The sequence below is a fragment of the Sesamum indicum genome, linkage group LG6 (genome assembly GCF_026168435.1).
Source record: "Sesamum indicum cultivar Baizhima isolate 11 linkage group LG6, ASM2616843v1, whole genome shotgun sequence".
Lineage (NCBI taxonomy): Eukaryota > Viridiplantae > Streptophyta > Magnoliopsida > Lamiales > Pedaliaceae > Sesamum > Sesamum indicum.
Genome location: NC_142662.1, coordinates 25,488,558 through 25,622,691, shown reverse-complemented (window position 1 = coordinate 25,622,691; position 134,134 = coordinate 25,488,558). Strand labels below are relative to the sequence as shown.

The 134,134-nt window shown below is 34.4% G+C and overlaps 16 protein-coding genes and 5 pseudogenes across 29 annotated transcripts; 12 read left to right on the top strand and 9 right to left on the bottom strand.

Annotated features, from left to right (window-relative positions):
* Nucleotides 1-4,039: 4,039 nt before the first annotated feature.
* On the bottom strand, nt 4,040-5,478 carry LOC105163583 (LOB domain-containing protein 29). Its single transcript, XM_011081994.3, has 2 exons — nt 5,101-5,478; nt 4,040-4,955 (listed from the first exon to the last, which is right to left on the bottom strand). The coding sequence occupies exons 1-2, from the start codon at nt 5,377-5,379 to the stop codon at nt 4,536-4,538; spliced, it is 699 nt and encodes a 232-aa protein (XP_011080296.1). The 5' UTR covers nt 5,380-5,478; the 3' UTR covers nt 4,040-4,535.
* Nucleotides 5,479-17,009: 11,531 nt separating this feature from the next.
* LOC105163398 (uncharacterized) lies at nt 17,010-20,174 on the bottom strand (annotated as a pseudogene). Its single transcript, XR_002287250.2, has 4 exons — nt 20,042-20,174; nt 19,634-19,946; nt 18,440-19,361; nt 17,010-17,859 (listed from the first exon to the last, which is right to left on the bottom strand). The product of XR_002287250.2 is annotated as an uncharacterized LOC105163398 (transcript).
* On the bottom strand, nt 17,292-18,888 carry LOC148787956 (uncharacterized). The gene is made up of 4 exons (XM_088881447.1): nt 18,716-18,888; nt 18,440-18,563; nt 17,975-18,027; nt 17,292-17,859 (listed from the first exon to the last, which is right to left on the bottom strand). The coding sequence occupies exons 1-4, from the start codon at nt 18,886-18,888 to the stop codon at nt 17,292-17,294; spliced, it is 918 nt and encodes a 305-aa protein (XP_088737573.1).
* Nucleotides 20,175-21,069: 895 nt separating the features above from the next.
* Nucleotides 21,070-22,789, top strand: LOC105163584 (1-aminocyclopropane-1-carboxylate oxidase homolog 11). The gene is given in 4 exon segments (XM_020695020.2): nt 21,070-21,784; nt 21,920-22,209; nt 22,212-22,240; nt 22,345-22,789. Coding segments are annotated over 4 exon segments (1,185 nt in total). The 5' UTR covers nt 21,070-21,179; the 3' UTR covers nt 22,606-22,789.
* Nucleotides 22,790-27,440: 4,651 nt separating this feature from the next.
* LOC105163399 (1-aminocyclopropane-1-carboxylate oxidase homolog 1) lies at nt 27,441-29,030 on the top strand. Its single transcript, XM_011081722.3, has 3 exons — nt 27,441-28,156; nt 28,252-28,573; nt 28,673-29,030. The coding sequence occupies exons 1-3, from the start codon at nt 27,645-27,647 to the stop codon at nt 28,928-28,930; spliced, it is 1,092 nt and encodes a 363-aa protein (XP_011080024.1). The 5' UTR covers nt 27,441-27,644; the 3' UTR covers nt 28,931-29,030.
* Nucleotides 29,031-33,979: 4,949 nt separating this feature from the next.
* LOC105163401 (1-aminocyclopropane-1-carboxylate oxidase homolog 1) lies at nt 33,980-35,592 on the top strand. Its single transcript, XM_011081723.3, has 3 exons — nt 33,980-34,558; nt 34,662-34,983; nt 35,096-35,592. Exons 1-3 carry the CDS (start codon nt 34,050-34,052, stop codon nt 35,348-35,350), a joined length of 1,086 nt encoding a protein of 361 aa, XP_011080025.1. The 5' UTR covers nt 33,980-34,049; the 3' UTR covers nt 35,351-35,592.
* A 5,580-nt stretch (nt 35,593-41,172) lies between these two features.
* LOC110012121 (1-aminocyclopropane-1-carboxylate oxidase homolog 1-like) lies at nt 41,173-42,846 on the top strand. Its single transcript, XM_088881994.1, has 3 exons — nt 41,173-41,805; nt 41,902-42,223; nt 42,336-42,846. Exons 1-3 carry the CDS (start codon nt 41,297-41,299, stop codon nt 42,588-42,590), a joined length of 1,086 nt encoding a protein of 361 aa, XP_088738120.1. The 5' UTR covers nt 41,173-41,296; the 3' UTR covers nt 42,591-42,846.
* A 2,479-nt stretch (nt 42,847-45,325) lies between these two features.
* Nucleotides 45,326-53,007, bottom strand: CPUorf7 (transcription factor bHLH155-like protein). Of its 2 annotated transcripts, XM_088881854.1 has the most exons (11): nt 51,952-53,001; nt 50,919-51,080; nt 50,501-50,585; nt 49,995-50,036; nt 49,564-49,623; nt 48,790-48,906; nt 47,488-48,639; nt 47,287-47,388; nt 46,215-46,355; nt 45,877-46,002; nt 45,326-45,635 (listed from the first exon to the last, which is right to left on the bottom strand). In XM_088881854.1, the coding sequence occupies exons 1-11, from the start codon at nt 52,044-52,046 to the stop codon at nt 45,555-45,557; spliced, it is 2,163 nt and encodes a 720-aa protein (XP_088737980.1). In that variant the 5' UTR covers nt 52,047-53,001; the 3' UTR covers nt 45,326-45,554. The 2 variants fall into 2 exon arrangements, with proteins under 2 accessions (XP_088737980.1, XP_088737981.1); XM_088881855.1 differs by lacking the exon at nt 45,326-45,635 and having other exon boundaries at nt 46,215-46,336; nt 51,952-53,007.
* Nucleotides 53,008-59,456: 6,449 nt separating this feature from the next.
* Nucleotides 59,457-69,048, top strand: LOC105163403 (WD-40 repeat family protein / notchless protein). Its single transcript, XM_011081727.3, has 13 exons — nt 59,457-59,762; nt 60,796-60,877; nt 60,986-61,075; nt 62,050-62,175; nt 62,651-62,778; nt 63,526-63,725; nt 64,266-64,329; nt 64,865-64,975; nt 66,069-66,206; nt 67,296-67,438; nt 67,509-67,563; nt 68,248-68,304; nt 68,524-69,048. The coding sequence occupies exons 1-13, from the start codon at nt 59,586-59,588 to the stop codon at nt 68,605-68,607; spliced, it is 1,455 nt and encodes a 484-aa protein (XP_011080029.1). The 5' UTR covers nt 59,457-59,585; the 3' UTR covers nt 68,608-69,048.
* A 107-nt stretch (nt 69,049-69,155) lies between these two features.
* On the bottom strand, nt 69,156-72,166 carry LOC105163402 (protein TRIGALACTOSYLDIACYLGLYCEROL 1, chloroplastic). 2 transcript variants are annotated; one of them, XM_011081725.3, is made up of 3 exons: nt 71,974-72,166; nt 70,448-70,756; nt 69,156-70,287 (listed from the first exon to the last, which is right to left on the bottom strand). In XM_011081725.3, exons 2-3 carry the CDS (start codon nt 70,492-70,494, stop codon nt 69,270-69,272), a joined length of 1,065 nt encoding a protein of 354 aa, XP_011080027.1. In that variant the 5' UTR covers nt 70,495-70,756; nt 71,974-72,166; the 3' UTR covers nt 69,156-69,269. The 2 variants fall into 2 exon arrangements, with proteins under 2 accessions (XP_011080027.1, XP_011080026.1); XM_011081724.3 differs by lacking the exon at nt 71,974-72,166 and having other exon boundaries at nt 70,448-71,955.
* Nucleotides 72,167-72,851: 685 nt separating this feature from the next.
* On the bottom strand, nt 72,852-76,344 carry CDT1A (CDT1-like protein A). Its single transcript, XM_011081728.3, has 7 exons — nt 75,767-76,344; nt 75,214-75,333; nt 74,872-75,106; nt 73,849-74,535; nt 73,520-73,721; nt 73,343-73,433; nt 72,852-73,208 (listed from the first exon to the last, which is right to left on the bottom strand). Exons 1-7 carry the CDS (start codon nt 76,234-76,236, stop codon nt 73,151-73,153), a joined length of 1,863 nt encoding a protein of 620 aa, XP_011080030.2. The 5' UTR covers nt 76,237-76,344; the 3' UTR covers nt 72,852-73,150.
* A 1,089-nt stretch (nt 76,345-77,433) lies between these two features.
* APG9 (autophagy 9 (APG9)) lies at nt 77,434-84,538 on the top strand. 2 transcript variants are annotated; one of them, XM_011081729.3, is made up of 11 exons: nt 77,434-77,882; nt 78,936-79,020; nt 79,257-79,901; nt 80,071-80,391; nt 81,066-81,288; nt 81,557-81,736; nt 81,848-82,054; nt 82,877-82,954; nt 83,036-83,106; nt 83,230-83,340; nt 83,464-84,538. In XM_011081729.3, exons 3-11 carry the CDS (start codon nt 79,327-79,329, stop codon nt 84,290-84,292), a joined length of 2,595 nt encoding a protein of 864 aa, XP_011080031.1. In that variant the 5' UTR covers nt 77,434-77,882; nt 78,936-79,020; nt 79,257-79,326; the 3' UTR covers nt 84,293-84,538. The 2 variants fall into 2 exon arrangements, with proteins under 2 accessions (XP_011080031.1, XP_020550201.1); XM_020694542.2 differs by lacking the exon at nt 78,936-79,020.
* Nucleotides 84,539-85,336: 798 nt separating this feature from the next.
* On the top strand, nt 85,337-90,858 carry LOC105163407 (Tetratricopeptide repeat (TPR)-like superfamily protein). Of its 2 annotated transcripts, XM_011081731.3 has the most exons (3): nt 85,337-87,233; nt 88,062-88,286; nt 89,578-90,858. In XM_011081731.3, exons 1-3 carry the CDS (start codon nt 85,522-85,524, stop codon nt 89,585-89,587), a joined length of 1,947 nt encoding a protein of 648 aa, XP_011080033.1. In that variant the 5' UTR covers nt 85,337-85,521; the 3' UTR covers nt 89,588-90,858. The 2 variants fall into 2 exon arrangements, with proteins under 2 accessions (XP_011080033.1, XP_088738219.1); XM_088882093.1 differs by lacking the exon at nt 89,578-90,858 and having other exon boundaries at nt 88,062-88,583.
* Nucleotides 89,221-90,486, bottom strand: LOC105163406 (RING-H2 finger protein ATL1 pseudogene; annotated as a pseudogene).
* Nucleotides 90,859-93,668: 2,810 nt separating the features above from the next.
* LOC105163586 (ethylene-responsive transcription factor ERF096 pseudogene) lies at nt 93,669-94,480 on the top strand (annotated as a pseudogene).
* Nucleotides 94,481-99,840: 5,360 nt separating this feature from the next.
* Nucleotides 99,841-101,315, bottom strand: LOC105163587 (ethylene-responsive transcription factor ERF098 pseudogene; annotated as a pseudogene).
* Nucleotides 101,316-112,506: 11,191 nt separating this feature from the next.
* On the top strand, nt 112,507-113,595 carry LOC105163408 (ethylene-response factor C3). The gene has a single exon (XM_011081732.3). It carries the CDS (start codon nt 112,592-112,594, stop codon nt 113,357-113,359), a length of 768 nt encoding a protein of 255 aa, XP_011080034.1. The 5' UTR covers nt 112,507-112,591; the 3' UTR covers nt 113,360-113,595.
* Nucleotides 113,596-114,223: 628 nt separating this feature from the next.
* RGTA1 (RAB geranylgeranyl transferase alpha subunit 1) lies at nt 114,224-119,150 on the bottom strand. Of its 4 annotated transcripts, none has more exons than XM_088882012.1 (9): nt 118,901-119,150; nt 118,098-118,293; nt 117,838-118,009; nt 117,519-117,679; nt 117,330-117,434; nt 116,006-116,803; nt 115,724-115,913; nt 115,327-115,513; nt 114,224-114,911 (listed from the first exon to the last, which is right to left on the bottom strand). In XM_088882012.1, the coding sequence occupies exons 2-9, from the start codon at nt 118,211-118,213 to the stop codon at nt 114,523-114,525; spliced, it is 2,118 nt and encodes a 705-aa protein (XP_088738138.1). In that variant the 5' UTR covers nt 118,214-118,293; nt 118,901-119,150; the 3' UTR covers nt 114,224-114,522. The 4 variants fall into 4 exon arrangements, with proteins under 4 accessions (XP_088738138.1, XP_011080035.1, XP_020550121.1 ...); XM_011081733.3 differs by having other exon boundaries at nt 118,906-119,150; XM_020694462.2 differs by having other exon boundaries at nt 118,098-118,223; nt 118,906-119,150.
* A 3,125-nt stretch (nt 119,151-122,275) lies between these two features.
* LOC105163588 (inorganic phosphate transporter 1-4 pseudogene) lies at nt 122,276-124,500 on the top strand (annotated as a pseudogene). The gene is made up of 2 exons (XR_016066082.1): nt 122,276-122,483; nt 122,753-124,500. The product of XR_016066082.1 is annotated as an inorganic phosphate transporter 1-4 pseudogene (transcript).
* A 2,147-nt stretch (nt 124,501-126,647) lies between these two features.
* Nucleotides 126,648-129,020, top strand: LOC105163411 (uncharacterized). 2 transcript variants are annotated; one of them, XM_011081735.3, is made up of 6 exons: nt 126,651-126,854; nt 126,939-127,033; nt 127,137-127,237; nt 127,581-127,650; nt 128,374-128,417; nt 128,583-129,020. In XM_011081735.3, the coding sequence occupies exons 1-6, from the start codon at nt 126,842-126,844 to the stop codon at nt 128,677-128,679; spliced, it is 420 nt and encodes a 139-aa protein (XP_011080037.1). In that variant the 5' UTR covers nt 126,651-126,841; the 3' UTR covers nt 128,680-129,020. The 2 variants fall into 2 exon arrangements, with proteins under 2 accessions (XP_020550094.1, XP_011080037.1); XM_020694435.2 differs by having other exon boundaries at nt 126,648-127,033.
* Nucleotides 129,021-129,542: 522 nt separating this feature from the next.
* Nucleotides 129,543-133,484, top strand: RUS2 (root UVB sensitive protein (Protein of unknown function, DUF647)). 4 transcript variants are annotated; one of them, XM_011081736.3, is made up of 10 exons: nt 129,543-129,699; nt 129,823-129,960; nt 130,782-130,870; nt 130,956-131,040; nt 131,160-131,219; nt 131,309-131,402; nt 131,558-131,655; nt 131,758-131,937; nt 132,702-132,824; nt 132,907-133,484. In XM_011081736.3, exons 1-10 carry the CDS (start codon nt 129,688-129,690, stop codon nt 133,330-133,332), a joined length of 1,305 nt encoding a protein of 434 aa, XP_011080038.1. In that variant the 5' UTR covers nt 129,543-129,687; the 3' UTR covers nt 133,333-133,484. The 4 variants fall into 4 exon arrangements, with proteins under 4 accessions (XP_011080038.1, XP_011080040.1, XP_088738057.1 ...); XM_011081738.3 differs by lacking the exon at nt 129,543-129,699 and having other exon boundaries at nt 129,909-129,960; nt 131,129-131,219; XM_088881931.1 differs by lacking the exons at nt 129,543-129,699; nt 129,823-129,960 and adding an exon at nt 130,002-130,116.
* Nucleotides 133,485-134,134: the final 650 nt, after the last annotated feature.

Genomic DNA, 134,134 nt, shown 5'->3' with positions numbered 1-134,134 from the left:
GATGAAACAGATAGGCCTATCACCCTTGTGCCGTGTGGGGCAAAATGCTTTTCCAGTTCCATCAAATAAGTGCATAATTTATTTTGATACAACTATAGCAGGTGTCACTTTTTCCCATAAAACTCATAATCACGTATTTTTAGTTCTAAAAAGTCACGTGCTTATGGTTTTGGGATTAACAAGGCCCAAAATCATTTTTTTTTGGACTAAAAAGACGTGATTTTGAGTTTTATGACACTAAAAGCGTCACCTGCCATATATATATATATATATATATATATACAAAACTAAAATATTACCCTAAAAATGACGGGGGCAAAAATGCATTTAACCAAAATATTAAAAGTGAAAATGTTATTACAATAATGAAATGGATTTCTTGGTCCTTTGACTAATTGTATGACTTGGGGATTAGCAAAAAAGAAGAAAAGGGGGTGAAAGGTATGATTAGTGTTGAAGCAAACACAAAGGGTAGATAAGTATATATTAATAAGAAAGTGGGGTCGAATGTGTAGGGTTTATGGACTACTAGCTAAGTAGGTTTACCTAATATTAGTACTCTACTTATACAAATTTAATATATGATCAACACGACGACCTGTACTCAAATACATAGACCGTCTGTTCCCTGGATTGACTGCATCTGCCTCACCCATTTCGTTTGGGAAACTTAATTATCAAAAACGTTCATCTCCCTTCTTAATTTGTCCAAATCCTACAACCTTATTACACGCTATTAAACAATAAAAAGGAGATTAATTAGTTGAAGGGTCCATCGTAAATGGACAATTTGTTGTCAATTTCAGTTTCTAGAAACTTTTTTTTTTTTTTTTAGGGAATAAGAGAGCCATTTTAGTTGGTGAATGATCATTCAAATTAATTAGATAAATACTGTTCAAATAAAATAATTAGACAATTTAAATTCAGCGTTTTTGGATAAGCTCTAATTATTGTAAATGTTCATTAATTAATTTGGTCAGCTCTTGACAATAGCAACGAAACCTCCCACGAAAATTAAAGCTTATTAACTTAAAACCAATCAATTAGGCCATTTAAATGGTAGTAATTCGTTTAATTTATTTGGAAATTTATATGTTAAGTATATATCAAATTTTATTTCAAAACATAGTAAATTTCAATACGTCTTCGTTATTTGAAAAATTTATAAAGGCCTCTTCAAATGAAAATAATTATGTGGCCTAATGATGGTGATGCAGAAATTACTGCATTACTTTTGCTGATTTTTTCTAAAAAAACACATTTGAATTTTTTTTTTAAAAATAAAATTGAGGGTGGGTATCCATAAGGTATATAATTAGTCTATCAAAATATTTTTGGATGACTAAAAAACATAAAATATTATAATTCATAATTCAAAAGATCATTTTGTTCAACTCATCATAAAAATTGGATTAAAATATAATGGAGGCTAACAAAATGGGCTCATTAAGTTAAACATACGTTAAAATCAAGGGGGTGTTTGTAATTTTTGAACCAACGAGAAAATATTTATAATTATGTCAAACGTTAGACAAAATGATTGTAATTTATTCTAAAATTAATATGGTTACAATTAAAGGGAATAATTAAATTTTTAAAAATCCGTTTTTTTAAAAGAACAAGAGATTCACAAGATGATCATAATATCTTATTTTTGCATCTTACAAGTACTTTTTCTCAAGAAAAAAATGCCAACAATTAGTAAAATACTTTTGAAATATTACAAACTCAACCAAACAACACTTAATTACTCATGAAAAGAAGGAAAAACATGTACAAATTTAGACAACACTGTAAAAGGAAATTAAATAAATTAGGTCCAAAATCCTTTTTACAAGTGATAGGAAACAATTATAATGAGTTGGAGTGAAGCGGCAGCGACCAAACTTTCAAACCGCATTTCGGCGTTTTGACAAAATATATTCTGATCAGAACACATCAAAAGTCGTTTGTCCAAAAAATATTATTAGTTGATCGATGCCTTTCTGTTGTTCAAGAATCCACACGCCACTCCATTCATTCATCTACACAATAAAGTTAATTATTCCTTTGAATTATTAATTAATTATATATACATATATTTGTGTGTGTGTGTCTGTGTCTGAAACTACTAATCAAAAGTGAAAGTTTTCCAGGGAAAAAGAAAGGTGAATGAATTAGAATGATCACAAATTAAAGGAAAAGACAGAAGCTGTGTAATCTTGTAAGAAGAAACATTATTAATTAATACTAATGCAAGATTAACAAAGTCATTAGTCAGTAGAAAGTAGTACTAAGTACCAAGCTGTAATTAAGAAGAAATTAATTAATGCAATATTAAGAGACTAGTGAAAAGATAAAAATCAGCCAACAGTGGGCTTGCCACCTCTGTACTTCCTCCTTAATTTTGAACTAAATATATAATAAAGAAATATAATTAATTTCCCTGATAATTGCATGATTTTTTTTAATTTCTTTCCTGAATTTTCTTGTTATTACATTCATGAATTTCATGAACGTGGATTGCTGTTTTAAGGTTCCTTAATGACGTTAATTGAAGAAATGTAAGTGCTGATGTAATTACGTTATTTGATAAGTACAACATTAATTTCTGAAATTTTGATTAAGCATTCCTAAATTCGTTAGTATGGAACATTTAGTGACAAACTGCTTTCGTTGTTATAGTGTAATAAGAAGCCTTTATATTCTGCCCTCGTCTCAGATTTGACCTCTCTGTGCAGGAGAGGGCCGGGGACTCAGGAGGTAGCCCTTTTTTAGACTGTCGACAGTTAACTGATCCTATCCTACAAAACTACCCCTAACCTGAAAAATTCCTCTAGCACTAAATTATATATATGTCTAATAGACTGTAATGAACTCGACAAAAGAACCAGTAAAGATGCTAGCTGATCAAGGTAAGTAATTAGCGGGTAATTGTTTCTGCTCAGCATCATCGATCAATCGATCTGGTGAATATTGAACTAGGAACTAACCTTCATTAGTTCTTTCTTTCCTTTCAAGATGCAAAGATAATTGTAATGAAAATACATCGATTATGAGAATGTTGAGGTATAAAGTATGGTAGAAGTAGTCGTTTGTTTGCTTAATTAGTATTAATCAAAAATGGACAAGAATCAACATGAAACGCACAAAATATATATGTTGTAGTCAAGATTTCGAGCATTAGGACCAGGTATGCTTCCACTAATTTCATGAAATCTTATATATGTATGTATACTATCTCAATAAAGTAAATAAGAGGATAACTTAATTAAATTAAATTGGTCTGGAAAATTCCATTTTATCAAATTTAACAGACAATCAGCACTTAATTAATAGCGTCTGCACGTACGGCCGGATGGATTATATATATATATATAGCATTTATCAGTTGCAAGGCATTCGGAAAGTAGACAATGTAAGAACTGCCGACAGTCTGATAAATATCGATTGTCAGTATGAACTGCAAAGAAGAATTATAACCATATGATATAAATTGATCAATGTAAGAATCAACTCTGGTAATAATGACAATATTCTCTTACAATTAATTACCCGGATCTGTTCAAGGGTCCAGACCTCTAGGTTTTACTGCTATAGTTAATTTTTAAGTTATCACTATGAACTATATATACTGCCAAGAAACATAGGAGTCCCAATTTGGGACACTCAACATATATAATTTAACTTCTTGCAGTTGAATTTCATCAGCTGGATTTACCATCAGAAGCACTTTCTCTCTCTGGAAATCAGTGGTATGAATTAGAAATGAGATGCCAGTTCTGACAACGATGAAAAATTAATCCCAGAAGAAATGGATATCACAAGAAATTTCATTAATCTCATCATCATCAACTAGGTAAGTGTCATGATATATATATATATATATATAGAGAGAGAGAGAGAGAGAGAGTATAAAAACCTTGCAAATATATATAAATTATGAGTAGCTAAGAATATTCAGGGGTGTCGATGATGATAAGTCATTACTGATCACAAGAGTTGCAACCTATGAAAAAGTCATGTAATTATTAGACGATAAGATGTGTATTAGTACAAGAATGTCACTGAAAGAACAGCTAGCTAATTAGGTGGTTAATGAAAAGGGAAAGTGTAAGAGAAGCAATCAATCAGGTGTATATATATAGTGTCTTAATTAGGTCTAAGATTTAGGTCTTAATAATACCTAGGAAGGACCGCACTGCGAAACAACAAATTACGCAACTAGCTAGCTGAAAGAAAATCACCTGGGAGCATTATAAAACTATGCTATATTACTTATTCTACTTAAAAATATATATATCCAAGGTTACACATGGTCTAAGAAATCGAACAATCATAGGTGGAAAAACAGGGTTTTCTTTTCTGACAGCAGAACATTTCTAGGGTTTCCAGCTGAAATGCTTGTCATGAAAGTTTGCAGATAAACTAATACAAAAACTGGCAGATCATCAGTGCGTACTCTTCTTCTTGATCACTCACCCATGATTATATATATATATGTATTGGTTCTACTAAAACCCTAACTGGAATTTCCCTTGACGGAGAGGATTAAATTAATGCTGATTATTAATGTATCTGAAGGGCACTGACTGGAGGTCGTCTGCGTCGTCTTGAAATGGCCATTGCCTTTCATTAGACTGCATTTCAAGTGAATCCATGCTCCCGAACGAGGTGTTCTCTTCCGGGAAGCCTGAATTTTCGTACTTCATTGAAGGGTCACTCGGATTCATGGTTCCACTTGCGTAATAGGCCATATTCTCAAAGTTGTTGTTGTTGAAATTTGCATCAAATTGAGGCATTGTACCCTGATTCTGGAAGGAATTCCACCAGCTTTGGACATCTTGAGAGAAATTAGAATGGCTACTGCCGTAGAATTTCTGATCATTAGGGTTTGCAGTGATGTTGGAGTTGTTTATGAGGCATTGAGCTGCTTGTTCTTTGAGAGAAGCCAATTGGGCTTGTAAGTTCACAACCTGAAGATCAAGAACACAAAATCAGACACAAAAATTCTAAAAACATTAATGATTCAGACACACACATATGAAGGAAAACAATGAAAGACAAAAACAGGAGAGAGAGAGAGAGAGAGAGGGTTGAAGAGAGAGAAAACAATTAGACCTGCTGCTGGAGAGCAAAAATATGTGAAACACAACCATAGATGGGATCTTGTAGCCTAGCTTGAGCTTCGTAAGAAATCGTGACGGCCGCCTCACAACGATCACTGACCGGAAGATGAGCAAGAAGTTTGGAAACATTGCTGGCTCCAAAAACCTTGTGAATGGCTGCAAAGTGAGTAGCACCTTGTTCATGGCAGAAATAAGGGGCGAAAACGCAACCCCTCACGCATTTTCTCCTCAAGAATTTGCAGGCACCGCAAGGGGAACCAGACCCTGTCATGTTATAACAACACTTTTCTTGTAAGAATCAGACAAAATTAAGGGTATACGATTCTTGAAAACCGATGTATGAACTGAACTGAACTGAGGATATTCTTGTAAGTAGTTGTTGGCTTAGGACATTGATGATGAGTCCATGGTTTATAAGCACTTGAGGGAGAGAGAGGTGGGTAATAAATTATTGTGTAGTTTATTACATGTGGTTCCCTTATTGGGGAACATAATTCAATATTTATTCTTACAAAAATGCTATCTTTAACCCTCCGTCCTAAATTTTTATAGTCTGGTTTAAGATTCCATTCAGTGTTCTTAAAGGACAAAAGGGCTAATTTATAACATAATTAAGCCCAACCCATGATCTGTAATTAATTTGCTCCATGATTGGATATCATCATCATACCATCTCTCCATTGTCAGAAAATTTCCTGCACCTCTCTGATGACTGCCAGTAAGTTTCAAGATTTCAGTGTTTAGATCATACAGATCGTTTTGAATACGTACGAGAATACACCCCCCACCCCCACACACAGATACACACACAAACATTTTCACGTGTTATACATATGTTATGGCCTTTTTTGTTTAACAGGTCTTTTCACATCCACAAGCAAATTAAGACTCTTGTTTTGTCTTGAATTAGGCAAAGAATACAAGTCCAAGAATTAGCATTGATTGATTAATGGTGACCTGAACAAGACTTTTAGCTGGCTGTGAGTAGGCCATTAATAAAAATTTAATAATAATGAGAGTTGAGTTCATGTAATCCAAATTAATTAATCATGATCGATCACAATTTGGTCGACTATTAATGCTATATATATTGTTACTATAATATGGTCGAATAAATAATGCACAAAATATTTAACCTTCAACCGGTACTGAATTCCTTATTATAAATTACTAATCAATCATGTATGTAGTTCACGGTGTCGAGATGATCATCAAACTACTCGACTTTGACTAGCTATAACTATTTATTTTCTTGGACTCGTTTGAAATGGATTATTTTTCTCTTAACATCATTAATTAGGTTAGGTTTTATTGCACAAACACTAAATGTCATATATAAAATTACAAGGCACAGTAACCATCAAGGGGGTATCTGTACAATGTGCTTAAGGACTGTTTGTGTAAAATTTCGCCATTAACAGGCCGAAGTGTGCTTATAATTACAACTACAACATGTATTTATGTAATTAAACGGACCTAACTTGAAGGGATGTGGAGGAGTTTAATGAAGATTATCTACTTAAACAGTAGAGACAGAAGTAGTTTTATAATGAAAAAAGTTGTGTAATAACACATCAATGAGCATGCTTATATATAAATAGGGTACTGTTGTTTGTCAACTCGTTGTTTTTATGTCTTCAATTTTATTTTAATTAATTAAACACTAACACCAATGCCCTCAATTAATCAGTAACAAATAAAGCAAGCTCTTCATGTCACCCTAGCTACAATTTCGAGATTTTAACTTATGCATGCATTCCTTTTCTTCATCAGTCTCAAGAAAACAATACAATACTACAACCTTTTTATCCCCGGAAACGTGTGAAATTACCTATAAATGTACCAAAGTTTATGGGTTTAAACATATATGATCAAAGGGAAAATTAATGAATTTTTGTCTTGTAATTATGGCAGGATGTCATTTGGGATCCACACTCTTTAAAAAAGAGTAGATCATATTTTTCTATTGAAAAATGCCAATTTAATTCCGAAAAAGAAAAAAAAAAACACATACTTGGCACGTGGGATATGCAGTAAATTATTATCCTCATTTACAAAATTGAAATTGATCACTAAATTGAAATTGGAGTGATCCAAGATTCATTTTTTCCCTATGATCTCAATGCAAATGATGGGACTATTGTATTAGCATTGAATGAATTAGTCCTATAACTTGAGGGGATGATGTTCTTTATCGTGCATGAATTAACTTTTATAATTTAATCCCGTAATTCTTAAAAGTTTGTGATTTAATTGGTCAAAAAATTACATGTAACTTGCAAAAGACCCAACATATTATAAAATTGTAAAATTTACAAAATTAAATTGTAAAATTTACTTTCAACAGGATAAAAAATGTCACCTCCTATAATTACACAACTATTGTATCATTCCAAATACTTCAAAACTATGTACTAAAATCCCCCACGAATTAATTATAGCCATTGTCATTAATTAATAATAAATATATAGATATATATATGGAATTACTAATTTATAATTTGAGAAAATAATTAAAATTAGAGATAAAAGGAAAGTTATATGATTTAAAAATTTAGGGGCATCTTCCAAAACAGAATGAAACAAAAGATAGTGACACTGGAATAGAAGTACGTGACTGGTGAAAGCACATAACATGGAGATCTAAAAGTAAAGGTGTTTTTCCTTTTTTATTAATTAATTATAATTAGATTTTTTAATTTAATTTCGTCCATTAATTGTTTAAGTGTGGGAGGTCACAGCTTGTCGAGCAATAACAGTGATTCTATATATATAATTAAGTAATTAATTAGCAATAATCGCTTTCAATCACCTTCTTCTGTCACACATAGCCACCAACATGTAGACCTTGCCCAATTTTGCATTTTGGTCCCACTCACCTCTAACCCTAATTTTAATTATTTATCATGACCCTGCAATTCAATCCAGCCCCCACCCCCCTATAGAAATTAAGGGTTTTCTCAATTAATTGGAATAATTGATATATTGTTCTAGAAGTATATCTATCTATCTTTTTTTAATATTATCTATTTTTCATAATTAATCTTCATAGTGTCGTCTATATATTATTACTTTTTCATCTCAATTTAATTAGAAAAAAATGAGACCGGGTGGATTCAAATTAACGAAGTTGAATATTGAAATAAAGACGATGTCAGAGATATATGATAGCTGATGTGATGCGTAAAGTGTTAGCTTTGAAATAAAATACATAATAATTAGAGTTGACAAGATGATATATTTTTTTTAAAACGGTAAAATGTGTTTTATAATATATATATATATATATATGGTGAAATACCTTAATTGCCCCTCTCGTTTCTCTAGGTTTTGAAGCTTGATAAATGAACTTTTTACCTACCACATGTTAATTAATTACCACAGTATTAATTAAGAGTTAATTAAAATACAAACCCTATGGTAGATTAATGACAAGGCTAATCTAACATTAATGTTTAATTAAATAAATTAAAACACTAATTATAAGAAAGATTAACGTACAATTAACAGTGTTCTCTCTCTCTCTCTCTCTCTTTCTCTCACGCACACACATTCATGCATGGCAATTGGGGCATCGCCCTCCTGCTGGCAGCCATTACCTCTCTTTCTCTCTCTTGGTGTTTCTCTCTCTTTCTTTGAGTCATGTGTACTTGTTGGCCACTTAAGGCAAGAAAGAGAAAGAATGAAATGGTTGCAGACAAGAAGGCATGTTAACTAATTGGGATCCTTAAAATAATCAACGTTAAAGGCAATAATGTAGGACGTGTGTTCAAAAGCTGCACTTAACTATTTAGTCCCTGTTCAGACTTTCTAATACACCTCCTGTTTTTTTTGTTTTAGATTTATGACATTAATTAATCCCACTGTTTTTTACCCTTTTCTTTTGCCTAATTCCCCCTCTAAAGTCACTTTTCATTCAAGTTTTTGTTTCTCATTGGAGCTTGTGTCTTAGATTTATTGAACCCATGCATTGTAATACATACTCAGTGATAAGATAGCTCCTTTCTTATCAGACAAAACTATGAATGCCTAATCTCTAAAATGCCCCCACAAACATGTTGTCTCAACGACAATATTAGTCAAGAAGTAGAATAATTGTAATTATTATTACAAGTTCCCCATCCAATATCCCTTGTCATAAGACTTTTGGTAATGTTTGTAAATTGAAGTATATAGCCTCTTTAGTAATTGATTTTTTATACATGAATGTGAACCCATGATAAATGTTTTAAGAATTAAGACTATATAAGAAAAGGGGTCAAGTGTAAACAATAAATTTTTAGAGAGAGTGTAAATGTACGTTTTTTAGGAACTTATTGGAGGGAGAGGGGGAGTGTAATTTTTTTATTTTCAAAGGGGTTGAAAGTGTAATTAGTCCTAATAAAATTGATGCATTTATTTTAAATATAAATTACGTCCACCCACCTAAAATTAAATTTAATTACACACACTCATTGCTCTTTAATTTGTAAAATTACTATTTATAACTCCTGAGGCTGTCTTTGTAATTAATTATAAGTACAGTACGTTTAGATATGAAAAATTAATAAAGATGGAGTATGGATTCCAACAAAAATTAAGAATTGATCTTAGTAAAAATGGAAAAAGAAATATCCAACATACGGACATGACATTAAACATTCACAACACAGCTGAAAGAAAACGATGAAATGTGGCCAATCATTGACACTTTAATCAGAATATTCAGTTGAATTTCTAAAGCTTCAGAGGGATGAACTCCTTTTCAGTTCTTGGAAGCATCAAAATCTGACAAAGCAAATAAAAGATAGATACGCAGGAATATATTCATTAATTAGCATTAATTAATGTGGGATTAGCAAGGATTAATTTAAGGTTGTTCCAATCATGTACGTACATTAATCCAACTGATAATTAACTCAAATGGCTGTCCACTAACCCATGCTTAGACATCTTTATTAATCATTATTTATACTAATATCCATGTGAACAGTGTATATATACATATATATATATATTGATTTTACTCAAAATTCTAAATAATAAAATTTATTTTTTTAAGAAAATTAATTTGGATATTTTATTTAATTAAATTAACTTTATGGATTAATGCAACCAACCCTACCAAAACCACCTGAAGCAATTATTATCTGAGATTATAAGTGCTAGCATGTTCTAATTCCGTACACTCTCCAACTCATACAGGGGATTTTTATTATATATTTTTTTTTAATTTTTAGAATTAATAATTACACAAAAATTAATTAGTTATTTCTTTTTTATTTATTTTTTCCCCTTTTTCCAGCAAAAATCGGTTCCAGGTGAAGTCGTGTTCCCTGTTTAAACTTTTCGAGACCACATAGGAATCTGACCCACCTTTAAAATTATGCTTGACGCGTGTGTACCCTGGCGTACAACTATTTAATTTGCAACTCATCTAATGAAACACCAAATAATAATTTATTCCTCAGTTTAGATTTTTTTTTTTTTTGGTTAAGAATTTTAGTTCATGTATAAGATGCCAATAAAGATAAAATAATTGTCGCGCTTTTTTTAAGAAAATTCAAACTCACTATTTTAATTGATCTAATTAATCATATTATTATTAAATTATTTTTTTAAAATACAATAATTCAATAATATTATATGATTCGAACGCACTTTGAATAAGTTATAGAAAGTTTAAATGAATCTTCAACGGCCCCGACAAATTATAGAGAGCAAATGGAATTAAAGAAAAATGTTAAAATACTATGGTCATAACTGTCCACTAACACCACTACTCTTAAGAATAATATAATCATTATCTTACCACTAATTGCGAATGTATGTGAAGGGACATAAATTATATAATTTTAATATTAAAATATATAAACACTAGTTATTAATTATTTATATATGAATAAATTAATATTATATGGGACTCGAATTTATAATTTTTGAGTGGTGTGTTCTAAATAGTATTATTGGAGCAGGACCTTTTTAATTAATTAATATTTTATTAAATTTCGTGCAGATCAGCTACAAAAATATTAAATAAAATGTCTGTTTATGCAACATTTATACGAAATTTATCATATTATTATAAATTGAACTATCAGTTATAAAAGCATAAAATTGTTTTAATAAAAAACACTGTTAGCATATAATAATAAAAGTATTATAATAGGTTTTAGGGTCTAACAGGGCGCACGAGTGGATGCACTTGACAGGGTTCCACGTCACCACCGGCTATGCGGCCCGTTGATTAGTAACTTTCTCATAAGACGACGAAATAAGGGTCTTCTTGACCCGACCCGAGTGGCTTACAATCCGAATTGTGCTTTTCTTTCGTCTCCCTCCTTTTCCCTTTTCACATGACATAGTTGCCCTCAACAAATACAATTTTAATTTCAGTAGTTATGAAATTTTTATTTTTGGTCTCGTAATTTTTTAGGGTAGAGTTTTTTGTGTACTGTAATATATTATAGAACGAAATTGGTATTATTTAAAGACGAGAATTATAAATATAATCCAACTTATGTCAATATGAAATTGCCATACCATTTTAAATGGGCAAATTGGATTAAATGTCTCTCCTCTTGATCTCATTGCACTCATTCAAGAAGCAATTTGATTGACTTATGAAATGGTAATCCATTTATTTAATAGCTCACATAAGATATGTGTTCATATAATTAATTGTTGGAAAAATAATGAATGATAAATTACAAAATAAATTCATTTTGATCATATTAAATTGTGATCAGTTATGATGTGTGACACATAATAAGCTTGTGATACGTTTGGATGATGGTTGATGGTGCATAATCATCATCTCACTGTGTCTCATCAACCGAATATGTGTGGTTCTTTGGTTGAAATAATATGTCCACTGGGTGAAACCTTTTGAGCAAAACGATGCGTTCATTTAGGTGAAATGGTATGTCATTTGGGTGAAATAATGCGTCCATTTGGATAAAAAATTATAAACTTTAATATGCATCTTTTCTAATTGGACAAATCTATTCAATGATACAATTCCGAAAATAGGTCCTCATTTACTTCATTTTCACTCAATTTCATTCATAACATTCTTAAGTAATTAAAACATTTTGCAGCTATAATTTTAGTAAGAGAGTTCCTTAATTTTTCTTGGTTCGTCGTTTTTAAAGTTTATAGTACCGGTATTTTGAAATTATAAGTTATTGTACCTTGAGAGATAAATTGCCGTTTTTCATTAGTATCAAAACGGAATTGTATAACAATCATTATCTTAAAGATAAAGAGTCTAACTTTTATATCGACTTCACAATACACACCTCTTGCATATCCTCTCATTTTTCCTAACAATAATAGCAATTAATCATAAAAAAAAAAAAACCCTTTTTCTTTTTTCTTTTTCATAAAATATTTTGCCTATAATTTATGAGTCTCCATGAGTTTAATTAATTATTCTCATTAATAACTTTTGATCATTTCAATCATAAGTCACAAATAATGTGTGTTTGATTAACATAATTATGGAATTCCATAGTACATTATACTACCCACAATTATAAAAAAAAAAAAAAATACGGCAAATTACGGTAATACTTCTTAAAATTATATCTAATTACATAAATACTTTCTTTGTGAAAATATATAGGTATGTATCTAAAGTGTCAATTTGTGCCACTGAATATGAGATATTGTATTGTAATTACAACTACAACTTCGAGGGTATACTTGTATTTTTGCAAACAGTAAATGATATTTGTTTATTTAAATTTAACCTCAGGCTCAGGGTGGGACATCAATGTAACTTACCAAAAAATAAAATGCATTTTACTATTTTTTGCGTGTTAAAGATCATAAAGAGGCGACCAACATATCTAATTTCCTTAAATGTGACTATAAAAATTTCCAATCGCTATAAAATATTTGATTTTAATTATAACTAATGCTCGAGCAGCGATCTGTTACGACCAAAATACGGTCGGGATAAAATCATATGTATTTGTCTTTATGGAAATGTACAATACGGTATCAAAAATAAGTGGGGGGCAAAAGTAACAACCAGCTTAACTTTAAGGATACAAAAACAAATTAAAGTGGGAACAATAACTCAAATTTTAATTGTTCTTCGATTTATTTTACAAATATTAAAAAATAATTAAAAAGAAGAAGCTTCCAAATTGTACTTAAAGTATTATAATTTCATTTAAAATTTTTCCCTTAATAATACATTTGCTACACAAAGATGACTCAATAGCTATTTGATGCTAAAATCAGCATCGTGCGTTATTAATCTACATTATTTATTTTATATATATATATATATATATATTTTAAACAGTTTCAATGCAAAACCTATTTGCAAATAAATTTTCGTTGCTAAATTTGTTAGTGAATAAATTTTTGTATTAAATAATATAAATTAACAATAAAAATTTTGTTTATTAATTATCTCAACGTTAATTTTTTTTATAGCTATCGAGTCATTTTTTTTATAGTGATTGGAGATGGCCAGCTACTGCCAAATCACTAGGCATTTAGTATTGTACATAGAAATGAACAAACTTATGGAATCTTGGGCCAACTCCATTGTGATCGTGCACACAAATAATTAATTTTTGTAGTAAATAAGATTATTAATTTGTTTTGATAAAAAAATGAAATGGGGTTTTGTTTGGAAGAGGTTGAAATAAAATTGATGAGAAAGAGGTGGTGTTGGAAAATGATGCAGACATACGGCCACACAGTGACTGGTCAAGCAGACAATGAGTTTGCACGTGGGGCCGGCGCACGTGTGCGAGTGATTGTATGTGGTGCATCTAGGGTTTGGTTCCTCTTAATTATATTTATATACTAGTAATATTTTGTTCTCTCAATCTAGAAACCAACATACATACATACGTATATAAATAAATAAAAGAGAGAGGTCCTTCATCCTTGTTAGATAAATCATAATTATGTTGTCCTTATGTAAGACCCTTACATACTTTTCATGTACCATAATAAATAAAAGAGAGGTCCTTCATCCTTCTTATATGTATATATATATATGTATATAAGAAGCTTCAAATTATGTGTTTTTAATTATGTCCTAATCCTATAATGTAATCAAAATAAATCCAAATAAATTTAATTATCTCTGCTAATATAATAAAATTCTTTAAAAAAAATCTAACTTAAAAGGGTTGTTCCTGATCAAGGAGAATCCAAGATCACATGTACGTCAAATAATATATGCAGGCTCTGATACTGTCTCGACTATCTGATCTTGTAACAACTCAATTTAATTGTGGACGATATTATATATAGTCGGTTCTATATCAACATATTATATTATATATTGATTTTAAATTTAAAATTCATACCTTACAATCTAATCACGACGACATACATTAACACTTACGAAATAGAATAAAATCAAAATCCCAAGCCGATCCTAAACTTCGGGCAATTTCATCCCTTGAGGGGCAATCCAACGATTTTGGGATTACTTGAATTTTGGATTCAAATTCTGAGTGTGTAGTGAGTTGAAAAAGAAGAAATACGGACAACTTCGTGTACAAGTCACAATGTGCATATAATAGGAGGGTGAATGTTTATACAGCTCGTGAACAATGGAGACTAGACTTTGAACGGGCATGGATCGATACCGACAACAAGAATGGAGAAGAAAACGCCATTGCTTGATGATCGAGGGACAAAATTAAGGAGGTTCGTTTTCAAGGGTTAATGAGAATGAATTTACTTAATAATATTTCGGAACTCACCGATAATGTTTTAAATACTAAATAATGTAGTTTGAACGGGAGGCAAATCTTCAAAGTCCAAACCATAATATAGGGACGGATCATATAAATATATGACGAATTTTAGTATTAAATCAAAGTAGGGACGTTGAGGATGTCATTTCAAGAGATGTAATGAAGGAAGATTGAGAGGGATGTTTTTGTTTTTGTTCATATCAAGAGAGACTAGACTCCGAATAATTAAATTAATTGATAGAGCTTTGAATTTACGTAATATATGATCTAATAATAATAATAAGACAAGTATTAATTAACTCCTTGAGACTGTTCAATCACACGCTACTCTATATTTTTTATGTCATTGATATTTTAATCATAGAACATATATTTCAAAAGTGGTATTATTCATGACAAAATTAAAGTTTGAAAACTTCAATGTTATGTAAGTATCATTTATTGATCAATTTGATAGTATTGATGAGTGGGTATTGTACTATTCTTATTTTTTTTAAAAAAAATTATTAATTATTGATGTACAAAATTAGATGCATACCAAATAAATATTTGATTGGGTTCGAAATCGTGGATGATTTGCGGAGTTCTCCATTCAAGAATATGGGTATTAAAACCCTCAAATACTTAAGTTAAATGGGAGTTAGAATAAATCAGATGGAGTCGAAAAGCTAGATCTCAATATCATAAATACATACCTATAGTCTATAGATTGGGGTTTATTTGTATTTACAGGATTCATGTGTGTTGGTCTATCAGAATATGTATCAACACACGTATCCTCGTAATCAACAAATGATAAATTAGATCATGAGATCGGATTGAATCTGACGAAAACCCAAATGAATAAAAGGACTTAAATCTTCATCCCATTTAGTCATATTCATATTTTCCTAAAACTCTTATGGGGGTCATTATGTATAGTTTAATCCCCAAAGAAATATGAACTCAATTCTTTATGCATGAAGAAGAATGAAAGGCTACAAAAGTGACTTGTTCATTAATTTAATATGGTGAGGTGAATTATATATATAGTCGAATGGTTAATCAAATATTCTATATAACAATTACACCCCAAAATCTTACAAACACTGCAATCATATTCGGACAAACACACACACACACATGACAGGTTAAATTCTTTTCAAGCGTTGTTGTTTGACTAGAGAGGAAGCATGTAGCCGCATAATTGTTAGATACATTTGTCATCATCCCCATAAATTAATACATAAAACTGTAGATTCTCAGTGTAATGAACAAACTTGTCTTTTAATTCTTGCAATCAAATTAACATTAGCCAGTTTTCAAGAACTCAAGTCCCATCAACCCCAAAGGTGTCCTACTCTTAAATTTTTCCCCACGCTTTCCGCCAACATACTTCCCTTGTTTTTTGTTTTTTTTTCTTACCCCATATATATATATATATATTAGATGAAGACAACACACACTACGTGTGTGTGTGTGTGAAATTCAAGGGAACCCAAATTTGTTTTTTCTTTTTCTTTTTTCTCCGAAGGGTTCCCACATTGTGAACTACTTTAGTTGTTACACGCACAGACAGACACAGCACAGACCGCAAACATAAAGCAAAAAGGGGTTTATATATATAAACACAGAAGGCCAACAGTGTCTGAAGCTGTCCACCATTTTTGCTCTAATTTCTTGATGATAATGGGCTTCAGATATTGTCTACCCTTTATTTTCACTTTATTTCATGGCCCAACCTGTCTTTGGGAAAATTGCCCTCATCCCCTCGTGTGCCATTACATCAACATATGCTTGATTAATGTTGTCCTCCTCAACAAAGGTAATGTATCCCAATATGATCCGATAAGGAAAAAAACAACATTAATTTTTCATGCTAATCCTTCCCCATAAAGAAGCCAAAATGCCCTTGTGATCATTTTAGCTGGATAATAATGCCAGGATGATTCACTTTCAATCAGATGTTTGTGGTTTCGATTTTTTTGTGTTCAATACGAGAATTGCGTCGGTTGGTAACATGTAGACACCCCTGTAATAACATATGCAGAGAAGAGACGAATGTAAGAAATACTGCATTCTGGAAAGGACAATTTGCCAAAATGTACTTTTTCCCACTTTTTCTTGGATGCTATGAACCCATAGGGCTGGTATCACTAAATATAGCCAATAATTGCCTATTACCTATCATTAAGGGAGGCATTAGTGGATCATCCATATCATTTAATCAATAATTAGCCTCAAAAGTGAGCATTTTTTATACTGATTACAACTCCAGAGTTCACATCACAAACAGCTTCAGTTAAGCACTGTTGCTTCTCACTCATCTCCAGAATTCATGGTCACATATCTGTTCTATAGTCTCTTTGTTTTTTTCCTATGTTAATACAATTCAAATGAAGTAAGTGATCCGGTCTTCCCAATTTCACTGAAGTGGGTAGTGGGGCTCCAAGAATACACCTGCCAGCATTAACATTGTTCCGTTTATCTAAGGAACACGCAGTTTCAACACTATGACGATCATCGATTTCACTGCAAGGACAAAGAAATAGAGATGGAAAGAGCATGGGACAACGCTAGGTTTTACCTCTTTGCAGAGGACTAGCTCGTCAGCTGTTACCAGTCGCAAGAACTGGATTGCAGGGACATCCTCAAAACTGAAAATGTAGTACTTGACAAGATATTCCAACTTTGCAAAAGAAAAAGAAAAATTCAAAGATATCATCGTCCAAAGAACTAGGCAAACCTTTAAGTACATCCCTCGAGCATAATAATGGCTATCACGTTTGTGGTCTAAAATTATGTTGCTTGATATTAGTATCCTCTGAAAATGTTCGCCCTGGTGTCTCCTCAACAATGTGAAACATTCCCCTGATTTGAGACAGTTCTCTGCACCCATATTCTTCTTTATGTAATAGGGAGTGCCAGGTACAAACAAATCCTCAGCAGTTCCACAGTAAGAGTTTTCATGTTCGACATGACCAGAACTTATGCTGGAAGGGGCGGAAGTTCGACTATGACTTGGAACAACTGAAACTTCCTCTTTCATGGGCGCTCTGCACAATTTTGACAAAAAGTTCTGAGGTTAGTTATCTTACTTCACCAAGAAACAATTCACATACTACGCAACATACACCGAGTCATTTCTCCAAATCATGGAACTAACCATACCCAATCACTAATATCAAACTTCCTGCCCCTAATACTAGGGGACCTTTGTTGGGCTTATAACAAGAGAAATTTTCATGATTCAGCAAATGCTTGAGTTTTCAGTGCTAAAACTTTGCTATAGTTCGATTCTTTTATGATTCAATTAAACAAAATTTATGAAAAGGTCTAATTGAATATTCCAATCCACTAGCTAGTGCTACTTTACAAGGAAGAACTCTGAACAAGCAAAGCGAAATTCAGATAAATTAATAGAGCTGCTATAGCTAATCCCATATGAGATTAAAACGTCATGTCCTTACGAATTTTGCTTCCACTGGTTACTGTTTAAGTACTTAGTCGGATTATATCATTCTGCATCAATAAAATAAGTTAAATAATAATTAGAAAAAGAAAAGATTACGAATAAGAGGAAGAAGTTGTGGTAAACAATTGACAAACAGAGAGCCCCGGTGAAATTGAGCTTACCTGCATCACCACTGTTGTTATGAAACCATAGCAACTTTCAGGAAGTTCTTTGGAGACGCAAGGAGGGGTGGCAATTCCAACAGCTGTAATTATATCAGAGTTGAACCTAAGCTCCTTAAATGACCTTTTGCGGAGCATTTGCAAGCAAAGAAGCAGTTGGACCTCCCAGGTAGTGACCCAAAATCCTTAATCGAAAACCTTGTATCTTAACCAGTTTCATAACAGCAGCAACAAGAAAATCTTAACACAACCCCAAGCATTATATATAACAAATACCATGATACCACCTTGTGATCCTTTAGGCACCTCCTTATCGGGTCTATCTCATGAGTTAGAAACCAACGAGCAGCCTCAGCTGTTCCAAAGTGGGTTGAAGAAACAATATCAGTGATTAGGTCATAGACATTTTGAGTTCCACGAATGCCAAGAATCACAAGTTTCTTCCGCATGTCAATTCCCAAATAGTATCCAGGTCTCAATGCTGGAACTTTTTACGAACTTCACAACATTATTTTCTTGGAGCATGCTATTCCTTGCAAGACCAGTGGCATTATCTTTATAAGCCCCTTTTGCTAGTTCAGTGTAGTAGATAAGATCTTGTACCTAAATCAAAGGTCATCATTACATAAGCATTCTAGCTCATGTCACAAAGACACCAATCTTACCATCACGAGTAGAGATCATTCGTACTATATTTGACTGAGAAAGGAAAGAGTTTCAAAGAGTGACGATGGACTCCGAAGAGATAAGTTTACCCTTCACGTCCTCCACATAATTTGTGGACGCCTGCCAATGAGATACAAGTCAATAGCAAGATCGCTTAGACTCCAATCCTGAATTCCAAGTTTACTCCTTTGTATACTAGCGAAAATGTCGGTAAGAGATCTATCCGTAGGTGCTGGTTCATTTTCCATACCATTTCCTGTGGAACAAACACTTATGACCTTTGATCTTTCATTAACTTTTTTTTACTGAAATCCATTCTTTATATCTATAATCATGTTATATGCTTTATGAAAGAAGTCACAGGGAGAAAAATGAGCGTAGAATGGCAGCCACTATTCACTTCCTAATGCTGATTCCTCGTTTTACTCTAATCTGATATCGTCAAAGCTTCAATCTATACCACCACCTGCTCTACACCACCCCACCACCCCCCACAAAAAAAAAAAAACAAAGGAAAAAGTTACAAACCTGTTGGACGAGCCCACTTGTACAACTGCAAAGCGGGTTCAAGAGCTTTACCAACCCAACCAATATCTGGCTTCCGTTTACGATTATGACTGCACAAATCATCCTCCTCTGAACTGCAATTGCTTATCTCAGAATCTTTATTCGTGGAATTTTTGTCTTAACTTATAATTTGTCTAACTTATCTCAGATTCATTCTTTCCTCTGAGTTCATCATCTTTATCTGCCTTCGACCACCGGAATCGGTTCAGAACATTGTACGCGTGCTTCTTGCATGAACACTCTCGCCGTAATAATCTTATGCCCCTCCTGAAATCTGCAAGAAAAGAACTGCTCGATTACATGTTGATAATCACAGATTAATCTGATCGAGAAGAAGAAGACCGCCCCTGCGTAATGGGTGTTTTATACATTCTACAGAATTGCAGAAATGCGAGCCATGTGCATATCCTTCGTGTCTGCGGAGTGGAGTGAGGTGGAGATGATTGGGCTGGTGATGGTTAAAGGTGGCTGTTCGTGCGCAGGTTAGTTTGGTTTTGTGGACCGTTCAACAGGAGAAAAGAACCCAACGTTGAAGGGTGGGAAAAGAGAATTACGTCAAGATTTAAGGGTATTATAGTCTTTAGATCATACATCTTGGGCTTGTGGGTTCTGGGTACAAGCTTCACCTTTCCTTCTGGGCTTGGCCCAATTGAATACATGTAGAGGTTGTTGACCAAGTTTAACAAAATTTATGTTTAGGAAGTTTTAACCCAAATTGAGTATAGTCGGATTTGAATCAATTATGAGACTAATATAATACATTAAAATTCAGATAAAATGATGATCATATAGCACTTATTTTATAATTGATTTGATTTTATAGATCTTAATTTGGGTAATTTTTTCATGTCAATTGGTCCAGTTTTAATTCAAATACAATCCTATTATGTAATATAATCAGTAAAATATTAATTAGCTCTAAGTAAAAAAAAATTCCACAAAGCTACGCTAATACAAAGTTGAGTACTATGATGAATTAATATTCAGAAGGCATTTTCCATATGGGTGGAATACAAAAATATCAAATAATATAAATCATGCCATATTAGTATAATATAAATTAATTCCACCACATCCCTCGTCCATTTAATGTTTCTACACTCTGAGGTAACATCACGTATTTCAATTTAACATCATATTCGGTAATAATTTGTTGATTTTTTATGCATATTTCCCACTTGATATATTAATTCTCGTACTTTTCTAACTTGTTTCAAATTCCATTCATATTACATTCCATGAATATCAAAATAAGCCTATCTCCTGGCCATGGTCCTCTGACTTGTACCAGAAAGTGTCTCAAAATTTGTGCATATTGCATATGTTATTCCTTCCCATAATGTTCTTATTATTGAATTCCTGCAATTGTTTACTTCTCTAGGTCACATGCATGCATTAACCTACTGATCATTTATCTGGGGACAATTAATATTTCTTGGATCAAACTACGTACCTAGTCAACCAGCAGCAAGCTGTCACTGATCAAGAACAAAATCCTGTTCCCCACATGTTTGATCAAAAGTTAAAACCATTCTTCACAACTACTACTTATAACACATCCAGACAGGGAAGAAAACCATCAGGACAAGATTATAGTATGGCAACTGATGATTATGATTGGGAGAAAGAGGTCGAGGAGTTTGAGAAAACGAAAGCCGGTGTTAAAGGGCTTGTAGATTCTGGGATTACAAAGGTTCCTAGGTTCTTCATTCGTCCCCTAGAGAAGTTGCCTGGTAGAGCCAACTCTAGAGATGGACTTCATGTTCAGATCCCTGTGATAGACTTTCAGGGAGTCGAGGGAAACGGAACTCAACGAAGGCAGATCGTTGATGAGATCCGTAAAGCATCAGAAACTTGGGGATTTTTCCAAATTGTTAACCATGGAGTACCTACGAGTGTAACGGATGGTATACTAGAAAGCACGAGGAGATTCCATGAACAACCTAAGGAAGCCAAGATGGACCTCTATTCCTCCGATGGCCGGCGCAATGTCAGGTTCTATACGGTAAACGGACATCTCAAGAAACCGGAGGTTGCAGCCTGGAGGGATGCGTTTTCTTGCACGTTTATGGACGACGTTCTGGATCCTAAGCTTATCCCTCCTGTTTGCAGGTAACATTTTCCTTGGCTAATGATGATTTGTGGTGGCAGTTTCTGCTGCTTGTTATGTAAACATTCAATGTCTTAGGTTGTACCTTAACGTAAAAGCAGGGATCCTCATTTCTGCAATCTGATGAATGCCTACAGGAATGAAATCACTGAGTACATGAATCAGATGATCAATGTTAGAGACGTTTTATCTGAATTACTGTCGGAGGCTTTAGGCCTGAGCAGGGATTTCTTGGAGCGGTTACAGTGCATGAAAAGTGAATATTTGTCGTGCCTCTATTATCCACCCTGCCCTGAACCGGACAGGACGCTTGGCACGGTTAAACACTCCGATCCCACAATTCTCACCGTTTTAGTCCAGGACGACTCTGGCGGCCTCCAAATACATCATCACGATGATTGGCTCGATGTGCCTCCCGTTCAAGGAGCTTTATAATCAACATTGGAGATTTTCTGCAGGTAATGTAAATGTAATAACTTAAGACATTCTTAAACGAGCTTTTTTCAATCGATCTTTAGTGCCTTGTTGTCTTATATTCTGTTTTTTGGGACAATGTGTGTAGCTTATAACTAATGACAAGTTCAAGAGTGTGGAGCATAGAGTGTTGGCCAGGTCTAAAGGCACTCGGGTCTCGGCTGCATGCTTCTTTTATCCTAGTTCTGAACAAATTATGAAGGCATATGGACCAATACAAGAGCTTCTGTCTGAAGAGAATCCTGCTCTATACAGAGAAGTGAGTTACATAGATTTTCTCACACACTACCAGAAAAACGTACGAGGAGGTCATTCAGCTCTTTCAAATTTTAAAGTCATACACCCATGATTATAAAGCCATGAATTCAAATCCCATCAATATGTGAATAATGTTCTATTTTAATATTAGCTATCTGTCTATTTTTATGTAATTTTTTGTTAATTATCAATATTTGATATTGATTCATTATATAATTGTAATTGATTCACCACCCACAAAATAAAAAGAAAGAGCCGATGATCAAGTTTCTACTCGTTCGACTGGTCCAACAATTGTGTGAACTGATTCTTTTTTCTAGATTGAATATGATGAAAACTAGACAATTTCAATTTTACTACCAGGCACGATTTGTACAATTTTATATTTTCATTGCGCTCAATACTTATAAGATCCAAAATATCTTTTTCCAGTATGACAGAAATTCAAAAGGTTTGGTGAAGTTTTTTTTTTCTATAAATCGGTATTTTCTTTAAAAAATTTATAAATTCAAAATTTGTAAAATTTTATCATCAACATCTTATATATATAAGCTTGTAAAACATTTTATGTGATGTTTTAAAAAGTTTATTTATTAAATTTTATTAATATATATATTATATATTTATGTCACGGGCTATTTTAGTACTTTAAAGCAACAACCTAGTGTTTTTCTAATATGGCCTAAATAAGTTTTTTTATGCTTGTAACACCTCAATTAATCAATGCTTAGGTGCTAATTAAATGAAAAAAACACTGCAAGAACTAAATAAATCAATACAAGAATGCGAGGACCCAGTTTCAAATTGTTAACAAGGCCTGTTTGTTTTTGTTTTTTTAAGGTTAATTATAATTATGTCCCTCCAAAAATTCGTTATTTACAGTTGTCTCATTTCTACTAGGGTTTAGACAAAAAAAATATTTACTTTAACAAAAAAATTACATGAATTTTTAATTTGCCCTATTCAACATTCTCAAATATATTTTTGTATTTGAAAAGGGATAAGTATATACATATATATGAAGTGAGGTTAACATCATTATATTTCTTCCTGTATAAAAATAAAATTATTACATAAAAATATTAAATAAGGGTTAAAATTGAAAATTCATGTAATCTTTTTGCTAATGTCAGCATTTTTTTCGTTCAGACTCTAACGAAAGAACATGAGGTGTAAACAGTGAATTTTTAGAGGGGGTGTAAGTGTAATTTTAAAACTAATTTGAGAAGCAAAAAGTATAATCTCTCATTTTCATAGGAGGTCTAAGTGTAATTAACCCTTGTTATTATTTTCAATTGTCAATTAAAAAAATATTTGTTTTTAATTTTATACATATTTTTATATGATGTGCTTGTATCAGTTAATGAGTTTGTATTTTATATTAAATTTTAGTACTAATTCAATATATTTTTAGTGACAATACGTATAAATAAATATATTTTAATTTTTAATTATTGTTTCAAAAATAGAAAAACCAAAAATAAAAACACAAACAACCAGCCCCCCCAAGAGGGTTGGCTGCGCCGGTTTTGAAACGATTGCTAATAAGAAAAAGGTGCAAGTCAAATGGAACATAGCCTTATCTCCTCGGGACATGAACTCACAAGTTGAAAATTAAATAATTATGACATTCTAAATATAATAAAATCAGTTGGGAATTAATGTTGAATTGAGAGATACCCTCAAAATTCTATGAAAATGATGTTTTTCTTTGATCCATACGATGAAATAATACACTTTTGTTGCTTTTAATAATAATAGTGTCTTAATTTAATGATTAATATCTAAATTGATAAATAAATTTAAAATTATGCGTTGAATCGTAATAAATATGTGAGTATGCATTTGTATTATTTTACGTGGATTTATTATAATTTATTTAATTTTTTTTATTGATCAAATTAAATGCTATGTAATTTTTTAAAATATTAATTTAAGTGTTGAATTATTACTTAAAGTAAATTAATTAATAAAGGCTTTAGTAGCTTCTATTGTCATTTTCTTGCCCATGCAGCAACGTTAATGCTGGAGGAATTCGCTTGTGTCACTCTTGCAAAACTGGATGGCTACCTGAAATTGACTGGTCAAATAATACTTTTATTTTCTAGAACGAGTTATGAGACACGTGATTTCCACGACCGTATAAAAAAAATTTAATATGAAATGATAAAAAAAAAACTATAAAATAAATAAATTATAATAAATACGGAGAAGTAAGGTGAGAGAATTGTAGAGTAGTGGGTAATTAAGAGGAAAAAAATATAATTATGATATTATTATAAAATTGGGTAAATTACAACAATCTCTCTTGAGGTTTGTTGTAATCACGAATACCCCCTCGTTGTTTGAAAAATTACAAGTAACTCCCTCGTTGTTTGAAAAATTACAAGTAACCCCCTAATATTTTATAAAATTATGTAATTCTTGGATGAATGTATGAAATTATCAATTTTGCTCTTATCGAATTTTTTTAAAAAAATTTAAAAGTTATAAAAAAAATCAGAGGGGATGGATTAATTTATAAAAAAAATAAATAAAAGTATAATTTTTAATGCATAAGGGCATTTTGATCAATTCATAATAAAAACGGATGGAAATCTAACAGATTAGGCTAATTGTTAGACGACCGTTAAAATTAGAAGGGTATTGGTAATTTTTCAAACAATAAGGGGGTTCGTAATTATGCCAAATTTCAGAGGAGATCGTTGTAATTTGCCCCATATAATATTGAAATTACTAATCAAACCAAATTTATTTAAAGAAATGAAATGAAATAAAGGGTAAAGTTGTATATTCAAAAATTGGTACGACAAAAGGTTTTCTTTTATAATAGTATAGATGATTAGATAATTTCTTGTTTGAAATTTAGTGTAATTATACATAAATTCCTAGTTTGAAAAATTATATGTAGTGAAGTTTACTCTTATCTGACAAATAAATGTTTTCAATAATCAAAACTCATCAAATGTAATGATATTAACAAAAAAAAGAATAAAAATCTATATTTACTCTCAATTAATTTATTACAGGTCAAATAAATCTTTTTATGATTTAATTACCTTTATACATCTTCACATGTTAATGCATGTGATGACGTGTACCTTTATAAAGGGGTAGTTTAGTCACAAAAAAAAATATTTAACCTGCAATAAGTCAGTAATTAGTCAATCGAGGATAATATTGATTTTCATTCAATTTTTTTTTTAATATAAACTAATTCAGTGAATTTTTACTAATGGAGGAATTTATTTATTAGACGAAAACAAACATCAGTACTATTAGGTGGAATTATTCGAATTATATAGAATTTACGTATAATTACATTAAATTTTAGAAAAGGGGAATATAATTATCTTTTCTTTTATGAGGTCAAATAACACTTTTATTTGTTTAAAATTGTTTCCTTTTGTTGAAAATTCCTTGTGCTTAGGCACTATACGATATAATGAAGAATTTTTTGTATTCAAAATCAAGTCGGACTGAATGTGATAAAATCAATGACATGACAAGTGTGATATACTCATTATGTATACTTATTTTTTTTAAATCGTACATATCACACTTACAACATATGTACAATTCAGATACAACCAAACTCTATCTAAATTAAAAAAAAAAATTCTCATAAATAATTATCTTAATTTTAAGATGCCATTACAACTCATGTAAAGTCCTTAGAAAGGAATTACATGTCTTGGCAATATATAATTAAGATGCCATTACATAAACAAATTACCTTAAAAAGCAGAACTCGAAAGAGTAATTACATAATATATATTATGTTTTTGTAATTGATTTGATTTGATTCGCGAAATCTGATTTTATCTTTTAAATTATAATTCGAATTGAAAAATCAGGTGAGCAATGAAATTCAGTTATAATTTAAGACTAGTAAATTGTAATTAGGTGATGAGATTAGCCAATTAATTAGAATAGATAGAGTAGGTGGGGAGAGGGCACACCCACTACCCAACATTCAACAATGGCCAACTCCAATTAATACCTATTCCTACCCATCCCCTCACTCTCCATCAATCATAACAAATGAAATAAACAAGAAATATAAGGACAATAGAAGCGTAACTTTCCTACAAATGGAGCTGCTTCTAGATTTCATGAACGTCCACTCCTATCAAAATTTGACGCGGTTACAATAAACTAATGGTGGGGGAACGTGACCTTAATTTTTAAAAATACAGAAAATTTTACGCCTATCAAATTAACATAAGGGTTTTTAACTAAAAAAGTAAAATATAAAGGAATTTTATGTAAAATTTACGTATCCCACAATCTTATAAATTTTTTAAAAATATTTTGAAAAACTTATAACAACTCAAATTCATGGATTCACGTGATTATTAGTTTTAGAGCAAGACATGATGATGTGTATTTCCATGAACTTGCTACCTGTTGTCGTCGATAAAAAAAGTATTGCCTATTAGGAAATTTCAACTCAATTCTGCTGCCAGATTTTTAATTCCTGGAATTGCTGACGTGCTGCTTAATATTCTGCCGCCACCTCTGCTAAATTCAATTAAATATTGAAATTTTGTGTTAGATATCTATAGTCGCTCTCCTATCAAAATATACAACAAACCAAAAATTATCATAAATTGATTGAAAAATTACTGAAATTACCAAAAGTCTAAACAAAAATCAAGTCGTGCAAGATCAAAAATACCTTCAAAATTATAGGACCTAAAATTTTATTTTTCCTAAAATAAATAAATACACGTATTGAAATTAAAAGCTTATTAAATAAATAATATTAGGATATAAACCTTAGTATTAATTAAGGTAACATCTAATTGGCAAAATAAATTAATTAGTAATCTAGAAGGTGGGGAAAATTCACGAGCCCCACTCTCTCTGTCTATATAGCTTTTTTATTAACTTAGCTTCGAATTCAGAATTTGTGTTCTTTTCGTTTGGGGGGGACAGTCAAAAGAAGTCATCTGAAAGTGTTCTACAGTAGATTTGGGGGATTTTGGCCAACACCTCTTACTCTCTACTATATATATCTGCCTGATCCTACACATTCTTCTCACTAAGCTATACACAGATATACACACACACATATATATATAGAGTCTCTCCAGCTTATCAGATTTTCAGCTCTTAAAACTAAAAATGGTGGTTTCCAGCAAGGACGGGCATTACGATTGGGCTAAAGAATTGAAGGAATTTGATGAGACAAAAGCTGGTGTAAAGGGTCTGGTGGACGCCGGGGTCACTAAGCTCCCAAGACTCTTCGAGCACCCGCCGGAGACTTTGCAGAGCCGCCCAAAGCTCGACGCTGTGCACCTGGATCTGCCCACGATTGACTTACAGGGCCTGGGCCCACGGCGGAGTGAAGTGGTGGAGCAAATGCGTAAGGCTGCCCAAGAATGGGGGTTTTTCAGGATAGTGAACCATGGGGTTACGCTGGAGACAATGGACGCCATGTTGGCTGCCGTGAAGCGGTTCCACGAGCAGCCAACGGAAGAGAAGATGCCTTGGTATTCATCTGATGTCAGGAAACAAGTGAAGCTCAACAGCAACTTACCTTCACGTGAAAATGATCCGGCCAGTTGGAGGGATATCTTGAGTTGCGTTTTCAGCGATGATCAGCTTCACCCCGAAGATTTACCTTTAGCCTGCAGGTATTTTAGCTTTGGTTTTGCACAGAAACAGTACTGTTTTCCCGTTGCTGTACGATTTTTAACAGTTTGTGGGAAACATAAATGTAAATTTGCAGGAATGAGGTGTTGGAATATGTGAAATCCATGATTGAACTACGCGAAATCATGGCTGAGTTGCTATCAGAGGCTCTGGGGCTTCCCAGCGATTACCTGTCGAGCATAGAGTGCATGAAAAGTGAGGCACTTGCATGTTTGTATTATCCAAAATGCCCTGAGCCTGAGAAAACCTTAGGCACACCAAAGCATTCAGACACAACTTTCCTCACCTTACTCATGCAAGACAGCACCGGCGGTCTCCAAATCCTGCACGACGATCACTGGGTCGACGTCCCTCCAGTCCGTGGAGCTCTTATTGCCAATATTGGTGATCTTATGCAGGTAGAAACCAATTTCTGATCAAGACATATGATTTTGAGAAATTTACAGGTCCTTTATTGATTTAATTAATATTATTTTCATCTTTGTTGTCATGGTTAGATTATTAGCAATGACAAGTTCATAAGCGTGGAGCACAGAGTGGTAGCTCAGCCTGTTGGGCCAAGGATTTCAGTAGCGTGCTTCTTCACTCCAAGTGTGAGGGCTGCAGCGAAGCCATTTGCTCCCATAAAAGAGCTTCTGTCGTCTGATGAAAATCCAGTCATATACAGGGAATTCATGTTCAGGGAATACTGCCAGTATTATAAGACAAAAGGCGAGAAAGTTGAGTCGGCTCTGCTTCATTACAAGATCCGATGAACTGTTCACCAATCTTGTTAGAATTTGCTTCACATCTTTTGATATGTCCCTGCGTTAATTACGAGATGTAATAAGAATATTTTGTAGATTATTCCTGTCATTTTAGTCCCAGAAACTTTCTTTCGACGAAAAGACACAAATATTAATATCTACACACATATATAGATATAAATATAATATAAAAGAAGTACAATTTGACTAAAAGTGTACTCAATGCGGATTGGATCAATTTAGGTAATTGTTCCGCCCATTCCAACAGGGAAGGTCATAACTAAAAGTTGTGCCTAAACCGAACTGTTCCTTATTATTCATGAATGATATTAAATTTCAAATTGAATTCATTTGAAAAAAAAAAAAGAACCACTAATCTTGAGAGAGGGAGGGAGGGAAGGCGAATGGTTGGTTTTAGAGTCTGAGGTCGGCGATCGGCCACGGATAGCGGAGGGGAAGGCGAAAATGCCAAAAGATGAGGGAGAGTTGGGGGGGAGGGAGATGAGGAAGGAAAAGAAAAAATATGCTAAGTATATATTAAATTTAGAATGAGCTTTGGAACGGGCAATTTTTTGAAGATAATCTCAACTGCCTTTTCTAATAACCAAAACGACTTTGTTTCAGTTGATGTGCATTGATCAAGTATTCTTGATTTTTTTATGCACGGTTGGTCTGGTGTTCTAAACTCGTTCCGAACTACAAAGAATGATATTGTTTTATTCGAAAACGACGCCGTATTTAGAGGATATTTAGATGACCGTTCTTATTTTCAAAAAAATCGTTCCTAATATTGTGCCAAAATTATTTTGTCTTTTAAATAAAAAATAAGAAAATGAAGGAAAAATCATCATAGAAATGTTAATGATCAGAAAAAAGTAGATCATAAATTAATTAAGGTCATTAGAAACATATAATTTTTTGAATTAAATTGATACATATTAGGAAGATTAATTATATTTTTATATATAAGATTTTTAGTTTTATATAGATGTAAGTAGCATCTTATACTGTTCTATTGGATTGCCTAATCAGACCGTTAAAATTCTAACCAGACTGTTGAATATGATTAAATCAACAAAATACTACATTCGATGAAGTTATGAACATTTTTGTTATACAGATCTGATACACAATCAACGAGGTTAAAAATAACTATGTGATTTTACATCAAACCGCTAGATATGTTCAAATATATAAAGTATTGTTATGCGTTTAAGTTCAAATTGTTTACCCTCTACTTTTCATTTGGCGTGAAATTAAATTTATGCGAAATTGATTTAGGAACAGTCAATGTATTTTAACTGTTCTTATATTTCTCTCCTTTTCTTTCTGTAGGATGTTGTAATGTATTGGGTAACATTTTAATAATTTTGTTTGTTTTGCAGAAAATGCTCCAAAATTTGATGGAGGATCATCAGACTCAGCCTACGGTCAAGGACCACGATACCCAGCCGGCCGAATCGGAAGCTTCAATGCCGATAACCGAGCATCAGATGTGGTTGGCTACAGTTGTGGGCAAGAACAAGGGTTGTGTAATCGACCTTGGTTCTGATGCCCACGTATACAGCCGAACATTCACATCACCATCGTCATCCCCAGCGACACTGCCACAACCAAACCTAGCCATGGAGGACCGAATGAATAGGCTGGAGACAATGATAGTCGATATGATGGTCATTATGAAGGAAATGCATGCCAACTCCTCAACTACACTGCCGTCACAGCCAAACGTCTCCATTAGCGCCCTAGCACAGCCTCCGATAAACCCCCTGTCGCCGAACGATGACGATATGAACGAGAATAACGAGAAAGGTTTAGATATTGATTTTCAATTTTGTAATTGAATAATATTTATTATTATAATAATATTTTTCCTAATATTTTTTTATTCGACCCTTTTTCTTTCTTATTATAAATTTCTTTTTTCTCTTTATATCTCCCATTATAATTTTAAATATATGCAAGAACATCATGCAACAATAGTTAATTTTAATATATATATATATATATATATATATCAGTTACCATCCTTTTCAGTCATTGAACAAGTCCAGTATTCCTGATGATCTCATTCGTTGAACTACTTTTTCATCGTGAATATTCTTTTCCAATGACGAAGATGTCGGTAAAAATTCAAGGCGAACAAATGTAATAAGTTAACAATGTGTTTGTCTGATCCAATAAATAGTCTATCTTCATTTTCAAACCATCCCTGCATGCATCTTCCACAGAAAATGGATATGCGTTTTACTCTTGTCACTACAAGAAAACAGGATATTAAATAATTAAATCTTACCACTTAATATATATATATATATATATATGTTTGTCTATCAAATACTATTATGTGGTTTGTATTATTGTAAAATCTTTAGTTTAATATATTTATTAAATTTGATATCTTTATATATTAGTTTTATATATTTTAGGCGGTGGGAGCATTATTTATTTGTTTGTGATCCATGTCCCGATTACCAATATTCAAGAATGGCCAACTTCAAGTTCCTCATAGAGTCAAAAAGATTGAAATATAATATATATGAATTATTAATAAATATCGCTTTTGAATCTTGAAAACAATAAATATGTCTTATCGTTTGCCGATTGCCACGCTCCCCACCCTCTCTTTTGTCGATCGTCGAGAACAGCGGGGGCAGGCGTGGGGATGGGGGTAAGTAGGGGTGGGAGTAGGATTTTTTTTAAAAAAAATTATATATATATAATAATAATTTATTATTTTATAATTTTTAATTATTCATATATAATTAAAAAAATCTATATAAAGGTATAAGAGTGAGACAATGTAAAAATTTAATGCCACTACACTTCAAAATAAAAAGAGAGAGCATGTGGTAAATTAAAAAAAAATCACAAAGAGCTATTTTACCTATTTTTAAAACAGGAAGGAGTTTTTGCCGAGTGTTTAAAACATGGGTATTCTTTTGCAATTTAGCCAAAATTTTACAACCCTAGTGATTGCATTTATAGAAAATTAGAATTTTAGTCGCCTAAGTACAGTTGGTGAAAATTTGGATCTTTTGAAATTAATTTTGGTAATTTAGCTTTGCAATTAAAACTTAATAATTTGAAGACAATTTTGATTGAAAAAGTGCATGTAGAACACATGGCATGCTAATTTTGGAGATTTTCGATCAAAAGTATCCTCAAGTTGCTAAGTTTTCCAATTGCAAAACCATATTATTAACATTAATTTCAATAGGAATTGTGACTCTTTATATTTATAATATCAAAATTACAATTTTCTCTTTTATTCAACCCCCTTTTGCCCATAATCAAAATTGGGGAAATAGTATTTTTTGTCTTATAATACAGAGTCTTTTCACTTTTGGTCCATTGGTTACGAATTCTCATTTTTTGTCTTATGACACATTTTTATTAAATATTTTAACGAAAAATAGCATGTGGGTATTAGAGCCTTTACACTTTTGGCCCCATATGTTACTAAAATCTTACTTTTGGTCTCATAATTTTATAAAAGTAGCACGTCTGATCCCATGCACTTAACAACCACGTGGTTTTAAATTTTTCATTAAACATCTAACGGTGAGATGTCATGGGATCAAAAGTACTATTTTTTTTAAAGTTATAGAATTAAAAATAAAAATAACATATTTAATAGGATCAAAAATTAAAAGGCTGGAGGAAAAGTGTTATTTCCCCCATCAATTAATAATACCTCTGCAAAGCTGGCAATAAATCTAAATTAATTTGAAGGAAATTTCCACCCTCCCTCTTAAACAATAATTTTTAAGTCCAACCAAGATTCGTTGTCGTGCTGCTTTCGGAGTCCTACGTTGAAAATTATATCTTATTCCTGTGTAAAATAATATTCTTTTTTGTTAGAAATAATTGAATACGTCATCCTAATAGTAATGATTAATTAACTACAACGAATAATTTTATATCAAGATATATTAACTTAGAAATGAATATAAAAATAATAATTATTGCTCGTACTATATATATATTGTCAGATTTGAAATTCGGAATTTTTTATTAGATAAATAATTTTAAGATGTCAACATTTTTTCGACTTTAAATGAATAATGGCGTGATTGGTACGTAGGAATAGAGTGGAAATAAAATGAGTATTCTCAAATTTATTCATACGTTTTGATTGATATGCTCTAAATTTGGCAATACTTATTCCCATGTGAATTCTTAATCTTTTTTATAAGAGATCATTTCCTCGCCCAATCATGATATTAGTTATTCCCAACATCTAAAAAATAAAAGTTTTCCTTTTTTTTTTTTCTTGTATTAATGTAATATTCAGTTTTATTATCTATAGTTTGACAAGTCAATAAATTATTTATATGTGTATATATATTCAATAATATATGAGATATTTTATAAATTGCTTATAACCTTTCATAAGTAATTCTAAAAACACTATTCAATGTACTCAATAAAATATGAATAAATATTTTTTTTTAAAAAGATTACAAAAGAGCAAATTTATTTCATTCCTAAATCATATTTCGTTCACACTTAATTTCATTCCTACATACCGATCATGCTCTGTGTATTTGGTTTGATGGACTCGGACAATTTGAATAAATGATTTCAAAATGACTCTATTTGAAAAGAATTAAAATACATTCATATTTATCGAGATTTATTTTAAAATTAAAATAAAATAATTGAAATTTTTTGAATTTTAAATGATCTAAATATATTCAAAAAAAGTTATTATTAAAAATTTGAAAATTCATGATTTCAAAACATTCCATCCAAATGCAACCTAAATCTTCTCAGTCAGACTATAAATTAATTAGTAATCTAGAAGGTTCAGAAAATTAATTAAGAAAGAACGCATGTGCCCATATCGTCAGAAAATTGAGCGTTTTTCTAATTCAGCCATCCAACGCTCAAAGTAACTTTGAATTCCGAATGTGCGTTCTGACGGGCTTATGTTGACGGACATCAAATCAAAAGGATCATGTGGCAGTAACCTAGTAATACCGTCTGGTTTGTACTTCTCCAAACTTGTGTGCTGTTTGTCTAAGCCTACACTACTATATATGTAAGTATTAGCCTCATCCCTCCTACACATTCTTCTCACTAAATACAATTATAAGCTATATTCTCAGATAAAGACTTGAAAATGGTGGTTTCCAGCAATGGGCATTTTGATTGGGCTAAAGAATTGAAAGAATTTGATGAGACAAAAGCTGGTGTAAAGGGTCTGGTGGACGCCGGGGTCACGAAGCTCCCAAGACTCTTCGAGCACCCGCCGGAGACTTTGCAGAGCCGCCCAAAGCTCGACGCTGTGCACCTGGATCTGCCCACGATTGACTTACAGGACCTCGGCGCACGGCGGAGTGAAGTGGTGGAGCAAACGCGTAAGGCTGCCCAAGAATGGGGGTTTTTCAGGATAGTGAACCATGGGATTCCGCTGGAGACAATGGACGCCATGTTGGCTGCCGTGAAGCGGTTCCACGAGCAGCCAACGGAAGAGAAGATGCCTTGGTATTCATCTGATGTCAGGAAACAAGTGAAGCTCAACAGCAACTTACCTTCACGTGAAAATGATCCGGCCAGTTGGAGGGATATCTTGAGTTGCGTTTTCAACGATGATCAGCTCCACCCCGAAGATTTACCTTTAGCATGCAGGTATTTCAGATTTGATTTTGCACACAAAAAATACTGTTTTGTGTTTTCCAATTGGAGTACAATACCATAACAGTTTGTGGAAAATATAAACGCTAATTTGCAGGAAGGAGGTGCAGCAATATGTGAAATACATGATTGAACTTCGGGAAATCATGGCCGAATTGCTATCAGAGGCTCTGGGGCTTCCCAGCGATTACCTGTCGAACATAGAGTGCATGAAAAGTGAGGCACTGGCATGTTTGTATTACCCGAAATGCCCTGAGCCTGACAAAACCTTAGGCACACCAAAACATTCAGACACAACTTTTCTCACCTTACTCATGCAAGACAGCACCGGCGGCCTCCAAATTCTACACGATGATCACTGGATCGACGTCCCTCCCGTCCATGGAGCTCTTATTGCCAATATTGGTGATCTCATGCAGGTAGAAACCAATTACTGATTGAAGCATAGGATGTTGAGAAATTTATAAATCGTTTACAGAACTAATTAATTAATATCATCGTCTGCATCTGTTTTGTTGTTGTTCTTGATAGATTATTAGCAATGACAAGTTCATAAGCGTGGAGCACAGAGTGCTGGCTCAGCCTGTCGGGCCTAGGATTTCAGTTGCATGCTTCTTCACTCCAAGTATGAAGGCTGCAGCGAAGCCATTTGCTCCCATAAAAGAGCTTCTGTCTGATGAAAATCCAGCCGTATACAGGGAATTCATGTTCAGGGAATATACCCAACATTACAAGACAAGATTCGATAAGGCTGAGACGGCATTGCTTCATTACAAGATTCGATGAACTGTTCTTGAAATTCAAATACCATGAAGCACGACGATTAGCATGTTTATTTTGGTGTGATTGATGTATTTGATAAGTAACTATTAAGGACTAGTACTAGATTAAATACTACTATGGGTCGTCATTGTAATAAAACACTTGGCCGTTCTTCCAAATTACTCTCTGTACCGACTACCAACGGGGTGATGTCTTTTTGTTCCAGTTAGATGCGGGATAAATGATCAATAATTGAGTTTGTGTTATATTTTTGTGGCCCAAGTTTTTAGAGACCCACTTACCCGATTTGCTCGGACGGCCCACTATCCGATCCACGACCCGTTCGTCCCGATCCGGAGAGTCCTCATCGTTATTCTCTCTTATCTTTTCAAGTCTCCAATTTCCATGAGTCTTCTTTAGCCAACAAAGTTACTTGAGGAAGGACTCTATTGTTGTCCTTATCCAGCTAGTCTTCATCCTTATATAAAAGCCTCTTCCTCCTCCACTGAGAGACACCCAAAAACAGAGAGAAAACCTGAAGAGCCGTTTTCTATCTTTCAACCTTCTTTGTGAAATTTGTGTGATTAAGGTCTCGGTGACCAAGAAAGAAAGAGATCTGTGTGATCGAGGGACAAAACCTTTGTGGTGTTCTTCGGGTAGTAGTGCAACCGTGAATTGGGGTGTGGGTGCGGCACTCTTGTGTGTTCAAAGGATACTGGTTTGAATCTGAGCCTAATTGATACTACTGTAGTACTCCTTTCGTTTGATTTGTTCACATATTAGTATTTTGTAACCATTATAATTCGTGTAATTATTTTGGTCTATTAAAGAGTTTTGTACTCGATATTCCGCTGCAATAGTCGAATAGGTATTTCTGCTCTCCACCCAACAGTTTGAATAAAATAATACATTATTTGTTGGATAAAAAAATTTTGTGAATTAATGTATTGTTTCATTTTGTATAATTAATTTAGGAATAAAATATTAAAATTTCTTTTATGCTCGTATAAAACTTTTTGACCCTTGTTTAGGGATTCAATTACTCAATGCAGCAAAGCGGAGAGTTGGGATTTGAAATGGGGAAAAATTCAAAAGTTCCCACTACAAGAAAATAGGGTATCAGGAGACCAAAATTTAGAGACGGAATAAAATCCGTCTTTATCAGAGACGGATTTAGAGATGGAACGCTTATTTATGATAAATTATTAATAATTTTTTATTTTAGCGACGGATTTTGAGACGGATTTCTAATTTCACTAATTTCCGTCTCTATTTCCGTCTCTGATACTATTAAATGATTGCTTAAAAATCGAGATGGTTGAAATTTGGTTATTTCTGTCTCTGTTTCCGTAGCTAATTTTTTCTTTAACTTAGACGGAAATTTCCATCTCTAATGGTGTGAATAGGAATTTTTTTATTTATGAAAATATTAAAACACAAAAATAAGAATGTTTTTTATTTATGAAAATAATAATTAAGTTGTAAATATATGACATGATAATATATATATATATATTTGTAAAATTATAATGTATTATTTAATTTTAATTAATTACAATAAAACTAAAAGTAAATTTTTTATTAATTTATTTTTATTTTTATAAAAAACACGCATTCCTCTTAATGTTTTTTCTCACCAGCGAAGATTTTGAGCTCAACTCGAGCTCAATTGTGTCTGTTCATAAGCTCGCGAGTTTTTTTTATATATATTTTTATTTTTGAATTTTTTATATATTTCATTTTATATTTAATATTTGATCAATTTTATAAGCAAAATTGACCATATATTATAATTATTAATATCATAAATTTTATTTTGGATAATAATAGTGATGGTTAAATAATTTTAATTATTATTTTATTATATATATAATGAAATCAAAAAATTTAATCAATAATTACGATATCTTAAAATCTAGTTACTCGATTCACACCAAATCTAAATATATATAAGGCCGTGTCCATTAGATCATATCGGACGGTTTAATTTAAAATCACATAGCCTGATTCTATGATACACCGACTTGAATAATTATTTTTATGTTCTGAGTACGATATCTTGACATCCGTATATCCAATAAGTCTAAAATTTTACCAAGTGTATTTTTCTGTAAGTATGATTATATCTAACGGTCTAATTTGAATTTTGATGGTCCGATTAACCTATGTTGTTCAACAATATAAGATGATAGTTATATCAATGTAATACTAATATTTATAAATATATAAATTTACTACAGATTATGAACATATATTAATCTCAACTATAAAATATTTTTATATGTTATACATAATATTATATTATATTATGTATTTATATATATATTATATAAATAACTAATTTATTTAATATTTATTTAATTTATATAAAATAAATTATAACAGTAAATATATATATACATAGGATAATAGGAATGTTTAAAAAAACCCCTATGAAAATTAAAGTATTGAATAGCCTCCCTGTGATATAAAATAAAGTTAAGAAAAACCCCTTCATACAGAAATTGAGCCACACTCGCTCTCGACTGGGAATTTGCTACAAAAATATTTTTTTTGACATTTTTGCCCTTCTCCCACATCTAATATATATAATATTATATATTTATTAATAATAAAATCTTATCTTATATAATAATTATTTAATTAAATATTATATGTTTATTAATAATAAAATATTATTTTATATATTAATTATTTATATAATAAAATATAATTTTAAATAAATTAATTAAAAAGCGACGCTGCCACTACCGCTGCTGAAGAGTAACCCATGGGCGATGGCCGTCGCCCATTTCCAGAGAGGGCAACGCGGTCGCCCTCTCTTTCTTGACGATGCCAGTAGCCCAAATATGGGCGACCGACACTGCCCAGACGGGCGGGGGGCGAGGGAAGGGGAGGGAGGAGGTGGAGAAGAAGATTGGGGGGGGGGGGGGGTTGGCCGGGGAAGAAGATTAGGGGTGGGGGATGTGGGAGGCGGGGTGGGGGTGGGTGGGGTTATAATTTTTATTTTAAATTTTTTATAAATTATATACTTTATAAATCAAAAAATTATATATTAATATATTTAGTTTGACCGGTTGACTATAAAGGATATTTTAGTCATTGTATCTAAAAACAGGTTCAAATTTATTAGGGGACGTGTGATTATTTATTCATAATATAGGGATGATTTTTTATATTAAAAATTTCATAGAGAGATTTTTGATATTTTTATATATCATCAAAATGAATTTAACCCATTTGAAATGTGCTGACCGACAACTTTTGTCGTATTTTGATGACAAATTGTACATACATAGCACCTTTAATTCATATTTATATTAAATATTTGGATTATAACAAAAGTTGGTGGAATATACTTTTTAACTAAATTCTTTGTTATGGTTTCATATATATATATATATATATACATATATATAATGCATTTTAAAATATTTTCCTATAAATATGTAATTAATACAGAGTTTTGGAAAAGTAACATCTGCAAAATCATAAAAATTCCATAAAAAAATTAATTTTTGAATACAAATTCAAGTTTAGGAACATAAATCCTAATTTTACTTGAGACGTAATGAATTGAACTGACCTAAGATCGAAAAGAAACATGGATTATTGCTAAATTAAATCGACAGAGACATGGCAATTTCCTATAATATTTCGTTTAGTTCTAAAAATCTCAAATGTTTACTTTCATATGGAGAAAAAAATGAATTTAAAATTTCTAGAGTTTTCGACAACAAAACATAGTCATTTCCGTGTAGTCACGCAAATTTAGCTAAAAGATTGCACTTCTATATCTCATGAGCTTACAGAAAAATACTTTTTTCTACATAGTAAACCATATATCGATGTCTAGAAATATTTATATGTAACTTTCATGAAAAAAGAAAAAAAGACCCCGAGGGTGGGGGGGGGGGGGGTTAATTAAGAACTAATTTTATGTAATAAAATATGACTATTACGATATTTCAGATTCTATTGGGTGAGCTTACAAAAAAAATCTGTTAAATATTACAAATTTCTACATAAAAAAATCATACATCTCTAGAAACCAGCTGTCCATGTCTACTTTCAACTCCAAGTTCATCATAAATTCCAAAGCTTGAAATATAATTAATATATATTAATTAAATTACATAAAAACATTATAGTACCGATCGATCTTTATTAATTAATAAATTAAAGTGGCATATGAATCTTGAAACAATAAATATATTGTATTAGGTCTCAATTGAGCTTTTATTATTCATTTGTCCAACGCTCAAAGTAACTTTGAATTCAAACTGTGTGTTCTATTGCTTACGTAAACGGACAATCAAAGGATGTTCAGTCAGATACTAAAAGTGTGTGCTTGCTCATGTTCAGGGAATAGTGCCAATACTACAAGACAAAGGGCCAGGAGGGACGTTGAGTCGGCTTTGCTTCATTACAAGACTGTTGTTGAAATTCCAACACCATGAAGCATGACGTACGATTAGCATGTTTTTTTCATTGCATTTGGTGTGATGTATTGACTAAGTACTAAATTAAACAGCCAGTATGTGATTGATTCTAATCCACCAAATCTTATTTAAGTAAGAATTTTTCTATTAAGCAGATGCCCATCACGTACATACTAAATTCGATTATTCTGCACATGGAAAGTAATACATTAGAAATGTACCAATAACATAACTACATATAGCACTGCAACTTTAAGATAGTAAAGGACTGTACAGTGTGGCCTACTCAAATCCTCCATGCCCCTATGTACAATTTTTCTTACCTACTCTAAGATTACAACCTTTGATATTTCTCTTATATAACTTTGACATCAAAGTGCTGATGTTGCGGTTTTACAATTTTCTATGTTGTGCGGATCTGATTGAATCAAATTTAATAATTTAGAATAGACATGCATCAAATATCTTTATATTAATATAAGGTTTTTGGTTGAGAATGGAGTCAAAAATAATAGTTGAGAGTGCTCTTCACGTTGATTTTTATATGTTAAAATATTATAGGGTTGTGAGCATGTGGATTACTATATAATTCCGTTGAACCTGCCTTCGATTCCTAATAAAGATTAATGCCTCTTGGAATTAGCTGGCAACGAATCTAAAATTATTGCAAGGAAAACTGCACCCTCTTAAACAATTGCTACCCACTTTCTCAGTTTTCCGAGGATCCTGTCCGGCTTTCGGCCGCTCCTATGCTAAGGTGGGGAAAACTGCTTCGCACAAGTTAATTTTTTGATTTTATTATTTTGTAATTTGTCATATTATATTTTATTACTTTAAAAAAATTATAATTTTAATTTCATAAGTTTTTAATAGGATCAGTCTTAAATCTTCTGAAGACTTATAGAACTTATGTCATGCACATGTTATCATCATAAATACAACGGAGTTAAGACTTGGGACTAAAACACAAATATTTTGAAATTATGAGACGTGATGTGGTGAGTTCGAAAACAATGAGACTAGAATTATAAAGGGTTTAGCTTGTGGAATGTAAATTTATAATTTTTCATTAAAATTAATTGAAAATTTTATCTTATTTCTGTGTAAAATAAACTAATATTCATTTTTTTTGTTATGAATAATATTCAAATAATAATGATTAATTAAGTAGATAGATAATTTCATGCAAAATGTTTTATCAATTGAATATACTAATTAACTTAAAAATTACAATATTAGAAGTGGTAAATGTTCATACATGTACAAGTCATCAGACTTGAATTCAGACTTTCTTGTTAAATAAATAATTAGTTTTGGTTGGCCGAACTCAACTCAGTAGCTTTGGGAAGTTCTATGGGGCATGTAATATGGTTGTATCTATATATATATGGCTAATTAACCTCTCCATCCTATACTAGTATATATAGTTGCCTGATCCTACACAATTCTTCTCATTAGCACATATTAAGATATAGCCATATACTCTCTCTCTCTCTCTCTTCACCCTTATCTGATCTCAAACTTGAAAATGCCGGTTTCCAGCAATGGGCATTACGATTGGGCTAAAGAATTGAAAGAATTTGCTGAGACAAAAGCTGGTGTTAAGGGTCTGGTGGACTCCGGGGTCACTAAGCTCCCAAGACTCTTCCAGCACCCGCCGGAGACTTTGCAGAGCAGCCCAAAGCTCGATGCTGTGCACCTGGATCTGCCCACGATTGACTTACAGGGCCTGAGCGCACGCCGGAGTGAAGTGGTGGAGCAAATGAGCAAGGCTGCCCAAGAATGGGGGTTTTTCAGGATAGTGAACCATGGGATTCCGCTGGAGACAATGGACGCCATGTTGGCTGCCGTGAAGCGGTTCCACGAGCAGCCAACGGAAGAGAAGATGCCTTGGTATTCATCTGATGTCAGGAAACAAGTGAAGCTCAACAGCAACTTACCTTCACGTGAAAATGATCCGGCCAGTTGGAGGGATATCTTGAGTTGCGTTTTCAACGATGATCAGCTCCACCCCGAAGATTTACCTTTAGCCTGCAGGTATTTCAGATTTGATTTTGCGCAGAAACTGTACTGTTTTCTGTTTTCCAAATGGAGTACAATGCCATAACAGTTTGTGTAAACGCTAATTTGCAGGAAGGAGGTGCAGCAATATGTGAAATACATGATTGAACTCCGGGAAGTCATGGCCGAATTGCTATCAGAGGCTCTGGGGCTTCCCAGCGATTACCTTTCCAACATAGAGTGCATGAAAGGTGAGTCACTGGCGTGTTTGTATTACCCGAAATGTCCTGAGCCTGACAAAACCTTAGGCACACCAAAACATTCAGACACAACTTTTCTCACCTTACTCATGCAAGACAGCACCGGCGGCCTCCAAATTCTACACGATGATCACTGGATCGACATCCCTCCAGTCCATGGAGCTCTTATTGCCAATATTGGTGATCTCATGCAGGTAGAAACCAATTTCTGATTGAAGCATACGATGTTGAGAAATTTATAAATCGTTTACAGAACTAATTAATTAATATCATCGTCCGCATCTTTTTTGTTGTTGTTCTTGATAGATTATTAGCAATGACAAGTTCATAAGCGTGGAGCACAGAGTGCTGGCTCAGCCTGTCGGACCTAGGATTTCAGTTGCGTGCTTCTTCAATCCAAGTATGAAGGCTGCAGGGAAGCCATTTGCTCCCATAAAAGAGCTTCTGTCTGATGAAAATCCAGCCGTATACAGGGAATTCATGTTCTGGGATTATATCCAACACTACAAGACAAAAGGCGAGAAGGTTGAGACGGCATTGCTTCATTACAAGATTGGATGAACTCATGTTCTTGAATTTTCAATACCATGAAGCCCCGTGGCGATTAATTAGGATAGTTTATAATTTGCATTTGGTGTGGTGTGTTTGACTAATACTTGTCAAGTACTACATTAAATACTCGTGTTGGTCCCCTTGTCATAAAATATTAAGGGGTTTCTCCTTCAACATTGTATTGAACTTTGGTACTTATTGCTCCCGTTTGAGTTAATCGTTTAATTAATTACTAATAATGTATGAATGTGACAATGTTTTGCTTCTTCCTTTCGTCTCCATGTGCTCGTCTTTAATTTTATTCTGGTTATCTTTTTTTTCCTTATTACTTATATAGATAATAAATAAAGGAATAATAAATAACATGCCTGTTGATGGGCTTGGCCCAAAAAACATCTGGCCAAGAAGAGATTTAAAGCCCAATCAGGTCCACCAACCCATGACGAGGACGGTCTGCTTAAAAATCACCAGACTCAACCCAGAAGGAAGACTATTACACTAGACTCAATCCAAGAGAAAAGCCCAATATACTAGGCAAGCTCAATGTACCAAGCAAGCCTACGTTAGCCTGGTTCAAAGCCTTTTGGACCTCAAAGCGCAGTCCGGGAAAATAGAGGTACTCTCAAGAAACTGAACTACTTGACGTAGAAGGACTACTTGTGAAGCAAGTCCTCATATAGAGGGAGTACTCCTTCAATCAAAAGACATGCTGCTCAAGTAAACGAGGAGATAGGTTCGTGCCCATCCCCAGATCTTTGTCTTCTTTCTCGAACATGCAGCTCACTGTAGTGTACCTGCGAAGAGGACTCCTTTTCTATAAATACAGACAGCACCCTCAACGAAAAACCTTTCAAGAATCTGGAAATCACCTTGTTGTTTTTTTTGCAACTCTTTACTCATACTCTAGGCCATATTTTGCTTGCGATATTCTTATTTTCATCCCAATTTCTCATTACAATTTATTTCTATATTTATTTTTTCTTAAATTCAGGATTAACTTAAGTGTCGGAGTGTTAATGCTTTGTTTCGTAGGTCCTATTTCTCAAGTATAAAAAAAATTGTGTGAATTAATGTATTGTTTTATTTTGTTTAATTAATTTAGTGATAAAATATTAAAAGTTCTTTTATGCTCGTATAGTTTTTTTTTACTCTTGTTTAGGGATTCAATTACACAATGCAGCAAAGCCGAGAGTTGGGGTTTGAAATGTGCCGACAGCCAACTTTTGTCCTATGGCAAATTGTATGTAGCACCTTTAATTCATATTTATAATAAATATTTGGACTATAACAAAAGTTGGTGAAATATATTTTTTAACTAAATTTTTGTTTATGGTTTCATATATATATAATCCATTTTAAAATATTTTTCTATAAATATGTAGTTCCATTTTGTAGAAAAAGTTCAACAAAAATCTCTTAAAATGAAGTCTGTGTGCATACATATAGTTCTAGTAAAATAAAATCGATTTTTTTTTTTTTTTGCTAAAAGTTAATTCATACAGAGTTTTGGAAAAGTAACATCTGCAAAATCATAAAAATTCCATAAAAAATTTAATTTTTGAATACAAATTCAAGTTTAGGAACATAAATCCTAATTTTGCTTGAGATGTAATGAATTGAGCTGACTTAAGATCGGAAATTAAGAAACATGGATTGTCGCTAAATTAAATCGACAAAGACATTTCAATTTCCTATAATATTTGGTTTAGTTCTAAAAATCTCTAAATGTTTGCTTTCATATGGAGAAAAAAATTAATTTAAAAATTCTGGAGTTTTCTCCATTTCCGTGAAGTCGCGCAAATTTAGGTAAAAGATTGCACTTCTATATCTCATGAGCTTACAAAAAAATACTATTTTCTACATAGTAAACCATATATCGATTTCTAGAAACATTTATATGTAACTTCCATGAAAAAAGAGAAAAAAGACCCGGGGGGGGGGGGGGGGGGGGGTTGTTAATTAAGAACTAGTTTTATGTAGTAAAATATGATTATTACGAAATTTCAAATTGTATTTGATGAGGGTAATTTACTAAAGGATCAAAATGCCCCTATTTTTTTAAGCAATTTACTACTAATGGAAGGATCCGCATGTGAAGACGCGTGTTGGGCGACCCGTCTGACCTGGATCCATGGAACTTGCCCACCTTGCCAACCATTGGATCACCTAATGTCAGATCACCCAGATGATCATGACACTCAATCATGCGATATTGTACAACTATAAATACTGGCATTTATGAATATTTAGGCAAATGCATTTATTACGTTTTCTTGATTTCATTCGTTCTCTCTTGATCGCATTCGACCCACCTTTTTTTTCTAACTCAGACATTGGAGGGCCTTAGCTGGGAGTTACCCAACAAAACTAACGTTCGTTCTGTTCTCAAGATCTACTCGTAGGGAGCTCAATAAGGGATTTAGCGACCCGACCCCAAGGTACCAAGTCCAACAACCAGATCCCAAAATTGTGCGACCTGCATCAGTATTCAGTGAGCTTACAGAAAAAATCTGTTAAATATTACACGTTTCGTAAAAAGATTCAAGTAATTTAAAAGCAAAAATTGTAAAAAGAAAACAAAATATTCGTTTCAGCTTTTCCTTAACACTTATTTGGTTTGCAAACACCCCCTAATTGCATTCGCCGTGGAGAAAGAAATCAACAATACAACCAAAAAGAGTGCATAAATTACATGCGCGGAAGCAATAGCATTGCGACAAAAATAGAACTAGGAAAACCAAAGAGAAATAATCACGCTCAATCGACATTGGAGAAGATAAAGAACACATGATGTTACAAGCTATATTTGACAACACTAAGAAAAGAAAATAAAGAAAACCAGTCAAAAGTGCGTTGATTGGAAAGCCCCGACAATAGATTCAAGCAGTCACAGAGCTACAACAATCATTGCGGAGAATACATCAAGGCCCATCCGGCTCATAAGTCAGACATGAGAATCACTCATGGGAAGATCTAAGTAGAGGTTTTAGGCTGCAAAAGTTGCATTAGCGACCATAAGACATCCATCCGGTGCATACTTCGGTTGTTTTGCGCCTGGAAAGCAATATATTAGACACATAGCTACATGTATCATTAGAATTCTCCGATAGTAAAATAATGTAGCACAATCAGTCATAGATACTGAAAGTTCAGAGAGCTTATTCTACGTGTCCCTGATCAATTATCTACAAGAAACAAAGTTTCAATCCTAAAAACTTATTATTCGATCTATCTACATCTATTGAGTGTTGTGTAGATGTTCTTTTGGTCATTCTCGTTACAGTTAGATGTGTACCTCAACCACGAAGCACATCCACGTCTTATTTCCATAGGCTTCTGAAACACCTTTCAAGATGGTTAGACCCAAGCTTCGGATGGTTTCTGCTATTTCAAGAAACTGGCTGCACTCTTCACATAACATCTGCATCAAGCAAGTAGGCAATTGTGAAGATTAGAATATAAGATATATATGTTTTGTCTCGCAGACGCTCATGCTATATATGCCAACTCTCAGAAGTTGGGCCTTTTCACTTTCTTTTGTAAATGAAAATTTTCTATTTCATTCTTGTAAACAATGAAGTTCTCATTCTTGGCAAGCAGAAAACATGTGCAAGTCCTCAAAAGAGTCATTACCTCAACCAGCATATGCCCATTCATGCTTATATTCTCCACTATTATTGGGCAAACTTTTTGGTTATTTCCCACTTCCACGGCCCAGCTTGATCCCTGTTCGCAACTGGAAAACCTTCGCATACCTGTGTCCTTGTCAAGCAACTGAAAAATCACAATTTTTTTGCTAAATAAAAACGTAGCATAAACAATACTGAAAATTTGATTTTACTGAATCTGGCAAGCATTAAATTTTCTGATATTCATGTTACAATATTTTGCCAGAATTATGACTGAAGATGGGATAACAAAATTATTATTTCACTAAAGAACTTGGAATAAAAGACCTAATTTTTCTAATTTTCCGCCCAGAAAGAAAACAATTTAACTTCACAAAGATGACGTTAAGTGGTTCAGATTCAAGTTCAAAAATCATTTTCATCGCCTTGACCAAATCCAACTACTCAACATACGTGGAGTCCAGAATGAATAAAATCTGTTGTTTAAAAGCAGAAAAACAGGACATCATCATAGTTCGTGCATACACATTACGCAAACATTCTCATAGACAGCTGATCATGAAATAGGAGCGCACAGCAAGTGGAACGTAAAATGCAAGTGCAAGTGGAAGAATAAACTATCAATCGCTCAAAAACAACTACCTGTACAGCTTATCTTCACAAAAAGGTTGCACATTCATATTAAAAATTGTACATGCCATTTTCATTTATTCTCGTAAATGTTGAATGCATAGGCTATCATCAGTTGAACCACAAGATAATCTGCCAGCTTAAATTCCCAGAGAAGTTATTAAACGTAAACCCATAGAGAATATCAAGTTCAGTTCAGAAAGGCAGACAAACCAGACCGTGATTCATCCATGGACAGCTCAACAGGAAAAAAATGTTTAAAGGTAAAGCCTTTCTTGTTCATGCATATCTCCAGCTCAAACCCCCCCCCCCCCAACAGCACCACCAAACACACACACATTGCAAACTAGAAACTCTCCAGCCCAGATGGGTAAATTGCCAAAAATTGAAAGAAACAAGAGAATTTCCACACTGGAAAAAATGATCTTGGATGGAGCAATCATTACCTTTGATGCGGAGCATTTATGTAGCTTTTCTGCATGTTTGGTAACGCTTTGCAAAAAGAGCATGTGTTTAATTGTCCGTTCAAGTAGTGAATCAATACTGCACTGTGTCATTCAGAAATTTCAGCAGATAACACATCAAAAGTTACCAAAAAAAAAAGAAGAGAAGGGTCATGAGCACAAAGTATGGGTGGTGGATATCACCTTTGATCCATTGGGAACAAGCTCCCGCAATTCCTTTATTCGATCTTGGATCAACTGCCTGTCCCTTGGCCTTGGCCTACAACTTTCACCAGGCCTAGCTCTCTTTTTATTTATCTTAGCGGCTTCTCGGGGCCTCTCCAAATGTTCACTCCCTCTACTGGAACTGGTTGATGAAAAACCTTTTAAAGACTCAACACCGCGTGTCATTGAGTTCAAACTACTTGACGTGTCTCGCTCAAATGAGTATCCTGCTGAACTAATTGTACCTATACTCGTGCATGGAGTTTTTTCAGCAGTCAAGAGAGATTCCCCTGTGTCACGGCATGATTTCTCACTTTCTGTGTCACCTCCCTTATGACTAACTTTGGCCACCACGGCATCCAGAAGGTGCATATCAGAGTTCTCCATCAGCAGACTGCAACTGCCCATTCCCTCAGAAATCTCAACAGCCATATCAGAACCAGTTTTTCCTGCTTCCCAGACACAATCATTCTTCTTCTGGAAAGAAGGTCCCAAGGCTTCATACAGCTCATAGCCAGCGCAAAAACTGAAAGGCGATATCCGCATGTCAACACAATCAGATTTGGTCGGTAGTTCTAGGTTCTCAAAATCTTGATGCAACTGCAGGTTTGGAAATTCCAGATCATGAATATCACCTTTATCCTGGAAAGCTGGAGAGCCAACCATCTCTAAAGGAAGATTGGATGGGACCATTTGAGAACCATCAGCATGGAGGGTGGCATTACGTAAATCAGATTTACCAGTCCTAGCGTTCTCAGCATGAGTCGTTCTCGTGATTTCTGATCTTTTTCCTAAATCCCTGAAATCATTCATCTCTGCACCATAGTTCATACTGTCGAGAGATTCCATCTCTTCTTGCCGCGGTTGCCTTGCAAGAATAATTCCAGAACTAGAGGGAAGTGAAATTTCATTCTCGGATATTGTGCGATCAGCGCTTTCATGCATCTTCATTCTAAGAGTTCTATTTGAAAGGCTCCCCATTTTAGGGACATTATGAGAATGATTCCCAAATCCCCCAAGAGGTGGAAATAACTGAGACCACAAACTTTCCTCATCCTCATGAAAAGATCCCTTTAATCTAGCTACGCAGTCATGAACAGCTGGATCTGAAATTCTTGTGCAGGTAGCTGACTGGCAAGGAATGCAACAATATGAGAGCGCGGAGAACAAATACTTGTGCATTCAATTCATATATAGCAGAGTGGGTGTATGTGGTCTGAGAGTGAGTGAGTGAGTGAGTGAGTGAGTGAGAGAGAGAGAGAGAGAGAGAGAGAGAGTCACCAGACAAGAATTCTCTGTGTTACTTATTATTGAACTGGGAATACAACCTACTAAGGAATCTTGCAGCTCAACAAAAACATTTCTAATATGGTCGACCAGCTTCAAATCCTCAGCAATCTGATCAACTCAAAAATGAAATATGTGTAATCAGTGACTTATAGGTAAAATATTGTGTTTTCTTTCAGACAAGGCCTGGCATTTATGTCATCAATAAGGATAATATACAGTGATATTGAATAATACAGCAGAAGAAAATTAAAACTTATTTGTATATCTTTCTGTTAGCCTGGTTGAACTATCTAGAAGTTGCTGTATGCACTTGCACGACAAGATATCTTTATATTTTGAAGTAGAAGGCTGACTGTTGCTAATTTGAATGGCAGGCATATTATTATAACCAAATCAATTTTGTTATCACCAGAATAACTACATATAAAGGATACTGCAGGATGGAAAATGATTATATCCAACTTTTTCACAATCAGCAACAAGTAGAAAATTCAGATAACAGTCCACCATCATATCAAATACAAATGACCAGTTAAATATACACCTTGTTATATAGCATAAGAAAATTCCTTATTCATCAATACAATACCAATTATATGAAGCAACTGCAAGTTGCTTCTTTTGTTCTGAAATTTGCCCCTTATATAAACATGAATTGTAAGAAAAATCAGTAGATGTATCTGCAGAATTTATCCTGTACCTGGCATAACAGAAAGAATAAATGCTAAGAAATGAAAATAGAACATTGAGTAATAGGTCACATACTTTATGTAGAGAGCCTAGTTGTACAACTCCATGTGGAATGACAGCCACAACTGCAATGGTCTGCAAAATGAAAATCTCCTATTAAGCATTATCCTAGTTCAGGTTCACACAAACTACAGTGTAGATGAGAGGAAAGGAATAGGATGTACGCATTATGAGAGAAACTGATCTCTAATACATAGAGATGGGGTTTAGGTAATTACAATCAATGAACACTATGCCAAGTATAAGAATCCTAAGGCATAGGGGATATGCACAAATCCTACCAAAACTTATAATGCTCCCCCTCAAGTTGAGCATATATCAATCACGCATAGCTAATTACACAAAACCTTAAATTACTTTGCCCCTAAAGCTTCAGTGTATAGATAGAAACCATATTGAACAACAAATTAAGAGAAAATTAAAAACAAATAGGATAAGAGATCTACCTTAATGCCAGCTGAAAACTGTGTTTGCCACCCACCAAAGAGCTGGACAGCACAAATTTTTCCAATTAGAATGAAATCGAGACATATAAGAACACTGCAACAAGGATCACACCATTTATCTTAATCCGATTTTTATGCCCTACATTCCAGCTCCAGGTTGTTACATACCAGGGACAAATGTTTTAAGAAGGAAATAGGCATTCTCAATGTAACCAAACATCTTGAAACCAAATAAGCATTTCATGTATGTAAACCTTTCTTTTTCTGGTCAATACTAATTAAAACACTCACATCTAATAGAAACACCTAGACCCATATCTGTACTGAATAACTATTCATTCTTAAGCTGAAAAGATAAAGTAAGGCAAACAGTCTCTTATATAATATACTCCAAGTCAAGTCTGACCAAAACATGTCATTCTTGCACGGTAGCACCAAATAACTCTGGGCTAGAAGGGACAGAACAGAATTCATCCCTTAATTACACAAAGGTTGCATAGATCTACCTCGGATGAGGAGGAAGAATCAACAACAATCTGATCCAAAAATATCCATGAATGCTTCCCAGAAACTGCCACTTGTCCAACAACCCTATCCAGCCAAAAATGAAATGTCAAAAAAGAGAAAAAAGGAGAAAAAAGAAAAAGGAGAAGAAACTAAACATACATGTAGCATATGTATGCATATATAGACATATACATAGATGTAGAGTCATATTTTTGCAGATAAGTAGAAGAAACCCGCTACAACGCTCACTGGTAAAATCATAGTTCATAACGATATATCAATATTAATGTTGTCACAAGCAAGTATTGGCTTCACGCATTTTAAGTTAATCCTAATTTAAAATGTGGCGAAACAGAGATATGAAGCAACAAAAAGAGCATCAATGATGTTTAATTTATATGATGATAAGCGACATACCCTTCCCCCAGAGAATATACTTGATATGACATCTTTGCCACAGCTAATCCTAAAGGATCATGTGAATAAGAACCCTCATTCATGCTGCATGCTGTCGCATTGGACCACATCTTGTCGGGGTATTGGTTACTGTCATAATACGCATCCTCCCATGTAAACATCCTGCATCAAATTTGATTTCAAGAAAACAGAGTAAATCATTTTCTAATAATTAAAAATACCAATCTCCATAATATAACCACTCATGAAAATTCCTTCAGAAGAATCATACTCTACATTTTTTTTTTATCTTTTAGTCCAAAAAGCAGCTTCCATAAGGTAGCATTTGACATGAAATTCTGGGGATATAAGACTTCTCTTGAAAAGTATGTAATTCTTTTTTCATGAAAATGGAGCAACTTCATTTGAGTTATTTTTTGCCCACTGAAAGGATTACTTAAAAGCTTAAAATGTATAAACCTTTTTAACCATAAGCAATTGTGTTAGTTAAGCTTCCAGTTTAACTCTCCCATAAGTTTATCTGACAAACAGTAAGTTAATATATTTTGTGGTATCTCCATCTAACAATCGACGCCAATTTCTGTTTGCAGCTTAGTTATTGCACTTCAACCTCTTTTCACCATAGAGGCATTTGTAGAACAATTTCTTTGTTTGTTGAATTATCCTAAACCTGTAAGCTTCAAAAGAGTGATGCTGAGAAGACAGAAAGTTCATAGTTCATCAACACTGTATAACCTACAAGATAACAACGATTGTAACTTCCGAATTTTCTTACAACCTACTTTGTTCAGCAGAAGGGAACATGTAACAACACCAGATCCTCTATATCATTAAAAATACACATGTGTGATCACATGATCATACGTCGTATAGACCCACATATGTGTGCCCATAACCATGTATCCGTAGAATTTAAATGTTCAAATACTTACTGTATAATATCTAACAAAACTTTTCCTACACTTGTTTGCTTTATAAAGATTACCAGTTTTGTATAACAATTCAAGTCAGAGAGCAAAAATAAGGAACTTACATCCTTGCTCGGTGCCTTAATTTCCAGAAAACAGCATATTTCCAACCAGTGTTGAGACAAAGGCCCCTGAGCACTTGCTGCAATCGGCTTCCCATCTTTCCTTCTCCCAGTGAGCAAATTCCTAATCACAAACACCCAACCCTAATTTGGAACAAAACCCAATTAAATCCCTAGTCCACCCCCTTCTTGTTTAACAATTTCAAATCCTAGCTCCCTCTGTAAGATCCTCTTCCAGCTTGTTTCCTTCTCAACTTTCTCTTTATTGGGGGACCCACGGTTGGCAGCAACATTCTATCATCTATCCCCATCTTCTCTCCCACTTCCACAAACTACTAGAAACCAAACTACACACTACCTTAAACTAACTCACCAAGTTGCAACAAGAACCAGCACAGAAAACCTTAATCAGATAATTTTCCATGTTCACCATAGTATATCCTTCAAGTTCAAGAAATCTCACAGAAAACCTTATAACAATCTCTCCTGAAATCGCTTCCCACGAAAGTGAGAGGAAAAAAAAATCAATCACGACCCACAATCAATCTATTGTAAACAAAACACTTCAACTACGTGAAAATTTTAATGAACCCTTCTGAGATATTCAGAACATCAAAGAAACCAATAAAAGATGCCCTTGTTAACGTATATCAAACGACATTAAGCGCTCCATTTGCTTCTTTCTTCTTCTTCTTCTTATATATGTATATATAAACTGCCACTGATCCGGAACACAACTCCTTGAGAAAAAAGGAATATAAAACTAAAAAAGGGGATTGTTCTGGGGTTAATTCTAACAGTAAACTGCTTCAGAAGAGTACCTTCGGCGCTCAGTAAAGAAACTCTGGAAAACAACTGCTTTTGCTGCCATTTGCATTTCAAGAAACAAATCCTTAAAGTTAAACAATACCTCGAAATTTCAGAGAAAGAGCACCTGAAAAACTGCAGTGGTTTCTGTTTAAAGAGGAAAGATTTGGGATCAGATCAACTCAATGGTTTTCTCTCCATTTTTCCGAACTCAAAAGCCTGCCTTTTTATACAAAAAAGAACAGAGTTCAGCCTTTTGTCGAATGCACAGTGCCGTATTCTAATCTACGACTGGTGCGCATCATGCACCATCGCCTTTCGCCGCATAATCTCAAATGTCCTTTATACCCCCCCCCCCCCCCCAATGTCCCTTTGTTGCTTCTTTTCCATCTTTTCCTTCAATAATGTAATGCAATCTAGGGTTCAAAATAAATCATACTACTTGAAATTAGATTAAAATCGAACAATAATAATTCATTCAAATTCCATTTTTCTTAAGTTTAATAAATCAAATAATATTTTTTGTTCGATAAGCTTGCCAGCTCGACTCAAATTCAATTTTGAATTATACAAAAATAATAAAATACACTAAATAATATAATTATTCGAAATTGACTCGTGTCTGATACAATTAAAACTCGTTTACGTTCAATTAGTTTAATAATCAATTCAAATTCAAACATATTATTTTAATCTTGATAATAATTCAAATAAACCTGAACAATGACGTATTCTATTTGATTCAAAAGCAACCCTAATGCAATGGCCAGTGGAGTATTCATACATACATCTTTAGCGAAGTGCAAAAAAATAAATTCTATCTATGTTGGATGATTTGCATACTTTTAGATAATTTCTTGAATAATTCTATTTTTTTTTTAAAATATGAAAAAGAAATGTGATATAAGAATGTGGAGTAGTGGGTCGTGGAGAAAAAATATAATTGTGAAATTATGAAAAATATTAAAATTACTATTACAATTATTTTTTTAAAAAAAAAAGTAGAATTAAAGATAAATTTAGATATTTAAAAATTAATATGATAATGTATTTTCTTTTATAATAGTATAGATATTGCTGGTTTTATATGTTAGTAATATTTCAAAAATAGCTACATTATATATGCTTATGTGGTTCAATTTCAACATGTAAAGTCATTATAACCCATCACAATAACAAAATGGATTGACATAATTGTGGATTTTTGTGGGGGTAATGATTAGTATTGTAGGTTTTTCACACGATTCTTTTGATTAATTAATATAATTAACTAAATTATTATTTTCGCATTCGCAAATCATTAAAAACATAATAATTTTTTCTTAATATTATCGTAAAATTTTATAGATAACCAGCAAATTATTAGTCCAATGGTAAGTGAATTGAATTTTAAGATGAATTTTTGTTGATGATAAGGTTTCGTAACCTCACTTATCGATAGGGAGCACGAGTAAATTTGTCTTCTATGGATAATAAATAAATCTTGATAAAAGTCGGATAATTATATTACTGCTCAAAATATAAAAATAAATTCGCCACATTACTAAACAACAATATTCAGCTCACTTACTGAAATTATTTCACTATTAAAACCAAAATAATACTGAAGTTGAGTTGACTCATTCGGATCAAAATAAAAAAAATATTATGTTGTACGACTCACAGGGGCCATCATGATTAATATCAAAATGAATTGGAGGACAAATTAATAACATTATTGATTCACAACAAATCTAAATAAAGTTGGAAGAATCAAATTTTAATAATTAATTTAATAGCAAAGTGATAAAAGTGGAGATGAGTAAAATCACATTATATTAGTGAGTCCATGATTAAAAATGAGAAGGGGGCTTTTGAGTTATAGTCCACATATATGGCAAACAACATCATGTGTGTGGGAAGAAAATGCTTCTTATCTTCCCATCACACTCCAATCCCTCTTTTTCCCCTTACTCCATCAACTTACCCTCCAAAACCCCTTTTCAACAATCATTTTTACTGCTAAAAGTTGTGACACTCAACACCACCTCATTTGCAATTGTCTCACTCCCTCTGGTGATGCTGGATGCGGAGTCATCGATGCTCCATTGCGTAAAGTATTATCTGTTTTTACTTTTTTTATGAGTTTTATGATTTGAGTTGAAAACGTGTCTTGCTAAATGAGAAAGTTCTGAAACTTATAAACCACTCAAACTACTCATCTATTGCAAATATGAAACGTGTGTCTACATCATTTTTACAATATTATTTTATTTTATTTTTTAAATTATGAACCAGCCAACTATGTTTTTGTGGGATTTGAAAAATTGTAATGATTGGTACACCAACTCACCAGCTTTTGTGCCTTAGTCCACATTTCATCTCTATCCTCTTTTTCTCCACTGTAATTATTTTGTTTTAACATTATTGTATAAGTATTTGTGGAGATTTTTGTGTCATTTTTATGAATTTTAAACCACAATTTATATGATTTTAAATATAAATTTACGGGACGATTCTTGACATTTTCTCGCTAAATTAAGTGTAACGGATATGTTTCGTCCAATATAGATTCATATATAATAACTCCTCTATATGTTACTCTTATTTTACTCAATAGAATACTCATTGAATTTTAATCAAATTATACCCCAAAAGTTCGAATAGGATATAGTTTTACCCTTCAATTATTATATTTATTTTTGTAATATATTTAAAAAAATCAAAGTTATCAAATTATTTAAAAGAATACTCCAAATGGAACTTTATATTATTTTTCAAATGTGCAGCAAAAATATAATTATTTTATATACAATATTTTTAAATAATAGGAGCCTAAACAACACGACCAATATTAAGAATTAAAATTTTAATAACGCCAAATACTTAGAGATTGATGTAATAAATGTTAGTCATAAAATTAGACAAAATATTACAGCAATGAGACAATATATAGCAATTATCATTGTTGTCTGGGGGAAGTGATTATGGTTATTAATGATGATTTTCTAGTCATTTTCTTATATTCTTTTACCTCCTTAATTTATTAGGAAAAATAATGGTTGTGTTGGTGAATTAAGTGGGTTAATTTCTAGGACATTCACAAAGTGGAAAGAGAAAACGTCACATGATGACATGCCAAATAATTGATTAAAATTTTGATATTGTTGTTAATAAAGATTGAATTTGTCTGGTCCTATCTGGTTGGGTTTTTACACAGGTAATTCAAATTAGGATAAATCACAATTATTTATTTGAAGTTTATTGTAATTATAAATATTTTATTATTATTTAAAAAATTATAAATAATTCGTTGATTTTAATGTCCGTATAACAACAAATTCATTCCGTTAGACTCCGTTAAATTTTTATCCAATTTTTATCGTGAGCTGATCAAAATATTCTTTTAAATTATGTATTATAATCTTACATTTTTCTTAATTAATATTTTTATGGATTTATATACTTTATGTATTATTTATTTTATCCACCCTTAATTTTTTTTTATTTTTTTATTCAACAATGATAAAATAGTAATTTTCACCTAATCCGAAGGTACCTAATTATTTTTTATTTGAGGGGGTACTCACAATTTTTCAAACAACGAGGGAATATTCGTAATTATGTCAAACTTCAAGGGAGGTAACTGCAATTTATCCTAAAATTATTTGCAGTCAGATTGATGGAAGAATTTGAAAAAAATAATTGCGAATGACTCTATACTACAAGATTTTGAAATACATCACTGTTCAACAAAATACGACTTGAATTTAGAGGTGGAAATTTTGAAATAATTTGGATTCAAAATTATCCGAGAAAATTGTTACTAGAGACTCGAAATCTATACTTCCAAATCCACCGATCCAAATATAACCTGAGTCATAATGATTGGATTACCTTACCATGAGTGTAATACACTGTTCTAGAATAGGAAATGAAGAGTATGGGCTGTGTAATTGTTTGATAAAAAATTATTCCAATACTTTCTTACCACTTTTGAGGTTCCAGTCATTATGATTAGAACAGGTCTCGGGAGTTATAAGTCATTTATATGAGTAATTATAAATTATTCACATAATTAATTTATCCTGAATAAATAAAATTTATAATTATATATATTATAAAAAGGCTGTTTAATTAAAATGATATTAATTTTCTAATATTTCTCACCTCCACGCTTATTTTTCCTAATAATGTGTTGTGCATTATGTTGATAATATAAAAATAAATACCACATAAAATAAGAAATGGTATGAGTACAAAGAGACAAAGGACAATCATTCCTCAACACCTTTTGCCCTTTATATATGTTAGAAAAAAAATAACATCTTCAAGTGCCCATTGAGTAAATTCATTATTATGTATTGCCATTCTAATTATCATACATGAGCCAACAATTGTGTAGGGCTCCTCATTCAAATTTAATATATATATAAATTATAACCAAGTATGGTGTAGTATTTTATTTTTTTTTAAATAAAAGACTCACTTTTTGCACTTGGATTTGAAAGCCCAACTTTCCAAATTTTCTATATGATGGGGAATAAGAATAAAATAGAGGGCAAAATATGTGAAATTACAAAATTACCTATTAGTGAGTAAACCACAATTACATGGAAGTGGTTGGTAGTTGGTTAAAATGGTAATTTTATATTTTTCAGCGTAACTGGATTATTCTACATGTATAAATAGCACTCTGCAATTTTAGAAGGAGGGAAAATATCATTCTTTGTATGGTAAGGGCCTTTTCACTTTTGGTCCAATTAATCACGGGATTATCACTTTTGGTCATGTAACTTTTAATAGATAACACTTCTAATTCCATAAAACTTTTTTGTTAGATATTCAACAGGAAAAAACCACATGGACATTAAGTCAATGGGACCAAAAATACGAGACAAAAGTGAAAATTTCATAACCAATGGGACAAAAATGAAAACACTCTGAATTAGGGGACAACAAGTGTTATTTCCCCCTCCAGAAGGATGATAGACGAAAATTAAAGATGGCTCGATATTTCAAAAAACTACTATTATAATATGTGATCGTATTACAAATTGACCTTTAAAAAAAAAGAATAACGATACGCGTCCTATATTTTTATGCCTGCCCACCACTATCGTTTTCTCTTCTTTATTTTTGCTTTACTATCTCTCTCTCACACACACAAAAAAAAAAAAAAAAGGAAAGAAACACCAAAATTTGGGGGATCTAAGACAATCATCCTAAGTAGATCTCTTAGCTTAGCTTTTGAGCAGCATGTTATGAAGGATTGTGACTACATAGTCTACATGGTCATTGAGTAATAGTTTGATATGTGGCTCTCTAAGTCAATTTGGGCAGGCGTAATAATTGGTGTCCACTTTTAATTTTTGTTCAATTCATATACTTTGTTTGTTTAATAGTGACACATAATTTTGACCAGAATTGGTGGCAAATATGGTCAATTATTATGGTAAAAAGATGCATGTTTCTTGACCTTAGGTTTTGTCATTATCATTGAAGCAATCTCTCTAGCTATAAGAGTCAAGAGAGTTTGTACCTAGGGCCGATGTATTAGCAAATAATTTGTTATAATTATTAAGAATTAATTTATTTTAATAAATAGTCACATTAATACTATAAACATAGACTGTTTGTTATTGTATTTATTGGAACTTAATTGAAGAAAACGAATAATTAGAAAGCTCGTGTATACTGCGGAACATTAAACGCAAAACCCTGGTGTATTTGAGTCTTGATTTAGTTAAACATGTTAATTGTGTGCAATTCTTTGGATTTATTCACACTTAAACGTCTGGGGTTTGGTGATTAGAAAATTAACTTACTGCTGATAAGATTTTGTTCAAATAGAAAAAGACAATTGAAACTACGAGTTTTTGGATTAAAATCAGACAAGCTTTTGTGGCTATCTATTTCTGATTATGTTTGTACGAACTGCATTATCTCATTATTATTGTAATTACTGGTGATTGGATTATTAATTTTTAATTAGTTAAATGATACAATTAATAATTCAAATTCTTAAAAATTTATAAATAAAAAGAGTAAATATATAATAATAGTTTTGAGATTTGACATAATTATAAATATTTTTTTGTTGTTAAAAAATTATCAATACTCCGATGAAATTATCTAATTGTTGGGTAGAGGCTTGGAAATGTCGACTTTGTCTTTTTTTTTTTTTTAAAAAAAAAATTATAGTAAAAGTTGACGAGTTGTAACTTTCACTAGTCCTTATAGTCCATAATTTTTTTTTAAATTTATAAAAAATAAATAAAATTATTCGATAGTCCACAGTGACATTTTGATTAATTCACCATAAAAATGGATGAAAACCCAACGAAGTCTGATGGAACAGACTAATTGTTGGATGAGAATTAAAATAAAGAGCAGTGATAATTTCTTAAATCATAAGGGAATATTTATAATTATGTCAAATTTTAGGATGATTCTTTGAATTTAACCAATAAAAAAAGAGCTTGACTGGTGGCTCTACGATATTGGGCCTATTTATATGAGTAGGAGAGCAGTCCACAGTCTCAAAATTGGGCCTTTGGAATGATGAATGGCCCATACCCCTCTTTATCGGCCCAAATATATGGGTTAAACTCAATTAATCGGACAATAATAACATCAAAAAACCCCAACTTCAATTAAGCCAACCCGGTTCGTTTCTGTTTCTGGACATGGACTTTTAAACCCGACCCTGACCTACTCTCAAGCTCTCAAGTCTCAGGCTCCCAACGTATGAGCAAAAACCCTATAAACCCTAAATAAAGCTTAAATTTCCGAACTTGTAGAAGAAAACCCCAAATTGGATAAGTTTTAATTCGGGAAAATAAAGAGAAATGGAAGTAGAAGCAGCCGCTGCAGGAGTAGCTATGGAAGAAGAAAGAGAGCTGAGCAACCGGGTAATGTGTCAGCTGCAGGACTCAGAAGGTACACCTCTCGGAGCACCGATTTTTCTCCCGGAAAGCGCTGGCCCTAAGGAGCTGCAACAACTGGTCAATAAACTCCTCAACAACGTAAGTATCTAGTTGGAATTTTTGTTATTTTTAAAGGTGTTTCCTTTTTAGATTCTGGTAAATGTGGAACGGAGTTTGCTTATTGACAGTGTCATACGTTTTGGTGGCATCTTTTCTGATTTCAGTTTGATTTAATTGTTCATACTTGGAGTTGATTTTTGTGACTGTGTATGGCCGTGCTTATTTTTCTTTCTGAAATCGCAACTTATTTTGAATAAAGTTGAGTATTTGCTTATACACTTTTTACTTAGTTACATGGATCAAATTGTTGAGATTTTAAAACTAAACGGTTTGAAGAATCATTGAAAATTGTAACTATAAAATTCTGATTGATTGGAATAGCAATATGCAGACCTGGGTTTGTGGTCATTGGTTGAGTATTATGAGCTGAGATGAGAAGGAATCTCAAGAAATTTTTGCTCTTTCCATTGACACCCTGTCTGTTTATTAATAAGCTTCGTGTTACTGATCCTTTCTCATCTCCAAACTCTTTCCATCCTTTTCTCTTTCTCTGGTGCAACCGAAGATGGACGCCATGCATCGCATGGTGCTGATGCTTATGGTGGCAGCAATTGCAATTTTAAGGTTCACACATATACCACCAGGATGAGAGTCCTGAAAATGGACCTACTTATCGTTGGTATTTGGATCCTTGAGTTGATATCTTTACCCCTTCTTTTTTGAATCAATTGAACTGGATTTTGGAATTTTGAAGTTATGAGATTCTGTTTTTCCGTCATAATTTTTTCCTTTCCCCCACAAAAATCCTAGAATAAACACATATGTTGAAGATAGAGAAGCTGTAGTTCTAAGGAAAAGAAAAACACAAATCTAAACCAAAAAAACACCCGTATTGTGCTAGATGCTGTTTCAGCAATAGCTGAACTGTTCTTTCCAATGTAAAAGAACAATGATGTTGTTTTTTCTAGGATTTTGAGCATGTCTTGTCAGAGTACATGAAGAATTTAGACATTTATGTGTCTACACTAGTTAATAATGTTGAATTTGATAATGGATCTTTAATTTGTTTCAGGAGGAAAAATTGCCTTATGCATTTTATGTATCAGACAATGAGCTTGTTGTGCAGCTTGGGTCATACCTTCAGAAGAATAAGGGTGAAAATTTTCAGCTAATTCTGTTTTATTTGTTTTCAAATCCATGATGTGTAGAATCCATCATATCCCCAAACAAGTTGCTAAGATTCTCTCTAAATCTTGTTGCAGTGTCTGTGGAGAAGGTTATCAAAATAGTTTACCAGCCCCAAGCTGTATTCAGAATACGCCCAGTAACACGCTGTTCTTCAACTATTGCTGGTATGAAAATTTATTTGATTCCTTTCATGGGTTCATGCCATTTGCTAACATGGTTTAAGTGATAGAAATCATCAATGTAATTGGTCTTCTTTGAGATTTGTTTTCTACAGAACTGTGAGGTAGCTTTTGTTATACTATGCTGTAGGAGGCTTTGTTTAGCTCTATAATTCCTGGAAGGACTTCTTGAACCCTTTAAAGTTATTATTTTATGCAGTATTTGGTCTATATTTTGCAAATGGCTGAAAATATCTTCAGTAGTCTGAGAGAGCTTCTTTCTGCTGGTTTTGTATATGCCTTTAAACTATTGTGGGTAGTTTTTCGGATGCATTTGTGGTTCTTGCGAGGGGACAAAACTAAATTGATTTTGGTAACTGCCACAACATGAGAACTGAAAGCAACAGGGCACAATGTTGCAAGTGTAAACCCTTGTAACCTAGTCAATGTCAGCTAACCTGTAATAGTGGAGATCTCATCCAACTATGAGTATGGAGTAAGGAGGCAGTCAATACTGTGGCTCAATTTTTTGATGGAACTTCTGTGAGAGCTTATGGCACAAGTGCTTGGACAGTTTTCTTTCATAAGTGAAGTATTTCTTGCTAGGGTGATAGCTATAACTTTGATGCTAATTGATTGGTCATGGTAGTCGTTAAATGTAGAAAACTTAAGTCTGCCTTTAGTGGAACCCTGTTGTTGTTATGTGATGTGATTCTCATTATGTTTCTGCTTAGTTCATAACACGTTTTCTGATTCTCATTATGTTTTTGCTCAGTTTACTTATTGCTTGGTGTTATCCTGCTCTCTTATGATCTATAATGTTATGGACATTCCCTAGGTAACCAATTCAGCGTTCCAACTCTTTTGTTTTGGTGTGGTGTTGGGTTTGATTGGATGCATCTATAAACTTAATGTCGGTGTTGGATAGTAGAAAGTTTTGCCAATACTTTCTTTAACCCTATATATTTATGCAATTGCAGGTCATACAGAGGCTGTGCTTTCAGTTGCCTTTAGTCCTGATGGACGTCACTTGGCTAGTGGATCGGGTGACACAACTGTTCGTTTATGGGATCTAAATACACAAACACCATTGTTCACCTGTAAAGGTTAGAATCCGTTCTCGTGTATGATTTAGAGGCATGTACTCGCTTTCTTTTTCCAGGCATTCTATAAACTTTAGAGATTACATTTTACATTATGTTATGCATGATTTCAAGTATATTTTCTTGGCTGATTTGGTTAGAGTTTAAATTATCATCCACGACATGAAGAATTAGTATTTGAGGATTTGCTTATTGAACTATATATGCATAAATTCTCATATGCGTGTTGCCCATATTCTTTTAATTTGAAAAGGAGAACCTGATGGAAGGAATGTCTCTTTCATGAACTCTGGGGTGCACCTTTACATTGTTTATAATCTCATCTTAAACTCAATGTGCACAGTTTTGGACCAAAATTATCTGTAAATTACCCCTTCTGGATTGTCAATATGTTACTTTTGTTGGAGAAAGTGACATTACAAAATTATCTCTTTCATAGGTTTGATAATTATGATCGCACATTTTGCTTTCTTTTTAGGACACAAGAACTGGGTTCTTTCTATTGCATGGTCGCCGGATGGTAAGCATCTTGTTAGTGGAAGCAAGGCTGGTGAGCTTATATGCTGGGAGCCGCAGACTGGGAAGCCATCTGGCAATCCACTTGTTGTAAGCCCATAAACAAGTTGTTTGATTTTAGATAAAGTCCCTTCTTCTCATCCAATTAGGGCTCTGGATTCCTTGGATAAAACATTGCCTCTTTGACTGCAGTCCAGTAAAGTCGATTCTGAAAATTATAATTTGTTCTTTATTTTGGAAAAGCTCTAGCAAAAATAGCTATAAACAATCTCAAAAAGAGATTAATTCTGAAGTTTGATAACAGCTTTATAAGTTTCATATTATGCATTGACATAGATATGCAAGGATTGCAAGGTACATGAATATACTCGGAAGGACCTAGAGTAGAGGCTGATTGAAAAAAGCTATATTGACATTTGGATGTAATCTCATAGTTAACATTGCAAGAATTGAAAATTTTGGACGAACAAAAGTATATGCTTACTCTATCTGAATGCTTCTCCAGATTAAATTTTTCTCTTACGTCATCTATGTTTATATCTAATTCATCTCCAAGATTGTCAATTTTTATCTCCCAAGTCTGGTACCAAGATAAATGCAGACCATATAATTGATGATTAAGACCAAGATAAGCTTAATAAACAGCCACTTCCTAATTTCTTCTGAGGAAACTGATTACCATGTAAATGGAATCTTTTCTTGTTGTATTAGCCAAATAATTCATTGTTCATCTGATTGGTAAAAAAAATATAGAATCCATTGTTCATCTGTACTTGTTATGACATTGCATGTTTTAGAAAGAATTGAAGTGAGTTGAATGGCATATTATATTGTCAGGGCCACAAGAAATGGGTAACTGGAATTTCATGGGAGCCTGTCCATCTTAGTGCTCCATGTCGCCGGTTTGTCAGTGCCAGTAAAGATGGTGATGCAAGGATATGGGATGTTACATTAAGAAAATGTGTCATATGTCTAACTGGACACACACTTGCCATAACTTGTGTGAAGTGGGGTGGAGATGGAGTCATATATACTGGGTATGTTTTTCCATTGTTCATGGGAACTTACCTGCAAAAATATTGCTCAACTTGTTTGCCAAAATAATCAGAGCGCATTTTTCATCCTTGATTTGTAGCTTTTATTTCGGCTTGAAAATTTGGGATGTTAAGCTATTTTGTATTTTTGATCTGGGTTCTGGATACATTAATTTGTTCCTTGTTAGTTTCATGCTGTCATGATGTCTTCATTGATGTTGTTGTTATGCCCACATATAAAGAGGCTATCTGCTCAGATTGGAGATGTCTGTATAGTGCACATTTTATGCAAGTGCAGCATTTCCAAATGGCTCCACAACTAATGCAATCCTTCTGTTTGTTAAACTACAGTTAAGCTGTTAGAAACTCGGGGTAGGAGTTCTGCTTGTGCAAGGAATCTCCTCTGGGGATCCAAATGTAGAAATTTGTCTCTAGCTTTGTTCTGATGCGGAGTATATGGGAAGGAATTGGGGGAAAATATTGTTCTATTGTGTGAGGTAAAATTCTATATTTTAAAGTGTATGTTCTGCTTGTCATTTGCAGGTCTCAGGATTGTACAATTAAAATGTGGGAAACTTCACAAGGGAAACTAATACGTGAATTGAAGGTAAATGTTTCAACAATTTCTCATTCTGCCCCCTCCTATTTCTAATAACTGTAACTCTCTTACTGGTGCACAGTGGTTCTTGTTGCTCTCAGCTTTGCATTCATATTGCTCTGCACTTTTGGTGTGTAGTAGCCTCTGTAACATACATCTTCGATGTAATTTGTTATGCATGGCATCCTCAATCTGGTTTTTGTATTAGACTTGGTAAAGCCATGAGTGAAATTGAGTTGTCTTAAGAATAGTGAGGAACGCTATTTTACCGTTTCTTATGGCAGGTTACCTAGTTGCTATTTTTCTTTTAAACTAAAAGTATTAAGTTTTTCTGAAAAGATTTTATATATTGTATAGGAGCATGTCAAAAAATCTTTCTCTGGTCTCTTTAAAAGGCTTTCCATGTAGATGGTGTATTTATATTATTTTCTCAATGTGGGGTAAGGTGTTCAGTAGACTTTGTTCTTGCATTAACTTCTCTAACTCTTGCTCCAAATTATTTTGTATTCTGTCGCTAATCATTTTCTTTGTTCATCTTCTGAAGGGCCATGGTCATTGGGTCAATTCGTTGGCATTGAGTACTGAATATGTACTCCGCACTGGTGCCTTTGACCACACTGGTAAACAGTATTCATCTCCAGAGGAAATGAAGAAGGTAATTGATTTATCTTCAGTATTATTAGCTTAGGAGAGACACAATTATTTAATCATTCCTATTATGTGCTGAGTTACATATTATTCAGATGCTTTTAACACTGGTGCTTTTTGATTTTATTAAGTGATTTAACTTTTCCACCAAAAAGAAAGGAATTTTAACTGATATAATTCGCTTTTACATTTGAGAAATACTTGAGTGTGAAATCATATATTATTTCAACTCTTGCAATCAGTAGTTAGGGCTGGTAAGGTTGTTAAGATGGGATGGGGCTGTTTAAGTTATGCGAAATGTCCTACCGGACAACACGACACCCAGTAGTCTAAAGGAGTCACCACGGGTATAGAATAGGAAGGAGTTATAGATGGGAATATCGATGCAATATGTATGAGACTGCTCTAAAAATGCTGAATATTTTTGTGGGAAAGATGTAAACATCTAATTACCTAGTTCATTTCAATATATTTTTATTCCCAACGTCTTCGCCTCATCACCCTCCTTGATTCGGACCTGCCAATAGCCCGACCTCAAGTCTATCTTCGTGAAGTAGTTCGCACCACTCAAACGGTCGAAGCAGTCTGCCACCAACGGTATCGGGTACTTGTTCTTCACAGTGATCTTATTCAGCGCCCGATACACACAACACAGGCGTAGGGAGCCGTCGGCCTTCTTCTGAAACAGGACCGGCGCTCCATACGGCGACTTTGCGGGTTTGATGATTCCGCTCTCCAGCATATCCTTTCAGTTCACTGAGCGTGCTGATGGCTCTTTTGGAGTGTCACCTCTGTTTTCTCTTGTTGTGGTTGGCTGCTTATTGCGAAGCTTCTTTTTCCAAAGACTTTCAACCTTTTTACTCACTCCTTGGGTACAATTTCTCTTCAGATCCTCCACAGGAACAGCTTAGGTGTAAATAAAACTTACATATCAAAGTAAATAATTAATCAGCAGGCTTCTAGTTCCTATTATGCCTGTGCCCTTCAGAACTAATGCCCCAAAGTTGAATATGACTTTTTTGGTTTTTGTGTTCCTCTGCTATATTTACAGTTTTACTGCATTCTTGTTTCAGCCACTATTTAAGTTCTCCTTGTGCCAGGTAGCTTTGGAAAGGTACAATAAGATGAAGGGGAGTGCTCCTGAGAGATTGGTCTCAGGTTCAGATGATTTTACCATGTTCCTATGGGAACCTGCTGTCAGCAAACACCCGAAAACGCGTATGACTGGTCATCAGCAGGTATGAGTATTTGATTTTCTTGTCATTTCTTGGGTTTGTCCTCACACATAATCAGTTATGACTCTTTTACTTGGACAAAACCAAAACTAATGGTTTTTTTCTTGGATTGATTGAGTTTTATCTTTGTTTTCTACCATAAGCATGAAAGATTGCAGAGATATAGGGGTGGTGGGTAGCACTCTAGTTAAAAATAAATGCATCAATACTACAAACCAAAGAAACATAAGCTGGCTACTAAGTTAGCCTGTTCGATAACGGTATGTTAAACTCCAATCAAATAAACAGAAGAAATTTTCTCTATTATGAGCGAAAAGACGAACAGAGAATGGTAGATGGCCATGATTTTAACCTAAATAAAAACTTATTTCACAGTTGAGCCTGATCAGCCCCCAAAATTAAACATCATACCTTTCTATTAGTTATTGTTACTTTCCCTATCAGTCCTTCTTTTGAGTACCTATCTCGACTAACAATGCTGTTCCACAAAGAGAACCAGTTTAGCTGGGGGCCTCGGCCTCCAGCCCCAATTTGTTTCTGCACCTGGATTAGCAATGCAGCACACGAGTGCCTGTTAGCCATCTTTTGTGTTCTGTGTTCGCAGCATTCGCCTATCACCATTGATACCCATGTAGTAGCCTGAGAAAATCCATCATGGGAAACCCTACAACAATCTCCTGTTTTGTTCTGCCACCACCATCTTTTGGGTCCCACTACCTTATTCTTTTAGCAAGGATTCATAAGAGGAATTACATCTTGCAACAGGGGGCCCCTATATTCAGGTAATCTGCAGTGGCTGTGGGGGACAAAGGCAACGTTATTTATTATGTCATAGAAGTTGTGGAGTTGGCAGAGATGGTGTGGTATTCCAAGTGCAATGACCATTACTTCTGTTTTGGTTCCCCTATCCTATCTCGTCCCTATGTTTCTCTGAAGCCAGTATTTAGCACCAACTATTTGCTTGCTGAACAAAAGACTTGATTCTTATCTATGAATATTTGATATGTTAGTGTTGCCTCACTAGTACTTCCTCACTTTAACAAGAATATCTCTTCCTACTCATTCCTGATTTTAGACTTTGTTCTGCTGCAGCTTGTCAATCATGTATATTTTTCTCCTGATGGGCTATGGATTGCCAGTGCCTCCTTTGACAAGTCGGTCAAGTTATGGAATGGAACCACTGGAAACTTTGTGGCTGCTTTCCGTGGTCATGTGGGGCCTGTTTATCAAATAAGGTTAGAATTATTTTCTTTGTATATTTATCCATCTACTAGCTGTGTACCTAATCAGCATTTCTTTTTACAGCTGGTCAGCAGACAGTAGGCTGCTTTTGAGTGGGAGCAAAGACTCAACTTTAAAGGTAACATTCCTTTGTTAACTGAATGTGCTCTAAATAACTTCTCCTTTAGTTATTGTTCTCTCTCACAAAATCCATAAGATAGTTGATTCTGAGAGAGTAGTAATGCAGAGCTAGCTCATCTGTGTTGGTGATTGCATGAAAATCTGTCCTACACTTTCAGAAAGTTGAATGTGTTTTCTTGATCTCCTAGGCTTTCGAGACATGACGCATCATGTAAATGTTTATAATTTATTCAATAATTCCCGATGCGATGCTTGGCAAACAAATAGCTGAATCAATACAAATTAAGCCAGCAGACAACATAAAATAAGATTAAAAATAACCTGGTTTTGCTGCACTTGGGCACTGATGTAACACTGATACAAATAACAGGGAAGACAGAATTTGAGGTCCGAAATCTTGATGAGACATTGGCATACAAAAGAAGTATAAATTGATATTACTATATTTGCGGTCTATTCAGATTTTTCGGTCATGTACATGATGAATCAGTTGAAACTTCCCTTCCTATTTGTCCACCGATATCTGAATTGCCAATTTATTTTCAACTGAATATGGAGATGCTTTGGCTATTCTATTTCATATAAAGCGTGCACTTGCTTTTAAGGAAATTTTTTCTTACTAGAAGGCTAATGTTGCTGAATGTGGATGTGCATTTTGTAATTGATGTGAGTTTTTAAACAGGTTTGGGATATCCGGACACAGAAGTTGAAACAAGATCTTCCAGGGCATGCAGATGAAGTAAGGCCTACCAGCCATCCCTGACTCCATCCCCATCCCCACCCCCACCCCACCTCCACTGTCTGTAAAAGAAAGGAAAAGAGCTCCTTCTTCTCTCTCTCTAAGTTCATGCTGGCCCATTTGTGCAATTCTTTTATGCTATTTCTCTGCTTTACCTTTCCATCCTTTTTGGAGGGGTTGTAGGAGAAGCCATGAATAATGACTTTTTTCGTTCTTCAGGTTTTTGCAGTTGACTGGAGTCCAGATGGTGAGAAAGTAGCATCTGGTGGCAAGGATAAAGTGTTGAAGTTATGGATGGGCTAGAAATCACCATGTGGAAGTAAAGACTTTGAAGGCTGAAGGCTTGTACAGCTTATACACTGCCAGTTTATGGAAAAGAATTCTCAGATTGCGCGTGGGGATATGAACATAGTTTACTAAAATATGAGGTCTTGCATTCATTTGGTCTAGGTCATTCAGCTATCGCACCATGCTATGCTCTGATGGTTTCTCCATACAATTACAGCAAAGCTCTCCAAATTAATAGTGTTGGCAGGTCAAGTTACTATATTGTAAGTTTCATTTTTGGCCCAATTCCATTTAACCTCTTTTTCGATTTTTTATGGTGAATGCCATTTCACTTGCCTTCTTTTGAAAACCAGATGTTTAGGTGTCTTGACTAGGCTGAATTTCCTGTATTTGGCACATAATCCAGTGTACTGCTCAATTATATAGTCAGAAGATTGTATTTGGTGGTGATTATAATATCTCTGCCCACTTCTCAGCATGATCTTCCAGGATAAACCATGATAATGGACTGGTCATTTCCAAGGCTGAACTGAATGAGTCGGAAAAACAGGGCTACAGATAACTTGGTCTGCTGAAATTGACTTCCAATTCTGAATAGCATATTTTGATGATTAGAGTTTCTATTCTGGCAAAAAAGGGTGGTACTGTGGACTACAAAGACTCAGTTTAGTCAATTATTACATGCAATTCTTCAACGAGTCTCCAGCACCCTGGAAAAAGCAATACGAGAGAGCAAAATCTGCAATAAAAATCCCGACAAGAGAGACAACCACTGCCGACGTAGTTGATTCTCCGACGCCTTTGGCACCTCCCAATGTCGTAACACCCCATGCACAGCTCACAACTGATATTATTGCGCCAAAGACCTGCGACTTTATCATTGCACTAATTATATCCCATGATCTAAGAGCTCTTTGAGCAGAATCCAAGATTATGTTGATGCTGATGCCATAAACACTGTCAGCTAGGAGAGCACTTGATGCCATCCCTACTGTAAAACACATCAGAGTCAAAAATGGAAGGGCAACACATGAAGCTAGCACTCTCGGGGTTACCAGATAATCCACAGGATTTGCGCCAAGAACCCTCAACGTGTCGGTTTGCTCTGACACCTGCATTGTGCCTAATTCTGCAGCAAAGGCACTTCCAATCCGTCCAGCAACTACGATTGATGTGACAACGGGACTCAGCTCCCTTGAAAAGGCAAGGGCCAAAACCCCACCAACAGATCTATTCAGTCCTAATCTGGTAAACTCCCTCACAAATTGGATAGTGAACGCCATGCCAACAAAAGCTGATGTCAGGAGACAGACACCAACTGATTTAGGCCCAACTCTCTCTAGTTGTTGGAGAGTGTTTTTCCAGTGAATTTTGCCCTTTATGGTCCTAGTGATCACTTGCCCTGTCAAAACAAGAACAGATAAACCTCTCCATAAGTACTTAGGAGGTGACCATTTACTCAGGAATGTGCTTGATTCATTATTCGGTAGTGGAATTTCAGTTGCTTCTTCTTCTTCAGACACTGAAGCACTTGGGTGACCATCTTCTCTATCCAGAACAAAAAGCTTGCTTTGTTTAACAGGAGAGAAAACCCTGCGAGTCTTTGCCGCCTCAGAAAAATAAACTTTCTGGATAAGGTGCCTGAAGCTCAAGGAAGTAATCTTTGCTGGACAACTTAAATTGATAGAGCTACGTCTGAAAGATGTCAGAGATAAGAGTTAAAACAAATTAATGAGATAACCACTCAATAAGAAACCCAAAAAGGAAAATAATAATAAGCAGATAAAAAAAATTGTTCTTGTCACATCCGTGTTATGTATTCATACACAAACAGAGAGGTGAAGAAAAAAGAAACCTGTCAGAGATGTGAATAACCGGGCGAATTTGGGAGGCTGCTAGCATGTTAGTTCCCTCTTTGTTAAGATGTATATGGAATATAAGTCTTGGTTCTTCCTCTGAGAAGGGAGAGTTGTCTAAATGCCCTGAACTACAAACCTGCTCTAAACTATCTACCAAAAATTGTTGAACACATGCAACTGAGATAAAAAGGCTGTCTTCTGTAAATTCAGTTGCTACAAGGCAACATGGCCCAGCAAGCCAGGAACTACAAGTAACGCTGAATGGCAAATGATTTCATTGAAAGCCAACTTCTAGACCTTGTAACCTGCAGTTGAAAATAGACAACAGACAGAGATAATTTGGGGTTCTAGTGTCATAGTGATGTCAAATAAACTACCTTAAGTAACTTTGAGGAGTAAAATAACGAAGACAACTGCAATAACAATCCAGGAACAAGGTTAAAAATCTCCAAAAACTAATTGCACACTGCTTGGTGCTCGAAAAGAGAGGTCTTGGTCACCAATGGCTATAAATAGGTAGAAAGGGCATGAGCAGGAAAATGGAAGAGCCAACATGCTAAAAGACTGAACTAAACTAAAAAAGAACAGGAGAAGGCCCTCTTTAGCATGAACCTGAAGATTCTGTGTCTACCATATCATCAATCATAAGAGATCAACTTCACTAAATTTCTTTGTGCTAATTTCATCTTTTATGGAATCAATCTGCATTTCATCATTGTCCAATATGACCCGTATAAAGAATGGGCATTTGCAGTCATTGACAGATCATAATATGCTCTCCATTCACTATAAAAACGTGCAGGAAAATGCATTAGATGTATGATTCTAATCTAAGTTCAGGTGGGAGAGGAAATGCCATAGCCAACCCCAAAACTAGTTGTGCATAGCACGAGATGTGCCAGGCACCAAAGCATAAGCAGGAGGTCAGTTTCAGCATAGTGCTTGTATGAACCCATAGTGCAGCAGAACTAGACATTACTAATGCCATCAGTCCAGGAAAGCAAAACTACAACTTTCTTCATTTGTTTCTTTGTCAAACAATTTGTTGCACTAACTCGCGGAACTAACTACTCATTCACACGCACAGCAGATGAAATAATGAATCTTTTTTTGCATCAATAAGTCATTAAGAAAAGGGCTTTTTGTTCTGATCTCAAAGTCTGAATCGGTTTCAATCAAAATGGTAATGAACAACCCACAACCCAAAATTTATTAACAAAATAAAAAACAAAGCAACACAGTTGTAAGCACAAAACCAGACGCAGTGAACAAGAAACTAAAACCAAGAATCAACCATCACATTCAGTAGCTGAAATGAACTGCAATAACAAAAGAGGAAAAACTTCAGAAGAAAAAAAAAAAACAATAATAATCCAAATTGGCAGCAACTACACCAAATATTGAAGAAACGAACATGCTAATAGATGCCAGGAGAAGCGTGCATACTCAATAATTTGAAGATGTAAGAAAGACAAAAGCAAAAACAGAAATGAGATTGGGGAAGAAAAAAGAATGTAAGCACCTTCAATTCTTGATGAGTATAAGGACCCAGAATATCAGAAATGAGAGTGAATATTAATGCGAACTACGGAGCATTTCTCTCTTTCCTACGGTTTCTCTCTCTACTTGTTATATGGCCGTCGCGTAACCCTCCGGTCGGATCACACAGATCAGATCATTGGACAGGATAAACCCGGCCGGTCTGCCATTGAAACCGGCCCGGTTTTGCCTGTCAATTCCATGAGAAAAAGGATACTATATAGTATATACTTCTTTGAAATAATAAACACATACATATATAACATATTTATATATTATCTTGTACATTTACTTTTACATTTTGTACTTTTGAAAACGTTGAAGTTGGTTTTTGGATAATTTATTAAGTACCAATTTTGGAATTGTGTTTACGCAGCCATGAGATAGGCTTTAATATCACACGTTTTTTTCTCATTGCCCTCTCAAATTACTTCTGTTTTTTAATTTTCGTCTTTCTTTTTAAATAAAATAAATTTGATTTTATCTAACTCCTAACTTTACTTCTTGGTTTCCTTGTTTCACTTTAGATACTAAAAGCTGGTTCCCCAACTACGAGACTTGCAGCCATAAACTATCTTTCATAAGAATAAAATGTCATCAACTTGTATCCTATCTTTTAAAAGAATAAATACCACCATTGTTACCCATTCTCAGTAGTTGACTAAGCACCAACTCAGAAATAGTTCACCAAATAAGTGTTGATATAGTAATAAATCTTTGCACACCTAAATGAAGTTGATCATGTTCTTCAAGTACTGGATATAAGGAAAACAACATACTTATTTTCATGGATAGAATCATGAATGCAACACAGAAAATGCATGAGTTGTTACAAAACTTCTACTGTTCTATGGCTATTCATTCACTGGCAAATTTAGAATTTATTTTCCAACCAGCCAACTGGAGAAGTTAGTCATGTATAACACTCTCAATAGTAATTTGAGCATAGAATTTAATTTAATTACATACAAGGAGCCCTCCTGATGAACAGGTAATAATCTCGACAAGTTAGAAAGACAGAACGTGCAGAAAGGAACTAAGTGGCCATTTCAACAATGGCAGAACCCATGGATGTGAATGGATTATATCTCGGTTGATGAAGGAAATCAAATATCTACAAAACGGGGCTTGAAATTTAATCTGATCCTTTCTTGCTTCTCTCACTTGGCCTCGGACAACTTTGTTCGTATCACTTCAGGACTTGAGATCTTGTTAACACTGCCAAAGAGATAGTGTAAGGAACACCAGAGTTGTAAGGGACCGAGATAAGGGTAAAAAATGAAGCTGGTATGACAAGTTGCATTGCTACCAGATGATTGGCAAGTTATTTTGCAGGAAAACGTGAGACTTACCATAAGAGGATATCTCCGCTTGATCCTAACTTCTCATAAATCCATTCTGGAGCCAGTTCTTGCAGCAATCTAAGTTGCTCTTCAACCTCCCCTGTCAAAGTGAATCAAGATTGGTTTCAAAGTGAACTTTTGCAGTACAGAAATGTTAAGTTTATTTTTATCAAAGACCGGACTTACTTCTGTCAACAATATCTAAATGGCCAGTTATTATTTTCTGTATCAGCTCCTCTTTAGTGATAATGGAACGCCTGATTGATTGATACAAGAAATAGATCATGTCAAAGAGCTTGGGCAGACTAGCAATCATTTGTTGCCGCCTTTTTGCTTGCGAGATTGCTGGATCCTTCTCCATTGATGCTAGACGCTCTTTTTCTCGTATCTGTAAAAGCAGACAACCAGTGGACCAAAAGGGAATGAGACTAAGTGGAGCAATTGCTAGATAGGGTCTTTCATTTAGGAAAATATCACAACTAAGATACTGTAAGATGATATGATAATGTGCTTACCGATTGTAGAAGAGCCTCCGGGAGGATGTCATCATCAGCTGATGATTTGCTGCTCCTACCAAATTCACCATCAACCTTGACACTCTTCACAGGAGTGTCGAACTTCAAAGGCCTATTAGGGGGTGGACGCCTGACCAGTTTGCTCGGTGATCTAGATGAATTACCATCTGGGCTCATATAACATCTCTTAGGTGGATGAAGCATGGGTGTTGCACTCATCAATTTTGCGGGAGTAGATAAAAGATCCACTGGAGTTCTCAGTAAAGGTGTCATTTCAACAGATAATTGATCTTCATCCTTGATACTATCTTTACATTTCACTGGGGTTTCAAAAGAGCACTTTTCCTTGCCTGAAGGCTTTACGGATGATTTAGAATGAGATTTAGCAGCAACTGAACTAGTTTCTTTTCCAGGAAATTCATGTTCCACATCAACTGAAGCATGGTTAGAAACAACTACTTGGTCTTCCTTTATGTTTGCTGTAAGATGGCCAGAACCCCGCTGCGAGAAGGATCTTTTAAATGAAGCAGACAGATGGGATGCTGTGACAGTTCGTCCTTCTAAAACTGCCCCATCTGTGGTCTCACTCATCAAAGATGAAGCTGAAGGTTGAACTGAACTTATGCTTGCAGATGCCTTCAATCGAGTAAATGGTTCTGGTAGGTCCTCCTCTGGGACTTCATCACCCTGGACACAGATGTGGCGATTTAGTGGTACTTAGGGAGGGATAGAATAGCAGCAGCAGAATAGAAGCTACTGGGGAGCATGAATGAACAACATATTGTGTCTGATTTAAAAACTATGTGTACTAGGGAACATGTACTAACATAATATCATGTCTAATTTAACCAATGCAACACCTCAGTGCATGGGGAAGCATATTAGCTAATGGAAATGAAGTTGAAACTGATTGATTATACACGGAATCTCATCAAAGATGAGAAGACTCAACTTAGCAGTCTTAAAAATGGATCCCTCAGTAGGAAAGTGGAGATAAAGGTAACTAAGGACTTTCAGTGGTACCTCTGGATGGGATGTGAAGAAATCAAGAAGCCGACCACGGAAGATTTTTCTCAAGTGCAAATTTCGACTGTGAGATTTGGACTTGCTTTTACTCTCAATTGCTTCGACATTCAATGTGATGCGCAGGTCAGGTTTCATGCAGCTAGTGCGCTCATCATGCCGAAGGACTTTCTCCACCAAAATGGCCTCAGGCAGGATGAACTTCAATTGTGCTAAATGACCATAAGTAAACCTCCTGGAAATTTAAATCAGAAACCAAATTGAAAATTCAAATCTATATGAAGAACTCACAATGAAAATTATAAAAAATGTCTGTCAATCTGAGCTGTAAATTCCGCATACCTATCAGTTAAACTTTCTATTTGGGAGCTAATATTAGTAAACGTTGTTGCAGATCTTTTTAATTGGAGCAGCCTGATTGAGCTATCCAAGCTGTTAAAGAATTTATCCAACAACTCATACCTGAAACATAAACATCAAGCATTTAAATTATTAATCTCAGAGACAGAGCAGATAATGAATGACCGTATTCTATATTTACCAGTAATGCTAGAACAGATAATTAAGAAAATGATACTGGAAGGATTCAGTAATTAATCATAGGAGTTATATAACCCATGACACCAAATAAAGCTGGTCTTTTTTTCAAATATACAATGTAAATGTTTTCTCCACATTTTAGATGCCATGAATCTGGGATTGTATACTCGGGATTTCCCTCTTCTTTGATTTGTTGTAGTAGAAAACAGAGCACAAATGCTCGACAACCAGACAGAATTAAACAATTCATTTCAAGACAATCATTCAGAGCACAGGAAAATACATATGCACACAGATCTGCAAGCAGCTGCTTACTTAAACAATCGCAATCCTGCAAAATAAAATGCATGCTTACTTTTCCGGAAGCTGTATCTCAGCATCAACAGACTTCTTCTTCGATTTGACGATGTCCTCTTTCTCGGATCCCAATAGCGGGTCCGTTCTAGCAGGAGTGTTGGATCCCCCTTCCCGGAGCTTCATCGCCGCCTCTCTGACTTCCTTTATCGACATCACCGCGCCACGGTGTCGCAGCCGCCGAGGGGCGTCCACTGGCTTCCCGGGGGTTTTCACGCTCCATGGATTCTGGGCGGGCTCAGCAACCTTCCGAGGCTCCTGATCCGACGACGCAGGTAAATGGAGCTGCTTCTTTGACTTGAACATTGACAACGGCGACGATTTGCCGGCATCCATCGTTGCTCTGGCACACAAAAGCACACACAGTCGAGGTGAAATCGAGGGATCCAATGAGGTATATGTAGACTGTAGCAGGAGGACGAGGGTTTTCTTTTGGCGGGGATCTGACGTGGCTGCTTGCCAGGTCAGCATTGGCGCCAATTTTTCTCGCGGGAAGGAAGGGCTTTTGTGTAATATTATTCCCACAGTGAACTTTTAGATGGGCCTTTGGTCTTGTAATGGGCTATTTTTTGGGGTCGGGCTAATTTGGGATTTCAGGCCCAATGGATTGGTCTGGAGAGATTAAAGGAAGAAAGGCCCAATAGGCTTGAGATTAGCACCAAGTTTGTACGAAATACGGTGTATTTACATCCACATACGTATGCATATATTGATGAGTATGATCTAAGGTTAATTATAAAAATATAAAATTATATATGTATCTTTTTAAAAATTTAAAATTATACTTACAACTTTTACAAAAAATTTACCGTTTACATTTAGTCTTCTTTCATTATAATTTGAATAAGAAATACTAACGACGGTAAATAAAATACATAAATTTTTAATTTTACCATATATTTGAAATTCCTATGTAATAATATTATATTTATTTTAAAAAATATAATTATGTTCAATTCTTTCTATATATAAATTAGAAGTATTAAATTAGGTGTAAAATTAACATTTTAGGTAAATTTTCTTTGTTGACGGTAATATTTTTCATCCAAACTCTAATAAAAATATAATGTATAGAAGAAGAATTCTTGGAGGATTGTGTAAGTATAATTTTAAATTTTCTTTAGGATATATTTGGATTTGAATAAAAGGAATTCGAAATCCACACGTATTTATGAAAATCTTAATTCAAAATTACAATAATAAGAATTTAAAATCCATTATATTTGGAATTATCCAAACATATTAGGAAATTTGAAATAATCCAAATACAATTTTAAGATATATTTGGATTTAAAGAAATGATTTTAAATGTATATCCATCTCAAATTAATCTGAAATCTATTTATATGTATCAAAATTTAATTTAAAATGAAAACTTTTCACATTATTTAAACGTATATAAAAAATTGGTCAAAACGTTTTCAAATCGTTGTATCGAAATGAGAAATATAATTTCACATACTTAAAAAATGTATATGTATGAATTAACATGAGATGATACAGTATTTTGTTGTTAGGAATCTAAAAAATTGATTAAGACGATTTGAAATTGTTGTATTGAATGAGAAATATAATTTCATATATTTAAAAAATGTATATGTATCAAGAGATGATACGGTATTTTGTTGTTAGGAGAGAGAAGTATTGTACAGAGGAGGGGGAGAGAGAGAGGAGAGGAGAGAGAGGATACGCATCCTCTGTCCTCACGTCTCCTTTTTTAATTGAGAAAAAAAGATGCAAGAAAACACTATATAATAGAGAGAAAAAAAAAGTAAGATAAGCAAACAACAAAAGGGGGATACGCTCGGAAAACTCGAACGACCGAAGGAAACGCAGAGGAATTTACAGCGAAATAATATACTGTGCTGCAATCACTCAGAACCCACCCTCTATTCTTCATTCGGGTTTTCTCCTCAGGAAAAGCAATAAGGATTTTTGTGTTTTCTCCCCCTATACTTGAATATTTCTGATTTCTATTTTATTACGCGCTCCGATTTTCCCCAGAAAAAGAAAAAGAAAAAAACAAAAGGAGGAAGAAATTTGAACTAGTTTGGATATTTATTTGCGTGAGGCGGTGGTCGTCCGATTCATCGGGCCGATATTTTGGTGCTTCCGAGGTAGAGTTTTCGTGTTGTATTCTTTTGTTTTCTTGGCTTTTTCCTCTTTCTTCTTTTACTTGTAGTTTTTTATCTGGGTTTTGAAGAAACGGGGCTAGACAATTGTTTTTCAACTTTCTTTATTATAATGATTTAATGTTTTTATTTTTTGTTGGGTTAATTTTGTTTGTATTTTGTGTTTTGTGGTTGAATTTGATGGATTAGGATTGTTGTTGTTTTCTGGGGAATTTTATGTAATTTTAGCTGCCATTTTCCGTGCTAAAACGAGGTGCTAAGATAAACAATAAGGAAAAAGAATTAATCTTGTGAGAATTTTGGAAGGAGGGTGTGTGATAGTGTGTTGACTGCTAAAGATATAATTTTTGTGCTTGTGATCACTGTGTCTCTCAGGATTCAAAACTGGAAATAGGCTTGTGCACGCAATGTTGAGCTCTTAAGGGTCATTTTTGTTGAAGGCTGCCGCCATTTTACTGATTTTTAAGATTGGTGATTGCTCTAGGGTTTCTATCGGATTTTTGGTTTCTTTGCTACAAAGCTATATGTTTAAGTAGCTAGCAAGGTTTATAGTTTGCACGTGTTTCCACTTTCAGTGGCTCTGGTTAGTACGTTCAATCTCTGTTGTGTTGCCATGATAGTTAACAGTTTCTGTATGATTGGCACATTTTTGGGTTGATCTTGCTGGTGGTTTGATGAGTTTTTCTGCTGTTGTGAGTTGTATAGATGCTTACAGTGAATCTGTAGATACATCATCAATCAAGATTTAATAGAATCTGGCTAAAAGAGTTGCTGCTTTACCCCAAATTCCTTTTGGGAGCAGTTAGATATATCACTAATATGTGACCCATGGAGGGGCGCTTTATAATTTTTGTGGCAGATGCGGTTAAGTGTGTTACTGGCATTGTATCCTTATTTGGAAAACTAGAAATTCTTGAGGATTGTTTTAGGTTTTATCTAATGTTGATTTAATTAATTGATTCCAGATTATGCTATAATAGTTTCAATTTCTCTTGGAATATCAGCGTCCTACTTATTCTTTCTATTGTTAATTTTCAGAACCAAAGGAGAAGCCAAGTATTCAGTCAAGTCTCTTAAATCCTCTCAAAAATAGCAAATTGCTTAATCAGGATTTTGGCTTAAGGTAGTTTTACTGAAAGTTTTCGTATGCATTACATATTATTTAACCTAATGAGGTTGACATTTTTCTAAGGGTAAATTCATATGAAAGTTTTACATTTCATAGTCAGTGAAAGTTTACCTCGGTGGTCACCTCGGTGACTTTTCTTTCAATTTAAATTAAACAATTTTTCTTGTCATGTGGACTACTTTTTCCATGTTCCAAATTGTTTCTGTAAGTTGTTTTCTTTGGTTGTTCAGCACGATGCTTTGATTAAGGCACCCAGGGGATGGACTGGCTCTCCTTGCCTGCTGTCAGTTTGTATGAGTGATGTTCAGTGGGCAAAAAGGTGTTCATTCTCTTAATATTTTTAAGTGGAAATGGCGTAGTACATCATCTTTAACTTCTGGATTACTTAATGATGTACCTCATGGAATTGAATTGTCCGATTATCATAAAGCTCCTAGCATTTGTAGTGAAAGCCCGTCCGGGCTTCTTGATGGTGAGACTTTGAATGCGGAACCAATCGATGACTTGGATCTCTTCTTTGAGAGGATTTACACCTATTACTGTGAGAAAGGGCTTTGGTGCATCATCATCAAGTGGATATTTGAGCTCCTAAGCTTGGCTTTTACTATATGTTTTTCCGGATTCTTTTTGCTCTATGTTGATTGGAATGGCCTCCGCAATGCAAAATGTGGGATGGTTGCAGTGGAATCTGGAATCAAACCATGCGATCTGTCTAAGGAAGCTTTACATCAGCATCCACTGACTCCTTTTACTCTTTCCAAGGGTATAATATTAGGATATTTGGGGATATTTTCCGTCTACTGGATTTTCTGCTTTTTGAGGTTCTTTGCACAGTTAAAGGAGACTCTTAAGATTCGTCGGTTTTACTACAACAGGTATGACAAGATATGACATGGTATCTGATAAGGTTAAAAGGCATATAAGAATCTTCTACAGCCCATATGTGGCTACCTTTTATTATAAATGCTTAAACATGCTATGGAAAGTTATTCTTGTTAATCTGTGAGTTCATAACTGTTTAAAAGGAGTTAATTCTTTATGCAGTCTCCAAGTGACGGACAATGAAATACAGACTATGCCATGGTCATTAATTCTTGAAAAAGTTGTTCAAGTACAACGCTTCCAGCAGCTATGTGTGGTCAAGGATCTTTCTATTCACGATGTGGTTATGAGGTTGATGAGGAAAGAGAATTACTTGATTGGGATGCTCAACAAAGGGGTGCTTGCCCTCCCTATATCTCGGTGGGTCCCAGGTGCTGGTGCAACTGCCAATGTTGGTCCAAATGGTGTTCAGTATCGTCTAGTACTACCAAAGACCCTTGAATGGATCTTGAATTGGTGCATACTACAGAGCATGTTTGACAGGTAGTTGTGAACTCCAGTAGTGCAGAATATTCTGAAAACCAATCTAGGGGAGAATACCCGTGATAAATTCAACATGTTATAGTAATATTTGGTATTATGGATGTACCATTATGCTCACACATGAAGTATGTTTACACGTCCCTGTCCCAAATGTGGCCTTCTTGCATTTATAGAAGGCATGAGAATAGAACAAATCTCATTTGTCTTTTCACCCCCCCAACCATTTCCCAAGAAAAAAGATAAAACGAAACGAGAAAGGAAAAGGAAAATCACAAAGAATAAAGAAAACCATTCTTGATATGGCCGAAATTTCCATTAAACAGATATTTATTAGGTAAGGGCCTCTGGTATTCTGTGGTATTTTAGTTTATGTACTGATACTATATCGATAGTAGCTTGCTTTTCAGCGTGTGTGGTTGTTAGTTTCTCCGTTAAGGGGCAACAAAGAATAAGGAAATGAGAAAGTCAAAGCATTTAGACCTCTGCACTGCACTCTTGGGGTGGTTTATATATGTTCTGTTTGTGGTCTGCGTTGTTTTTGACAGGAACAGTCTCGGATCTTAAGACATTGATGAAAAGGCTCTGCTAGTGTCTTTATACTGCTGCTTATGTAAATTTGATTTTCGTCACTGTATTTCTGCTATGTCAATTCTCTATTTGCTATGTTTCCACAGAAACTTCCGTATACGAAGGGATTTTGTCTCTGATCCGGAAACATTGAAGAAAAGGCTTATGATAGTTGGCTTTGCACTGCTTTTCCTTTCTCCGTTCCTGGTAATTTTCATGCTGGTTTATCTCTTCTTGAGGCATGCTGAACAATTCTATAACCATCCTAGTACTGCATCATCCCGGAGATGGTCAAATCTCTCAAAGTGGATGTTCAGAGAATTCAATGAGGTATCTTCTGGGACTTTATTCCAACCTTAAATAGAAGACTAGCTTTTTTGTATCCTTTTGTTCACGCTAGGTCTGGATGAGGGTTGCCGGGCGTGCTGGGAAGTTAAGGCTAAGTATTTGCTTGGGGAAAAGGGCAAATATAATCTACCTATGCATGATTATTGTAGACTCTTGCTTCTTTTTCTTCCAAGTATAACTGTTTTGATCGAGCCAATAGCTTCATCTTTATGGTGAGAATAATGTGCTTGGGGTGTCATTTGTTTTCCAGGTTGATCATTTGTTCAAGCACCGGATGAATAGCAGTATAGTACACGCTTCTGATTATTTGAAACAGTTTCCCTCACCTATTTTGACACTTGTTGCCAAGTTCATCTCATTTGTTTCTGGTGGCTTTGCTGCTGTGCTTATAATCATTGCATTCCTAGAGGAATCTCTGCTGGAAGGCCATGTAATACTTTGGACTCTTAATCAACATTTGTTCCTGGAAATGTATTTGCATCAATTGATGTGATTCTGGAACTTCTCCTTTTTTTCTTATGGGCTTCATTAACCTTTGCAGATATTTGGTCGAAACTTATTTTGGTATGCTGCAGTATTTGGAACTATAACAGCTATAAGCCGGGCGGCGATGACAGTTGAACTTCTTGTCCTTGATCCACAGGGAGCAATGTCCCGACTTGTCCAACACACGCACTATATGCCGAAAAGATGGCGTGGGAAAGAGAACACTGAGACTGTACGGCTGGAGTTTGAAACTCTTTTTCAGGTACCCACGTATTATGTATGTTAGCATGACTCTTCCTAATGCATGACGTACTTGTGTTAGACACTTGACATTCATACAAGGGTATGTTGAAATGCGCTTTCTTTCTTTCTTTTTTTTTTTTGTTAATTGTATGTAGTATCAGTATCACTTATTATCATCATCATCAGTCATGAGAGTCATCACTATTATTATTCATTATTACAGTTATTATTGTTGTTGTTATTAATGGGCATAGTTTCAAGTAGGTTCAACCCGCATCTTGGTATCTTCATTTACATTTCACATTGTTTTATGCTAAAACTGGGGAAGCATATGTCTTTTCATTTCCACTCCACTCCATGATGGCTGGATATGAAGAATCATCTCTAAGATGGAGAGTGTACTTGGGTCCAATTAACATAGTATACTTTCAAGATTCATGAGTTTGATCTTGTTTTTGTAGTTTTTCTGTAGTTGACTGTAATGATCCTGATTTGTCAGTCAAAATTGTTTCTCAGACAATTTAATTGAATCTATTAAGCTGTTTTAAAAGGAGATCGAATATGACACAGATAACCCCATATCTCTGGGATATGAATGTGCCTGTAGACCTTTAGGCCTTAACTAAGGTCAAATCTCAACTGAATTATTATATTTATGGTCTTTAATCATAGACAACTTGTGAGTGTAAAATAGATGCAGCCAACCATATCTACAACCTTCATGCGGCTTTTCTGATGTTCATATATAGTATTTGGCCATACATGATTTATATGCAGTTCATAGCTCATTTACTATTATTATTGACCGTGTAAATTGACTTGAGCAAATTGCCGGGAGCAGTACACAGGAATGATGCTGTTGGAGGAAATGGCCTCGATCTTTCTCACGCCTTACCTACTGTTATTTGTTGTCCCAAAGGTTTGTTGTTTAATATCCTCTGATATATTTGTTTTACCATAAGATAGTAGATCCTGAAATATTGATTGCTTAATTTTGCAGCGGGTGGATGACATCTTGCAGTTCATTGTCGACTTCACTGTTGATGTTGAAGGTGTAGGTCATGTTTGCAGGTATGTATTTGGCCGTTTCTGCTCCGTTGACATTCATCTAACTTTATCACATGGAAATCCAGTTTTTTTGCTTTCTTGTGGCTACTCCAGCAAACTCAGTAACACGTCACATGTTCCTGGCAGTTTTAGCCTATTTGATTTTAAAAACCATGGGAACAGAAAATATGGTTCACCCTTCAGTTCACGTTGCGATCAGAGGAGTTCCCAGGGGAAAATGGAAAAGTCATTCTTGAGGTAAGACCATTTGTGATACAAGTAATAACCAGTGTTCATGTTATTTTGCCTCGTGTTCCAATGTTTGTTGTATTTTTTGAAAAGTTGTGTTGGATGATCATCTTGTCTATTAATTTTTCGCAGCTTTCAGATTGCCTATCCTTCATGGGAACCTAATGCAGACGGGAAGCAATTCCTCACAACAATAAAAATATTTAGAGATCAAAAGATGCAAGGTCGTGGAACGTCAACTGCACATACGCCTTCTGGGATGCAGCATCAGAATCCAAATTTTAGGGGTTTAGGTGATCGAAATAGCTTCTCAAGGGAAATGCCTTTCAACAACCTAGGAAATTTTCATCAGTTCGATTCGATGTGGCTGATTGATTGTGAACAGAAGAATTTTCCATATATCCTAGATTGGTATTATACCTCACAGAACCATGACAGAGAGGATAGTCTAAGAGATAATATACCTTCAAGACATCATGACTATGATGAGGAGAACCCTGAAGATTTATGGATTCCATCTGGCTTCACAAGAAACGATGCAACATACGATGACAAATGGGACGACAACCTGTTTGATGACCGTGCACGGAGTCATCTAGAAGCTTCCACATCAGCACCCCTTTTCCAGGAAAGTGTCCTTCAACATCACGAGTCGGATGAAGCTGGACAGCCTGCTAGGAGCCATTGGTGGGCCAGAAGAACACCACAAGGTCCGGATCAGCAGACAAGTTTTCTTGAGCCTCCGAACTTTTACAATGAAGCTCCACACAATCTTTATGACAATCTCTCCGACAAAAGTGTAGAGGAACCACAGTTGGACTTTAGAAATTCCAGGGGATTGTCTCGGACTTTCTACATGGATGATTTAGATGGTGGAGATTTCAGTCTTCCGTTTGGTGATGTATATAGAAGTCCCTCAGAGGGTGTTGCTGAGAATGCAGATCCTGGAAATCTTGTGTGATTACCCTTGCTTTACCATTGAATATGCAAGAGCTTCCTCGTCTATCCTCTTATCCATCTCTTCATCTGGAAAAATACGGAAGCTCTATATTCTTTGCTGTATATAATCTGTACATAATTGGATTCCGAACGTCCTCTGGTTGATTTGGAGGGTGACACACGATGCCACTATCACTGCTCGTTTACCAAAATTGTAAAGACCGTTTATTTATCGTTTATTCTTATTTCAAATTCAAGTGTATCGTGATGTGATGCGCGGTCAATGCTGCAAAGTGTTGTTGCTTTTATTTCCTTATGCTCGTGTAAGGGATATTGGATGCACTATGCAGGGTTGTCTTTTAGGACCAAAGGTGAATTCTTGGACCAAGAGTTGATGCCAAAAAATTGTATTCTATGACTTAGACGACAATTTGTTAGGAGGTCTGAACGCTAAATTTCTTCTTTTTTCGGCTTGCTTTGTTTGTTGATCCTACTTAGATGAGAGAAATGCTTTAGATGAGATGAGTTGCGACTTTTCTGAAGCAGCGGGCAAAATGAGACGATATATTACTTCTCTTTCAAGACAATTTTGTTCCCAGCCAGATTTTTTACTACTGCCAATCTTGTCTAAAAGAGTTTACAAAAAGTTGAACTCTCACAATTAATTAATTGTGAATTTACATGAATTTAGTTTATTTTCAATTCAATAGTATGGTTTGTTCATTTTGAGTTTTTAATTAATTTAAAAATATCGATATATTGTGTACTGAATGTTATAATTAGTTTATTTCGAATATTTATTTATTTTCTTTTAGAAAGAGGAGTTCACTAAAGGGATTACGTTATTTTTTGAAACTTGGAGGACTATCTTGAAATTAAGATGGAGAGTAAGGTTTGAAATGATAATTTTTTTCTCTTTCACCTAAATATGAAAGAAGGCCTTTCGTAAGATAAGATATTAATCATATTTCGTTTATTAACATTATACAGATGGAAATTAATTAATTGTATAAATAAATATATATATATATATATATGTGTGTGTATACACATTATATGCAAATATAAAATCCTCGCTGAAGTAGGGCAAAATAAAAGCAGAAAAGAAAAAAGAAAATCTTGGGGGTTTCCAGGGTTTTTCCAAGGGTTTAACGACTGATTCTGAAGCTGCAATCCATCAAAGTGTTGTATAAATTTCGTATAAGGTTTCCTACGGTAACGAATCACAAAGTCCAACTCAAATCCTTCGAAATGCGGAGAGCTTCATCCAAACTTCTTTCCCACCTTCAAAAATCACGCACTAAAACCCCAGTTTCTTCCCTTTCCAGGGACTTTGCCAGCACCTCTGATCAGTCTCTCGCCAGCCCGTCAAAACCCCATCTCAAATCTTGCTCCAAGACTCGGTCTTTACTCTTCTCAAGACTCAATTACCATCGACTTCAGGCTAGCCCATCTCAGAATCTCAACACCCTCGTTGACCCAATTGCCCAAAATGTTGCCCAGATGTCATCAAGGCAGAGGAAAATCAAGGAAAGATCAGATCTTGAGGAGGCTTTTGAGTCTGCTGTGTCTATTGATGAAATGCTCAGGGCATTCGAAGACATGGAGTCATGCTTCGATGAGAAGGAGCTAGGTTTAGCCTGCTTGAAAATCGGCCTCAAACTTGACCAAGAAGGCGAGGACCCTGAAAAGACTCTGTCTTTTGCACAAAGGGCTTTGAGAATTTTGGAGGATAATGAAGATAGTAATAGTAGTTCTGGAAGTAAATTGTCTTTGCCCGTTGCTATGACTTTGCAGTTGTTGGGTTCTTCTTGTTTTAATCTGAAAAGGTTTAGTGAAAGTTTAGGTTATTTGAATAGGGCCAATAGGGTGTTGAACAAGTTAGAGGGGGAGAGTTCTTACCAAGCCGATGATGTTTTGCCTATTTTACATGCGGTCCAGTTTGAATTGTTTAATGTTAAGACGGCTATGGGTAGGAGAGAGGAGGCTCTTTCTCATCTGAGGAAGGCTTTGGAAATTAAAGAGAACTCTTTGGAGGAAGGTAGTAGAGAGCTTGGTAAGGCCAATAGGGATGTCGCAGAGGCTTATGTTGCAGTTTTGAACTTCAAAGAAGCACTGCCTTTTTGTCTGAAGGCCTTGGAGATACACAAGACACAGTTGGGGCATAATTCAGTGGAGGTTGCATATGATAGGAGACTTCTCGGAGTTATTTATACTGGACTAGAAGAGCATGAGAAGGCCTTAGAACAGAATCAATTGTCACAAAGGGTCTTGAAGAATTGGGGTCGTAGTTCTGATTTGCTTCGTGCAGAGATTGATGCTGCTAATATGCAGATTGCATTGGGGAGGTATGAAGAGGCTATTAACACTTTAAAGGGTGTTGTACAACAGACTGATAAAGAGAGTGAGGATCGAGCTATGGTCTTTACTTCCATGGCCAAAGCTTTGTGTAATCAGGATAAGTTTGCAGATGCAAAGAGATGTTTGGAGATTGCCTGTGGAATTCTTGAGAAGAAAGAGAGAAGTTCTCCTCTTGTTGTCGCAGAAGCATTTATGGAAATCTCAATGCAATACGAGGCAATGAATGAATTTGAAGCTGCAATTTCATTGTTAAAGAGAGCACTCACAATGCTAGAGAAGCAGCCTCAAGAACAACACTCTGTAGGAAGTGTTTCCGCAAGGATTGGTTGGCTGCTACTGTTGACTGGGAAGGTGGAACAGGCAATCCCATATTTGGAAGATGCTGCAGAAAGGTTGAAAGAGAGTTTTGGTTCCAAGCATTATGGAGTGGGTTACGTTTATAATAACTTGGGTGCAGCTTATTTGGAATTAGATAGACCACAGTCAGCTGCTCAGGTCTTTGCATATGCAAAAGATATCATGGATGTCTCTCTTGGTCCTCATCATATGGACTCAATAGAAGCATGTCAGAATCTTTCAAAGGCATACGCAGCTATGGGAAGGTAAAAATTTAATTAAGTCCTTGCCTTTTAATCTGAATCTATTTTAATGCTCACTCACTGCTTTATTTTATCTAATGCTGGAAAACAGACTCCATTCTCATTTTATTACTTCATTAATGTATGAAAAAGCTTAGGAGTAATACGTCACTCCCCTCAAAATAACTCACTAACTTTTCTGAAGATTACGGGATTATATTGTGCTGAATTAGAACTCTCATCTTTTACACAAATCTTTTTCTTATTATGCTTGGTGGGTACTCTTGTAGTCACACTTATTTGGCCCCAAAATCTATTCAGCAATTCAATTAAGAACAACATTCCGTTACCATGTATATTAGACATGTACATGCTTTGTGTACATGTTACTTGACATTTTTTTATTTCAATTGGCTTCTGTTATACCAGTTTCAATTAAGGACCAAATGTTGCTGGTCAACTGATAGCTGACAGACAACTAGATGCAAAGGTTCCTGCTTTATGTGAATTTTGAATTTGTGTATGGATAAACCAATTTCGATCTTATGATTTAGCTGGTTTAGTGGTGCTGTTTTGGGCCTTCTTTTTCTTCTCTGCTTCTCCATTCTCAAACATCAGCTGAGATATCGGCATACTAAACTGATTAGCCATACTTTTAACAATCTGTAAATTCTTAGGGTTAACCATGTACAAATAATAGAAATATGAATTTATCCTTGGTTATTCAGTTTACAGAACTGCTCAACTTTGTTATCTTCTTTCTTGGGTGGTTGAAGTGTTGTTCTTAGCTGCTTGGAAGATCTAGGGTGGAGAAAATATAGTACTTAAAACTTTTCTCTTTCAATTTCGCAGCTATCCACTAGCAATTAACTTTCAGGAGAAAGTAGTTGAAGGTTTGGAGGGACATGGACCAAGTGCACAAGAAGAACTGAATGAAGCTATTCAAGTACTGGAGCAATTAAAGGAGAAAGCTAGTACTTCCGTCTCTGAAACACTTATGAACGCCTTGCCGTTGCCTCAAGAAGATGAAGATTTTTCTGCAAAGAATCCACACTCTGGTATTTCAGCTATGGAAAGGTAACATTATCATTATGGATCGAACTTTTGTTATACGACGGAGAAGGATTTCTGTTCCAGTCCACCCTTTGCCTCAAAAAAGTCAAAGCTATTTATTGTTATTTCTACCATTCTATTGGTGATTTATGTTCAACTAGTCTTTTAAGGTGCTATAGAAGTTTTAAAGAGGCAAGGTCTTAGTTATTTCATGTTCAGATCTTGGGGATGTGGCAGTTGTAATCAATCTGTCTCTTGGCGTATACTACTCTGTTACCTGAATGCTAAAGAATCTCTCTTTCCATTAGATAACAATTAAAATATTCTGCATTCTTCACAAGCTTTGCATTTTTCCATAAACGATAGTCAAAGTAACCTTGCTGATTAAATTAAGATTTACAACACATGGAGGATAATGTGTACACCAAATATATTACTTCTCAACTCACTGGTCAAAGGCAAATTGGAGGACTAATTGTCTGTTAGACCTTGTGAAGCATTTAATGAACATGTGCTGGGTTCTTTTTTATGGCTTATAGTAGTTAGACATTTACTAGTAATCTGCAGATCCACTATTTTTTATGTTGTATCTCAGCATCGATGTTGGGATGTAGCCATATAGCATCTGGGCAAGTGAAATGTTGATTAACTTAAAGAGTTCGGGTACTTTTTTTACAAGTTTGAGTCTGAAGCATAAAACTGATTCTGTATGCCCTTCTTAGTTCATGCTGTTTGTACTTCACATATAACAGATACTGGTAATTTATGATCGACGAACGCATGTGCTTCAGTCGAGTCGTATTTTTTAGACAACAAGTGGAATAAAGAATATAGAGTTCATCATGCTTGAGATTTTCTCAAGCTTTCACTCCAGTTACTGTGGGCACTTTAAGGAAAAGCAGTAAATGTTAAGTTGGAAGAGAATATTTTCATTCATGACGAATTATGGAGCTTCTGGGCAGGATAAAATCTTATCTTTTTATAATGGTGAAACAATCACTCCGGGCTGTGAATACATTTCTGTTCCCAGTTTTCCTGTGACAAAATCTCTTTATACGCTAATACTGTTGGTCCTAGTATCTGCAACTGCAATCCTGTTTCTTACAATCTTAAACGCTTCAATCCTACTGGAATAAAGAAAAGAAAACAGAAAAAATGTAGGCTTTTGTTTTTGTGTTTCAGTGGCCTAAGACTCAATAGGAAGAACTGCATTTCTTGATCCTCTTCCATGTCCAAACGAGAAAATCGATCTCCGGCTTCTGCTACTGCTTTCTTCAGTGTTCCTCACCTCACTCAGTTGCCTATTCTCCTGTAGAATCTCTTGAACCGACAAGTAAATGCGGCGGTCAGATGCAGAATCCAGGGAGAAAGATCTCCTGATGGGCTGGATGGAAAACTGATCATCTTTCTCTCTCACATCAATACCTTCATCTCCCATGATTGAAACATGATGAAATTTCCTTGCTTTAGACTTCCCAATATTCTTCTGCTCAAACTTTCTTGATGAATGGCTTCTGGGCTGCTGCACCAAGAACCTGCTCGAATCACTGCGCTGTCTATTAGACGACACACCTGCCCCATTGTCCCGACTCAGCTGGATCACCACAAAATCCTCATCACCTCCAACAATACTGCCAACCAACGGTTCTGGATCTTGAGGGGAAGAATTCGGTGCAACTATTCTGTCTAGCCGATACCGGTTTCTGCCAGAAATGGTTGATCTGCACAAAGGGCAGTTGGAATTGCTCAGAAGCCACACGTCAATGCAGTCTAAATGGAATGCGTGGCTACACTTGGGCAGAACTCTCAGCATATCATAATCTTGGAACTCACTCAAACAGACCACGCATCTAGACAAGCTGCTGCATTCTCCTCCATGCTTGCTGTACTGGAAAGTGGGAATCTCCCGAATTAGCAACTCGTTGAGGCCTCGGCTTTGCCACGAGGGAGAGTATGACGTGAACGGATCTTCGTTCAACTGCGTCCGCCTGATGGAAAATCGCCTCAACGGGTCGATTTGTTGCCATCTGAAGCAGCATTTGGTGACAAAAATGTAGTAGCTGACTAAGAGAAAAGCTGTGGCAGTGATGCCTAGTATTGCAATGGCTAGCATTGGAAATCCATTGTCTGAAACAGGTGGAGGAGGAGTTTGAGCAGTGGGCAAAGATTGGTGAGGAAGAGGCTGAGATTCTGGTGTGTAAGTAAAATTTTGTAGTGTGGCCATGAGAGGAGGAAGGACAAGAAGAGACTAGAGAATTGAAATGAACAGTAATAACTGAGTTTGAATGATGATGTTAGCTTTGCAATAATAAGATCCAAGAACACGAGGAGAGATAGAGAGAGAGATTTTGATGAATCAGTTTCTTGGGAACTCAAAAGTCAAATGTTTAAAAAAGAAAAGGGTAACATTGGATGGGTGAATAGTGGGGTTGTTTTTGAGGAGGACTTAGTACCATGTGCATCAAGATGTTGAGACAGAGACATGGGAGTTGTGGAAAACCTCAAGTTGACCAAAAAGACATAGCTGTTTGACATTTTGAGAATGTAACAGTTCAAATTTCAGGATTCATCATTACTTCCTCTTTTCTTTCCTCAACCTTCCCATTTAAGCAAACTCTTCCGCCACCATTCCAACCGCACTGCAACTATTGATTTGGATTGAAAATTCAATTTTGTCCATGTGAATTTGTACATATATAACTTATGAGCCGTTGACTTCATTATTTCAAATTCATAAATTACAACCCTGTATATAAAAAGTTGGTCCTCATCAAACAAGTTTTATGCTCCCTTATTAGGAAAAGCCAATAAGCATGATAGAATGGCAACCGGCCATGTGACCCATATACCACCGGCGTGGGTGACCTCATGAGCACTTCTTTTGAGCTTTTGCACGTCTGGAGGTTGGTAGGGAGTGCTAATATCCGTGTGTGTATATTATATATATCCATTCGATTGTGTTTACATAATTATCATAATAATTACGGAGAAAAACAATGATCAATAGAAATTATGTGATCAGGGCCAGAGATATAGGTCGTCTATCAAGTAATTTAGATCTGGTGTTCTGGACCCTGAGAAGAAAAGAGATCGCTAGGTTCACTGGCTACCCTGAATAAAGATACTTAAGTCAATTCGCGATTTCAAGAGATCGAAAGAAAAGATTATAAGTTAGGTGAAAGTAATAAAAAATGTACCCATTATCTGAAATAGTTGGGGTATTTATAGACCAAAAATCCATATTTATAAGGGTCCATGTACGTAAATAAATAAAAAAAAAAGGTCCATTTCTCATAAAGCCAAGTTCCCAAGTACAATTTCATCAAACGACCCTGATTCCGAGTCCCAAGTCGGGTCGAGTGGAAAACAATTGGATCCTAGACCTTGATGAATATTTTGTTCTTTTTTTTTTTCTTTGGGAGGGGATATATTATACTTTTATAGTGTCGAGTCAAATATATTCCCATGATTATAATCAATAAAATCTGCATGGAGGGTTAATTAAAAATTTATAGTTATAATAACTAATCAGGGACAATTAGGAAGTCAGCAATTTACGAGTAACTAAGGAGGCTAAGATACTTCAACGGGATGCTTTTAGATCGGATTGGATTTTATTTTATTTTTATAAATTCAATGTCATCTTTTATTTCAATTAATATATACACATGGCGTGTGTAAAATCTTACTATTTTTCGGAGCCAACAGCTATATAATTATTAAGCAGCTGTATTAAATTCTCAACTTTAGGCCGTCAATAGTTGGTACCACATTTGATTCTACTGTCGGAATTCCTGTACCAATATTGCCCATGAGTGATTCAAAGTTGGGCTTTTGGACTGTGTGCTCTAAATGGGCTTGAGCCTGCTGCTGGACTTCCTTCCTTCTTTCAGGTCCATTGGACTGATGGGCTTTTCAAGAATGGCCCAGAGGTATAAAGTACTGTAAATTGTACGATCATTATTGGGTCAGTACACATTTCGTAATTGGCATCGTCGCGTTCATTTCGCACTGATTATAGAATAACATTCCGTAATAGAAATAATTACAGTTTCACCACAAAACTTTTGAAATTTCCAGATTCAGCACCTCATCATTTTTAAAAGTTTCCAAAGATATCACTGGGAGTTCCTTTTGGGATCTGTTTGTATAGTTTACAAAGTTGAGGGAGTCATTGGTAATTGGATAGAAAGAAGGAAAGTGAGGTTCACCAGTGATTGTCATTTTGGGCTGTGGGCCTGATTGAATTATTACTTAGCCCACCCCAATAGGATAGCCCAGATTCAATTTATGATCCTGTTTCGTAATGGGCTTAGGCCCAGTTTCTTTTAACGCATGATTCCCAGTTACTCCAATGAGCCCACATCAGTGATTAAGCCCAACACCCACATATCAGCTCTTATTATTCCTCTATAAAATTTCGGAGCCCATCCCCGTCTTCCGCCGCCCTTTCTAGCCCATCCCTCACCCTCGGATTTCGAGAGGAAGAATTAACCAAAAATAAAAATATAAAAATTGGTATTTACACTCGATTGACCTTAAAATGATGAAAATATATATCTTCATATATATTACAACGTGAAGACACGTGAAGGTAACGTAGTCATAAAAAGATTTATTGACTCGCAATAAAATAATAATAAATTAATTGAGAGTAAGTATATATTTTTTTATTTTTCTATTAATATAAACAAATTGGATAAATTTTGACCAGTGGATGGACTTATTTATTTGATGGGGGGTGCTAAATATTATTTTTTAAACTACAGAGAGGTCTAAGTGTAATTACACTAAACATCAGAGGAGGGGAGTGTACTTATCCTTTTGAATAATGAGTGATAATTAATATATGGGATAAATTGTAATAGGTTTATTTGTATAATTTTTGTTTAGTTGAATGACATTTGTTGATAAAATGTAGGATTATTTAATACTATGGTTGTTGGTGTTGTGTTTGAACTTGTGATAGAACGTGAAAATGTCCAAAGTGGGTAAAAATAAGACAAGATTATCATTGTCAAATGCCAAATTAAAGAGAGGAATACAACGGGAAGGTTTTGGCTAAAACAGGGCAGCAGCCATGTCTGCGCTGCAGCTGCTGATCAGGCATGGGTTTAATTAACAGCACAATTAACACATTCCCACCTACTAATCCTAGAATTAGCCACTAGAATCCGTCCCACCTGCGAACTAGCAAGCACCTCTTGTCTGAAATCTTCGCTTTTTCCAAACAAGTGACGTCACAAGCAAGTGTCAGCAGGGTGACGTACGTCAGAGTGGTCCTGATTCAAGAATCCCTATGCTGGTTTTATTTTAATGATCAGTGCTTGGAAACAGTAATCATCTGAAACCCTCAACATTCTTAAACTTTCCCATTCGAGGGTCCCTTTCTGCTGAATTCAAGAACCAAATCCCACGCTTTAAATCACCTCATACTGAACTCCTCTCCTCACTGAAATTCCCTACTTTATTCAAATACCACTACCAATTATTACAATATAATTTATGTATACACACACACTATATATATACATATATAGTGAGGTATGTACATTACATTTGGTTGTGACTGAGTGGAGATCAAGATGGATGAGAATCCAAAGGATCACAGAGCCAAAGAAGAGAAAGAGGGTGGCGGGGAGGTGAGATTCCGGGGGGTGAGGCGGCGGCCGTGGGGGAAGTTCGCGGCTGAGATAAGGGATTCTAATAACCACGGCGCCCGAGTGTGGCTGGGGACCTTCGCCACGGCGGAGGAGGCGGCGAGAGCTTATGACAGGGCGGCGTACACTATGCGGGGTTGTTTTGCTGTTCTTAATTTCCCTGAGGAGTATCCCTCATTTGCTTCTCATTCGTCGTCGACATCGTGGTCGTCGCTATCATGTTCATCATCATCGACGTCGTCGACTATGGTGGCGTCGTCGTCGTCGACTATGGTGGCGTCGTCGACTATGGTGGCGTCGTCGTCGTCGTCGTCGAGATCGAAAGCAGAGGTGGGAAAGGAAGTGTTCGAGTTCGAGTACTTGGACAATAAGTTGCTGGAGGACCTTCTTGAATTCGGAGAGAAGAAACCCGACTAATTGTAATAATGAATAGTTTTTGTTTTTGGATTTTTCTTGTTTTGATTCAGTAGTCGCATTAATTAGTTAGTGGACAAATGAACACCTTTTTAGTTGACTTGTTTTGGACAAATAAAAAACATATGTAATAAGGGGATGATGATGATGAGGCTTTTTTCTATGTAAAGCTGTCAAATTTATTTCTTTTCAAGAACTCCCCTGTTTTCTCATCCTGCACCTCCAACTTTTGCATATGATGATGGCGATTGGTTTGATTATAATTTCGTAACATTATATATATATTACACTTATAATATAATTAGTTTCAATTCATCATAACTTTTCTCTATATTATGATGATGTCATAAAACATGACGTGGCGAGATCTATACTTACGAGGACACTAAACCCGATGACCAAGATTGGAAAAGTCGAATCATCGGGCCCCAACTCAAAACAATTATCATAATACCCTTTCAAAATGTGGACACTAGGGAAGGAGCCATTCAAGACGAGGGTACATATGCCATTTCCCTACCCAGCAAAAAATTCTAGTGAAAGGGGGGAAACCTTTTTGGGAAGAGTTAAAGAGGGGTATGGATGTAAAACAGATTGGGCTCAGACCAAATTTATGAAATTTTTTTAATAAAAATAATAATTAATTTTTTAATAAAATTCATAGAAATAAAAGTCAAATAACAAGACATTCAATCACAGTACGGCATAGAATAATTATCCAATCACCATTAACATAGTATTTAATATGTAATCGAGTAGAATTAGTAGATTAAGACCCCCTAATTACCAACGTCACTTGCTTACATCATGAGATGAATCACAACCCTTACTTCACCATCGCCCTTTATTCAAAGAACGTGGTTGCAGGCAAATACTTTATTATAATGTCACTTTATTTTACATTATCATAAAACTAATTCATATTAGATTATTACAACAACGACTAATTACCTATGAGTAGTTGCTGATTAATGATGATGTAATTAGCGTCATGACTAATAACTGAGGATGTAATTAACTCCACCCTCCAATGCCTATGCTATTTAACCTTTTATCCTTGTTGCTTTTCAAATGTCATATTACATGCTTAGACGTTCTTCGATCATGTTAGATTTCTCTATGACAACATATGAAGTTGAATTATACCAATTGTGGAGGGTACTGGTTGGGAAGTTTCGATTTCTTTCCCGTTTAATTAATCTGGTAAGTGATGATGTTGGTATGCATTCTACATCGATTACAAACGACGAGTTTTAGTGACTTGTAAGTTTTAAAACTATGTAAGGCAAAATCTTGAGACTGATGCAATACTTTTACCAACAGGGTTTTCGACCGAATCATAAGGCGTATTAGTAGTCTTACACCTTAAATTTTTATTATTTATGTTATTTATTTATTGCACTTTTGTATATCGTTAATCAATTTGTAATAGTAACATATTGATAAACTAAGCAGTTGTATTCATCATTGGGATATCTAATAAAGTTACAATTGCATATAAAAAAAAGACATAAATGTCTTTACTGCTTCTCGTTATTGAATTGTCATATTATTAGATCTTGGATTCATGAAAATAATTCATTTTTTTTTATAAAATAATAAATATTTTTAAATTAATTAAAATACTTTAATCAATTTATTACAATTCATTATGGATTTGTTACTTGGGAAAAGATTAAGAGAATATTTAGGGGAAGGTGTAAAAAATGGAGCACTCTTGTGACGATCTACTGACGTCATTAATATGACATCATTCCGAACAACTACTCCATTGTTTCTTAATGATCATGACATCAGCTGATTAACACCTAATGACATCATTTAAATGTCTTAATTGCCTCTTCCCTGTCACCTCTCGTCTCCTCAGTACGTCATACATATGTCGTCTCGTCACCCACACTCTATTATTGCTATATATATCAGCTGCTTATTAATTACTAATTAATTATAAATTATAATTTAAAAAATACATATTAATGACTAAAAATTGATCATATAAAAATTAATTTAATTATTAATTTTTATTTTTATTCAATTATGCATCACGTGTTCGTGAGCATCGCGTGTGTTCGATAAAAAAAAGTAAATTTTAAATAAAATTCGAACGAATAAAGAAATTACAATATTTTTATTTGAACGAAGCTTGAAAATTTGGACCAATTCAACCAGAGTTCTTAGGACGCTAATTGAAATTATTAATTAATGTGGGGCGTATTAATTACGTAATTATATTAAAATGCCGGAGTCTTTTTCTGAGTTTGTCGGCTAAGTGCGATTTCTTTCTGTTTTGCTGTCGATTTCGCAGGAATTGAGTATCTTTAAAAGCGCCTAAGCAGATCACGGTTTTTTTAGTGGACCACATGCATATATAAATCGTGGGTGTACAGTATAGTCTGTGTAGCACGTGCTTCATACAAATCGAAGCTTATGAATGATGCAAGAAGAGGGATGCGTTAGCCTCATCATGTAAGCAATGGTGACGTCATCATCCCACATCACTATGTAACTATGTAATAAAGTTCATAAATAAATGTTAGGGATGATTATGCAGTTTCTCTTTTTTAAATAAAAAAATTTAGTGTAATTATACAAAAAAAAAAGAAATTATGATTTAAAAAATTATATTCAATACTTCATGATGTTTGTTTTTATTCAATAAATGGGTCTCTTCCTTAGTAGAAATTAATAAAATTTGCGGATATTAGTAGAAGTCATTAATTGAATGAAAATTTATGTTTACCTCGGTCAGATTGATTTATTATAGGTCAAACAAATCTTTTTTGATCAAATTATCGTTATATATACATCGCATACGGGTTAATGTATATATATGAGTATGTACATCTTCACCGTTATAAGGACAGTTTAATAAAACAAATCGCAAATGTTTGTAAAAGAATAAATATGAAATATACTACTCGAAATAAAGTTTATTTTTCTTTTAAAAAATAATTGTTATTGACAAAAGGCAAGTACAAATATTAAGCAAAACTAGTACTTTTTTTAACACATTGAAACAAAACAGTCTTTAATTAAATAAACTAATTTTGAAAGTATTTTTTTTTCAAAACACTATCCAATTTATCTTTTATCTGTTTTTTTTTTTTTAACAAATACTATCAATTTTCACTTTTATCACAATTTCAATTTTAAAAATTTTCACAAACACTCCCTTAAAATAGATTTACCCAGATCTGACCCTCAAATATTTTTCTTGCCTGGAGGGTTAAACTCATCAGATCCGCTAGACCCGTTTTTCAATTTTACAAATATTAAGACATACGTTAAATATGAAAGTCAGCATTCACTAGTTTTTAAACTTAGTAAAAGTATTATGATTGGATGTCGTATCGTAAGATCTGGTTTGGTATAAAATATGTTATAAACATTAACAGAAGTGCGAGATTACATAGCCTGTAATAATCAAAAGACGTGATTATTGCCAGCATCAACATTAATAAAAACATCAAATCAATGAGAATATATTGTTGAGATGAGTATGAAGTATAATTACTCGAACATCCTTCAAGAAGCTACCAGATATAGTCCTAACTAATAAAAACTCGAACAAAACTAAACTGACAACGAAGGCTACCAAACAATATAAATATGTCAGGTGGTATATATATATATGGCAAAATTTAAATTGGCATAAATTGCATTATCAGATTTAATTAAAATGTGGAAATTGATTTATTTTTGCAATATTAATTACTGTTCGTACTTTATTTTAGAAAAGGGGATTGGTAACTAAAGGAATATATATTAGTTCGATTAGTTTGAGATTTGGAGAACAAGGCTAGATTAGAAAGTGTTGGCTAAATAAACAAAAGAAGAGCAAGATGACTAAGAGAACTTGAAAAGGATAGTTAGTCGTTAGTATTGCTAATTAGTTTTTCTGTGTATATATATCTAATCCACATCCTACAATGCCTATTTATACTTGTTGATGGAAGGTTCTTGAAATTGATTTGTGGTTAAGATCAATAGTTTACTCAAGAAGCTATGATCTTTCTAGAATATTGCTCAAAATTATTTAGGATATTTTCTGACTACAGTTTTCTAGAAGGTTTTTCTTGTATTTATACATATTAACTTCTAATAATTACAAAACATGGTCCCCGACGTCAATATTGACGAGGACAGATAATCGAGGAAACTGTTAATGGGATTGATACGGAATGAAATTGCAAAGAACCCTTCAAGAAGTTATCAAATTCAGCCTCGATCAATTGAAATTAGGAAAGACGGAGAAACAAGATAACTTTTCTTATTTAACAAGTATGTCCTAGAAAAATTCTAACCCGAACCCGAGTTTCTCGATTCATTTGAAATGGGTTGGATTTTGCAGTGTGAGAGAAAGAGAGATAAATAGACTGACCTCGATCTAGTACCTAGGTTTGTACATACTGAGAACTAAAATTATAATATTATTTACAAATTAATTAAATAAAATCTTATATTTTGCGCAACTCCAGTATGTAAGTGTAAACATACACATAAATGTGCATAAATAAATAAATACAGATTATATAGCATAATTCAAATGGAGGCAGCAGCAAAACCCTAAAAATCAAGATTTGCACTGTGAACCCTACTTATAATCTCAAAACTAACTAAGAAAGTCTCGTCAATAAGCAAGCACTACTCACTCGACTCCGACTTTTTGGAGAAAAATATGATTCTTCGTGTTACTCATGTCTACCGCGAAGCAAACCAGCCGGCGGATTTCCTTGCTATCCAAGCCTGCCTTCTGCGCTCCTCCACCAGTTTATCCTATGTCCAGAAGCAGTTAGCTATTCTTCTGCGTTTAGATACATTTGTTTACTTAGTTTTTGTTTCAAATGATTAGTTCAGACATTGTTTTGGTAATCGTTTATGTAAAGGGAGTAAATACTACTTGTTTGTAATTTTTTAAATTGTACAAGAGCCTCTTTGAAATTTTATTAATAAATGGATAGGGGTTTATGCCAAAACTTCTGTTTAGGCATAGATGGTTTTATTTAAAAAAAGACAAATCTCGTAATTACAAGAACCAAGTACTCCTCGTTTTCTGTTTTTAGATTGTACTATTTTCTTGATTCTAATAAATAGGTAAGGATTCACATCAAATCCATGGCCTAGGCACGGTTTTAATAAAAAAAAGGAAAAAAGAAAAAGCAGGTGTTGTATGAATCCGAGTAACTAAACCTAAATCTGGTGTGATAAGTCATATGTACACCTAAGGCACTAAATAGGCTCAAACTTCTAATTGCAGTTACAGCCTAAATTTCCACCAAATGACTTCAAAACTTTTTCCAATCTAATAACTATAGAAACTTTCATAGCGTCAGAACTTTGCAAAATTTTCAATGTATACAGGGAAAATTCTTACACGGATTGAGTTTCATGAATCAAATCAGTCACAAAGCATGTATCACACTTGTTGTGTGATTTTTCACTTTTTCTAAACTGTACATCAATTATACGATATTGTACTTGATATAGAATTGGTTAAGATTTATTTGAATCAGGTCCGTGCAAAAATTTTCGAATAGAGCCTCCATGCAAGCTTACAAAGGCCATGGAAAGCCCTCATGATCAGAACATAATGCAGACTCATAGCCAACTTCTGCAGGGCATCTAAAATTACACGACGTTGGAACAAAAACAAATTGGATATATAGAAGCGACGAGACGCCGGACATCCGTGGTGATTGGACCGATGCAGCTGCGCTAGCTCCTCTGCAGGATTTTGCTTGCATGCAGGCAATAAGCTGTTTGCATTCAATCATCTTCAACCAGCACCCGCAACCCTGCTAATGAAATTGGCCTTTACGTACCACAGCGTCCGGGGTGATCGAGACCAGCTTGACGGAACAACTGCCACGACTCCAGCGATTTCCTCGCCTCAACGCATCCTCCAGCGAATCCTCAGACGACCTTCTCCAATCCCTTAATCGTTTGCTCCGACTTCCCCACAAACACAACATGAAAAAACCTTTCCTTCGCCTCAGCTTTGAAGTTGGCGGACACAGTCCGAATCCACTCCACCCATTCCAGCGAACCATTGCAAGACAATCGACCACGGGAGATGGGTCAACGCCCACACTTTCCTTGCAAGTGTGCCCAAAAACATACGATGGCATGCCCAAATTCTGCTCCCAAAAACACATTACATTATTTCATGACTTGTAATAACTTAATACTTGATCTTAAATTTGATGGACTTAACAATTATTGATTTGATTGCGATAAAGGGCTGAAAAGTAAAATATATGATGAGCTGCAGATGTGGTAGAAAGGATTTTACACCCCAAAATTCATAATCCAAAACAAATTACAAGAAATCCTAACTCTTTTTTTCTATACCCCCTACTACATAAAATCATGCCATGAACTCAAATCTTATATTATTCATCCATTCTGACTAACTGCGAAATGAAAAGAAATTAAAGACCAAATCTTTGATATCTCTCATTAATGTCTTGTCCCTGGATTTGTCCCAAGAAGATCCTCCAGCAACTTATTATCAAAATACTCGAGCTCAATTACTTTATCGTCGTCCAGGCCTTTCCGCGACCCCTCGACCTCTTCTGGAACAACCGTGGAACTAGACGAAGTCGACCCATGAAGCAGCTGAGGAGGTGGTCGTGTCTGAGAATTCAAACTCACCAGGGGTTGTCCATCCGCAGTCCTGTAATGACCATCATTTGGGAAATTAAGAATCGCCTGATGACCCCTCAAAGCATACGCCGCCCTGTCGTAGGCTCTGGCGGCCTCCTCTGCCGTCTCAAACGTCCCCAGCCACAGCCTCGCACCGTTCCTATTCGGGTCCCGTATCTCCGCGGCAAATTTCCCCCAGGGCCGGCGGCGAATGCCCCGGTACTTCACTTCTTTCTGGCCCGTCGATGATGATGTTCCTGCGGGTTTCATTAGTATTAGGTTGTCGTTTTCAGTTCAAATTTGGTTGGTACGTGGTGCATGGAGACAATAGATTAGATGCGTAGATATAGGTTGGTGATAGGGTCAAGAACTGAGATTTAAGTCAGAGGTGACGGTTTGAATTTGTCCAGCAGGGATGAATTCTTGGACACGAATCTTGTCAAAAGGTGAAGTAATTTTATTGCAAAAATTGAATCTTTTTCAAGAGGTTAGAATTGGATGTGTTCTATGTATTTGTTACTTAATTCTTTGGTAAAGCCAATTGGATTTGGGAGTACTAATAATGAACTAAATTAGTACATCAAAGAACAAGAGATTAAACAGTAGCACATGACGTGGTGCCACTTTGAAATTAAATTATGTGGTTGATGTATGTTTAATGTATAAATAAATTATAGTTATCATGACACGTAATACTTATACATATATAATCAGATAAACGAAATACAGAAGCAAAAATCAATATATATTAAAAGCAAAGCAAGTGATAAACATGTTGTTAGTATAAAATAAACATTTGGCAATAAATGATGATGTGAATCATTTGAAATAAAAAAATAATGGCAAAATTACAATTAGTCTTGTATGTAGAGGGGTCGTGATCGTCGTCTTATAAGTAACGTACTTGTTGTTTTAGTCCTATTTTATGATTTTATACTAATTTTAGTTCTTCCGACAAAAATTATCATAAAATTAATTTGTATGAGCAATTGAATTTTTTTTGAAATTTTAGGTTTATTGCCAATTGGACGCCAATTATGGATGTGACATCTTAGGTGGCATTAGATCTAGACATTTTGAAGGAAAATTTTAAATATTTTACATATAATGACTGAATTTTTATATATTTTACTGTATGACAAACAATGCAAAAGGAGTTTTAATTTCTTGCTAAAACGTTTGGCCTAATGCCATGAAAGTTGACAGCTGCTGAATTAGTGTCTGATTGGCCTAAAAAAATCACAATTTTCCCAAAATGCTCGGACGATTTTTCGATTGATTTCGAACCAAGGTTCATCTCAATTTTGCGTTCGAATTAAAAATAAACTATATATTCATATTCATAATTTTTTAATTATGATATCTTAATCTTACGATTTAGAAAGTGGTTGGCAATTAGTGTGTTCAAGTTAAAGTATATTTGTAATGAGGATTAAGAGGATCATCGTTAAAATGACATATATGCCCTCAATGTAGGCATTTATTACAATGACTAACATCAAGATCCGTGCCCTTTCAATTCAAGTCAGGTCGTGAGTCCCGATAAAAAGACTCACTACTGGAGACCGTTGATCTACATGATATTACATGAGCTAGGATTACGAGACGTTGTACAATACAATGGACCCTTTCAGGCATTACGAATATCCCATATTCAATCCATCTATGGTAAGACATTTGTTAACTAAAAACCCGTATTAGATCGCTTTGAGTTCGCATTTAGATCGCTTCTTTTATCTCGAACATCTTCATTAATTTAAGAATCAAAGGATCTTATCTGCGGACCTTTCAACAAGCCTAATAATCTGCTCTTTTTTATCAAATTTTAAATTTTTTAAAATATGCGAGATAGCCAACGACCTGCAATTTAAATCAATTTATACGGTGGTATGTAGGAAAAATGGAAGGGCGCCAATGCAAAGGCGTGCGTGGCGATGAGGTCATCTGAAGAGGCCGCCGCCTCCCTCGCGGTCGTAGCGGCAGGCGGATAAGAAAGCAAAGCTTTGATTCAATTAATTAGTGATTTAGATGCAAGTGGGGATATCTTTATTATATTATTCTATTCAATATAACACACCGCTAATTCCCAGTTTAATTCATGGACAAGATAATATATATATATATATATATATAAATTTTCCAATCAAATTTATGTCATGATTAGGTAAGCATTCAACTAATAAAAAGTTTCAATATATTATCATCCCTCGAGACATTTTCTTCTCGATGAAACATCTTTTCAAAATAAAATTATAAAATTCATAAAAAATTAATGTCGAATTAAGTATAATATTAATATTATGGGTAACTACATTTATATTTAAATAATATAAATATTGTTTTGTCGTGATAAAATTTTGCAGCCTGACTCATGCATGAGGTACTGTATTTATCTCTCTGAACTACAAAAAATATTACACTTTGCTCCCTCATGATATGGATCAATTTTTTTATGATAAAAATATTCTTATTATTTACACCCCTAAAAGTTATCTAATTACAATCATTTCCCTAAAAACATAATTTGAATTATTATAAAAAAATTATTTAAAATAAATACTACAAAATTTGTAATTTTGTTAGTGAGTAATAAAGTTTGTGTAAACTCTATAAATTTATAATCCTTATAATTTTTTACATAACCATTCAAAATTTACATAATTGTTGCTTGTTTTAATATATATATATATATATTAATTTTTTAAAAATAAACTATCAATACAATTTTAAATATTACAACATATATATACACTCTAAAGTCTGCAAATTTATAACATTCTATAATTTTTTGACTAATGATATGATATATTTTAACTATGCGCACGCGTAATTGAATAAAAAATTATAAATTATATAACATACTTTTTTTTATAAAATTGTATACGTTATGTATCTGTATATATTTTTAATATAAATAATTTACTTTGTAAAACATATATGCATGTATTGAACTTGTAAATATCTTTTATATTACATAATTTATGAAAAGATATAAATTTTAAATATTAATTTTTAAGTAATTTTAAAGTTACATTTAGTAGTTTTGCGGATATTTTTTAATGAAATATACTTTAAAGGCCGGGGTAAAATAAAAAGTATAAAGTGTACTATGAAGGGCATCTTTGTCCGATCAATTCCAAATTACTTTTGTCATGGGAGTCTTGTAATCTTTCATACTATAGGAGGTAAAATACTAATACGTATATAGTTTAGGGGTGCAAAATATATTTAACTCTTTTAACAATGAAATTATTATAAAAAGTTGCCATTAGAATAATTAAATATGAAAAAATCATACATAAATATGTTATTATAGATAATTAATAACAACTCAACAGCGACAAATATATATTTTTTATTATACCTATATTATTATTTAAATTGTCACTATAAAAATTTTGTTAATTATCAACAGCAATAGTTAATTATATAAAATTGTTGATGCTAATAATAAATTTTTAAAAATTATAATGTGTCCAAACAAAAACAATTATTAACATTTGATAAATTAGGCTAAATTTCATATTATCTTTGTGTATTTTTTTAAAATAGCTAAAAAAATTTTCTGTGTTTTAGAAACTGCTAAAAATCCCCCGTGTTTTAATAAATCTAGCAAAAAAATCTCTAACGGAAGGTGGATGCAGGCGCTTGAAGTGCGTTTGGGGTTCATTTTTTTGCGTATTTTGATAATTTTTGCATTTAATTGACTAAAATGCCCCTATATTGTATGTAAAATTACTATGATCACATTGATTTTTTTTTTTTTTTTGCATTTTCCTCTCTTCTAAAAATATAAATTCTTTTATTCTTAATCATATTTATGTTAAATATCAAAATAAAAAAAATAAAAAAAATGATAATTTGGGCGATGAATTAATTCCTCGATCTCAATGATAATTGAGATTGAGATTAATTGTGGATTAATATTAATTGTCCAACTTTAGTCTAATACTTCCATAGCCGTAACTCTCGCAGGTTATGGGCCACCATTTGTTATTGGGCTTTTATTTGAAAATAAACAACCAAAGTCATTACTAAATAAAATATCAAATTATCAATTTTTGTTATATATACTGGCCGTCGTGGCACGATGTCTCCATGACATTATATATTTTTATAAAAAAAATAAAAATAAAAAAATTTAATTTACGGACATTATCAACACAATAAAAAGTTGGTATTAGTGATAACAGAAATTGCAATTTTAAATACCCTCCATTCTTCGTTAAAGGAAGACATTGTCAAGATTGAATGTTGTGACGTGTGGATTTAAATATTTATCAAAATTCTCGTTCGAATCAAACATAATATCGTATATTATGATCTATTTGTTGATTCATATATAATTAAGCATTAACTTTCGACGATAATAGATCAGCTCAAGAAGAGCCTTAGCACGTGCACAATCCAAATGCACAATCCTCCGAGACAAGTTATTTGAAGTAAAGAATTATAAGTTTGAATCGTTTTAGATTTGATAATTTAAAATGAAATGTTATTATTTATATATAATTCATACAAACTAAAGAAAATTGCAAGGTATCAAAAAACTAAAATGTCTGAAGATTTGTGTATCACAAACAAAGATGAAGAAGAAAAGATTGGTAAGCATAGGGTGTAATGATATATAGTGAAGTATGAAGGACAAGTTGTAATTAAAATATTGGAAAAACATACGTGTACGCACTACTACAACCTTTGTTTCTATTTTTAATTATTAATTACCAACTCAAGAAACTTCCTTGTTCCTGCATAATTATATCCTAATTTGATTCTTCCACTCTCATTATCTCTAATCTCTCTCTCTCTCTCTCTATATATATATATATATATTCGCAATAATTACACATTTAGTCTAATAAAAATATTTTTAGTTTTTTAGCTTACGAGATTTTTAAAATAGTCCCAAAATTTAAAAAAAAAATAGATATATTTAATTCTATGCTTTACGTGATTTTCAAAATAATCCCAAAATGAGATGACATATTAATTTATTCCTAGAAATTCTGTAAAGCGGAGAATTAAATGTGTCAAGTTTTCTCAATTTTGGGACCAATTTGAAAATTATAAAGCAAAAAATTAAATGTATCGATTTTTTTCACTTTTGGAGCTATTTTCTAAAATATTCACAAAAGAAAGGATTAAATATATTGAATTCCATATTATATGATCCTAATTAGCATTGCATGTCAAATAGAATCTTGATTTTCCACAATAATTAATTAATAAATTCAATTTTGATTAATGATGGTCAAATTTGATAGTCCAAGTCCAAGAAAATAAATCATTACATTACCAAATTAGTTTGCAAAAATAAAAAAACAAAGGGAACAGAGTACCAGACACGTACGCATTTGAGATTATGTGATTATAATATAAAGATAAACTTTATATTTATTTTTTTTTTAAAAAAAAAAAAAAAAGTTGTTCTTCGTTCAATACAAAGATTGTTTGGTTTGACTTTTTCTAGAAGAAAAAACAAATTAGAATAGATAATATATTCTTATTTCCTACCAAAATAATCCTTCCATCTAAAAGTTAATAATTGGAAAATTAAGGTGAAAATCGTGCTAAATTTATTGTAATAATTCATAAATTTATTGTGGTATTTAGGTCAAAGGTTTGTAATAATTGATAAATTTGTATAGCCTCCTCCTCCACTCCACTCATTGCACCTTCTAGGAAACACCAAATCCCAACTGTTGTAATCGAAAAAGGATGGGATCCCGACAATTTTTTTTTAAAAAAAAAAATAAAAGCTGTTGCAATTGAATAATACAAAATTAAAAAATTAAAAATTGGACTCTATCTATATTTATTTTGATAATAATAATAATTAAAAGAAAGACAGTTCTTGGAAACTTCAGAAGCAACCAAAAGAGAATCATCATCATCATATTTTTTTTTTCAATTTCTTTTGTTTATTTATGTTTAAATTAATGTTGATTAGTGACAGAGACATAATCAGAGGATTAGATTGTGTGGGCCCTCCCCAATTTCATAAATCGTAATATAGACCACATAATTTTGGAGTCAAATTTGCATTACATTATCGTCATTAATATAATGTAAGATGATTTATGTCCATTTTCTAACATCCTTCCATCAATTGCTCACTCCTCCGTAGTGCTATGCCATACTCAACCCCTACGCCTCTTTATATATATAATTCCAAATAATTCACTATTATTAATTCAATTATAATTATTCTTGTCAAATATAAATACCTAATAAAAATAGTTACGACAATTATACTGAAATTAATTATGTCATATAAATGAAATCTCAACCACATGAACCCCCATGCCTCTTTAAAAACATCATCATTTTTAAAAATTTAATAATTTTTTAGAACTGTACGATAAAAATAGTTTTTTTTTTCTTTAATTTATTTTACCCTTGAATCAAGTTTAATCTAAGTTTGCATTCGGATAGATAGATTTAAAATTATGAATTTAGAATCACTAATAACAAAGCTATCGAATTTGTTTGAATAATTAGATTCAAAATTCTGATTTTAAATTATATTTTATTAAATATTGATGGATTTCAATTTTTTTTTTCGTATTTTAAATTATTTCTTCAAAAATTCTTTCCTTAAATTAAAATTCATCATCTAAATATAACCTAAGAATATAATCATTAAAAGGAATAGCTTTTATATATATAACAAATTTGTAGACATTTTGTCCAAAATGAAAAATAAAGCAAAATTTATTTTGTCAACGTTTATGCGATTTTTGCGATAGCTTCCACTCTTATAGTAAAAATTAATTCAGCGCCAAAAGTTAATTTATTAAAATAGAGGTGAAAAGTAAAAAAGAAAAGGAAATTAAAGTCAGATTGTTCGATAAAATGACTTAATACTTTAAATTTTATCAATAAATTATAAAAATTGATCAAGAACGGCTTATAACTTTCAACTTACATAAATAATAGTATAAACGTAAAAAATATAAATAAATAAAAAAAAACTTTTTTCCAATTATTTTGAGCAGCAATTAGGCTCACGCAATAGTAGGAAGGGCCCAATGGATTTGTCGAAAGTGAGCAAAAATAGGAGGAGTGGGAGATTATAACATTTCCTGGAAATGGTGTTGCCCTCGTACCTTGTATCTGTTCTTGTAAGAATTTCCAAATAAATAATCAAATTAAAGGGATAAAAAGGGTTATAGTTCGGTCAAGAAGCGAATGACTGATGCAGATTTTTTCCAGATTTCTGTTGACCAAAAAGTGGGGAACAACGAACCTCTCCCCCCCCCCCACCCAACTGTCCAAACTACCTATTTTTTTTTTGAAGTTTTTGTTTTTTTTATGAATATATTTTTATTGTTTAATTAAATATATTAATAAATTTAAATAGTAATTTATATTGGAAATTAAGTGTGTAACAACGTCATTACACTTTAATGATAAGCTAGGGTTACAAGGTCTCCGTCGCACATTGATTGGAACACTGCAACAAATACAATATTTAATCATGGTTAATATTAAATAGTTGAGCAAATAATAATTGACCACACCCACAAAACGGTTGTTAGCCGTGATTTTTCAGATGACGGCTATAATATTTGGCATGGCTAAAATCATAGCCAATATTTTTACCATAACCCATGTCATGATGAAAAAGCTAGTTTTTTGCATCGATTTTATTAACCGTAGTTATAATAGTTATTCGTCATGTTTTTTAACTATAACTCACTTCAAACTCTCTTTTTGACTATTATCTTATCAACGGATGATAAGATAGGAAATTATATGATATATTAATTATCTCTAAATATGGATAAATATTCAACGATGATAATTAGAAAAGGAAGATTTTTAATAATTTAGAAAATTATATATATGTAGAAGACAAAATTATATAATAATTTGAGAAATGGGGTCAGCATTAAAACATAACTATCGCAGCCAATATAAGACAAAACATAATTGTCATCCTGATGTTGCCCTAACCTAACCTAACCTTATGCTCTTTGGCTTTTTTTTTGGTCTCGCCCTACACATTATTATACAATTTCGCCCTTCCATATTTCTTTCTAATTAATTGCCATTTTTCCCAAAATTATTGTATCAAATTTTTTGAATTTTTTTTTTTGTCAATTTTCATCTCTATATATCTATATATGTGCGTAATATATAAATATATTTATGGTTTAATTACACTTAAACTCCCTTGAAAAATGTTAAATTACACCTTTCCTCAAAGAAGTTTTAAAATCACTAGTACTTTCTTCCGAAAATTCACTAGTTGCACCTAACATCATTTTATTAGGACTTGGACAAAAAATATTGATCCTAAAAAAAATAAAAAACTTTAATTTCTAATTTTATCTCTCATTTAACATTTTTATGTGATAATTTTATACTTATAAAAAGAAAAATATAATGATGTTAACCACAGTCTATCTATATATTACATTTATTTCTTTATAAGTTCAAAAACTTACATGGAAATGTTAGATGAGGGGTAAAATTTGAAACGTATATATTTTCTTTGCTTACATCAGCATCTTTAGTCCAAGCCGTAACGGAAGGGGGTCCAGTGTAAACTAATCATTTTTTTAAGGGCGCGTAAGTGTAATTTCTAAATTTTTTTGAGAGAAAATATAATTAAATATTTTTTAAAAAGGGTGACGGTGACCCAAAAGGAATGACATGTCTAGCTTTTATTGCAAGTTGTCCATAAATATCGATCGTGCATGTCTTCTGACCTCCAAAGTAGACCAACATCGTTAAAGACTGTCTTCCACAAGTGGCAAAATTGAAATCTTACAATTAAAAATCTTGATGCATTCGAGTCTCATCGAAAAATAAATATTGATTTATTTAATCAATTTATGTATATATATATATATATGGATGGATGGAAGCAAAGGCATGAATTTATTATCTCATCCATGACATTAATTTGAAATGCAATAATTATTTATGTAAATGTGTACAAGTAGGTAGCTATAATAGTTGATAGTGACTAGTGGTGGTGGTGTTCATAAGGAAGACTTTCAACTATGTCCGAACAAGTGTGTCAAGAAGTTGAAGTTGGGATTTAAAGGGTCTGAATCTGGACATTTTTTTCTTTTCCCCTTCACTTCGGGCAATCTTCGTTTCTAAGACAGCAAATATGTATGTATGTATATGTCAAGAAATTAACAACATTTGCACGTTAAATGCACCATTTCTCTCGTGCTAATTAATTATTATTTTTTTCTTTTTTCATATGAATTGCATTTTTGTAATTTACAATTATTGAGGATTAATTTTCTATATGTTCTAGAATGTTCAACCATGGATGTATTTCATTTTCTTGCATGCCATTCATGGCCAACTTGGTCCTTTTCTGCATCTTGGGGTTCTCTTGACCAGCTTTCAATTATGTATCAATTTGAAGAGTAAATTACAATCATTTTTTTTTTAGATTCGGTATAGTTATAGATATTTTCTCGTTATTTGGGAAATTATAATTACTCATCTAATTGTAATGTCCGTCTAATAACAAGTTCATACCATTATCCTCTGTTAAGTTTTTATTTAATTTTTATAGTGAATTGACCAAAATATCTTTTTGAATTATGAATTATAATTTCATAGATTTATAGAATTTTTCAAAAATTTTAATTTCCTAAGATATATTCCTTACGAATGATTTATTTTACCGACCCTCAATTTTTTTTATATTTTTTCAAATATATTTTTTTATTTTTCAAAAACTTTCAGCAAGGGTAACATAATAATGATCACCTCACCTTTTAGAGGCTACACAATTATTTTCCATTCGAGGAGTACATTCATAATTTTCAAACAACGAATGGGTATTCTTAATTATGCCAAACCTTAAAGAAAACTAGTTGTGATTTACCCTAAGTTTAATACTTATTTTGTTCATTTACCTAAAATAAATAAAACTATCGCGAACATATTCATTTAATATTTAATCAGAAGAAAGGGGGGGGGGGTTTCTTTTAAAAAACTATAAACACAAATTGACAGATCGTCAGTCTAGTAATACACGAGATTTCCAGAAGAATTCTCACCATGTAGGGTTCGAAATTTTGAAACCACACTCTTTGGGAAGGATTTAAGTTTGACGCCGTTCCCATTTTGAATAGAGATTGGTTTCGTAGTAACAATTTAATTAACATAGTCGTAACATCATTAAAAGCGAGGAAAGGGGGGAAGAAGGAGGGTAGCAAGTTATTTACTTAAAAAATTGAAGTTTGAAAACATTAAAAAAAATAAAATTTATATTTGACTTGACTACATGATAATAAAATTATATGTGATTATATTGCTACTGTTGGTCCACCTACCCTAGTACAACATTATTTAATGCTAATTATGTTAATTCAATTGAATTTTCAAACAACTATTACTACTAAAACTATATATATATATATATATATATATATTGATGTTGTGATCAATAAAATGAATTGAAAGCGCAACAGCAAGTTGTGAATTTTCAAATCTGATTAGCACTTTTTATGCTGCATCTCAAAACCGGCAGTCAACACACAACTCTCCAATTCACTAATCAATTTGCCTACTTGTGGTTTCTTTTTTTTTTTTCAAGAAAATACATTGATAATCTTAAATTAACAACATAATGTTATTACAATATTTTTTGAAAAGGGTAATCTGCATTAAGAAGAAAATTTTACGAGAGGTACGAAGATTTAGCTCAGAGTCTATACAAGACTGAACCTCGGAGGGTATAAGCATTGCAATGCGCAAGTATGAACCTCCTAACTTGTTCAATGACTATTGAAGCAACTACTTCAGGCGTTCGTGATGTATGTTCGAAAACTCTATTATTACAATATTCAATATACAATATATCAATATTTCTACATTAAATAAAAAGTTCAAAGTAAACAAAGAAAAACACAATATTATGAAAAGTAGACCGCAACCTAACAACTAGACAAGTGATTAATAGTACCTTCCATATCCAACTTACCTAGATACGGGAGAACTCTATGTAAATATTAATCAACTTGAATTTAAAAAAATATACATATTATATGATATTTTTGATTTTTTTTTTTTTTTTTGAGATTATATTTGAGATGGGGTTAGTTGTCAGAAATCTTCAATATATGACAGAAAGTTTGAAATTACTATATCGATGGATCACAAACTTCTTTAATTTACGTGACAATTATTGCTTGTTGAGGGATAGTTTGGTAATATCATGCCTTGTATGGTTTCTCCTATTATTTGTTTAGAAGGTAAACATTTTTTACCCTTAATATTATTTTTTACGATTAAGACAAAAAAGAAAAGAGGGGGGAGGGGAAATAAAAATAAAAATAAAAAAATGAGAGAGTAATTAGAAAAGAGGTGGGACCCGCGCCGCCGTGCGTCATCCTTGGGTTTGACTCACGTGTCTGATTAAATGGATATGGGTCCACACCACATTACACGGACTAATCCCAATTCTTATTGGAATCAATATTCCCATTTTTCACAGTAATAATACCAACTCCATGTCCAAACACATCCGTTTCATTTTATTTTATTTTATTCCCAGTGGAAAATTCCATTTTTTCCGGGGCGGGTATATATTTATAGCCCCCAGACTTTCAAAAACAATAATAATATCAAATGCAAACTCCAACTCCAACTCAAGCTATGGACTCTTCTTTCTTCCAATTCCAATCCCAGAGTCAATACTCCTTCCCGGAACGGGAATTGCATTCCCCTGATTGGGAATACGATGATCTTTCCCTCCCTTTCAATGTCAATGACTCCCAAGAAATGCTTCTCTACGGCGTTTTGGCGCAGGGAGCTGTCAAGGAATCGTCTGAGACTAATTCCAATTCGAATTCATCGTGTAAGGAAGAAGAAGTGAGTTCCAGAGCGAAAAGGGTTCAAGAAAAGAGGGAGAAATCGTACAGAGGCGTCAGGAGGCGGCCGTGGGGGAAGTTCGCGGCGGAGATAAGAGACTCCACCAGGAATGGGGTCCGGGTTTGGCTTGGCACGTTCGACAGCGCGGAAGCGGCTGCGTTGGCGTACGATCAAGCAGCATTCGCCATGAGGGGTGCCGCGGCCGTGCTGAATTTTCCGGTGGAGAGAGTGAGGGAGTCGCTTCAAGAAATGGAGTGCGGAGGAGCTGAAGAGGGGTGTTCGCCGGTGATTGCTCTGAAGAGGAAGCATTCCATGAGGAAGAAAAAATCTGTGAACAGGAAGAGCCGCAGTAAGATGAGTTTGGAGGGTAATAATAATAGTGATGAGAAGGTGGAAAATGTGGTGGTTTTGGAGGATCTGGGGGCTGAATATTTGGAGGCCCTTTTGAGTTCTTCATCTTCATTTTCATTTTCATCTTCATCTTCATCTTCATCTTCACCATCATCATCATCACAAAGTTGGTGAATTATAATATTATTACATTTTTGTCAACTTCCCATGATTTTCGTTTCTTGATCAGTTCTGGTCGTTGTTCCTGTTTCCCTTTTTTTTTTTTTTTTTTTCTTGGAGAGAATTCCCTCAAGAGAAGGGAATTGTTGTCGGGAAGAAACTTTTGTTGTGTATATCAAATGCTTTGGGTAGTTGTTGTGCGTAAGTAACGCCATGCATTAATGTACATAGTAAAGTTCTGAGCAGTCAAATATGCTTATGCTGTGCAATTTTTCAGTTCCACGCAAAAATTGAATGCTGTGTTTAGTATCTTATTTGATGTATGCACACGTCGTGTATAAAATATTTATATAAATATATAGATAACCATGAATTTTATAGACGTGATTTGTCTATATAGATATAATATTAAATCGTAATAAAAAGTTGTCTCTGACCATGTTCGTAGTTCTTGGATTCTTTAATAAGAATGGAAGTGACGCCCTCCGAGGTGGGGCTTGGCTCATCTTCAAGTTGCAGTAGCTAATCTTATTGGTTTTGTCTTTAAGTTGAAAATGATGGGATACCAAAAAGTAAGCACCCATTTGGTCTACCTCAGCTATTACAGAGTTTTGTTTAGTATGGACGACATCGTCATGTTTATCCTCAAATGTTTGCAACACAGTAACGTGCACTGTTATTATACTAAAATAAGAAGAAACAGAAAAACCTGTACATTGGGTGGTCGGGAAATAGAGGTCAGGAATTGAAGACAAACCTGTAAAGTCTTGGTGTCTGGAGCAGAGCAGAGGAATAAAGCGTGGAAAATGTAATATTACAGTGCTGTCAATTTCAAGTGGGCTTCCTGCCACCTTCTTGAAGGTGAAGGATGAGACTAAGTTCGATGAATCCATCAATTCATTCATTCATTAGAGTTAAGAATCCTGACTTCGAATTCATTTGACACAAAGGTCAATTACTTGCAGTTTTGTTCCTCGTTCGTCACATTGAAAAGTTGGAAACCTGGAAACTTCGGTTAGAAGTAAAGAACAAACTCGTACAAGTAATGCCAAACAGCATCTCAAGAATGTGTATAGTACTGTGCTAGTTCATCAGGATAATCCAGCATTATAGAGCATGGGCATTTCCAGAATTTCAGGTGCTTGGAAACTTGTACAAGTGAAGACGGCATAATGAACCTAACAACACTTTTCACCATTGAGCCTCTTCAACGATGGCATTAACTTGCATAGAAATGCTTTCAACCGGTCATTGACGACTGCATTCCCTGTGATCTCTAATTGTCTCAAATTTAAGTCCTTGAAAAGTAGATATGCGTCCCAGTGATCCTTCAACTTGACATCTTCATCGGTGAATTTCTTGAAATTCCAGTCATTTCCAACTGCATGAGTCAGAGGAGATGAACACAAATACCTTCTTGTGTCGATGGAATGAGCACCAATCTCATTGTACGATATGTCTAATGCTTCTAAAGACTTTAGGGTTTTTAAGGGCTCCAAAGCTGTAAAACTGCAGAGTCTGTTGTTGTTAAGCTTCAAGCAGGAGAGCAGTTGCAGAGCCTCCAACCCTGTCCGGAAATTTCAGAGAATTGGAAACTTGAAGTCAGGTTTTTCAAGCATAAGAATAAATAAAATTTCAGGCAACTCAAAATAACTTATAGAATTAAATCGCGGTAGAAATGTATTTCTTGAAATTTCTTCTCCACATTCAACAAATGTCTATACAAAGGAATAATGCACTTGCGTATGTCAAAGTTTCGATTACAAAACCAATTGGATTACACTTTACCCGGTAACAGTTGACTTGTGTATTACCAGAAATGGAGCACAGACTCTTACTAAATTATGTTAATTGCATGGTGGCATAACTTATATATTATATTGTGCTGAAAAATAATTTTCTCAAAATCAAAACTGAAGGTGGAAGCAGTAAAAACATATATATATATATCTCAAAGATGCAATATATTTGGCTGTGATTACCTTCAATTGTACGGAGTTTGTTGTGGCTGAGATCTAACATTTGAACCCACAGTAGCTGCTCCATACTCCCAAGTCGTGATAACGAGAGACCATTTAATCGTACACATAAATAAGGATTCATACTTGGTGAAGAAGACTCTTGGTATTGATAACAGTGCTTCATTAAAGATCCTACATTTGAAGTCAACTGTCGAATAATAACTCAAATTATTCATAGTTCAAAAGAGAAACCCAATTCATGGAGAAAATATAAGAAAAATGTACAGGTAAAACAAACCCAGTATTGCACCTGCCAACCCCCCAAAAGAAAAAGCACAGAGAAAAAAGAAAAAATTAAAATAAAGTAAACCCTATATTATTAAGGAGGTGTGAACAAAGAATAAATTGAGAGACTCACCTGCTTCAACAAAACTAAGCTGTACTCATCCTCATAGTAACAAATATGAGCAGGGTCCATCTTCATTAAATCACGATAAAGTGCAAGAACATCTTCATAATTTGCCTCAGTGCCAAAATGTGGGTTGCCGTATGAGATCAGTGCGTTACGTGCCATCAAGAGTCTTGCAAGAGTAAGTTTTCCAATTTTACTACAATGAAAAATAAATAAGAAAAGTAAGCAAACAACTTGCCAGAATAATAAGCTTCTTTAATTTACCATAATAACCATAATCTAGCTTACCAGTTTGTAGTTGACAGAAGTTCCTGGCAGTGAGCTATTTCATTGGATATAGTCTCCATACTCCACTTAGGAGTGGTTGGCTTGTTCTCCTTTGTGATTTCCAGTTCACAAAGCGAGCGAAGTATGTCTGCCTCCAGAGATTGTGTAGTGCAACTTCTAATGTTTTCCTCTTTCCATGATATTCTATGAGTGGTTTGCAACTCAGAATGTTGTCGATCATCAGAAGGTACAATTACCGTGAAAGATATATGACACGACTGACTACAGGGCATACCACTTGACGAAGTAATACCGGCAGCATGTGCAACAGTAACCTTTACAGGGCAAGCCTCCAAGGAATGCACTTCATTAGGAAACTTAAGGTAAGTCAACCAGGCTTGGGAAAACCCAAATTTATTTGCTGAAAGTGGCATCCAAGTAAAATCATCACCAGCATGACATTTAGATTCAACAGTTACTGTAGAGGAGCTCACACCTTCAACACCTTCGCTAAAATATAAAATGAGAGGAAATGTTCTAGCTTTAGACTGGAAATGTGGTACAGGTAATGTTTGTCGGTCATTTAAGGAGCCATCAACTGATAAACACAGATTAGATCCATGTGGAGGCCAAGAAGAAAGCAAAACAGGCTCCCGCTTCAATGTCTGATCCAGAAGCCATAAATGATAAAACCAACCACTTTGATCATCAGGGTCCGTGAAGAGAGCATTGCGTACAAACTCGTACTCCTCTCCAAAAACTCTCTCTTTATCATGATATCCTTTTTCTCTTTTCCCCAGGAGAATAGACAAAATCACACTGCAGATACGTTGGGAAAAAGGTTACATGATTCAAATTAAAATATCAGTTAACAAAAATAAGAAGATCTGAATTGTTAATAATTTTTTCTTCATGTGCAATCCATGGTCAGAACCAATCTTCATATATTGATAACAGTCAATACTTTGTTTCCACATGCTGAACAAGAAATGCATGAACAAAAAACTACAACAGAATGATGCTCCAGTATCACAAGATAAACTGACCGAAAAGGGTGAATATCCATACTTGAAAATCGGCATACACCTGTGCACCAAACTGATAAAGAGTAACACCAACGAATATGCCCAAAAAGTTATCCTACCAAAAATCTATCTATTTCCAATATCGAAACAACTACTGCTTCTCTACTAGAAAAGCAAAATGTATTCATGCATAAATAGATAGAGAAAATCATGTAATAAGGAAAAATACCACTTCCTGAGATACAAACTAGAATGTGTTGGCCAGACTTTGGTAGACATGATTACTAATCAATTCAAAACAAGTTACAAAACCAGTATACCTTCTGTTATGCCAGGCAGAATAATTACTAAAATTATCATATATCATATCCGTCGTGTATTGAAGTTCTTCTTCATCCGGAATCTTCCTTAATCCTGCTATGAACCTGGAAGAAGCATTCCATAGAAACCATGTTAACAAATGCAACCAATTATTTATCCAGTTGACGTTCAAAACTTCAGCACTTCACCTCCTGTAGTTCCATGCATGGAAATTCCGTGCGTCCAACTTCTGGAACTTGCCCAGAAGCCGTAATTCCCTGTCTGTGGAGGAATGACCCTTGCTTAGGACCCATTTGCGGTGATGCCACGCACCATAAGACTTAAAATTCTTCTTTAATGCATTCTCTACCTAAATAAAAAATTCATACTCTAACCAGTCCATCAGTTACATAACCAATTTCTACTATAAAACATACATATCTTAATCTTCAACACAGAACATAACTTTGATTTTTGCATCAATTTTAATCAATTGAGAACAGAAAACAAAAATAAAGTTAAACTCACAATTCTCAATTCTTCATCTAGAATTGATTGGATTGAATTGGAATCCACCCCATTCTCTGACTGCTGATCAAGAAGGTATTGTACAGCGAGCTTCCGGTAGTTCCAACCAGTATAATGCTCAGGATTTGATTCTAACAGCTTGGCACTGATTTCTACTGCTTCTTTCGTATATCTGTAATACATTTAAACAAAAAAATCAACAAAAGGCAATTATTCTTTCTAGATAAGAATAAGTATCCAAAGAAGGACAGATCACAAACATTTTGTTGTGGTGAAAGTTAAGAACTTGAGACTGGAGATCCCGAAGTTTGGCCGCTCTGAGAGATGAAGCTTCTTGCTCTTCTTTTGTTGGGGCTATCCGCGGTCTCCCATGCATTTTCTCTCTTCTTTATCAGAATATTGAGTTGGTATGCAAGTTTGGATTTCAAGCTCAATAATGAAAGTGCTAAAATGCAACTGCAATATAAGTTATTCTTGCAATTCAGTTAGACTAAAGATGGTTTGGCTAACGTTATTAAAGATCTCAGAAATTGCTACCATGTTCTAAGTTTATAAAGACTTTTCAAGTAAAAGATCTTGAGTGTTTGGGTACAAAAAGAATGACCTATTTGCTCCTCAAGCATCAGTTTTATACGTTTCAGATTGTTATCTTGTAGAATAACTTAGGAATACTTGGGAGTTCATTTCCAGCTGATAAAGCTAGTCCAAGGAACTTTCACAAGATGCAGTCTGTTTTTAACAAACCAATAAGCAAATAAAATTTGTTATCGCAATTGACTAGAAGAGGTTCAAAATATACCAGAATTGCAGCATTAAGAAGCACTATCGCATTTTCGCACTAAAACTGAGAACAACCACGTAAAAATTGGTGCTCAACCACTGCCTAAATGAACATGCTTTTGGTCAACAAATAGGAAATAATGGAGGAAACGGATATAGATAAAACCCTCCAAGCATCCAAAGCCAAAAAAATACCCTAAACTGCAAAGCGTTATCTCAGACTAGTACCAATCAGAATAGTTTTCAACAACCCAGCTGTAATGGACGATCACAGAAAAGGGACCTTACTTCAGGCGGATGCGAATGGCGAGCGAGTGCGGGTCGCCGGCGACGGAGAATAGACCAGCGCAACGGATAGCAGCCGCGGGGTTAGAGTCAGCTGTGGCGGCGATTTGTCCGAAGAAAGTGCGAGGAGAACCCAAGTCCCACCGGATGTCAAATTAAAAAACCCAAATCTTTGAGCAAAACGCGATCTCCGTTGGAACAAAAAACACTAATTTATTTATGCAACAAAAGAAACAGATCAAAACGGAAAGTGAAGCACTTCAAAAGACATATTTGCACCTGTGAACTGGGGATGGAGGTTAATTGCATTTTACCCCCTATAAAACTACAATATGTGTTATTACTTTTTTTTTAAAGTTCAAAGAACTCTATTGCTATTACTTTTTCTTAAAAAATATTTTTTAAAAAAAATTATATACATCATATATATTACATTAAATACAATATAAGATGTAATATGAATTTATAATTAAAAAGAATACTATTTGATTATTATATGGATATAAATATATGCTCTTTTAGGAACATCAATGGATCAGGGCAGTCGAAGTCCTTAATATACTTTTTTACAGATTTGGGATAATATCGGGTCCAACGAATCGAATCTTTTGAGGGATGTGGCGGGGTGTTTTTAAGTACGGAACTTGAGTTCGGACAAATCCACTTCTAACCTGCCCCGTTGCCTTTCATAGGCTTTTTTCTTTAAATTAAAAAATATCATTTCATTTTGTACTACTAAATCCGGAATATTTGTATCTTAATGTGGAATTTTAGGTGAGTATTAACACTGTGGTGGGAGGATCACACTGCTCAAAACTAGAATATTGAACAAACCAAGGGTTAACCCTCACCAATAATTTCTTGAATGCCATTTGCCTAACTTCTCCTTTGATCATCAATCTGAACTACAGATATAATTTTTTGGGATAATTATATATATATATATATATTATTGCTTCTATATAATAAATAGATCTTTTTGTTAATCTAGATTTATAAAATTTATTGATATTAACAAAAAAAAAAATAATTATATATACCTTTTGTTCACTTATTATTGATTTATTGTAGATCAAATAAATTTTTTCTAACTAAACCATCCTCATAACGATGAAAATATATACCTCTTCACATGTATTGACATGTGAAGATGCATAAGAGTAATTTGGTTATAAAAAAAATTATTTGATTTGCAATACATCAACAATAAATTAATTGGGAGTAAATATGAATATTTATTTAATTTTTTTTGTTAATATCAACAAATTTAAATTCGATCAATTTTGAGTGACGAATGGACTTATTATTAGATGAAAACAAATAGCTATAGTACTAAATATAATTTTTGAATTCACACCATATAAAATTTACTTATAATTACATCAAAAATTATGAGAGTACGGACAAATATCCCTAAAATTTTTTGATAAAAAATGACTCATCCCTTTTTTGGACCAAAGAAAAAGGATTTTCAAAAGTTGTAGTAAAATGACAAAGTGCAGGGTGTGTTCACACTGTAGAACAGAGACTGTACTGCCGGCTGCAGTACAGCAACAGTCGTAGTTTCCATGTCCCAAAACCATAGCCAAAACAAGAGATCAAACACCAATGCGATATTATAGCTCAGTGCAATATTTGCAACCCTTTCTTCCCTTAGTTTTGGTCTTGTTTTTCTTTTCTTTTCCGATATTCTTGTAATAATATTCTCTTTTTCTTTTTTTCCCCCTGGAAAAAGACTAATTCATGAAGAAAGCAAGGGAAAATCCCTTCATTGGAAAGATCCTTTCAGACAGGCAGATCAAACCCTTGTGAAATCCTTCACGCAGAGAGAGTGGAACTGCAAAGCGGGCCTAACAGTCTCAAACAGGCCCCGGACAGTCATGAGTGGTCTTCTGATGTTGCCTCACTGCACTTCAGACAAAGTCCCCAATGAGTTGAATTTCTCGTATTCTGCATTCTGGGTTCAGGCCCATGGCTTTAGGGATGCTCTTTTAGGGGTGTTTGTGTACGCGGATTTCCAGATTTCTTGCAGGAGGTTTCTTAGACTAAGAGTGGTTGTGGATGTTAGAACTTAGAAAGCCTATTCTGACGGGGTTTTGGCTCTCAATTTTCTGTTTAATTTTATTATATTATAATCATACTGCATCAAGAATGCCAGTGGATCAAGATTCAAGCCTATATTCACCTAATATTTGTAACTACTAAAAATCGGAAAAAGATTGAGCTGTATGACTTACTATTGAACGAATTAGGGGGGAAAGATGCATTAGTATGACACCGCTCTTGATTTGTTTCATTCAATTTAATTTTAGGATAAATTGTAGCTACTTTTTTTTAGATTTGACATAATTGAAAATTTTTATTATTGTCTGAGAAATTAAAAATATTTTTTTTATTATTAAGTTTGTCTAACAACGAGCACATTTCATTAGTTTGCGTTAGGTTTTCATCTAATATTCCTTATGGAGTATTTATTTTACCCAATCTTATTATTTTTTATATTTTCAGATATTTGAGCAAAAGTAAAATAATATTGTCCGCTTCACCATCTAAGGGCTATATAATTATTTTTTATTTAAAAAAGATATTTGTAATTTTTCTAAAAGTAATGAGATATTCCTAATTACGTCATACCTTAAGAGAAGTAGCTGTAATTTACCTTAATTTTTATAACCGTGTAAGTTTTGTTGCAAATTTATTTTGCAATCGACTTATTATTAATATGGTAATATAATTGATTCTACTTAATCAATTATCTAACAAATATATGTATATTTGAAAAATAACTCATTCATAATTCGAGTAAGGGACTTCGTACATACAGTCAGACGATTAAACTCTAATTTCAGAAACTAACATATTAATATGGTAATATAATTGATTCTACTTAATCAATTATCTAACAAATATATGTATATTTGAAAAATAACTCATTCATAATTCGAGTAAGGGACTTCGTACATACAGTCAGACGATTAAACTCTAATTTCAGAAACTAACATATTAATATGGTAATATAATTGATTCTACTTAATCAATTATCTAACAAATATATGTATATTTGAAAAATAACTCATTCATAATTCGAGTAAGGGACTTCGTACATACAGTCAGACGACTAAACTCTAATTTCAGAAACTAACATACTAAAAATTAAATTATTATTTCAATTAAGTAAAATATTATAATTGTTTATAATATCATAAAGGGTGAAATTTTGAATTTATAAAATTTGAATAATAATAATAATAGTTATAGTATTCAAGGTGATAATTCAATAGTCCTAAATAAAGATGGAACTAAATAAATAGAAAGTTCCGAGAGAAAATGGTGCGAAAATCGAAAACTGTGGGAGAAAAGTTGACTGGTGTCCCGGACACACCGGCGAAGATCCCAGGGAGACATTTATATAAAAACCATCACCTCCCCACCCTTTCAATCCACCGGCGAACTCAGCCACGCGAAAAAGAGATCAAAAATCAAGAAGCATCAAGATTTTGTTGCCCCTTTGATTTTCAAGAAAAGGGTTATTTCATTCGCTCTCTCTCTCTCTCCTCCTCTCTCCTGCAATAAAGCAGCAGGTAATGGTCGGTCTTCATGCGTGGTAAAGAATATAGACAACAATATGTTTGTTGTATACGTTCTATATATGTTTGTTATGTCTTCCATGCAGAGTTGTTGTTGATACGATTTAAATGCAGTTTGATATTATTTCCTCAGATGTAAGATCATATCCATAGGGCGGAAGACGTTTTTGTAATTTGGGATTTTCTTGGCTGCACAGAAGATTTTATTGGAGTTTCTTGAAATGACTCCATTTTCCTTATGATCTGATAAATCTGGTTTTCAGGATTTCTTGAAAGAAGTGGAAGAGAGAAAGAGTGTATGAGAGAAGAAAAATGGCGGAGGACAACAATTTGAAAGTACTGAATGCGCTCGATGCCGCCAAGACGCAATGGTACCATTTCACCGCCATCATCATCGCCGGGATGGGGTTTTTCACCGACGCTTATGATCTCTTCTGTATATCCCTCGTCACCAAGATGCTCGGCCGGATTTACTACCACGTCGATGGCTCCGCGAAGCCCGGCAGCCTCCCGCCGAATATATCAGCCGCCGTCAACGGCGTCGCCCTTTGTGGGACTCTTGCCGGCCAGCTTTTCTTCGGGTGGCTCGGCGACAAGTTGGGACGGAAGAAGGTCTACGGCCTGACACTAATGCTGATGTGTCTTTGCTCCATTGCCTCCGGCCTTTCTTTTGGGAGGGAGGCGAAATCCGTCATGGCCACTCTCTGCTTCTTCAGGTTTTGGCTTGGCTTCGGCATCGGCGGAGACTACCCTCTCTCCGCCACAATCATGTCCGAGTATGCTAGCAAGAAGACCCGCGGCGCGTTTGTCGCCGCCGTGTTTGCAATGCAGGGGTTCGGAATTCTTGCTGGTGGGATTCTTGCTATGATTGTGTCAGCGGCGTTTGAGGCCAGATCGAAGGCGCCAGCTTATGAGGTTAACCCGATAGCGTCGACGCCCCCGGAAGCCGATTACGTCTGGAGGATAATCTTGATGCTGGGCGCCCTTCCGGCTTTGCTTACTTACTACTGGCGGCAGAAAATGCCGGAAACTGCCCGTTACACGGCTCTGGTGGCAAAGAATGCGAAACAGGCGGCAGCCGATATGTCGAAGATCTTGAATGTGGAAATTGAGGCGGAGCAGCAGAAAGTGGATCAGATTGCCAAGAAAAAGAACCCATACGGTTTGTTTTCCGGGGAATTCCTGAGTCGCCATGGACTGCACCTGCTTGGAACTGCAAGCACATGGTTGTTGCTTGACATTGCGTTTTATAGCCAGAATCTGTTCCAGAAAGACATTTTCAGCGCAATTGGATGGATCCCTCCGGCAAAAGGGATGAATGCAATTAAAGAAGTATTCACAATCGCAAGGGCGCAAACACTTATAGCCCTTTGCAGCACGGTCCCCGGTTACTGGGTCACCGTGGCACTGATTGATATAATAGGAAGATTCACCATTCAATTGATAGGATTCTTTTTCATGACAGTTTTCATGTTTGCTTTGGCCTTCCCTTATCATCACTGGACTAAACCCGACAACCGAATTGGCTTCATAGTGATGTACTCCCTGACCTTCTTCTTTGCAAATTTCGGGCCAAACAGCACCACATTTGTCGTGCCAGCCGAGATATTCCCTGCCCGGTTTCGCTCTACCTGCCACGGGATCTCAGCCGCAGCTGGAAAGCTAGGAGCCATAATCGGGGCTTTCGGGTTCTTGTACCTGGCGCAGAACCAGGACCCGAAGAAGGCGGATGCTGGTTACCCTGCTGGAATCGGCGTCAAGAATTCGCTCATTGTATTGGGAGTGATCAATCTGTTGGGCTTATTGTTCACTTTCTTGGTGCCTGAATCAAAAGGAAAGTCCCTGGAGGAGATGTCGGGCGAAAATGAGGAGTTGAACAAGGAAGAAGCGTTCCCGTAATGTAAATACCGGAGTAGTTCTAAGTGCTTCTACAATTTTCTTGTCTAACTTCATGTTATTGTTTTCTTTTTCTTTTTTCTTCTAAAGTTTTTTAGTTTTATACGTAGGCTTTTCGATTTTTAGAGCTATTTGAATCTGTAATTTTGCAATATCAGACAGTGAGACAAAATTATTGCAACACAGATTACTTCTAAGCAATACAATTTGTTTAAACAAGGAAAAAGGATCAAGAAGCCACACAACAAACTGCAAGAACTGAGAAAACAATCCTCTCAGAAAATCTTGAAACTTCTCACAAACCATAAGACAAGATTGAGATTTTATGCGCACTCCTGTTGAAAAGATTCAAACGTTCCCTCGTCCGTCTTCAGAGGCCGACGGCCCTTCACTCCTTGTTTCAAGAACTGTATTAGAGTTATGGATACTTCATCGGGCACGTTCCCTAATCACTTCAAGATGTAGTGTAAAGCATCTGCGGTAAGGATTCAGCAAAATCATCAGCAGGGCCGCCAGTCTTCTCGACAAGAACTTCATTTTTCTTCTCATCAAACTTGAAAATCAGGTGACTCTGCACTCTCTTCCTCTTCAGTTCCAAGAATGCACTTTTGCTGTGCTCAGCAACACCAATACCAGAAACAGCATTTATCTGGAGAAGACCAGAACACAAAAACAAATAGTTCAACATTGTACCAAGTAGACTAAAAACATATGTTTCCTATGATCTCATTAGTAAGGACTATGATTCTGATAGACAGAGATCAGATTCCAGACAAATGCTAACACTCTAGAATCAGAACTTCACACAAATGTAATGTCTTGAAATAAAGATTTTCCCCACAGAATCACACTGCAAGAAAATCTCCTCACTATTATTAAAGACATAATAATAATTAGATCAGGGTGGACTTCAGTTTCAGATAGCTTTAAACGAATCGATTAACCGACAAAAAGCAACACACACACAAAAAAAAAAAATAAAAACAACCCAGAAACATAAGAAAGGTACAAAACCAGGTAAATATACTGGTAAAAGCAATACAAAATTACATGTAAACTTCCAAGAGGGCAAGAATCCAGAATCAAGAAACACACACTCTCACACACACACAGACAAAACGGCAGAAGCAATCAAGAAACAATGATCAATTAGTACCCTTTGATCCTGAACATGGGATGGAGATTCTTAAAGATGAAACGTTGGAATAATCAAAAGAGTTTCAAATTTTGTGCAAGAAAAGAGCCCTCCAAGTGTTTGTTGGTCTGAAAGCCTTTGGACAGCTTTTCTTGTGGCAGAATTGAAGAAAGGGAGATTGATTTTCTTCTTTTCTCCTGTTCTTTTCTTGTTCTACAGTTTATTGTAATTAACAACCACAGACTAGATTTTGTTTGTGTACAGAGTTCTTGAAACCGAAATTCTTTCTATTATTTGAAATTGAGTTTATGTATGTATGTTTAATCATAAAATAGGAAATAAAACAATAAGATGGAAAATAAAATCTTAGTAATTGGAAATTGCATTGTAGTTACTTTAAATTCATTGTTCGGGTTCATTTATTTTATCATAGTTTTCAGGAATTTAAATTGTTTTTTTTTTAAGTATTTTAAAGTTAAGGGACTGTTCTTACATTTTATTCTTATCTCATTTTCATTAGGCAAATCTCGTATGCATCGTCTTAGTCTTTCATTTCAAATTACATAAATACAATCAAAACTTTGAGAGAATTAAAATAATTCGATCAAAAGGTCGTGTATGACTGATTGAAAAGTAAAAATGCAATTATTTTGAATGATGTCGTGTTTTACTACATAAAATATTTATTTTAAAAAAATAAACAATTTAAAGAATATCTAAAAATGGAAATAAAATTATTCAATCTGAAAATAAAAAATGTAATGCAATAATGCATTATTTGATTTTGGTAGTGTAGCACTCAAGATTTCGTTGAAAAAATTGTTACATTGATACACTTTATATGCTACTCTACTACAGAAAATATTTAATTTACTTTAGATTTGATTGAATTTAAATTAATTATATAATAAGTATATAATTAATATATATTTAAAAAAATATTAAATTAAATAATAAGTGTATTGATTTGATTAAATCGAATTTGATTTGTGTATACCTTCTTAAATTTTATTATGGATATTAGTAATAATACATAAACTTCATTTTTCAATTTTCTTGGTGAGAAATGAAATTGCATGTTCCTACTTCCAGAGCTATTTCTATATTGCCAATCAGGTCAGCATTTGACAGGACGAAGTTACCCTCCTGACTGGAACAAGACCAGGGGATCCGTAGTTACTCGGAAATTTTCCCCGAAACGTCGCCGTCTGTGATCAACCCCTTTCACAGCTCGTGATCGCGAAGTGCAAGGAGAAAGGAGGAAGAGGCAGCAATACCACAATTGATTCGACCCTTAAACCCTAATTCTGGGATCTTTAACATGGATTCAGAAGGTAGAGTATATTTCCCCAAATATTGTAAATGGGTCTGCAATGTACTTCTATTCTTTCTTGTACAAATTTTCACATTTTCTTTAGGACAACGAACTTCTTCAAACCCTTCTGCGATGTTGGCTGCGCTTTTATGCAAAAGGGCCAAGCTGCATGAAGAACTCCGGAATATCGAGAAACAGGTAACTGTTTGTATATATGTTTATGATTCTTTCTTGAAGGTTTTTTGTGAAAGTATTTGATTTACTTATAATTTGTTGTTCCTTTAATGAATTCTTTGTACAGGTATACGATATGGAGACGAGTTATTTACAGGATCCAAGCCAATGTGGCAATGTCTTGAAAGGTTTTGAAGGGTTTTTGTCATCCTCCAAGAGCACTACTCTGTAAATGATTTTTCTTTGTTTCGTTTCTCTTTCTTTGATTTCATATATCTGTAAGGAATCAAATGAAAAATGGGATTGTGGAATTGGGAAAATTGGGGTGGGGTGAAAGATGGCATTATGGTGATTAGGGTGAAAGTTTCATGTTGATTTTTGTTAGACGCTGGGATGATATATGGGTTGGATACGTTTTGCCATAACATTAGTTCTTGGAGTATTTGATCCGTACTTTCTTTTGCTGCAAGTTTAGCATTTGTATAACATTTTTCAGTTAATTGGTTAGCTTGGTTTCTATTCTCAGTTTATGTGATTCAAGAATGATTTACCTGTGATCTCTTGTTTGCAGCCTGAAACGATCCAGGAAGTTTCAGCCTGAAGATAGGCTCTTTTCATTATCTTCTGTCACTTCACCAGCCGTATGAGTTTGTACTTACGTTTGATGTTATTATTTTTGTATAAAACAATATCATGAGATATCATCGCAAATAGGTGGAGCTGATTATGTTCTGTTCGCAAGCTTGCCTTCTGTTTTCGTCATGTTTACCATTGCATTTTAAACATATTTGTGTGCCTTGCTCGGATGTTGTAATGTTGATGTAGAGAATGGGTGCCTCCTTAGTGTTTCACTTTTATGCATTTACGTTTCTTTGTACTATGTAGATTTTGTGAAGACACTTAAACTATATGTCTCATACTAAATATGATGATTGGCAAAACTTTGAATTTAGCTGGTCAAAATAATTGGACATTAGACCCGTATAAAATGTCATGTACCTGGACAACATTGGTTAACCCGTATAAAATGTCGTGTACCTGGACAACATTGGTTAACCCGTATAAAATGTCATGTACCTGGACAACATTGGTTAAAACATTATCATATTTGAGAAGGGTTATAGTCGTAACAATGGAAGAATGAGAGACAATAGGCGTTTGTTTTCTTTACTTCCACGTCCTTTATATGGTTAATGCCGTGGATCTCTTTCCTTGAGTTGTATATACTATCTCAATCTCCAACCAAAGCTATCTGATTTGGATTGCATGTGTTAAGAGTACTTTTATGTGATATGGGATTACTACGATGTTGTTCTGGAGAGTGTAAGACAAACAATATTTGATTTGTTTATCGTATGCGTCAGGCTGAAGAAATTGCAAGAGATGGTGGCGTATCAGCAAATGGACCGTAAGTATTCAAACTTTCATCCTTACAGATAAGCTGCTACTCATCATTTATTGAGGATATTTAGTCTGATTGTTTCAGCATACAAATCAATGTTTTGAAGTAATATTAACCAATATTTCTCATAGATGATCCATCTGAATTTGGTTTAATCCTCAACTATTGCAGTGGAAAACCAAAGAAAGGCAGAGGGCCAAGAGAGGCAAAGAGAAGGCAATCTAGCGAAGCTGATTTCGACTATGAAGATGATCCCGATCTCATGTAGTCACTATTCCTTATAAATGACGATGATGGCTGACTTGACCGCCCTTTTGCCGGTGGGATTCGATGCTTTTGAACTACACCAGCTCTTGGCTGTTATGATGTATATATGTGATAACTAAAAAGCTCGCATGTTTCCATGCATATTTAACCATCTGCCATGTACGTACCACATCTGATTGTTGTTCTTGCAGCCATGCTCCTATAACTTGTGAAAAGGCTACATTAGCAAGACAACCTTTTTCGATTTCTATGACTTTGATCAGCTGATAATTGCCAATTCTAACCTCATTCTTGTTAGAGGTGAAAGAGTAATGCAACTCCTCGTCTTTGGCTGAAGAGGAAGTTAAGGTAGTTCCAGTTAGATTCAAGACACGCTTTTTAGTGTCTTAGCTTTCTTCTGTTCATCAATGGCGGTTTCCTTCATCCCCCCTCCATCTGCTCCTTTTATTTCACTCTCAAATCTAACTTGAACCAAACAACTCAAATTTTTCATTTGCTAAAATTATGATTAATAGCCCACACAGACATTTTGATTAGTTTATCATAACAAAATATATATAAATTTTTAAAGAGCTAATTATTATATGGAATTTATATACTCTCTCCATTTTTATTTTAATAGTCCCATTTATTGGACTAGAATTTGATATGAGAGCTTTGACATAAATATTTTAAGCGAATAAATTTATCAATTTTTTTAATAAATAAAATCTTGATTTATGATATCATATGGAAAAAGGAGTAAAGTTTTCAACTTTATTGTATTTACTCAATTTTCTCTCTATTTCTAAATTATTTTTCTGAATTTTATAAATTATGACAATTTTCACATACATGAATCTAAATAAAAGAAGAAAAAAAAAAAGCGTTATATGTCTTATGTAAATAATAAAATATTGTGAACTCGCTAGTCGTAATTTAAACGTTTGGGGCCGTTTGTGTCTGCTGCCGCTGCCAAATCCCGACACTGCCGGCGGGCCGTTCGCAGCAACTCTCTCGAGTCTTATCCATGAATCTTTCGGTCTGTCTCTACATAAATTCTATCTTATGTCTGTGAGAACTCTACTTCCTATCCCGATGTACATTTCTTCTACTCAGTATTCATCTTTCTCTTGGGCACTGTTTGGTGTTTCCATCCTTACAGGAAATAATTAAGATGCTACAGAAGAAATCAAATGATCCGCCTCAGTCGCCGGCGCCGGCTCCTGTGCCCGTCTACTGGGTTGAAACTTCGGATTCGGTGTCCCACCACTTTCAGTTCGAACCCGATGGTCAACTTTCCGTAAGCCCACTTGTCACTTTATTTAACTGTGCCTTGTCAAGTATTTCTGCGAACAGTTGGTGTGTCCATCTTGTTTCGCTTTGTTTGACTAAAATTAGCTCACCCTCTTCATTCACTCACTGAATGGTCGGTCTCTGTTGTTTACCTCTGCTTTTGGTAAATTCTGGGACTACAATTTGATTTTATTATGCCTCCTACTTCCTCTATGTTTGAATTAGATGCTTACATTTTTACTTTTTTTTCTTTTTCCCTATCTTGTGAGCAATTACCTGTTGGGATTCATTTTCAGCGGTTTGGTTAATTGTTTGGCACATTTCGTTTGGTGTAAATTGTGTTGGAGATGAGGATTATGATGATCAACAGTATTAGATTCTGGAGGTGAATGGTGCGGGGTGGCATTTTTTTGGTCATTCTTGGGCGTTGATGGATCTTTGCTCCCACCAATAAAGCGTCTCTCTTGAAACATTACTTTGAATCTTGGACAACATTGGTTTAGGAATCACTTTCCAACATGACATGGAGCAATAGTCTAGAACCACCCAAGAATTACACATTCTGATGGATGTTGGTGCCAAAGTTGGTGGAAGTGCAGAAAATGCAATGGCAGTAGTTGTGAAGATTGGCTGGCTTGAGGAGAAATTTTCTATTGGCCAATAGTTGATTTAGCTGAAACAGACAGGGTCTGAATAAATTCCATTTCATTACATATAATTTCTGGGCTTGATGTAGAATTTCATACCAAAGTACACTAGTACTTATTGTATTCAATCTTGTATAACATCTTGTTTAATGATAACTTCAAGTTTTTTAATTGAATTTAGGTTAAGAGAGTTGATGATGCAAGACCTGCCTCCCGTCGGATGGTTGAGTCCTTTCTGAATAAGTTCTTTCCATCAGGTTATCCATATAGGTAAGTGGTTATATTCGAACCTCTCGATATACTTCGACAACAGCATACTTTTTCATTATTGAGTTTTTGTGTCTTAAATCTGCAGTGTGAATGAGGGATATCTACGATATACACAATTTCGTGCACTGCAGCACTTCTCCAGTGCAACATTATCTGTATTATCAACTCAGGTCTTCTTATTTTGTTCTTTTATTTTCATGATAGATCATATGCAACACCGTTTAATGCTCTTAACGATCAAATACACCACTATGACAGGGATATTTCTCAGTGTCTTACTCCCTTTCAGTCACTTCTATTTGCTGCAGGCTTGCGACCTACACCTGCACAGGCTACTGCTGTTAGTTGGGTAAAGATTTATTAATTGGAAAAGTTTATTGATTGGTTCCTGGAGTTCTTTCTGTTATGAGTCTGTTGTATTCTGTTGATCAAATGCAGATTTTAAAAGATGGTATGCAGCATGTGGGGAAGCTCATATGTAGTAACTTGGGTGCAAGAATGGACTCAGAACCTAAATGTTGGAGGATTTTGGGTCTGTTATTTTCAATTGATTCCCAAATCACCTAAATGCTTTCTCTGATTAGTTGCTCAGATTAATAATGTGAATTGGTTTTATGTATCCTTCTTTATCTACACTTTGTATCTTGCTATTGGATGTTTGATAGGAACAAATCTTCCTACTTGCAGCCGATGTTCTTTATGACTTGGGTACTGGTCTGGAAGTAATTTCCCCTTTATGCCCACACTTATTCCTTGAAATGGCTGGGCTTGGCAATTTTGCTAAGGTGAGTTGAGTATTTACTTTTGGATTTATATATTTTGAATAAGGCCAAACCACCATTCGGGTCTTCATGCTAATTTGTGGAGGATAACTTTTTAATGTGCAGGGAATGGCAGTTGTCGCAGCAAGAGCAACAAGATTGCCCATATATTCTTCATTCGCCAAAGAGGGAAATCTGAGCGACCTATTTGCCAAAGGTGAAGCCATTTCTACTCTGTTTAATGTTCTTGGGATAGGAGCTGGAATTCAGTTAGCATCTACTGTTTGCTCATCAATGCAGGGAAAGGTACAATTCTTTAACCACTGTGTCTGTGCAATTTTATACTAAGACCTGTTCTGCTAACTTATATCTCAAACTTGAGAAACGATGAAGTCGCATAAATTGCTACAAATGGTTTATTCCTCCTAAGATGTTATAAGGGTAATTGAATGTATGTGTTCCTGGCATTTCTGGTTTATCACTCGTGAGATAGAACCTGAGTTGGTGGCAAAGTGGGGCTACATACAATCGTTGCTATACTGTCTGGGTGATGTTTTTTTGTCTTGCTACATTAATAAATGCATGTCATGCTTCTGCAAGAAGGTAGTATTTCAACGCCCGTAGTGGAGATCAATTGAGGTAGTTATGCTGGTGTGGCTTAATGGATATTGGAGCTTTTGTTTGTTCTTGCTGGAAAATATGGTTGGGGCAAAGAGAGGGAGGGGTTGGATTTTAGAGTCTCAAGTTCATACTGGACCTATTAATTGGGCATGATGTTGAATATGGCGGCAAGCATTAATTCTTCTGTTCTGTGTCTTTTGTACTTTTGAGGAGTCCCATATGGTGTGCTGGATGTTATTTTTCAGTCTTCTTTATGCAGAGGTACAAGATGATTGTATTAATTTTTGGGTTCAAATGATATCATTTTGTGGTGTGGTACTCTATAAGATCCCGCTAGTATTAACGCATCTGAATGCAGTTGTACCATTGAAAGAGTGATTTTAATGGTAGATTATAGTTTTTATTTTTGAGAACTGGTGATGGTTATCATGTTGCTGATCATCTTGCAGTTGGTGGTTGGACCTCTCCTATCTTTGTTTCATATTTACTGTGTCACGGAAGAGATGCGAGCAACTCCAGTTAACACTCTAAATCCACAGAGAACCGCAATGATCGTTGCGGACTTTCTAAAGGTTATAACCAAATACACAAGTTTTTGACATACTTGGTCCATTAATATTTTCAGTATCTTACTCTTTGGTGATCTTAAACCAGAGAGGTCGAATACCTAGTCCTGCTGATCTAAGATATCAAGAAGATCTCCTATTCCCCGGACGACTGATAGAAGAAGCTGGAAGTGTTAAGGTGGGAAGACCTTTACACAATGTTGTCAAGCCTTCACAACTGCACCAAGTTAAAGAAAAATTTCCAGAAGAAAAATTTATTTTAAATCGTGGAACCAAATGGACAGACATGATACTGGAGCGTAATGCTACCGGGGAAGATGCATTGAAGGGATGGCTAGTTGCTGCATATGCAGCTGAGATTGAGAAGACGTTGCTTAAAACCAGCAGCGATCCCCTGGAGGAGGCTTATGAGAGGATGGTCAACGTGTTTTCTCCATTCCTCTCCGAGCTGCAGGCCAAAGGGTGGCACACTGATCGTTTTCTTGATGGAACTGGATGCCGTTTTGCTTTGTAGTCTACCGTCATAGCTAGGTAGTTTCCTTCCTTGCGTTTAGATTATAGCAACAGTATGGTCTAAACAGAATATTCTTAAGAAGTCCCGAGACTTTATCCTTTCGGCCGAATCACAAGCATTTCATGCGGTAAGATTTCAGCAATACTAACCTACAGTGGTGCTTCGCAGGTTGACATGAAAAGGGGCTCTTTTAGCTCATTCATCTTTTATAAATGTCAAAAGGGATTCTAAAAAAGAGGAAACAAATCTGCTTTACCCTTTTATTTTAATTTAATGGCACTCAATGATTTTATGAACTATGAAAATATGTTAGCTTTTGGTCATCATTATCTCAAATAGCACGCTCTGCCTGCTCACTAACATTTATTAATTATTATTAGTGCGTTATCAGTTGTTAATTTTTCCAACTGATAATTATTTGATTATATTAATATTTCACTAAGCTAACCAATATATTAATTTATTGATATTAACAAAAAAAATTGAATAAAAATTAATATTCACCCTCGATTGACTTATTAATTATTTATTGCAGATCAAAAAGGAATATTTTGTGACTAAACTACCTTAAAGTTATACATTCTCAAATGCATTAACGGGTAAAGATGCATAAAAGTATATATGATCATAAAAAGATTTATTCGACTTGCGATAAATCAATAATAAGTCAATTTGGGACAAATATAATTTTATCTATTTTTTTCGTTAATATCATCAAATTCAATGATTTCAACTAACGAAGGGGCTTATTTGTTAGACAAAAGCAAACATCAAGAGTATTAGATGCAATTTTTCAAACCAC

Excerpts from the sequence above, each read along its gene's own strand:
- LOC105163401 (XM_011081723.3), top strand. The coding sequence starts at position 34,050 with ATGGTGGTTTCCAGCAATGGGCATTTTGATTGGGCTAAAGAATTGAAA. Across the intron at positions 34,559-34,661 it reads GATTTACCTTTAGCATGCAG|GAAGGAGGTGCAGCAATATG; the intron begins GTATTTCAGATT and ends GCTAATTTGCAG. Across the intron at positions 34,984-35,095 it reads ATATTGGTGATCTCATGCAG|ATTATTAGCAATGACAAGTT; the intron begins GTAGAAACCAAT and ends TGTTCTTGATAG.
- LOC105163402 (XM_011081725.3), bottom strand. The coding sequence starts at position 70,494 with ATGCTAGCAGCCTCCCAAATTCGCCCGGTTATTCACATCTCTGACAG. Across the intron at positions 70,288-70,447 it reads GTTATTCACATCTCTGACAG|ACGTAGCTCTATCAATTTAA; the intron begins GTTTCTTTTTTC and ends GACATCTTTCAG.
- LOC105163403 (XM_011081727.3), top strand. The coding sequence starts at position 59,586 with ATGGAAGTAGAAGCAGCCGCTGCAGGAGTAGCTATGGAAGAAGAAAGA. Across the intron at positions 60,878-60,985 it reads ATACCTTCAGAAGAATAAGG|TGTCTGTGGAGAAGGTTATC; the intron begins GTGAAAATTTTC and ends ATCTTGTTGCAG. Across the intron at positions 62,779-63,525 it reads CATCTGGCAATCCACTTGTT|GGCCACAAGAAATGGGTAAC; the intron begins GTAAGCCCATAA and ends TTATATTGTCAG.
- LOC110012121 (XM_088881994.1), top strand. The coding sequence starts at position 41,297 with ATGCCGGTTTCCAGCAATGGGCATTACGATTGGGCTAAAGAATTGAAA. Across the intron at positions 41,806-41,901 it reads GATTTACCTTTAGCCTGCAG|GAAGGAGGTGCAGCAATATG; the intron begins GTATTTCAGATT and ends GCTAATTTGCAG. Across the intron at positions 42,224-42,335 it reads ATATTGGTGATCTCATGCAG|ATTATTAGCAATGACAAGTT; the intron begins GTAGAAACCAAT and ends TGTTCTTGATAG.
- CPUorf7 (XM_088881854.1), bottom strand. The coding sequence starts at position 52,046 with ATGGGAAGCCGATTGCAGCAAGTGCTCAGGGGCCTTTGTCTCAACACT. Across the intron at positions 50,037-50,500 it reads ATTCTTCCTCCTCATCCGAG|CTCTTTGGTGGGTGGCAAAC; the intron begins GTAGATCTATGC and ends TGTGCTGTCCAG. Across the intron at positions 46,356-47,286 it reads ATAAATGCTCCGCATCAAAG|TTGCTTGACAAGGACACAGG; the intron begins GTAATGATTGCT and ends GTGATTTTTCAG.
- LOC105163411 (XM_020694435.2), top strand. The coding sequence starts at position 126,842 with ATGGATTCAGAAGGTAGAGTATATTTCCCCAAATATTGTAAATGGGTC. Across the intron at positions 127,238-127,580 it reads TCCTCCAAGAGCACTACTCT|CCTGAAACGATCCAGGAAGT; the intron begins GTAAATGATTTT and ends TCTTGTTTGCAG. Across the intron at positions 128,418-128,582 it reads GGCGTATCAGCAAATGGACC|TGGAAAACCAAAGAAAGGCA; the intron begins GTAAGTATTCAA and ends CAACTATTGCAG.
- RGTA1 (XM_088882012.1), bottom strand. The coding sequence starts at position 118,213 with ATGCATGGGAGACCGCGGATAGCCCCAACAAAAGAAGAGCAAGAAGCT. Across the intron at positions 115,914-116,005 it reads CTTCTGTCAACTACAAACTG|TAAAATTGGAAAACTTACTC; the intron begins GTAAGCTAGATT and ends TTTTCATTGTAG. Across the intron at positions 115,514-115,723 it reads GCTTAGTTTTGTTGAAGCAG|TTGACTTCAAATGTAGGATC; the intron begins GTGAGTCTCTCA and ends ATTATTCGACAG.
- LOC148787956 (XM_088881447.1), bottom strand. The coding sequence starts at position 18,888 with ATGCGGAAGAAACTTGTGATTCTTGGCATTCGTGGAACTCAAAATGTC. Across the intron at positions 18,028-18,439 it reads TAACAACAGTGGTGATGCAG|CCCAACAAAGGTCCCCTAGT; the intron begins GTAAGCTCAATT and ends TCTTGTTATAAG. Across the intron at positions 17,860-17,974 it reads AGTTTGATATTAGTGATTGG|AGCGCCCATGAAAGAGGAAG; the intron begins GTATGGTTAGTT and ends AAAATTGTGCAG.
- LOC105163408 (XM_011081732.3), top strand. The coding sequence starts at position 112,592 with ATGCAAACTCCAACTCCAACTCAAGCTATGGACTCTTCTTTCTTCCAA.
- LOC105163583 (XM_011081994.3), bottom strand. The coding sequence starts at position 5,379 with ATGACAGGGTCTGGTTCCCCTTGCGGTGCCTGCAAATTCTTGAGGAGA. Across the intron at positions 4,956-5,100 it reads TTTTTGCTCTCCAGCAGCAG|GTTGTGAACTTACAAGCCCA; the intron begins GTCTAATTGTTT and ends CTTGATCTTCAG.
- CDT1A (XM_011081728.3), bottom strand. The coding sequence starts at position 76,236 with ATGCTGACCTGGCAAGCAGCCACGTCAGATCCCCGCCAAAAGAAAACC. Across the intron at positions 74,536-74,871 it reads TCTTCACATCCCATCCAGAG|GGTGATGAAGTCCCAGAGGA; the intron begins GTACCACTGAAA and ends ATCTGTGTCCAG. Across the intron at positions 73,434-73,519 it reads TTTAGATATTGTTGACAGAA|GGGAGGTTGAAGAGCAACTT; the intron begins GTAAGTCCGGTC and ends TCACTTTGACAG.
- LOC105163407 (XM_011081731.3), top strand. The coding sequence starts at position 85,522 with ATGCGGAGAGCTTCATCCAAACTTCTTTCCCACCTTCAAAAATCACGC. Across the intron at positions 87,234-88,061 it reads GCATACGCAGCTATGGGAAG|CTATCCACTAGCAATTAACT; the intron begins GTAAAAATTTAA and ends TCAATTTCGCAG.
- APG9 (XM_020694542.2), top strand. The coding sequence starts at position 79,327 with ATGTTCAGTGGGCAAAAAGGTGTTCATTCTCTTAATATTTTTAAGTGG. Across the intron at positions 81,737-81,847 it reads AATCTCTGCTGGAAGGCCAT|ATATTTGGTCGAAACTTATT; the intron begins GTAATACTTTGG and ends TAACCTTTGCAG. Across the intron at positions 83,341-83,463 it reads ATGGAAAAGTCATTCTTGAG|CTTTCAGATTGCCTATCCTT; the intron begins GTAAGACCATTT and ends AATTTTTCGCAG.
- LOC105163399 (XM_011081722.3), top strand. The coding sequence starts at position 27,645 with ATGGTGGTTTCCAGCAAGGACGGGCATTACGATTGGGCTAAAGAATTG. Across the intron at positions 28,157-28,251 it reads GATTTACCTTTAGCCTGCAG|GAATGAGGTGTTGGAATATG; the intron begins GTATTTTAGCTT and ends GTAAATTTGCAG. Across the intron at positions 28,574-28,672 it reads ATATTGGTGATCTTATGCAG|ATTATTAGCAATGACAAGTT; the intron begins GTAGAAACCAAT and ends TGTCATGGTTAG.
- RUS2 (XM_011081736.3), top strand. Across the intron at positions 131,041-131,159 it reads TATCTGTATTATCAACTCAG|TCACTTCTATTTGCTGCAGG; the intron begins GTCTTCTTATTT and ends ACTCCCTTTCAG. Across the intron at positions 131,656-131,757 it reads GGCTTGGCAATTTTGCTAAG|GGAATGGCAGTTGTCGCAGC; the intron begins GTGAGTTGAGTA and ends TTTAATGTGCAG.